Source organism: Grus americana, chromosome 1 (assembly GCF_028858705.1).
Source record: "Grus americana isolate bGruAme1 chromosome 1, bGruAme1.mat, whole genome shotgun sequence".
Taxonomy (NCBI): domain Eukaryota; kingdom Metazoa; phylum Chordata; class Aves; order Gruiformes; family Gruidae; genus Grus; species Grus americana.
Window position 1 is genome coordinate 46,681,238 of NC_072852.1, and position 144,179 is coordinate 46,825,416.

The window sequence follows — 144,179 nt, forward strand, 5'->3', positions numbered from 1 at the left end:
TCATGTGTTAAGATTCCTTTAGTAACCAGGTCATTACAACTAAGTTTTAAAAAGACACAACCCAAGAGATCTACTTAAGCATTTAGGAATTAAAATTAAGAAAATATCCATAATAATATATAGTACTGTCATCTAAAAAAAAATTAAAAAATAAAAAGGTTTATAAAAAAGTACAAGCTGGGTGGAGAATGGATTGAAAGCAGCCCTGAGGAGAAGGACTTGGGGCTATTGATTGATGAGAAGCTCAACATGAGCCGGCAGTGTGCGCTTGCAGCCCAGAAAGCCAACCGTGTCCTGGGCTGCATGAAAAGAAGCATGACCAGCAGGTTGAGGAAGGTGAGCCTGCCCCTCTACTCCGCTCTTGCGAGACCCCACCTGGAGTACTGCATCCAGCTCTGGAGGCCCCAGTACAGGAGAGACGTGGAGCTGTTGGAGCGAGTCCAGAGGAGGGCCACGAAGCTGATCAGAGGGCTGGAGCACCTCTCCTATGAGGACAGGCTGAGAGAGTTGGGGTTGTTCAGCCTGGAGAAGAGAAGGCTCCGGGGAGATCTAATTGCGGCTTACCAGTACCTGAAGGGGCCTACAAGAAATCTGGAGAGGGACTGTTTACAAGGGCATGTAGTGACAGGACAAGGGGTAAGGACTTTAAGCTGAAGGAGGGTAGATTTAGATTAGAAATTAGGAAGAAATTCTTCACTGTGAGGGTGGTGAGGCGCTGGAACAGGTTGCCCAGAGAAGCTGTGGATGCCCCCTCCCTGGAAGTGTTCAAGGCCAGGTTGGATGAGGCTTTGGGCAACGTGGTCTAGTGGAGGGTGTCCCTGCCCACAGCAGGGGGCTTGGAACTAGATGATCTTTAAGGTCCCTTCCAACCCAAACCGTTCTATGGTTCTATGACACAGTGTCCTCACAAAAAATGAACCAGGATTTTAGTCTATCCTTTTGCAAACCTAACATATGCAAATGTTAATATATTTGGATCTTGCCAAAAGGTAATAGCTATGATTATATAGTATAAATTTTACTTTGATTCAGAAAACACTTTAATGAGATACATTTCACATTCCACAGAGTGACCATATTCTAAAATCTAAATAGCATCACTGAACAGTAAAAATTATTTTGGTACTTAGTAGACGGGAATGTAATACTCATTAGCAATTCTGCCAGATGTATCTGTGATCACTTCATTGTGCATTGTTTGGAAAAGAAATCTTCTCATAAGACTATCTGAATTTATTCATCCAGGAAATTTGATTTCAGGGCTTTTGTCAAGGCTGTTGTAATTATTGGAATTGACCCCATGCCAATAGTTTCACAGCCTGGATGTGCTTTAATTTTCATTATACTAAACTTTATAAGGTTGTATTGACCAAAAATGTATTTTGCATCCATACCTCCAGAATTAGTGAATAAACAGCCCTTAGAGTCTCTGTACTTGTAGCTTTCCATAAAAACAAAAACTAAGATGGGGACTTATGCTGTGGATAAGAAAAATGGAGTAAAAGAGAGATATGGTAGAGGAGTACAAAACAGCGAAAGGGAGGAAAAGTCAGGGGGGTGGGGTACGGGAAAGCAGCATTCAGCTAAATTGAAAAGTGACATAATTCTTTATAATATATAATTATCCTCTGGAATTCATTCCTACAGGAGGAATGGCACAGCCTATTAGTGAGGCTGAGAGTGTAGCTGACTTTAAGTGAATCGGACATTTACGTGAGCCATGGGACCATCCACAAAATTAACCATAGGCTATTCTTTTCTTTGTATTATTATTATTACAAAGACAGAGTTTCATTGATTCTGAGCATAAGCAATCACCCAGGAGTGAGAGTTAAAAACTGCATTTCTTCTCAGGAAAGGTTATTCTTTTTCTTCAATTTTTCTTAGAGTTTCCCCTAAAGTATGTGATAGTGGCCACTTGCAGAGGGGGAATTTATAGGCTCACTGAATTACTCTGTTTTCATAGCTTTTCTACCTACATGACATATTTTCCATAAATCACCCAGGAATGACTTATCTGTGTGTGACTGTGGTGAACACCGGTCACCTCAGTCACTGAATTTGCAAAAACAGTCTTCACATCTAATACCTAAAAAGAGCTCTGCAGAGCTATTAGTTCACATATCAATACTCTGGGGATGTGCTTAGATGTGAGTAGTTCCTTTAGGCTAAAAGTCACATTGTGCAGGGTGAAAGGGTAAGCAAGGACTGGAAATAACTGTGTGAATTACTTCATGAATAGTCTCCTGGCATGAGAGAACAAAAGATTCAGTGGCTTCCTGCAACAGATAGGAAACCAACTTGAATAATAAGCTACAAGTGGAACTGAACTCTGACAGGTGCGTGTTTTGTTAGAGACTGCCTTCTCTAGTCGTTTTTATACAGCATAGTAGTAACAGAAAAAGAAAAGACTTAGGATTTAAGCATACAGCTTGTAAGTGCTGCAATTGGAATTTTTTATTTATCAACCTGGAAGTGAGTGAAGAGAGATGGAAGCTGAGTAAAAATTTGAAGATTCTGAAATTTAGAACAAAAGTGTGCCAGAATTTCATAATTAGGTCAAATTTCATTTCATGAACATGGAAATGATTGAGGTAACTCCTGCTTCATGCTCCTTAGTGGCCAGAGGTGTCCCTAGCACACTTGCAGCAGTGTGCAGTGCCTCTCCAGCCCACTGAATGACCGCAAACAGATCACAGGGCAAGCAAGAAGATTGTGGTGTGGAGCACTGAAGAGGTGCTAGCCCACTGTGTCAGGCTACAGGCCCAAACAAGCTTCCAGACAGCACTCCACAGCTTCTACCCACTGTTTGACATTGTGAGATGGTCCTCTCCCTCCTGCCCCTTCCTACCACTGCTCTCTCCAACATCTGATCCGCTGAGGATGGAGGAAATATGAGATATAGGTATCTGCATAATCAGCTGCACTGTGTGACACAAGATAACGAAGAGGTTTTTAAATTGAAAGTACTGTGCCAGACAGTGAATGATGGACCTTGGCTCTGGTGAACACTTTAACAGGGTACTAACTTGGGTTTTATTTCAGCAAATGAAGCCATTTCCTGAGCCCCTGCTCTGCCTTGACAAATTAATCTTGACTGAGCTTTTAGATAACGATATAATAAAATTCTTATAGCTTTCTAATCACAAGATTGTTGGGAGGTGGAAATTACTCTAAATTAGTCCCATTAGTCTAAAATGGGACTTGAAGTATAGATGTAAGGAAATGGTTGAATGGTGGAAAGGTCTGTCATCCTTTGATCACCTACCAGCAGGAGGGAAACTGACAGAAAATAGTACTTCCTTCACTATAGTAGGAGGCTGAACCTCACTTACTGTGACATATATATAAGTACTGATTATATAATTGCTATTTGATGAGCAAATGGTAGCCCAAATAATTGTTTTCCTTCTTTTATAAGATCTTTTATACTCATTTTCAAAAATACTGAATTAAAATAAGAGAACAAGTTTATTATACTGATTTCTTTGGGCTTCTTCTGCCTGCTGGTCCCATCCATGCCACAGCTGTATCACCTAGGACTGTGAAAACATTTACTTACGACACTCAGTCACTGAAGTTTGCCTTTTTTCATTAATTGCAAGGAGATAAGGATCACCATAAATTCCACGTAATCAGAAGCAACTTTAAAAAGTTTCAAATGTTCTCTTTTCATACAGAGATTCATAGAATGGTTTGGGTTGGAAGGGACCTTAAAGATCATCTAGTTCCAACCTCTTGGACTTGGGCAGGGACACCCTCCACTAGACCAGGTTGCCCAAAGCCCCATCCAACCTGGCCTTAAACACTTCCAGGGAGGGGGCCTCCACAACCTCTCTGGGCAACCTGTTCCAGCGCCTCACCACCCTTGCAGTAAAGAATTTCTTCCTAATTTCTAATCTAAATCTACCCTCCTTCAGCTTAAGGTCACTACTTCTTGTCCTGTCACTACTTGCCTTTGTAAACAGTCCCTCACCATCTTTCCTGTAGGCCCCTTCAGAGACTGGAAGGCTGCTCTAAGGTCTTCCTGGAGCCTTCTCTTCTCCAGGCTGAACAACCCCAGCTCTCTCAGCCCGTCTTCGTAGGAGAGGTGCTCCAGCCCTCCGATCATCTTCGATGGCCTCCTCTGGACACGCTCCAACAGCTCCATGTCTTTCTTGTACTAGGGACCCCAGAGCTGGACGCAGTACTCCGTGTGGGGTCTTACAAGAGCAGAGTAGAGGGGCAGAATCACCTCCCTCAACCTGCTGGTCACGCTTCTTTGGATGCAGCCCAGGATATAGTTTGCTTTCTGGGCTGCAAGCACACACTGCCAGCTCATGTTGAGCTTCTCATCACTCGACACCCTCAAGTTGTTCTCCTCAGGGCTGCTCTCAATCCATTCTCTGTCCATCCTGTAGTTGTGCTTGAGATTGCCCCAACCCATGTGCAGGATCTTGCATTATTGAACTTCATGTGGTTTGCACAGGCCCACCTCTCCAGCCTGTCAAGGTCCCTCTGGATGGCGTCCCTTCTCTCCAGTGTGTCAGCCGCACCACACAGCTTGGTGTTGTTAGCAAACTTGCTGAGCGTGCGCTCAATCCCACTGTCCCACTGTCCGTGTTGCCACCAAAGATGTTGAACAGCGCTGGTCAAAATATCGACCCCTGAAGAACACTTGTCACCGGTCTCCACTTGAACATTGAGCCATTGACCGCAACTCTTTCAATGTGACCATCCAGACAATTCCTTATCCACCAAGTGATTCATCCATCCAATCCATGTCTCTCCAGTTTAGAGACAGGGATGTCATGTCGGACAGTGTCAAATCCTTTGCACAAGTCTAGGTAGATGACATCAGTTGCAATTCTGTCATCCACCAACACTGTAACCTTGTCATAGAAGGCCACCAAATTTGTCAGGCATGACGTGCCCTTAGTGAAGCCATGTTGGCTGTCACCAATCACCTCCTTATTTTCCATGTGCCTGAGCATAGTTTCCAGGAGGATCTGCTCCATTATCTTGCTGGGCACAGAGGTGAGACTGACTGGCCTGTAATTCCCTAGGTCTTCCTTTTTTCCCCTTTTTAAAAATGGGGGGTTATGTTTCCTCTTTTCCAGTCAGTGGGAACTTCACCAGACTGCCACGACTTCTCAAAAATAATGGACAGTGTCTCAGCCACTTTATCCGCCAGTTCCCTCAGAATCCGCGGATGCATCTCATCAGGTCCCATGGGCAACATGGTCTAGTGGAGGGTGTCCCTGCCCATGGCAGGGGGGTTGGAACTAGATGATCTTTAAGGTTCCTTCCAACCCAAACCATTCTATGATTCTATGATGACCTCTGCACCGTCAGGTTCCTTAGATTGTCTCAAACCTGATCTCCTACAGTGGGTGTTTCTTCATTCTCCAAGTCCCTGACTTTGCCTTCTGTGACTTGCGCGGTGTGGCTAGAGCACTTGCTGGTGAAGACTGAGGCAAAAAAGTCATTACCTCAGCCTTCTCCATATCCTGGGTAACCAGCTCTCCTGTTTTATTCCAGAGGGGGTCCACATTTTCCTTAGTCTTCTCTTTATCACTGACATACCTATAGAAGCTTGTCTTGTTGTCCTTGACATCCCTGGCCAGATTTGATTCTTTCAGGGCTTTGGCTTTCCTAACCTGATCCCTGGCTGCTCGGACAATTTCTTTGTATTCCTCCCAGGATACTTGCCCTTGCTTCCACCCTCTCCAGGCTTCCTTTTTGTGTTTGAGCTTGTCCTGGACCTCCTTGTTCAGCCATGCAGGCTTCTTGCTGTTTTTACCTGACCTCCTCTTTGTTGGGATGCATTGCTCCTGAGCTTGGAGGAGGTGATCCTTGAATATTAACTAGCTTTCTTGGGCTCTTTAATATCCAGTCCTTTAATTCCATTTTCAAGTCCATTCAATTTTTCCATTCCATAATTTAAGTCCATTACTTATTGCTCTTTACTGTGATTTAAGAAGCTTTTGAATAATTAGCAAGAAAATATCAAAGCTATATTTAATCTCACCTATCTACACCATATGTGTGTTTGTCTTAGCCATTTGACTTCTGTTATTATCAATAGAAGGAAAGTTAGTGTTGGAGTGAAATACATTTCAGCTTAATAGATAAATCTAAACCAGATCAGATGATTCACAATGAAGAAAAGCAATTTTTTTTTCTCCACTGACTATAAAAGGATTCTAGATGGGTAAATCAGATGTAGACATTCAATGTAAATTGAAACCAATCCCACTTGCATCTGCATTTAACTATATATTCACATACGTATCCATACTGGCGTTTGTAGGTTTGCTTTTGCTAGTGCAATCCAGTGCTGACCAAGATTTCGTGCCTGTACAGTTAGAACATTATATTTCTTCATTATATTTACACGGTGAAAAGTAAATCCATTTTGGCACATGTTTTTGTCAGTTCTAGTCTCAAGGAATTGTGATGGTTTAGTGGTGGAGTTGGCAGTGTTTGTTTTATGGTTGGACTTGATGATCTTAAGGGTCTTTTCCAACTGAAATGATTTTGTGATTTTTATGACATTTATGATTTTAAAAGAATTGTTAGGGAAAGTAAGAAAAATCATCACCTATCTCTTGTAAATAAATTACTAGGAATTTTGCAGCTGCCAAATGTAAACTCACATGTGTTGAAGTTTGAGGTGATTAAGATAGGAGAAATGTAAGAAATTGCACTGGAAAAGTGAGAGGGATGATGTTTTTTTCTGGCTGAGAATGTAGTCTACAAGATGCTAGACTGATTATAGCCTAAGTGTATTCTTCCTTTTGAGAATAAGTCTTCATTTATTTAGTGAACCTAGTTATTAGCATCAGTGTTCTACTGACAAGTAGTCCAGTGAGACCAACTCCTCTTTCCATTTACACGTGAGAAGGTTTATTCTGAAAGATCTTGTCATATGAAATTATATATTTTCTCTTACTAATCTATTCCAAGTGATTTCTTTACAAGTCCTATGCCTTGGTTTTCTCGTCAATGAAAGAAGGATATCAATACCTCCTTTCTTAAAACACTTTGATAGCTATTGTGCTGTATGGGAATAGGTCACTATAGCATAATGTGGGGATAATAAACTCAGGGTTTAAAAGATTCAGTAGTATAATCTATCCATCTCACTCATACTGGTGCTTCTCAAGAAGAAATACTCTCTAGATGGAGAACAATTAGTACAGAACATCAAATTATTATGTCTAGCTCTTGATTACATGCTTACTGTAAGTGCTTTAACTAAGCTAATTATGAACAGGAAAAAATCTTGAAAAGGCCTCAAAAGTCTAGCTTGAGGTAATGTGCCAATCAGTGCTAGCTCTCTGACAGATGCTTAAAGAACAGCATGTTCATCATATAGGTAATTTCCTTCTACTAAATTAGTTGATATGCAAATTAATTAATAAGAGTAACAATAGGAACAATGAAAACAGAAAACTTTCTGCTCTTGCAAATCATTTTGGTGTTGTCTTCTTTTGGCAGTCTTCATAAAGCCTCATGACAACATCCATGAGGTATGATCATAGTCACTTTGGAAAGATAACTGACCCCACCATTGGCTCATTAGCAAATTACCAACTTGGACTACATTACCTACTGTCTCCTTGATGGATGCCAACACATTGTTGGAAGAAGAATAGAAATGAACCAGTCCCATTTACAAAATCCTTCTTCATCACATTTCTTAATAAAAGGAATGTGATAAAGCCTCATAAAACTCTCCAAAGAACTCATAAAAGACTGCTCGATTTTGGTCAATAATCTTATGACTGCTGCAAGCTAACCTGTTTCAGATGTAAGGATGTAAGACTGAACCTAACAATCTTTTGGGGGATTAAAATACAGCTCTTTCCAAACATATGTTGTGAAGGATGTTGTCTGCTCCATTAATGGCTACTCATTTCATCTCATTTCATCCTACATGAACTTCTGAATTTCCACACTGCAGTGATCTCAATTCCATCTTGAACAATTGAAATGTATTCAGATTGGGGCTTCTTAATTTCCCATACCAGCAAAAAGTCAAGGAATAAACTGTTCCCCATAAGATTCCTTATTTTTAAGCAAGGGAGATCTTGAAGAATGTAAGAATAATGAAGCACTGGAGATCTTGAAGTCTCCATCACTGGAAATATTAAAAGCAGGTTATAAAACTATCTGACAGGAATAACATTGATATAATCAGTTTTGCCTTTGGATGGATTTGATAACTTCACAGTCTCTTCCAACAGCCCTTTCTATCATTCTGTGACGGGAGTAGACAGACTTTGATACCTAAGAAGGTTTCAATCTGAAATATTTTATAATGCTGGATCCCAATATCTTACACTTGAACATAATGTGTACATTAGTATTATTGCATATAATCTTTTTTAATTTGTCAGTCCCAGGCAAATCATCTCCAAAAATGAGTGAAATTAAACCTTTTTTTGCCTTATAGTTGAAGTGATAGTAAGATTATTAGTACGAAGATTTGCAAACAAAGCTTCTTGGACTTAAAATGTATAAAGAACTGAGGGTTTACATATGTGCTGGCATGACATATGTGATTTTGAAAGAATTCATTCATGTCCATGGACACTAATCAATTTAAAACTCATCCAGACCTAATGAAGTTTATAACTTCTGTGACCCAATATGTTGTGTGACTGTAACAACAGCTGTGTGACATTAATCTGTCCGTTATGCAGTTGCCACACCAGCTTTTTCAGAGACAAAAGCTTCTGCACTGGTAGTTGACTGTGAAGCTAATAGGAATCCCTCCACTGTTGTCATTGTTCTGCGTTCTCCCAGCTTTGATATAATACTAATAATCTCATTTATAATAAAGTTATTTTCTTCCTTTGTCCTTTCAAAACACTGAAGACATGACTAGCATGACAAATAATAACAAAATCAAAATTCACAAACTTCAGGAGAAAGGAGAAGTCTGTCTGCATGTGAGATAAACAGAATGACAATGATAACTCAGAAAATAGTGAGAGGAAGGACAGAGAGATGAAAGACCACGTAAACTAAAACAGAAACGAGATAAATTAGAATCTTTGTCTTAAGACTGAGAATCACAGAGCAGATCTTGCTCTTCCATCGTGTTGTTTGTAATGTTGACTTTGCTGTTCACTTATTTTTATAATGAAATTTTATTACACTGCATTGCAATGCTTCCATGAAGACATGTTAAAATATATAGTTAATGAATCAATGTTCTCATTACTTTTATGTACGTTGAGATATGACAGGAAGTCTCATCCTTTAATATCTTCTGCAGTTTGGAAAATATTAATAAAAGGAATTTTATATCTATTCACATGTAAGTGACTTCCCAAGAGATGGAACTGACTGCAATCACAAGTTGTCACTGCTTCTCATACACAGGTATTAGGCATTGTGGATCAAGATGATATCCCACACTGACTGACATGATTGCCTTCATTCCTGTCATCCATCTGAAGAACTTTTAACGGTTTTAGTGACAACATTGACAGGTAAATGCTTTTCCAAAGTTTTAACCTTTGAAATTTTGATTGTCAAAAAAATCCCAAACAAGAGCTGTTTTCCAGTAGTGGAATGGAAAACAAAACAATGACCGAGTGTCCTCTTTTTCATATGTTTTTGATTGTTAGTATTGCTATTATTTCTACTACAATACCATCTAGAAACACAGATACGTTCAAGGTTTTTCAAGGTTCTGCATATCCTCAGAGTGAGGAATTGTCTTTTGCTCTAGAGAGCTTACTGTGTAAAGTCTTATCTTTTCCTCCATTGTAATGCTTTAATATAAGTGGATTTAGGTTCTGTGTCTGGACTCTGTCACACTGCTATAAAACTGAGTTACTGTGGTTTAGCTTATGCCTGAAAATTTGTATTTAAGGATTACATTGCTGTTATATCATTACAACTTTCTGTGTGGAAAGGGTTTAAATAAAGTGGGGGGGAGTGGGAGATGAAAGGGGAGAGTTAGGTAGGAGAGTTTGCCTGATTTGCCACAGATCACTTTTGCTATATTTAGTCTGAAAGGGAAGTATATGTTGGGTGAAGTGAGGCTGGTTGTGGTAGGGCTGGAGTGCAGGGCTGTCCAGTGGCTGCTGGAATCAAGGACCTCACAAGTCCCTCTGACGTCAGCTGCAGCAAATCAAAGTAATGCAAGACCAGGACATGAAGATTGTTGGTCCAATGTGGATCCTTTGCTTCTGGCAAAGGGACTACCTTTGCCCATCTACCGCCCATCTACTCTGGCACTTCAGTGAGGGAAGTTGCCATCACTTCTGACTTCTGCTTTCACTGTTGCCCAGTGATTAAGGAGTCAGCCTCACACCAGTCTTGAGTCTACCTTGTGCTAAAAATAAGTGTGAAGCTAATGGATGTTTCAAGAATGCATTTTCTTATGATTTCTATTGTCAATCTGTGTCTTAAATGTTGCTGGTGAATTGGCTGTATTCCCAGCCCTCATAAATATAACAAAAGTCTCATGATATTTAGTATTTCCATAAAGCCACTGCAGCTGGAATTAAGAGATTGCAGGAGATCTTTATTTCAGAAGATAAGCTTCAAGTTTTAATGCTTGTTTATAAAACCTTGACAAAATGAAACAAGTAATCTGTAAGATCTCAGAAAGCAAAGGGCTAGTAAAAAGAAACATAAACTATTTTTTTTTTAACCGTTCTATTTTTAAGCCAATCCTATGATTATCTGGGGTTTGACTCATGATTTTGAATGGTTGAAATTGGCAGAGATGTCACAATAGAAATCTTTCCAGTTTCAAAAGTAATGTTCTGGTTTCCAAAGTGTTTTCCCAGACAGTCTGTTTTGATCTTTTCTCAAAATGTTTATTTGTTCATCTACTTCACTGTAGTGCATAAACAGTAGTGAAATATGCCACAGATGTTTTCTCATTGCTTTATTTTTCTGTATGGTCAGATTACTAGATTTTGGTTAGGAGTAATATTACTTGTGTCCCTTTTCTTAATACAGTATCATTACTGCTATGTGAAAACAGGAGAATTTAAAAAGATTTAGTTGTTCTGTTGATGTGAATGCATTTGACATCTGCACTTTTGGTTGTTTAAAAGTCGTTGATGCTTTTCATATGATCCCTTGGCCAACTGAACTTTATCTTTGAAAAAAATATGCATCCAATTATCCATCCAATAAACCTTACCTTGTTCTTGATGCTTCCTAATTTCCTCACTCTGGTGAAAATGTGTCCTAGTTTAACCAAAACCACCACACCACACTGGTGTCACCTATGTGACATCTAAATGCAAAAGAGCGATGAGAGATGAAACACCTTTTCTCTTCTCTTCTCTTCTCTTCTCTTCTCTTCTCTTCTCTTCTCTTCTCTTCTCTTCTCTTCTCTTCTCTTCTCTTCTCTTCTCTTCTCTTCTCTTCTCTTCTCTTCTCTTCTCTTCTCTTCTCTTCTCTTCTCTTCTCTTCTCTTCTCTTCTCTTCTCTTCTCTTCTCTTCTCTTCTCTTCTCTTCTCTTTCCCGTACTGTATCCGAGATACCAAAAGAATCGAAGGAGAGTTAAGTGCAACATGTAAGCAGTGGGGAGAAGTGGCCTTATTGTGTTCAGCTGGCAGTGATGGTTACCATGGTGGAGATAACGTAACTGTCTCAAGAAACTAGACATTTTACAGCAAAATAAAAAAGATAAATTTAAATCACTTTCAGGAATGGTCTAGACATCAGGATATTCAGAGCACGCAAGGAATTAGCTGCTTAGACAGAGCTTGCTCATAGCCATATGCAAAACATCATATTTTAAGTCAGTCTGAGACAGTTAATAGCTGACCAAAGCACAGTACTTTTGCCTTACATTGACCTGTAACACTTCTTTTTCTTTCAGCTTATCCTATTTTTTAACTACAATTGACCTGCACAGCATAGTTATACCAGACCATGCCTGGGAACAAATGCTTATTTCTAAATGCCTGTGAAGTGTCTACATTGTTAATTAGAGTCAATTGACAGTCAATTTGTTCTTTTGATGAAATCAGGAAAAACTGTTCCATGCAGGGATCTGCAGGAAGATATATCTATCCATTAAGATTGTTAATACTTCATAGATTTTAATTAATAACAAATCTTATTTTGTTCAACAAAAATAGTGAAAATTACTTGAAAAAAGTCTTGAAAGCCTATATGCTTAAGCAAATAACAAATGATTCAGCTCATTAACTGACTTCTCATGCATTTCCCATAGTAAATCATTGTCAGCAGATGTTTTTTGCCAACAGATGGATTAACGTTAGAAAGGACAGTTTACATTTAAACAGAGCGCTGTTCACAGCTAGAGTTACATTTTGCTTTTTACAGAAAATGGGGATGGGAAGGTAGAAATGGAGGACAGGAACACTGAACTGTTTAATTTCACTTGGCTTTCTGCAGCAAGGGATTGCATCAATTGAAAAGATCGTCTCTGTTTATACTTAATTTGATTGAACTATATGTGTCATTAAGTAGTTTTCACTGTATGAAACCTCATGTTCAGTGTTGTCACTTTCAAAAAAGGACCTTTACACTACTTTCTTGAAAAAAATAGCTATGAAATATCTACTCTAAAAATGGGGTTACAAAGTCAGAGGATCTTTGGTTTGGAAGTATGTAATTATCAATAGATTATTAATATTAAAAGTGTGATTTGATATACTATGAAGTCAACAATATAATGTCAAGTCTTGTTCTAATGAACACTGTAAGTTATAGTTTAAAGTGGCAATATTTTAATAGGGCATGTTGTATCTTCAGTATCATTCATAATTTAACAAGCTAATAGCACCTTGCAGACATAGTCATAAATGGCAAACAATTTTCTTGTCTAGATTTTACTTCTAGATTTCATTGTAAAACAAAACTGCTTTTTGAAAATATAATGAAAGCAACATTTGCTGGTGGTAGGCTAAAAGGCTAAGACAAAATGTAACACGTGTAGTATAAATTAAAAAATGTTCCAAGATTTGGAATTTTTACATTGCACTATGTCATAAGGAAAAGCTTCTGAGCATAATAGCCTGAGCGGAACTAACAAGCAAGTAGACAAAAGCTGTCCTGGCTGGTATATGGGTGTGGGTTTCTATTTTATAGATAATATTGGTAATATTCCAGAAATTTAAACTTTTTTTTCAAAATATTTTTTCTTTTCAGACACAATCTCAAGAGAAGAACATGTTGCAGCACGTGAATATTCTTTCTCTTAAAATAACACACTGGTGGATATCTTTACACAGGGTTTTCCTCTTGTAAACGCACTGAATTAGATCCTGATGTTCTGTGGGAATACAGTTTGTCTAGCAGTTTCAGTAATCAAAAGCTGATAGACCAAGGCACTGAATATGTATATATTGTCTGTAGGTTTCAAGGTGCTGGCAGTGGGGGGCTGCAGGGCGGCCCTGTGAGGAGAGGCCGGGGCTGCCCTGTGCTGGACACAGCCGGTTCCAGCCAACTCCAACCCACCCCCACAGGGCAGAGCTGAGCCCCGCAGCCAAGGTGGGGGCACCTCTGGGAAAAGATACTGAAGAAAGGACGGTAAACATTGAGAAAAAGGAACAGCAAGGCAAGAAGAAAAGGAGGTGCTCCATGGTGGGGCAGGGCACACCCCAACGGGACTTCTGCCCATGGAGGACCCTGATGTGAGCAGCTGTAAAAATGGCCTGGTGAAAAGGGGAAAATTACCGAAGAGAAGAAAATGCCTGCTGAAAGTACTGATAGAGAGATTGGCTGCCACCCTGGGAGCTGTAAGCCTGGGAACTAGGCCTTGGGACCAGAAACACCCTTGAAAAGTGCAGCTGGCCTCTTCATAGTACACCTGGGGTACCTAGAAACTGAGGTACCATTCATAAGTGCAAAAACAAGGGACTGTAATGGCAACTTACGATGTGAGAAGGTGGAAAACAGTCTGGGAAAATAAAATGGATCTGAAAGAACAGAAAACAGCATCATCTAATGGCTGTTATAGGTGAAAAATAGGAATTAACAGCATTGTAGTAGAGGGCTTGAAGTAGGATTTCCTATGTCCTCTCATGTCTCTATGTTATAAAAAGGACTGAATTTTTACCCAAAATGTAGCCTTTCTCTCTGATAACTTCTTGTGATGGTCATACTTTTTCTTTCCTACGCAGGTTGAATTCCATACAACCTCTCTATGAGACCTTGGACTCTCACCTGGCTGACTCCAGACTCTGACATGGTTCACCTTTGAGGTGAGACGCTGCATGTTATGTTATTGGTCCTCCTTTGGGCTCAATTTTGAGGTCAGTTTGGTTTGTTGTCCCACCTCTGGGATGGGTGGGTCCCCCTTTGGGATCAGTTTGTCCTCTTTTGGATGGTTTGTCCCCTTCTGAAATCTTTCTAATTCAGTTGATACCGGTATTATATATCCATAAGTAATCTATTGTAAGCATATCTGCTGTTACATTGTTGATAAGTTTGTAGTAACCTGTAATAGTGTATACCTACACAGTTGCTACTGTTATTGGTTGTTACTAGATGATTGGTTGCTGCTATTATTAACTGCTGCCATACTATTGATTGATACTATATTATTGCTGATAGTAATTTGTAACAGCTTGATTACACATATGTATTTTATTAATCATAGGTATACTTGCTAATAGTGATTTTTGTGGTATGTGTGGTAATCCATAATAAAGTAGCGAAATTTAGAGGATAAAGCCTCTGTGTCCTTGTGTATTACAGAATCCTTTGAACCCACAGTCTCAATCTCTACGTGCCTGCAGGCTGGGTAACCCTTTAAGTCATGACAAACCCACACCAGAGCAGAAGAAATGGGTAAGAAGGAAAGAGAAGCTGGGAAAAAGCAACCCAGTGAGAAACAAGAAGTGACAGAAAGAAAATATTTTGTCATGACACCAACCTCCTGCACCATGGGTGGCCCCACCAAAGCAGCTGAGAGTAATCTGTGACAATATAAAGGGGGAGAAAACCAGGAAGGGGTAAGGAGAGGTGTCAGAAATTGAGCCTGGGAAAGAGAGAAGGAAAGGTGTTTTCACAAAGTTATTTAATGTTTGTCTTCCTTGTTTCCTAAGACCCAAATCAGTAACTACATGTTTTAAATCGAGTCATTTCCCAAGTCCAGTCTGTTTTGCCAGTGACAGCAGTTGGCAAGTGATTTCCCTGCCTGTGGTGGTCCTATCACTGGATACTGCTGAGAAGTTCCTGAATCCATCTTATTCCCCCCACTTCAGTGTTTATCCACATGGATAAGATCCACCCGAGTCTTCTCTTCTCTAGACTGGACAGTCCCAGTTCTCTCAACCTTTCCTTATAGGAGAGATGCTCCAGTGTCTTTGACATCTTTATAGCCTTCCATGGGACTCACTCCATTAAGTCCATGTCTCTATTGTACTGGGGATCCCAGCACTGGACCCACTGCTCCAGATGTCGTCTCACCAGTGCTGAGTAGAGGGGAAAGATCACCTTCCTCAGCCCTGCTGGCAAAACTCCTCCTAGTGCAGCCCAGGATACATTTACTCTTCTTTGTCAGAAGGGCACGTTGCTGGCTCATGGTCAGGCTGGTGTCCACCAGGATCTCTAGGGCCTTCTCTGCAAAACTGCTTTCCAGTTAGCCACAGCTATTGAGTATTAGTTGTATTTTGATCACACCTGCTACTGCTGACTCTGGATCTTGTGCAGAGTGTGGGGAGAACTTCTGTGGGGAAATGTCTTTCATAGATCCAGGAAGCTGAGATAAAGGTGCATGAAGTGAGGGTTTGGAGTGAGGATTTGAATTGTTTTCAAATTCATAGTGTCAGGTGTGAGTCACTCAACTGGATATGCAGTCTGTAGCCTGAGTTAGTCTTTCTCCTAGGTTCTTTTCACATCACAGCCTGCAGAGTTCTAGCCACTGCAGTCCATGGAGTCCAAGGTGTGATTCAGCTTATCCTAAATGAGGCATCTATATATGATCAGACAGTTTGCAGCCTAGTGCCTATTTCATTTCACTGACTATAGCAGAGCCTAGCTTGACTTGCTTAAGTATCTACAGTAAAAGCGAAAATAAAGCTGGATTAAATTATTCCAATCTATTTAGTATCTTTCAAGAACTTGTAGCAAGCTATCCTCTTTTCCTCTTTTATGCAGGGTGTAACTATTTGAACAGAGCTAAAGACAGCTATAGATTCAACAAAACAAGTCCTTCTACCAGATAGCAGAGAAAATTAAAAAAAATAGTTCCATCATCTGAATGAATTTGTTGTTATCAAACTAATCTTTAAGATGATAGTAGTCTCTGAAGGAGTTTCATTCAGAAATGGTCTTGAACATGAAAATAAACCACACATTATTACATGCAGGACAATTGCTTTGCTATTTCATTGGGTGAATTATTGACTTTGAGAGTTGTAAGAAATTCCACAGGATACTTTCATGTTCCTAAGTGGAAAAAAAACCTGTCTTGTGTCACATTTCCTCTTCAACCAGCCCTGGAGGATGTGACCTGTCTGAAAAACTGACCAAGCACTCGCAGCTCTGCTAATTATTCTGTGTGTAGCTCTACTTCACTTCTACTTCACCTTGTTTGCAATGTATTTCAGAAGCAGAAGACTAGACCCAGGAGTAATCACAGTCAGAGAAAACAAAGAAAAGTTTTTATGTTTATGTTTTCCTTCTGTTTATTTCATGTGAGAAAATAGAAGAGTCAGAAATTTCAAGTAACTTCTGTCAAGAATATAGTATTAGTTCACTACAAGGAACTAGCACAATAAAAGAGCTTTGTTTAAGAAAGGCTAATTAGCACAAGAAAGAACTAATAAGAGTCAGTTTAACCAGTACCTCTATATACCATCTTTGCACCTAATGCTGCAAAGAAGAGCAGAAAACCAGAAGCAGAAAAAGCAAAAGTATGGCAGGAATTTGAGAAAAAGTAGCTCATGACAAGAAGTGAAATTTTTTTTGACTCATGGCAAGTGGTCAGCCAGGATGAGATTTGGGACAGTAATTAACTAAATCAAGCAAGAAGATGATCAGAAACCAAAACTTCAAACATGGATGTACTGCTTAATTGAAATGCTTCTTATCTAATATTTTGGCACATCCAAGGTTCAATAAATTGTTTGATCCCTTTAAAACTTCCTCTATGTAGGATAAGAGGAGAGAGCATTCTCTTGCCACACAGATCATCAGACAGCAGTGGGTGGGTTTATTTAACCTCAGTTTCAAAGTTCTAAGAATAAAAAATAAATTAAAAAATCCACCAAGTTTCCATGACTATCTCAAGCAGAAAGTCAATTCATTGTTAGTTTTAAACTATTCTTTTCTTGTTCTAGTTACAATTTAGGAAATCTTGCTATTTTCCCCCGTAAGAGGTGAAGTAATTTCCTGACTTTTGGAAAAACTATTCCTTCTAACTTACCACAAGTGTTGTGTGGCCATCAAAAATCTAACCATATGTGTTCAACCGCAATTTCCAAGTGATATCTTTGCTACTTGTGATTTAACTGCTTTCCCAAATGGATCCAAATATGCTCATATCTGCATGGAACTGGGTGATCTGGATTGTAAGTTATCTTATTATTTACCATATGATGTTTCTGCAGAAACCCCACATTACTCAAATTCTGGAACTGCTGGAAATGTTTTATACATGATGCTTGTAACTCTGAGCATTGAAAGAAAATTCTTTACTAGTCATGAATATAGAATTTGATTACAGTTGAATAGCTTTTTTTTGTTTCATCTTTTAGTACATGATCACTCATGCTTAAAATGCCACTTGAGAAATGAATAGAATTAATTCATGGAAGACATTAATAAAAAATCAAATAAGGACAAATTGAAAACTGAGGAGAAGGTGAGACTTTGGTTTAGAATTTTACAGATTAGACATGGAATCTGCTCTCTCATAACCGGTTTTACACTTCCCCTTGTGTATATAGGCTGTGTTTGGGTTTATAATGGAAAAGAGTGATCAATATCAATAGAAGAGCATGTATTGTTCTACTGTCTTTAAATATTACTTATGATATGTATAAAGAATTAAAGTTCCTGTGTTGTAGTCATGACTATAAAATGGAAATGACAATAAAGAAAAAGAGAGATAACCAACACAGTCCCTCAAACTGTAATTATAGCTCAATCATTTTACTGAGATTTTTTTCCTAAATAGAGCAGTTTCTCTCTGTAGATTGAGAGTTCATATATCCACATAAAAATCAGACTCATAGATATAGTTTCAAGTTAATAGAAAATAGAATGTCAAAACTTCAGAAACTACAAGTCACGATATTTTACAGTGAAGTGTGACCAAGAATTATTAAATTCCTATTATTTATTAAAGTATGACAAGGGACCATTCTATATGATAAATTTAATGATTATGAAAATGACCCTGGTGTATGTAGATATTAAGCTATGTTCCATAAAAACCTCATAAACGCCAGCAGCATTGAAATAACAAACAAACAAACAAACAAACAAACAAAACTCCATAGTCACAAACTCAGAACTGAAAATTAAAACTATGCTATCCAAGATTGATCACTCAGGCATTGAGTAACATTTGAAAGTTTCAAGCAAGCAGCAAAGCTAGCTTCCTTATAAATGACCTAATAAAAATGTTATCTTAACCTACAATTTTGCCTATATTTTTAAATGTATGTCATAGAAAGGAAATGAAGCAAAATATAGGCTGGGGTTTTAAAATATATTTTTGGTCAGGGAAACTTACTTTCCATTCAGTCAAGTGATGTAAAAATGGAAAAAACCAGTCATCACAGTAATTTGTTCCATAGCCTTCAATACTCTAGATGAAAGATAAAATGCCAGCATTATTAGAGACATAGATGTAGGAAACAATAAAAACATTGCCTTTCAGCTGCATATCAGTATTTAAGCAACAGCTTAGAAGTTATAATGAGCTGAATTCAATCAAATTCCCTTGACCTAGCAGGAGCGGTATCAAAGCAAAATTGAGACCCTCTGTTGAAGTAAAGGAAATGTTCACTCAGAGCACTGCAGTTAAAAAGCAATAACGGGCTCCCAACCATATCTGAGAAACTTCAGACTTGCACTTCTTTATTTGAGATGAAAATCTGAGACACTTAGCTGATTGCAGGTGTAAAATGTAAAAGTATTAGGTCAAAAGTTAAATGTCTTGAATGTTAAATTGCTTCTTAGATCTTTAGTAATGTTACAAAACATTAGGATTCTTTGTATGCTAGTGAAACTGATCCTAGGTGTGAGGTTTTGCTTGGACCTAATTTAAATTCCTCTACATCTTAGCATAAAATATAAACCCAAACTGATAGAAAAAGTCTGCTGGCTCTTTCTCTCTTTCTCTCTTTCTCTCTTTCTCTCTTTCTTTCTTTCTTTCTTTCTTTCTTTCTCTCTTTCTCTCTTTCTCTCTTTCTCTCTTTCTCTCTTTCTCTCTTTCTCTCTTTCTCTCTTTCTCTCTTTCTCCCTTTCTCCCTTTCTCCCTTTCTCTCTTTCTCTCTCTCTTTCTCTCTTTCTCTCTTTCTCTTTCTCTCTTTCTCTCTTTCTCTCTTTCTTTTCTTTTTTTAATTATTATTATTATGAATGCCACTGCTTTTTGTATTGACTAGATAGATTAAAAAAATAGAAAGTTCCACTAAGAAAAATTATTTCATAATGTAAAATGCTATAACATGATAATATATTTTGTTATCATTACATTAAGTCATAAAACACTTGTGACATTTCTAGTTTAAAACAAATCAAAATGCTAAACTGTTGATTTCTATAGGTGTTTAAAGGTTACTTATCTCAAATTAAATTCTAGGCTGATTTTATACCTATACAGAAAATTCCATTAATCTTGAAATTGATCACTGGTGACTTTAGAAGTCAAGATTTCTATACTTTCCTATGTAGCACTAATCAGGTAAAAGGGTGTGGATCTCAGGCTTAAAATCTCATATCATGTGCAAATGATCTACTTCTTTCTACACAGCTATGGTGTTTTTCAGTCTGCAGCTTCAGTTTAAAGTAATCCTTAAAAATAGCAATAAGAAAGAACATTTAATCAAAATGAAGATCCACAGAACTTCTGTATGTGTTATAGCTTCACACACTGGTTTGACAGCTGTATAAAGAAGGTAACCACATTAAAACCAGTAAGTATTAACTAGTCATTAATGACTGTATGAGACAATGAATTCTCTAACAATTTCAAAAGTGTTGTGTTATTCAGTGTTAAGATTAATATTGCTTTTCTGTGTTTCTGAAAATTCATTTAATTTCACAAAATTTTACATATTACTTTTGATTTTGGCCATATGTCATTTTCCTTCAAATCTATTAACCGTAGGGTCAGTGGACCACATATGAAAATCTCTGCCTGTCCACTGTATTTATTAAAAAAAAAATAAAAATAAAAACCAAAAAAGAGCAGAGCCCGAATGAAGGTATTGAAGGCTCTTACAGCCCAGCTTCACCGGGCCTTGCCTTAATAGGCGAGAAAATTATGTTTACTTGAACATTACTGAAAAGCATGGCCCACAGGAAGAGATTTGTAGAGCCAAATGGCTGGTGCTGAGGGACTGACATCCACACTATATGCATGGGGGGGGCACGGGGATGGAGGGAATGAGAGTGTATACTGAACTACTGTTGTGGGTTAGCCCTGGTAAGCAGCCAACCCCACACAGCTGCTCACTCACTTCCCTGCAGCAGGATGGGGGACAGAATTGGAAGGGTAAAAGGGAGAAAACTTGTGGGTTGGGATAGAGACAGTTTAATAGGTAAAGCAAAAGCCGCACACGCAAACAAAGCAAAACAAGGAATTCATTCACCATTTCTCGTCAACAGGCAGATGTTCAGCCATCTCCAGGAAAGCAGGGCTCCATCACACATAACGGTTACCTGGGAAGACAGCTGCCGTCCCTCTGAACGTCCCCACTTCATCCTTCCTCCTTCCCCGCAGCTCTTATGACATCATATGGTATGGAATATCTGTCCCTTTGGTCGGTTTGGGTCATCTACCTGGTTGTGTCTCCTCCCAACCTACTGTGCACCCCCAATTTATTCAGTGGGGGCCGGAGTGAGAAACAGAGAAGGCCTTGGTGCTGTGCAAACACTGTTCAGCAACAGCTAGAACTTCAGTGTGCAATCAGTATTGTTTTGGTCACAAAGCTAAAAAACATATGAGCTGCTGTGAAGAAAATTAACTTTATCCTAGCCAGTACCACTACACATCTGGTCCTGGGGACGGAGTGTCCATTATTCACTGCAATGCATCTTCAGGTTTAACTTCATTGAACAGAAATACAGCTTGTGCACCCTGAGACCACTCTACAGTGTGAGCAAAAGGGTTTTTCAAGAGCAAAAATTTCAAACTAAAATACTGATGTTGGATGTACCTGATGTGGCCACTCAGGAACAAATTACTAAGGATGAACAGAGCCATAAAGAGCTTTGAAAGTGGCAATAAATATTTTTTATTTAATGCATGGAGAAGACAGTGGAGGAATTCAGAGATTAAGTGACATGTTTAAGTCTGTGGCCAGGGAGAAATGGTGTGTAGTGAATACAATGATGATTAACAAGACTTGTCATAACCTCACAAAGGTGACAAGGATCAAGATCCAGACAAAAAGCAGGCATATCCAGTAGTGACAATAAAAGCACTGTCACATCGTCATTGGGAATACCCAGTCTATTCTGTTCCCTACAATTTAAGCAAAATACCTACAGGCATCGCAGAAGATACTGCAAGACCCTGTCTTGTTTAGAATAACAGGTGGCTACTAAGAAAATGTTTGCTTCCTACATGTTAAGGATAAACTGCAGGAAGGGAAATGAACAATTAAAGATGAAGAGTAAAGGCACTTCAATGTAATCTGTAATAGGAATATTAACATACTTGTAAATTTGACTTTATTTCTAGTAGGGTTTTTGCTACCTTTTGTTTCAGAAATTAAGCTAATTCTTAAACGGAGACTGAGAGAATATGTACATATTCTATATTTCTCCTGAACTGAAAATAATAACAACTGAATATCTATGTCAAAGTGACAAATGTAAAGTCGTTATCATTACTGGAGGATCAGAAAACCATAATTCAAGGTCCATTAACATAGGACAGGAAATCTTTCAGAAGATGTCTTGGCAATAATTTGCAAAAACATCTGTGTTCTACCCAGTAGAGTTTTTTTCCTAAAACCAAGATGTTTCACATAGCTGCCTCTATTTGCAACTTCTCTTGAAGTTGTTAATCTTGTGATTCTGACAATTCAGATGATGAGAAGATACATAAGACACTATAGACTTAGGTTCATTTTGGGTGCTGAATAAATAGTAGACACATGAACTCCTAAAAAACAATCCATTTTGCATCAAAAGAGGCCGTAAAAAGACTAAAATATAGGGCATATGTACATTTCTTTCCAGATAAAACTTTTGTCACACAGTAAACCTCCATAGTCTTTATAGAGAACTTTATATTAATTTAATACATTTGTCTTATAATTCACATTAAGTGAATTATATTCAATAAAGCCAGAGAAAGATGATAAAATAACAAAATAATCAGAACATGGGACAAAACATAATTTACCTGGCTATATACAACAAAACTTTTAATATCATGATGTGCAAGAGACCAGTTGGCAGCCAAGTACCAACGCTGAGCTATTTCAGATGATTAATGGCTGTCTGGTATATTATATTGCCGTTAGGAAGTACTATAGTACTTGAGAATGGAATAAATTTGGGAGTGAAGGAAAATAACTAATGGAATACTGAAAAAGGCTTCTGCTAGATAAAGATAGGCAAATTCATTTTTAATTTTGAGCTCACTTGAAAATCCTGGGCTTGAAATATCAGCTCAGGCTTGAGTGATTGAGTTTGTGCTCTTCTAAGGGAAGACTGAGATAAAAGGAATGACATATAAAAACCTAGGGAAAAATATGCAGTGAGAGCTGGAAAAGATAGTAGGCACAGCAAAATAATGATATGGATGAGTTTTAGAGGTTTATAAAAGAAAAAGTTCTGCACAGAATAGTATTTGTAGTGAAAGCATTAGGTTCCTCCTAAACTGAGATTGAAGTTAGTTCATTTACATGCTCACTTCTGTCTCATCTTTTCTATAAATAAATTAAGCCACTTTTCCAGACATTTTCGAAGACAGCATATAGATGTATTTAAACGGTTTCACACAAAGCAAGTATCCTTCATTGTATAGCTCTTTCCACTACTGAGTGAGGACATCTGGGTAGTTACTGTTGACTTGTACAACTTATTCTCCTTTCATAAATATTTTTGTGTGTGTGTGTGTTCACATCTTGGCATTTATGTTCTTAAATAAAAAAAATAACTTGTACTCTTATGACCTAACCAGCTTGTGCACATGAAGTGGACTATGCAATAACATCTTCGGCTATGTTTGGGGAAAAAAGTCACTGAGACAGTAATTAAGTCTGTAATTCTTGCTCATAAGAGGCAAGGGGCAAATGGTACATTGGGTTACTGATCATATATACCCTACCTGTGCATGCTGCTTTGCAGTGCTTGCTCTTAGGGCACAGCAAGAGCAATCTGCTCCCAAAGAGGAGAAGTGGGAGCCAAGGGTGACAGCAAGGCAGGCAGGGCAGACAGCTCCTTGACAGGATGTGCCGACAAATAATGCCTGAGCAAAAAGAGCAGAGGAGGTCTAGCGACAATAACTAGCTTCAGCCAAGTCCAGTGAGTGCCAGACAAGTCCTTGGTGATGAGACAGGTATAAGGTTGAGCCAGGATGTCAAGTCAGTGGTCAGGATCAGCCAATCCAAGCGCAGGCATACAGAAAGCATACCTCATGCTGTAGGTATGGACCAAGTGCAAGGACCTGAACTTAACTCAGATGAAGAGGATAAAACCCTAATGAGCCACAGCTCATTCTCACATAGTCTGATGTAGGGTTTCACAGCTGCACCACCATAGGCACCTGGTGGGGAAGAGATTGTAGAGACTGATGTTGTGCTCAGCTCTCTGGTGCTTGCTTGTATGGTTGAAAGTGTAAGTTAAACCACAAGGTTTATTGTATCCAATCTTTTTTACAGTCAGGTAGAAAGGTAAATCTCTTGAAAGGTAATAATTGTCAGAAATTATGGGACAGAATTTCTGATAAGAGGTAGACAGGTTCTTCCACATTCCTTACATATCTATGGAAAATATATCTTAGAACATCTAAGAAAAAGGAACCATGGTCAATGGCATAGAAAGGTGGGCGAGAGCTACAGTTTAGGTTGTTGTTACATTTCAGTTTTGTAGCTTCTAACATATTCCAGGCTTTGTACCTACTTTCATTTTCAGGTGTCTCTGTTCCTAGTATAGCATAAGGATTTTACAAAATTGTTCAATAGCTTGCTATATTTTCTTACTTTTTATTTTCTTCAAAAAAAAAAAAAAGGTGGTTTAGCTATTTTCCCTTTAATATGAGTTGTTTATGCATTTCTTATGTAGTCGGGGTTAGATAGACACATAGCTGCAGCTCCTGTGTATCAGCTATTCACAAAATATTTGCAGAAATGAGAATCTAACACTGATTGGGAGTTTGAGTGAATCAGCAACAAGTCTTGTCTTTACCCTAAAAAGCTTTAATTACAAATTGGCCACATTTCCAACTGGATGAAAAGATTTAATGTGATAACAAAAGATTAGGCTGAAATAAATCTTGTAATTTCCACAATATTTGCTTTGTGATATAACTTTCTTTTTTCTTTTAGGTTCCTTTCAGTCTGCATGATTCTCTCTATTTTAAATGAGACAGTGATTTATGTGACTGCACCATGTACTTCAGTATTTTGGGTCTTCTTTGCATCATGAGATACTCATTGGTTGATTTTGTTCTTCCTGGAGCTGAAATGCTATGTAACTGAGCTGGTAGAAGAACCTAAGGGAAGTGACTCAGCCACAAAAATGGAAAGGAGTAATAGACTTAGTTTATGTCCAAAGTGTATTTAACATGTACGCCACAGAACATAACGTTTTACAACATTCTAAGGGTATATTCCTATTTCTAAACTTAAGGATCAGTTTCAATCTATCCAGGTTTCTGATTATAAACATATAGACATGTTTTATATACTCAAACATATAAAATCCATAAAATTATTTCATCTGTTACAAACTGGAGATATAGGAATGTTTTGAGATACATCCGTTAAGTAAAAGCCAGTTTATCTGAGTTGCCACCTATTAAATTTCTGGAAAATATTTCCTGTCTTCGCTTTGAGTAACAGTTCTATGAAGATGTGGCTCTAAAAAAGAACCAAGACCATAGCTGTTTTGATGATAATAGTTAACTGAACTTGCCAGCTATTGTTACCAGACTATTTTAACTCTGTTTTCCTATGGAAACAATGCTTATACAGTCATGCTATGGTTAATGTGGGCATCCAGTAAAGTGTAAAACCATTTGCCAGTTTCAGTTCACATGTAGCAAAGTGGTGGGAACCTCAAACATAAAGAAAATCTTGCAAGTTTTGGGAAATTGAATAACTAAATAAAGGAAAGAAACCTCATTAAGGCCCCCACAGTAACATGAGCTGACGGTAGGGAGTTCACACAATGCAGAGACCCATGTGGGAAAAGTTTTAACTGAAGTTCATACTTTATTAAAATCTCACAAAATTAATTAATCCCAAGATAATTAATTAACCTATCCAAGGAAATAATTCTTCATTTATTGATAGAATGACTTTTTTAGGCAAGTTTTGGACTCAGATAGTATTACTTTGCTTTGTTGTACTGATGACTTGTTTATTATCTGAATACATTTAATTGTTAACATTCAAAGATTTTTTTGTTTCCCTTCATTATTATCCATATGTATCTATAGAAAAATATCTATCTATCTATACATAAATATTCTTTTGCTTTCTGTAGAGTCAAATGACTGGAGGGACAGCAGGAGGAAGTAGGACAGGAAAAGTGGCTTTATCAAGTTTGCGCTAGTTGCGGTTAAGCAGGGTCAGCCACACAGAAAGCCTTTTCAGAAGTGCTTAGCTTTCCTTTCTGCCTAGTACAGTGCCCCAGATGTTACCCCTTCCCCAACCTTGAAGAAATCCACACTTGAAAAAATAACACCGTTGAGATACTTTTCACAGGGGTTCAAAGATCTATTTCTTATTTCAATGTATTGGAATGAATACTATTAGGTCCCAGAGGGCACCAAAAGGCCATACGTATGCTGACCAGCCTCACCTGGGACCTGCCTGTGGGTCTGGTGGCTCCATTGAAGCTGAGGTCTGGACACCCTCACCTTGCCTAAGTGATGCTGTAAGTACACGTGTGCCTAGTCCTGCAACCTACTGTTCTGCCCTCCTTGCTAGACTTCTTGTATGGGGCTTGGACTCAGCCTACGTGTACCCTTATCTCTACTCCTGCCTCTATCCCAGTCTCCTGCCATTTTTGACCAGTCTTTCTAGCTGGACTGCGGACCTGTCTTGTTGCCTTGCCTTGTCCAGGTTGGTCACTAGGAGCTGTTGCTACGACCGCCCCGGATCAGGTACCATGGGACTGCAGCTTGTGGGAAGCATCGCTGCCCAGCATGGAGTGTGAGGTCATCATGGCTCCCAGCTCATCTCTGTCCTGGAGCAGCCTCACTCCTGCTGCTCCCTGACAGCTGGGATAGTTTTTCTGAGAAAATGATTTTAAAATTAAACATACCTAAATTAAATAAACAAACATACTTTTAAAATCTGTTAATACTAGTAGCAGTTTCACTGAAATGTTTAATATGAGAAGAGCTTAGATATTAAAAGAACTAATTAGTGGGTATGTATTGTGGGATTTCAGTTTCTTACGTTATTGAAATACTCTAATTGATGGCAGTGGAGCAAAAAGCAGCTGTTCTAACTATGAACTTTTTCTATATTTGTAATGAAGCTTTAAAGCAGCCAGCCAGATTGCTTGCGTGTTTTGAACAAACTCATCAGTACCTGCTAGGATAAGCCTCAGATTAAGTTTCTCATAACATCTGGCCAAGAAACACAGTACAATATCATTTAGAAAGAAAGTGCTAATCTAGTGCAATGTTTACTTTCACAGGGCATCTGATGCATAGTTCTGTCATCAAGAAATATAGATATTAAAATATCAGAATTTAGATATGACTAAGTTTGGCTTATTTAAACTTCAAGCTGATTAACATGGGAATGTAAAAATGAGATATGCAAAGTGACTGATATAGTGGGTTCCATGAAAAACTCAACTATTCCCTCAGGAGCCACATTATTTTCCGATAGCTAGAAGAATATAATCCTTAGTAAGAAAGGTGATTAAAGTTTCAGCATTTTCCTCTTTTACTCTGAGGGAAACTAAGATGAAATTGAGACTGAATCTCATTTCTGTCATGGTTATGGCATCACTAGGAGTCTGTCTGTTAGTTCCAGAACCACTGACTCAGATGTCCTGCTGTCTCTATCAGACCAAAGTGTTTGGCTGGGTTGTAAATTCACCACCTAGGTTAGAAATGAGTATTCTATGGCTGCTGGAAATGAGAAAACAAATAAAATGTTACATGGTCTGCAGCCACAGTCACTGGGATGCCCGTGTTAAGAACATAATTTTGCTGGAGTCTCAGATTAACAGGTAAATATTTTCAAATCTCATTTATATTTAATGCTTGCCATGGTCTTGTTTTTGTCTATACCCCTCCTCCCCCTGCTCCCTTTTCAAATTTAAACTATCTCCACTTGGCTAGGATGGGAAGCAGAAGTGCTGAAATATCTAATCTTGTAAGACTTCCAGCCCAGCTGTGGAGAATCAAGTGGCTTTAGACAGTTGGAATATAGTTCAAAAGTGCATCCACAGTTTTTGGTGTTTGTCCAAATGTTGAGACACTTTGTGGTTTACCCATCAGTCTTTGTAATGTATTAGAAAGTAAATATACTCTGTCAATGCGTAAAAATGATATGAAAGTAAATCTGCTCCTGACCTTGCTGTCCACTTGCAAGCCTGACTCTGACTGACTTCAATGGGAGTTTCATATAGGGAATGCCTTCATGATTAGATATCTGTACTGCAAACGAGGTAATATGTATTAATGCGTGCGTTTTCTCTCTGGAATCAATTACTAGTGAGAAAAGAAAACTGTGAATATAATAACTTTCCCATGGACTGAGACTGTACAACTACTACCATTCATCTATGCAATACAATTCCAGAAGTAAGCATAGAAGAAGAAATAGAAAATTAAAAGGTATGAGCAAACGAAGTATCGTTGTTTTCATATGATATTTGAAACTAGAGGAAGAGGCAAGGAATAAAAAAGCTTTTCCTTCCTTCAATCACAGAATCTGTTAGAGGGGCTGAGAACAGTACTCTTAGACTGCCCTAGAAACAACCTGTAAGAAAAATTACTGAGCTTGTGAAAAACGGTAAGACACTCTTTCCTTGTCTGGTGTAGTGGAAGACAAATGACTTCTTTTATCATCATGCCATGCGTATAATAAAAATTTAGCACCAAGAAAGGTCATTCTTTGGGGCGTTATGGCTCTATGATGCTGTGCAAAAGTGGCCCCAAGAGAATGTTTAAAAATTATTTTTCATTAAGGATCTGAAGTGACCAACTACTACATCTGGAATGACCAAATTGTTACTTCCAGAGAGGAGACTCCTGAATTATTGTAGGCTTCACAGATCACTGAATGGTGCAATTTTATGCAGTGTGCCTCCCCTAGAACTCTGCACAGAGTCTCTCTCTTCCTCTGTGGTTCCCAGTCTGAAGGAGGTGCCTTCCTTGGTAGTCTGGGGGAGCAGAACTGCTTGCTGGAGGGGGCTGAAAAGCAGGGAGACAACTCTAGAGCACCCAGTACTAGCTTCCCTTTAAAACTCCATCAATCCTGCTGACTCTAGAGCAGTAGGGGGAACCTGTGGAGCTGGTGGAGATTTCCACTTATCTGGCCCTTTATAATCCTTGGTTGACCTGAAATGTTTGAGCAGAGCAATGATGAAGTGAAAATGGCTAAGCAGCATGTGAAGAGAGAACTGTGTTATTCTTGATGTATCTGGTTGCTCCTAGGTATAACAGGCTCAGGTAAAAGATAAAAATAGCCTTTTTCCCAATTACTTCCTCATCTGAGAAGGACAACTGTGAGCTGGAGTAGTGAGGTATGGCCATTTTGAGTAATCTATCATGTTTGGGAAGTCCTGGTTTCTCCCTATGCCCCAACAGAGACTAAAACCTTTGTTCTTCAATGAGCTTTCCAAAATGTCAGATGTTTCTATGAACTTTACTAGAAAAAAGTGATGCAGATCTAGGACTGGAGGTGAGTGTAAAAGCTGAGCTGGCTGCTAAAGTCAGTGAGAAGACAGAATGAGTGAGAGGTGACCATTTAGACATAGTAGGTGGAAGATGTCACTTTAGAATGAAGTGTTTTGGTATACATTGGAAGTACCATAACTACACAGAACTAGAAACAGTTAGTTTCAGAAAGGTGAATTTAAACTCAGGAAGGATAGAAAGGTGCTTTAATTTCTTGTGTATGTCTTAATAACTGCGCAGGTGCTGCCTTTCATACCTTCATAAAAAAAATGTGCCTTTGATCAAAAATGTTCCCATAAGGAACTCTGTAGCCTCCCACACAGGTACCTTATGGAACAGATTTTCTGAGAATGCTGTGGAAGTCCTGGAGATTTTCAGAATAAGTTAAATCTGCCAAGAATGAGATAGGTATAATCAGCCTTTTGCTGGGATCTTTTGACCTTTCGTTGTTGTTGTTGAGGGGTTTTTTGTTACTCCTTAAATCCCTCCCAGTTCACAGCTTCACTGATTCAGGAAACTCATGAGAAGCCATAAACCCTGCCTCCAGGAAACATAGTTCATGCATAACCATTTCGTGTAATGAGATTTAATATGCCTGTTCACTCACTTGAATGTTTACAAACCCCAGGAACTAGTATATTGTAGCTTTCAACATTTTTAGAGTGATCTGGAGCTGTGAGAGGTTTGCATGACAGTATTTGAAGACCGAGCAGGAAGTGTCTCCTTCCAAATCTGACGGAGAATTGCTGTGGCCCTGAAGTGGGCTCATTTCAGAGTTACATGGTCACTGCCATAGTAATAGGACAATCTTCCCCCTCTTATGCACACAGAGGCAGAGAGGTACCCTCTTGCATATGTTTTCTCCAATTTCACGTATGCTGTCTCATCTTAATCCTGTCACCTTGCCTCAGACTTGTAGTCTGAAAGCAGACTTGATCCCCTCTCCGCACTCCATGATTTGCCTGCACATGGAAACGGAAGAGGGAATTACAAGTAGATTGTAATGACTCAGAGATTCTGTTCTTTAGTATTTCTGTTCAAAGCTAATTCAGTTTCATCACTAAATGTTACTAAATACAAAAATTTGACAAGTCATAGCACTGATGTTTTGAACAACATAATAGGTTTTAATAACAAAAGTAATTAAAAATATGCCAGTTTTAAAATAGCTTAATTTGCTCAGCAAGGTACAGCTTGATTCACAGCTGAAAATACTTTTTCCTTCCTTAAGCATAAAGTAGAATTCTAGAAATTATCTTTTCTTGCCATTAAATTTATTTTTCTTTCTCTTCATAATATGCTCATAATTGATAGATTTCTTATCCATGAGGAGATTGAAAGAACTTTTCCTTTACTACAGCTAAAATGTGATTGGGGTCAGAATTTAAATTCAGATAACATATCTCTTTGCAGTAGTTTATATTGAAACTAAACTCCAGTGCAGTAACAAAGAGCACTTACTTCTCCTTAAAAATGAAATAATGTATACACACTAGATAGCTGATACTTGGATCAAAGGGTGGAAAAATGTTTAATACTGTTCACAAAGTTATTTCAGTGTTATGAGTGCAAAGGTAGATGTTATTTCAATTTTTTTTATCCTCAACTTTTTAGATTACAGCTTACTGCTAAAGACATGCCAGTAGGTAAAAAGTAATAAAAAAGATGTTTTACAAAGATGCTTGGATTGCCAGACTTTCATAATGTATTACTACTGAGTTGAAACAAGATCATTAAACAGATCAGGGACCTAAGCCTGCGGGAAGGGAAGGAGGTGGGTACAGAAATTTATTTTAACTTATTTCTGTTGAAATATTTTATAGAATCTGCAAGTGACATTTATAAAAATGTCACAGCTTTACAGACTGAATGTCTTATTTTTGAATGTATTGATTGCCTTTCATTTGAATATATATGAAATTTTTGCAGTTTGAACAGTTTAACCTGGAACATTGGTTAAAATGACAAGACAGTTAAAAGTGACCCATCTTATTTACATAGTTGAGATGATTTATAGAATATTGTGACATAATGATGACTTGACTGGTCTATGGTTAATGCTCTGATGTAGTTAACCAGCTGTAGAGCACAATACAACTCAGGGATGACACTTTTGATGGCACCTTTTTGGCTATTAGGAGTCAATTTTATTGTTGTTGTTGTTCTATTCTTCATAACGCTTCTGCCTTGCATAACCCAAAGCATGTTTCAATCTGAAAGTGTAGTTTGTTTTCATGTAGCATTCTTATTTTGCATTCCTTCTATGTATTGCCAGAAAAATAAGACTGTGAACACTGTGGTTTTTCTCTGCTCTGCTCCCTGTGTGTACGCTTGTCGATGTGATTACTTACCTTAGATTCACTGAAGAAGAAACATCTAGAACTGTTAAATTCAGCCATGGCTTTGTAATTCTTAATTAGATATACTACAGTGATTTGTCAAGGGAAATGGAGCACCTAGCCTGTGTAATTGAGTTGCATATTGTTAATTTTTATTTTCTTGTGTATCATTTAACATTTTACATTCATTTCGGGTTTATCATTTTTTTTATATATATATATGAATACATAAAATGGGATGGATACTTTCAAGCTAATTTTAAAACAGATTTAGAATCCAAAGGGATATCTTGGAATCTCATTATGCTATTTTAAAGATGTTTGCCAGGTCTGAATTGAGCTTTTACACCCAAATGTATTTATGCAAAAAATATATTGCATAGATTAATGCTTACTGCAAAAGCTAAGCAAATATTCTAATAAAACCTGAGAACATATTTATTAAAATTAATCAGGTTTGCAATGTATTTTGTTAATTTTGGTGATTAAAAGTGGTTTTTAACGTTTCTTGCAGTGAACAGCAGCAAATATCTAAGTAAGGCAGTCTATGGACTTCTCATTACCGTACTGTCTAATGGTCACAACTTTTATCTCATAATAGCCTATGAAATAGACGAGTATTCTTTTTTTTGTAGGACAAGATTAAGGTACATTGATTATGATCTGGCACAAAGTAACACTAATTCCTATGATGACAGACTGAATCTTCCATCATATAAAATAAAAATAAAATCAAATACCTTTCTATTTGTGCATGATACAGAACTGTTTGAACTGTTCTTCAGAACACTCTTTATGGATTTGAAAGTGAACATATCAAGGCACAGAAGTATTACCAGTTGTATATTCTTCAAAAGCCAACTGCAAATATGGAATGATACAAATATCAGTGGAGGTGAATAATTTGCAAGTAGCTTCCCAGAAGAAATAAATTCAGATAGTTGGGACTCTAATGAAAGATATCAGTTCATCAATATTGAATGATTACCTGGAAACAGAGCTGCCATGTTTATGCTTTCACTTCACAGGTTCTAGAGCGAGGGAGACACCATAGGATAGTCAGTAATCTACTGGTCTGGATACTGCCTGGAGATATACAGAGAAACATCTTTAACCTGCATCTCTAACCCTCTGCATCTTCCTGCATCTCCTGCATTCTCCCATGGTTGTGGTAATCTCCTGTTGAAGCATTTTTGCTGATATTAATAGTTAAATGTTCAGTAGACCTGAGAATGATTGTGATTAGGTTGAGGTACTGAGTATTCTATTATCTCCTTTCTACATAGAATGTAGAAAAATTTTTTATAAGGCTCAGGAATATTGTGCCTGACAGGGAGATCGTTTCCCACATGGATTCAGAATTAGAGAGTTAAGAAACAGAAAATAATAAATACTGTATTAAAGTTTCTTTGTGCATATATTTATGAACTTATTTATGAACAGATAGGGTAGCAGTAGTTCTCACATATTAGCTGTGTATAATTTGCAAGATCTTAACAGAATACCTGTCTTTTTACCTCCTGACCCTTCCCCTACCTCTAGATTTCTCTACACTGTTTGCTGTTTTCCATCTGAGTAAACCTTTAGCTTTTCCTACCTTTAAAGATTCGTTCTCAAACTTGGGAAACAGGAGGTTAATCTCAGAGTGAGCTGTATTTTCAGCTTCTTTATACAAAGTAAGATTCAGTCCTTTAGCAGTCTTACAGGATTAAAAGCTTACAACTTTGGAAAGTGGTCAGAAAGTGATCTAAATGAGGAAACAGGACAAAGTAACTCAGTGGATTTGTCTAAACAGCTTTCCTCCTTTGAAAGGATTTAAGTTTGCTTCAAGCATAAATGAGAAGTGTTTGAGACATCCAAGGCCCCGGGGGAGCAGAAAAAACTACAGAATAAAACTAACATATCTTTTGATACCATTGGCAATGTCTGCAAGGACAATGCCAGGAATTATTTTATTTGGAGACTGAATCAACCTTTCACCACAGGAAAGGCTTACAGTTTATTGGTATTGCGCTGCTAGGGAGTCACAGCTAAAAACTATAACGTCATATCGTACTTAGCCAAGGAATGAAGTAAAGACTTTTCTTCTAATGGTATCAGTCTATCTTGTCTCACATGCTTTCATTTAAAGCAAATGTCATTAGTTAAATTTAAATTAATAAATTAAAATAAATATAAAATTAAGACCCATGTTGTATAATAAACCAGGTTTGGTCAATCTTTTATAAGTAGGTTAAGAGGGCTTGTGCTGTATTCTCTCCCCAGCAGACAAGACTTACTCTTTTGCTTTTTAGAGCCTAATTTTCTTATAATCACAAATTAATGTAAGAAAGGTCTCTAACAGAGAAAGTGTCTGAAAATATTCATACACCTTGCTCTGAATTCTGTCACACAGATTGAATATGCCTTAAGAAGGCTAAAACCAACCATATGATAGCAGCATGTCTGCATAGCTCAGGCTTTTGACATATTATTGTCAGTGTCCATAGGAAGCAGTCCCCCAGGATTCCACTTTTCAGCAGGAAATGCAGAGGACTCTAATGTAGAGCTAAGATACAGAACTGTTCATGGTGTCTAATTTGAAATTATTTTCCTTTGGAAGCCTGTGAAATGAGAGGCATAGTTTTATCTTTTGTTACACTCGGAATCTTCAGAATTTCAGTTTGAAATTTTTAGTGGTGTCTTTCATTCTCCTTATATGTGGTAGAATGAGCATCTCACAGAGTTCTGCTTTCATCCCCACAAACAAAATTGTATTCATAATTCATTTCAGCAGCTCTACTTTTTTTTCTAAAATTTGTCATCTATAGAAAAGTTAGAAATAAGAGAAGAAAAAGGGGCAATGACATAATTCATATTGTTACAGATTCTGACAGAGAAAGTGGATTATTTATTACAAATGTCTGTGACCACAGAATAATATCTGAATGTCCAAAAATGTTTTACTCAAGTTCAAGTGCAGACAAATATCCAAATAATCTTGAAAGTTTATTTCTAGATTATTTTGCAATCAAGACTAAGAGCCATGACACAAGAGTGTAATTTCATTTTTGTGATGACAAAACGCATATATGTAAGTTAGGCAAAACAACTGAAAATAATTCAGCTGAGTAACAAAAGAATCAGTCTAATTTAAGACTTCCCAATTCAAACAAGCAGCACATTTTTATTTTTGTTTTATTTTTGCCTCCAAAAGGCCAGACTTAAGAACTTAAGGAAAGCTTTTTTATTAGTTCAGCTGAATCAATTGGGCTGCAATGATTAGAGAATTAAATTAAGCTAGGAATTTCTTTAAAGCATTAATGATAAAAGAATAATTGGAATTTGTATCTCAAACAAAGTAGACATGCTGTAGGACATGACTCCAGGCTCAGTTGGATAAACAGCCACTTCAGAAAGGATATTAAAAACCAGCAAAGAAGAGTATATTTTAGAGGTCAGGAAGTTTAGAAGTAAAATGAAAACTGGCAGAAGTCAAGCTGAGTCAGACCTTGCAAAAGAAATTAAAAGTAAAACCTCTTTAGCTATACAAATTGAAAAAAGAACAAGGAAAACCAAAGTGAAATGGCTCTGTATTACTGGAGGAGGTGGATACAGATGTGAGTGTCCCTAAAAATAGATTAATACTTTGCAAAAATTTTGAATGGAAATGTCAATCATTACTGCATACGAGAGTGAAGAATTGAAAGCTACAGACAACTGAGAAAACTCAAAGAAAATAATGCACTTATGCTAGTAAAGTCAAGTAATCAACATCACAGAATTCCCAAGAACTGTGACAGAAAGTTGCAAATATAGCATACCTGGAAAACAGATTTAATCGATGTCTCAACATGAGGGTCATGCCATCTGACTATAGAAGAGCTAATAAGATGTCTTTGCAAGAAATGTTGGGGAAGAAAGTCATTACTGTAGTAAACCCTTAAGAATCAGTACTGAGGTTGACTATTTTAGGTTTTATTAATCATGAGGATAAAAATGTATGTGCCTGAAGGACTGTCTTTTTGTAATAACCTTACACTAGTGAACATCCCTGATGGCACACAGTTGACAGACATCATCAATAACATCATCAATAACATCATCACAGAGAATCAGGGTATTAGGTAGGAAGAAATAAATGACCCCAAGTTCTAGAGGAAGCGAGATGGGATGTAGTGTAAGAAACAAATTGGAGAGGCATGTACCTGGAGACTGATCCACTGGTGGCTCAATATTTTAAAATTTTTTAACAATTACCTCCTTTTACAAATGTAATTGTGATCTCAGTATAGCATTGTAGAAGGTATCGGTGAGCTCTCACAGACAGAAATTAGGAGATCTTCAAACCAATTAAGAGTGATGTTCCATAATAGTCTTCTAAGAGGAATAGTAGGAACAAACTAACCAACTGTGTTTAGGACAGAGCTTAATTAATTCATAAATGAAGTTACTCGGGGGAAGTCTAAGATGCAGTTCTTGTCAGCTCATTGACTATCCCATATGAAAATGACTGCATGGCTTCTAGATCAGACCTGAATCATGCCTGCATAACTTGTCACAAAAGCAGCTGATCCTGCTTTGCACCCACATTTACAGATGTGCCTCCATAACTCCACCACACATCTGGATTTTTTTTTTTTTTTTTTTTTTAACTTGCTTTAAGCTAGTAGACTTTGGGTAAGGTTCACGAGAAAAGTTAAGTATATAAGGATGAAGTCAGGAGACTACTGGAAAGTACCAAATATATTTAGGCATCTAACTGTATGGCCACTGACTGCAGCGGTCCAGATGGTCCTATGTTAACTGTTCTTCTCCATGCCTAGGAGTGCTTCTATAGCAATGTGCTTGTTAGCTGTTATCAGGCACGTGCTTAGTGGTTCTATTTTTTCATGAAAATCTTTTGTTAATTTGATGCAGTGAATAAGGAGGAATTGTAGATAGTAGCACAGTTGGACAGATTTTTAAAAGCAGCAGCTTTTAAAATGATTGCAGTCTATGTGTTTGTTTGAGTCACAATAGTGAGAGCCAAAATTGATGACATATTGGTTTAATGTTGCCCTTGCCAACAACTTACAGAGCTTTAGTTGTTGAAAAATTATTCCCCCTGAGGCTTGAGGGATTAATTTTAAAAATCAGGCTGTTACAATTGCACGTATAATACAAAACTTGGTAGCTCTTGAATTCTACTTTGGATTATCAATGGGATGAAGAAGAAAATCTGTCTCACTAATGCAGTTCTGGTTGTTACAACCCTGGCTGAAAAGGCCATCCAAATCTACTTGTTTACTGCAACTGAGGTGAGAATATATTTGTAGTGACTGGGGTTTGTATGGAATGTTTTATCTGTTTTTCCATCTCTGGAATGTACACAGTGTTAGAACTGGTATGTAGGTTTGGTTTGGGGGTTGAGTTGGGTTTGGTTTTTTTTTTTTTTTCAGTTTGAGGTGGAATCTATTAACCATTGTATGTTCTGTACTTCTGAATGGGCAATGATGAAATAACTCAAAAATTATAAGAATCATAGAATCATAGAACCATAGAAATATTTAGGTTGGGAAAGACCATTAAGATCAAGTCCAACCATAAACCTAATATTGCCAAGTCCACCACTAAACCATGTCCCTAAATGACACATATACACAGCTTTTAAATACCTCCAGGGATGGTCATCAACCCAGTCTGGCAATTTCAATATTACTTTAAAAAAAAATATTATTTTGACTATATTCTTATCTCAGTTGTTGCCTCCAAACAACATTTGGTCTTATTCTTATATGTGTGCTATTCCTATCTCTCTCATACAACTCATCAGGATTCATTTTGTTGTATTTGAGAAGACTTGTCCTTATGATCCAACTAGATCATTTTGTACTTTACATCAGTATCTTTTAAGTGGTTGCTGTAAACTGTCTGGTATGATGGTACAGATGTTCTGTGATTGTACAGCTATGGGATCTGGGGAGCTGGCATATCAGTTGGTGATTCTCAGAAGTGAGGCCTAAGAGAACCCATTACAGAAGCTTTCGTCATAGACAGTTACCCTTATGGAAACACAGTACATGCTTGCTCAGAGCATAAGAAAGTTGAGCTGAAATTGAAATGCACTTCAGGAATCAGATATCCTGTCCAAAATTCTGATGTTGATGCTTTCTAGCAAATGCTTTCTTTCGCAAAGATATTCAAGAAGAGTAAGGTAATTTACTATTTCATTTTTTATTTTCCTAAATCTAGCTGCAGTCCCAGTATGAATTTGGAAGAAAAAATGACCTAGTGACAGGTATGCCAATTCAGAACTTTGAAGACCGAGTCTTTCATTCCTTCCCTGCTACAGCTTTCTGCATTGCAAAACTCTTAGCCCCTCTGTGACTTAATTCCCCATTTGTTAAGCTAACACCAAGGTGTTATTATACCCTTAGGTTCCGTGAACTCCCATACATTAATAGCATGCTAGCTGACTTCCAATTATTGTAGCAACAGAGGCTGAATAAGGACCACGGAAAGGTAAAATAGAACCTCTCCTGAATTATGAAAAGTTTTTGTCTTTATTGGCATTCTTAAAAACACCCAGTTCCATGAATAGGCCCTCTGCTTTGCATGCATTGTAGTGAAAGGAACATAGGATCATAGAATCATGAAATGGTTTGGGTTGGAAGGGACCTTTAAAGCTCATCTAATCCAACACCCCTGCAATGAGCAGGGACATCTTCAACTAGATCAGGTTGCTCAGAGCCCTGTCCAACCTGACCTCGGACGTTTCCAGGGATGGGGCATCCACCACTCTCTCTGGGAAATCTGTTGCAGCATTTCACCAACCTCATTGTAAAAAATTTCTTCCTTATATCCAGTTTGAATCTACCCTCTTTTACTTTAAAACCATTACCCTTTGTCGTATCGCTACAGACTGTATTACCCTATTAAAAGTCTGTCCCCATCTTTCTTCTAAGCCCCCTTTAAGTATTGAAAGGCCACATTAAGGTGTCCCTGGAGCCTTCTCTTCTCCAGGCTGAACAACCCCAACTCTCTCAGCCTGTCCTCACAGGAGAAGCACTCCATCCCTCTGATCAGCTTTGTGGCCCTCCTCTGGACTCACTCCAACAGGTCCCATGTCTTTCTTGTACTGGGGCCCCAGAGCTGGATGCAGTACTCCAGGTGGGGTCTCACAAGAGTGGAATAGAGGGGCAGGATCACCTCCCTCGACCTGCTGGTCACGCTTTTGATGCAGCCCAGGATATGGTTGGCTTTCTGGGCTGCAAGCGCATGCTGCTGGCTCATGTGCAGCTTTTCATGCAATATGTCAGGACAGGGAAAGAAAATCTTGTCCAATGTATTCTTGAAGTTAAAAGAAATGGTCTCTGGCACTGATAATAGCAGGAGTGAAGAACATGGCCTGATTTGGGAATGAGGAAGGCTTATTTACTGCATTCACCCACTAAAATTTAATATTTCTTCTGTGCTTTTTTGCCATCTATTTCTTCCTCTTTCACTTAACACATTTTTCTTTGCTTACAGTTCCATACTACCAAGAAGTCAGCATCTTCTTATGCTAAATTGCATTATATCAGCCAAGATCTGACTACTCTTCTTATGGATGGTTAGTTCTGTCCAATTCTAAATGTATTTGAGATGAGGTCCAGCTTAGTACTTTATGATTTGCTACAACCTTATTCCATAAGTTAACTTTCTTCTTTCATGTCAGACTCATTTCTCATTAAACATCTCTTTTCTTCTTGTAAGTGCACTTGTCCTAGTTTATAAAAACCTTAGGCATTTTTACAAAATTTTATTGGATGCAATGCTTGATGGGGAAGAGATGAATGGGGCAGCCACAGATATGTGGTTTTCTCTCCGACATGCTGGATCCAAATTTAACTAACCTAGTATACAGATGGACCACAAACAGGAAAGTTTTAAACTACCTAATTACTTATGTGAAAATTTAGAGCTGATATTGAAATTTCACTTTCATCCTACTGTAGTAAACAAATACTAATTTATAAGGTTTCCAAGTAGAGCACTTATAGTATTGTCATGTCTAACTAAAGCATAGATGTCTAAAGGCTGAAGTTTCAGGTCTAAGTAGATGTTTGATGGGGTTTGGCAGCTGAGGCTTCTAAACTTGTTATAAAAACATTAGGGGTGAAGCTATTTTTCTCTTGGGAGGAATCTTTTATTGAAGGGAGAATATCAGGCAATTAATTTGCATAGAAGGAAATAAATATTATCAATTAATAAACATTTACTGCAGTTTTCATGCACTTCAGTGGTCAGGAACTGGTTCATATAAGAGAACATGTGTGGTACCAAGAAGCATAGTTTATATGCCTATATATGCACCTGCATTAGAGACATGGAATGGAAACAATAATTACAAGTATTTCCCACTAATTTCTCTATCACCAAGTGAAAAGTTTTATTAACTATAACACATATAATTATAACAAGTTTTACTGCAGAAAACCACGACAAGTGTTAACTTTTGCAGGGAAAGTTTTATTATTTCCTTTCCCTATGTAATACTGTAGTGAGGCCTCATTCTAGTCTTCTGTGAAGCTCTAGGAAGGTGCATGAGTTATTTTCATGCTTACTTGGCTGCCACAACAGAAATCTGCAAAGCAGAAGAGTTTCATATAAAAACATGCAAGCAATAACTGTCTGCAGCTGACAGCTTGTAAGACTGCTTCCTCAAAAACATCATCAAATGTATATGGTTTAGAAAGATTGCTCTTACCAGCATGTGCACAAGTGCATTGGTAAATATTTATGAATGCTAGTTATGTAACATTTAAATAGTGTTTGGCAAAGAATTTTGAACAAATAAAGAGTAATCATTATTTTATTACAAAGGAGATGGATTATGAATCAGAAAATATGAAAGAGCATTGCAATGACTTAATTTGGATGTATTTGGTGTCCAGAGCTTTTCCTGCTGCAAGGTAAGAGGTTTTTGGCATAAACCTTTGGTTAAGTGGCCAAGAGAGAACTCTTATCCAGATGTCTGGGGGTTCTTAGGGATATAGGAAGCTATTTTAACTTTACATTGAGTTTTAGTAGTATTAGCATAGCAGAAACCTTTAACTTTCTGCCTAATAAACTTTATGAACTTACCCAGGTAGATGACACATAACTACTGAAATTTAGTTGGCATTTTTATTCAATCTGTGGCTGTTGCTGATTTTTACTCAATTTTCATTTTTTAATAGGTAGTTCTAAATTGGAATACTCAAAGTAGCTATATTTCCTTTACTATATTTCTGGAAAAATTACATTTGATAAAATTCACCAGAATGTGTAAACCACAAAGCTTATATCAAGAATATTGTGAAACAATTCTTTCATCTTTTCATTGACTAGAGTGACTTCAGACACATTTATTCAGCTGTTCCACAGGCAGAGACTGGGAACTAGTAAAAACTGACTGCAAATATACTGTACTGAATAACTCCAGAATAACCAGTTATGTCTCACACAAAATATGTTTGTGTCTGACAATGCTAGTCTAACAAACTGAAACCTTACCTAAAAAGGTGTAGTGGGTTGACCCTGGCTGGAGGTCAGGTGCCCACCAGAGCCGCTTTAATCACTCCCCTCCTCAGCTGGACCGGGGAGAGAAAAGACAACGAAAGGCTCATGGGTCAAGATAAGGACAGGGAGAGATTGCTCACCCATTACTGTCATGGGCAAAACAGACTCAGCTCAGGAAAATTAATTTAGTTCATTACCAATCAAATCAGAGTCGACTAACAAGTAATAAACCAAAATCTTAAAAACACCTTCCCCCCCACCCCTCCCTTCTTCCCAGGCTTAACTTCACTCCCGATTTCTCTGCCTCCTACCTACGGGGAAATGGGGGTTGTGGTCAGTTCATCACACGTTGTCTCTGCTGCTCCTTCCTCCTCATACTCTTCCCCTGCTCCAGCATGGGGTCCCTTGCATGGGAGACAGTCCTCCATGAGCTTCTCCAGTGCGAATCCTTCCAATGGGCTGCAGTTCTTCACGAACTGCTCCAGCGTGGGTCCCTTCCATGGGCTGCAGACCTTCAGGAACAGACTGCTCCAGTGTGGGTGGCCCACAAGGTCATAAGCCCTGCCAGCAAACCTGCTCCAGTGTGGGCTTCTCTCTCCACAGGGCCATAGATCCTGCCTGGACCCTGATCCAGTGCGGGATTCCCATGGGATCATAGCCTCCTTCGGGCATCCACCTGCTCTGACATGGGGTCATCCATGGGCTGCAGGTGGATATCTGCTCCATCATCCTCCATGGGCTGCAGGGAGACAGCCTGCCTCACCATAGTCTTCTCCATGGGCTGCAGGGGAATCTCTGCTTTGGCACCTCCTCCCCCTCCTTCTTCATTGACCTGTGTGCCTGCAGAGTTGTTCCTCTCACATCTTCTCACTCCTCTCTCTGGCTGAAAATTGCTCCTGGTGGGTTTTTCTCCCCTTCTTAATGATGTTATCCCCGAGGTGCTCCCACCATCGCTGATGGGCTCAGCCTTGGCCAGCAGCAGGTCCATCTTGGATCCAGCTGGCATTGGCTCTATCAGACATGGGGGCAGCTTCTGGCAGCTTCTCAGAAAAGCCACCCCTGTAGTCCCCCACTACAAAAACCTTGCCACACAAACCCAATACAAAAGGTTTCTCCTCTCTATGTTATAATACCTAGAGAGAGAGGAGAGAGACTTTCTGGTGAAAAATCAACTTGTAGTTCATAGATTTGGATTACTGATTCTGAAGCCGCAAAGCCCAACAAAACAAAGATTTGGAGAATGGACCTCATTTTGACATCCTTGACTCTGCCTTTTGTGTGAGCAGTTGACTCTGTCTGCGATATAGAAAGAATATCTCTATCTGCAACATAGAAGAAAAGGAAAATAACAAGTAATAGGGCAAAAGTCTTGATCTCTTGAATATGAGGGAGGATCCATTATTACAGTGCTGCTTTCCAGATTTGGGAAGTGTCTTAAACTTCTGTAAATTCTCTCTCTGAAGAAAGAAACTATTGAAGTGAATGCTCCAAAAATAATAATCCTAATCTAAAAAACTGGACTTCGCTTTACTCACAGAAGCTACTGTGACTGATGAGAAAACATTTTTCTGAATCAGTTTCCTATTGTACAATCTGGCCCTTTTAGCAAAGTACCAAAAATAAGTGGACAATTTTCAATAGCAAAAGGTAATAAGCATTTGTTACAGTTTAAGTGGCAGTGGAAGATAAATAAAGGATGGGAAGCAACCAACACTTTGAAACCAATGCATATTTTTTTGCTATGTATGGATGCCAGAGTTAGTATTCTAAATTAAATTTAAGAAAAAAAAAAAAAAAAAGGAGTAGATGTTCATACTGGCCATACAAGTGCTGCTCAGAGAAGTTGTGGATGCCCCATGCCTGGAAGTGTTCAAGGCCAGGTTGGATGGGGCTTTGGGCAACCTGGTCTAGTGGAGGGTGTCCCTGCCCACAGCAGGGGGGTTGGAACTAGATGATCTTTGAGGTCCCTTCCAACCCAAACCATTCTATGCTTCTATGATTCTATATAAGTTGTTTAGGTTAATTACCTAGAAGGCCAGTATTTTAAGTTCCTCTGTATCCTGATTGGAACTTGACTTCTTTCACTTGCCAGGTTAAGTGGTAACCATTGGGCTGTTGGCTGTTGAAGCTAATTATGCAGCTCACTCTATGTATAGATACTGGAATTGGTCTGAAAGAGGAGGCATACAAAATTTAGAAAGTTTTAATGTTGCCCCTAGGCAGAATAGAAGAAAAATTTGTTTAGGCTGGATTATTAACTACATTTTACTGTGACCTTTTCTGTCTATCATTTGCTCTTGTTAAAGACTATAGTATGGCTCATTTTCCACATTTGTCTTTTAGTACAAGCTTTCATCCTTCCTGAAGGATACAATATGGTGTTTAAGTTTTGATTCACAGAGAATATTTTGAGAAGTATGTCTAATAAAAACATACACAATCCTGGTCATCTGGTCTATTTAGATAGTGGTAGTTCATTAAATTGATGCTGAGAAAACCTGTGCCATTGGGACTCTTTTCTGTTCCTGAGCAGGGATTTAGTACCTGCTGACAATTTTTCTGTTAATTAAGATCCATATCTAAGCCCGAATGAACTGGTAACAGAGAACTGCTTACTCAGTATGAGGAGGGAAAAGGAAGAGAAAAAAAATAAGAAAAGAATACTGTTGCATAAAAGCAAACTGTAAACCTAAGAAGAGGATTTAAACAATATTGTCATTGTATGTCTTTATCTTTATGCAGTTTTGTTTAAAATATGAAAAAAAGGAAATAAGCTTTTATTAAACATGTTGTGACAGAAATATTTGCCTTCCAGTACCCAAATATGTAACTCTGAATGCTTAAAAGCTGACCTCCTTTATTTTGTCACATCTGTTAGAAATTCGGCACATTTGGTTTTTTTATTTTTTTTTTTTTTAAAGAGAAGAAAAAAAAAGAATGGACAAATATTTATTAACAATTCAGTGGGATGACATGAAACTGACCTATCTGGACCTTTTATTTGTTTCAGTGTTAATATCTTCTTTTGAATATTTATGTGATTAATGTGATTAATGTGGACAAGTTTGAAAAAAATATAATTGGGCTTTTTGATAGGATTTCAGAAAGTGCCAAGCCTTTCAAATTCTACTGGAACTGTCTGATTTGATTGTATGAAACAAAATCCTTTCTGTCTAATGGCTTCTAAAGACAGATGCTACCACCAGGGGAAGAATAGTAGGACCCATCTGCCAAAAATTGTTCATTATGCCTGTACTGTGGTGCAGCTATCTTCAAGTCCTGGATCAGGTCCTGTCCTCGAGCATTTGTACTCCTGTGCTCAAGTGTTACAGCTTCGAGATTCAGTTAACTCCTCGTGCAGACCAGAGGCAGAGTATGATTCAACATGCAAGGAGGGAGTTTATGTTCATGTACTTGATCCTCCCAATCCAATGGTACAAATACAACACCGCATTGCACCCAGGGACCAGGCACGCTGTCCTCAGTGCTCAGTAGTGTTTTCAAAGAAGTGGCTCAAATCTTATTCAGGTATTCTCTTTTGCAAAAGAGGTCAGAGACAAAAAAAAAAGCATGGGGAAAAAAAAAAAAAAGCTTGCACTAGTAATTGTTTAGAGAAGGAGAAAAAATATCTCAAAGTAGTGAATATTTTTTAATTAGTTATTAAGAAAATGCAGGAAAAAAATATTTTTCTCCTCCTTTCATTCATTCTTCCACAGTGACCATTTTCTCTTGCAAAGCAACTTTATTGGTACTATTTAGAGACTTTTATTCTTCATATTTTCATCCTTTAATGACCTTACAGTATTATTTAAGTATCTCATTACCATGAATATCACATTTTGTTTCTCTAGTTCCTGTTCTGATTATTTGTCTGAATATCCCCCTGTGTATGAAATTCTCAGATTACCTCGATTCTACACATTGTAATTTTTACATTAGCTGATGGAAAGATTTCACTGTCTACACATGAACTGTTCAGTTTTGGATTTAGTGATTGGTTTTTAGCACAGTCTCATGCTGGACATTTAGAAAATATATTTTCTCATCTGGAATAAAGCTAATGTGATTACTAACATGTGTACTGGCTCAGGTGAGTGCCATATTTTATTTATTTATTTATTTTATGAAGATAGAACGCTATTCCAAATATCACATCAGCCCGAGTCATGTCTTTGGGATCTTTTAAGCAGCTGTGAAGGTACTAATAATGAAAACCTGCTTTCTGTGCTGCCAGCTCTGCACAGATGCTGTCAACAACTACTTTGGGAATAGAAAAAAAAAATTCCTTTAAACTGCTGAAAATCAAATCTATAGTGGAGTGAGGAGTTAAAACTTCACAGGATAACTGCTGATATAGCATATGTAAGCAGTTCATGAAACACAGACAAGTAGACTATTATTTTACTCTCTCGTACTGACTTCTAAAATCTTTCTTCTGATTCCTTCTCTCTAAAGTATCCCACTGACTAACAAAATAATCAGATATCATTAGTAGACAGCAGGCTAAATTCCAAGTTGCAAATCCATGCGAACTCTATGTGTACTTGTTTAACTATTCTTTTTTTTCCTCCCAAGTCCGTGACCTATTCTAGCAATGAACTGTGAATTCAAAATGCACATTGATGTGCACATCTGTCTGCTACAAAACTTCATTCCAGGCAACACACTGCTGCTTGAACAAGGGCAATCCACTTTGTAGTTGGGTAATCTCTGTGCAAAGATAACTTACTACTGTACCACAGTCAAGTGTCCCATATTTGAAGAGAGCAAAGAAACATGAACCATGGATTTGGTATTGTGTGACCAGTGACCAACAAAATTGCTGAGTGCAATACAAAACTATTTTGTTATAGCATTGTGCATAGATGGTCCCTTGAAGTTTTGTGGTTTGGTATAGTCTTCATAGAAAATTGTAGACACAAAAAAAAAAAAAAAAAAAAAGACAAAAACCTGATTTACTGTTGAAACAGATCAAGAATTCTACAAAAATGATGAAGCTATGCAGGGGTCTAAACAGGTCTAAAACCTGTTTCACTCAACTGTTATTTTTTACAGCAATGATTTGCTGAAAGCGTGCTTTGAGTATAGATGTGTAATAATCACATAAGCATTTTACTATGTAACTCTGATACTGATATATTGTGCCTTTTATAAACTAGAATGTAAAACATACATATTGGAAGCAATTTGGCTAATAAAGTCCAAAGTAAAGAAGAATTTCTAAAGAAACCAGGGAAATTGTGCATCAAGAGAAGGCAAATGTGAGCAAAACAATACAAAACAGAAAAAGAGGCCAGCTCAATTTTCTAAGAACTCATATTGAATTTCATAAATACTTAAAAATTATATTTAGGGAAGAAAATGGATGAAAAGAGAGTCAACAGAAACAGTCCTTGGGAAAAGATGTCATTTGCCTTAAATTCTATGAAGACTTGAAAGGCCATATTGGCTGTACAAACTAGCATCATCTGTCAAGAGAGCTCGCAGGCTGCCCAGTGGCATGGATGTAGCCCGTGGCGCAAGGTGTACATAGAATGAATTCTTAATGCCAACAGTGTGACCTCAACCTAGCTTAAGTCAAGTGTGACAGAAAAGGACAGCTCAGAGGTGGGATGAATCAATGAGCTGAGGTATAGGAGCACTTTAACAGGTAAAGATGCACAGCACATTTTTTCAGAGATTCTGAATAACAGATCATGTCTCTACTTCAGCTGTTCTGGCTCAAACAGGGAACTGGTATCCCTGATGTGTCTCCGATGTCAGGAGTGACATGTCACACAGAGACCAGCGGCAGTCAGCAAGGCTCCCTCTTATACAGCGAAGCATTGGAAACATGTTTGAACTGCAAGGTTCACAGGGAATGTGGTCCATTTCTTTTTCAGGCTGCATATACATCTTCATTTTTCCACTAAAAACACAGAAGGTCTTTTAAAAACATAAATCTGCTAGGATTCTATTTTTCCATTTACTAGTAAAAGAGATATTTGTCTACAAAATATATATATTATTTTACTCAGAAATTCAATAAAAATCCAAGTTTTCTCATCAGGTCAGAATTATGGCATTCTTATACCAATATTTCAGTTTTATATATTATCCTCCCTGGTGCTCAGTGGCAAAAATTATGTTCTGAAGCATTTAGAAATTGGTGACACTGCAAACTTTTGACCTTAATCCACAATTAAGCCACTGAGCCACAGCCAGATCAATTACAAGGTTCATGGCACTCATGTCTCATATTAAATGCAACTTGCCATAGGGAAAAGGCAGGAAAAGGGAGGTCAGGACTGATAGTTTGGGTTGGTTTTTTTTTTTTTTTAAATGGTTGTGATGACTGTGATCACACAAAGTATTGTTTCAGGCAACTGTTCAAAGAGATTAAACTCAGGCAGATGGAGCATCCTTATCCCACTGCAGAGTCCCTCAGTATATTTCTGTTAGAACATAGTGATGGATAGGCTCATCGTTGGATATAATCAGCTTTAAAATGGTTTTACATTGCAAAAGAAATGTTTAAAATTTTCAGCTGTTGGCATAATTTCCTGTGAGTAGAATTTGTAAGCACCTTCTGTAGTGTCCTATATAACTGTAAGCACAGAGACTTGGTATAAGGATTTCCATGACTGACAGCTACTTTTGGATTCAAAGCTCTGTATCCAAATCCAGACGGGATATAGGCTCTATAATGATACCCAATTAGTGGTTGCAGTTCTTCCACATATTGAATCTGATGCAGGCTTGTGTGCACTGCCTTGGAATGGTCTGTATTCCAAGTATGTAGTGTGCTGAAACAGTTTTCTGCTTTTGGCCCTGGAGATTCTGCACTTGTTAGCACAGGAGTATAGGCGTCCTCCCTTTTACTGAGTGGAAATTAATTTATACATTAGCATCTAACCAAGAGACATTCTTGCTTTTAGTCCAAAGCTAGAGCAGAAGCATCTGAAGCATGACATTCCCTGCTCAGGACAACTCTCTTGAAACCTCATCAGGAATAATATGAGGTACTTGAATGTTTTATACTTGGAGCTCCATCATCCAAAGATTATGGTAAAGAACACGTAATACACATCTAGATAGCCACTGGAGATAATCTATTCCACATTTGAGATTTTTGTTATTTTTTAAAGGCAAAGTTTTCAGGTCAAGATTGAGAAAAAAAAAATCCTAGGAATTTATGTCCAGCTTGAAACAATTTTATGGCCCTGATTTTTAGAAGATGCCAGCTTGAAAGGTCTCTCAGTATATATCTCATAAAAATGAGCACCCAAAGCCACTTGAGAAAAAACTGATATTGGTCCCTACACTGTAAAGTTCTGATGAACTCAGATGGCTAACTGAAAAAAAGTACAAACCTTCATGTTCTAATGACTATCTTAAAATATATTTAGTTGTTCAGATATTTCACAACCATGCCTGAGTACTGATATTTCTATTTTGTAGAATATCTTGGAAGATGTTGTGAATGATTCAGTAACATTGTAATCAACTTTAGTACATGTAAATGCTACTTTACTATTATTCTTTTCATTTGTCTTATGTTCTTTTTATTTTCTCATAAAATATGCTTTCACACAGATTTTTCTCTCACTTCCACAGGCTTTTGTTCATTTTCAAAGGATGAAAGGTTAGAGAAGGGGGGGGGGGGGGAGAAAAGTAAATATGCAAACCCATTCCTTAAATATTAATAATAACTGTTAGGGACTTTCTGGAGGGACCTGGAAAAGAAGCCTTTAATCCCAACTAAATAATGACGTTATTGAAACAATACTATAGAAACTGTTTTAAATCTCTTTATGGCTCCTTCCCATTTTGAATAAAAGCATGTTTAATGTAATTCAATTTCTAGGACTCAGTTTTCTCCTGTTAATTGTGAAGTTCTTAGCCACAAGTAGAAGCCCCTCCATGCCTCCTATTGCAATCTAAAATGTATCAAAATAAATACTAATATACACTTGTAGATCTTCATTAAAAGTGAATTAAGCTAAATTCCATTTAAATAACTTCAAAGCTGAGTAAGAATATGATATAGATAGTTAACTGTGTTTAACAAAGCCACTCTGAAATTCATTAATTTTTGTGACTAATTCTGTTGAAACAATCGTCATGAAAAGTGTCGGGATGCAACTAACACTTGTATTGCCTTTGAATTTTAGTAATTTCAGTGACTACATGGGGAAAAATATAAATTACTGTCAGAACAAAACTTTGCAGTGGATAGCTCTGCAGTCATAAAACATACATTACATACTGAAAAGCTGGTAAAGTGTATTTTGACTTTTAAGAATGTCACACAATCCTGATAATGTAATTTTATTTTATTTTTAATTTGATGAACATTAAAGAATCACTGTATGCAGCTAATGGAATACATGCACATGGCCACAGTGATTTTTTTCAAAGAACTGAGGGTGACATCAGTGGTGACAACATGGTGATTCCCTAGGAATGTGCTTTATGAGTCTGTGGTACATGAATTGTAAGGGTGGTTGATTCAGCTGTTGTCTGGAAAGATTTACTCCCACAGAAGGACAGGTGGCATCTGAACTCCCAGCCTTCAACAGCCTGTGCTTGAAAAGGATATTTTTCAAGTGCACCTGCATATAGGCCCTAATTTAAAAGGCATGCTGAGCTGCTGTACTACTGGATAGATGCTTTTCGTGTTCCCTTCTTTACGCCTTTTGACTTAACAGCAGTTTGGTGTTGCAGGTATTTGCAGATGCTTTTTTCTGATTATTTTCTTGCATCAAGAGTAAGTGTCTTTCTACAATGACCAGGCACAGAGCATATAGTCTTCACAGCAGCCCAACCTATACTATAACAACAGGTAACACGCCCAGGGGAAACCACAGAAGTGACTGCATATTTTACTGAAACTGTAGGAAAAGGAGACTTCCCACCACAATAAATCAGCACATAAACCAAATAAAGCCAAACATCATTACTCCAAACAATTCCAAAACACTTAGGGAGTGGAGGGGGAACCACTTGGCCTAACCCCAGAGCTGATTGACCCTGGAGAATACTCTAATGCATGTGGTGATGGGCTGCAAGCAATATCCCTGTGCTGTGCTCCTCCGTGACCAATTTAGTTCACAGCTATAGGACTCACCTGTATCTGTGAGAGAGAGACAAATAAAAATGACAGCTAAATATGATACAAGCTATTTTTCTAGTTGAAAAGCACGCAGAGCATCACAGCTCTACTGCTAAGGAAGAAAACAGAAGGGAAAAGCAGGATAAGGGAGACAAAATATGAAAGGCAAGATCTTCTACTTCATGCTTGCTCTAATGAATTCTTTCATTTACAGATTGGCTGGGATTACTCTATGATGAACTAGAAATGAAATGTCTAGTGTTATATATGCAGATTTTCTATTCGATTTCTTGCCTATCATGCAAAAAACTCTCAATAAACTCATATATTTTTAAAATCCTATCTATTGATGCAAATGGTATTTTAGGGGATGGGGAAGAAAGGGTGAATAAATATAATTCTTTTCTTTTTCAAAACCAACAAAAAACCCCCTACAAATGACCTGACAGTTTTTAAGCAGAGTGAGCTTTCCTTGGTGACCCCTTAACGTCTGTAAACAGAAAAAAATTAATCAGTTAGCTTGAAAGACAATGTTTTTGGCTCATTTCCTGAAAAAATAGTTGCATAGTCAGATGATGTATTGAGTCCTATAAACCTGTGACAGATTGAGCATACAAAACAGGACCAAACTCCTGTCCAGTTTTCCTGGTATTTAGATATTTTCTATGCTTTGTCTTCAATGACTTTATAGCTTTAATAATCAGTATTTCATTTTGCTTGTTAAGTAGTTGCTGTTTACAGAGGTGAAAAAAGATTATCCCAAAGAGACAGAAGGCTTTACCAGAATTTATACGTTAAACAAGGTGAGAGTCTGTGAAGAGGACTCAGAGCGTAGTGGTCAAAAGTAAAATCCTTCTATCTGCCCTGATTTATTGCACATAGTAGGCAAATGACAGTATTTAACCGATGAAGACACATTTTATCCACTACTGAGAAGAGATAAAAGGGTCAGAAAGGATGTCACCTCAGTCGATGAGTCCATGCCTATGCTAACAGGCACCAGGTGAGCCCAGGAATGCTCACTGGCGTGAGGGCCAGTTGGCCTGGAGTAGCGCATCGTGGCGTTAATAGGCTGTCTTGGCCTTTACAACAGCGTGCGTGCATTCAAACTGCCTGCTGGGAACGACCTCTGCGGGGCTGTAGCTGAATTTGGAAACTGCTGGGAGAATAACGGCTGACATGGGCCAGAAGTCTGCTAAGGACCATGCTATTAATTTAAAACTACAGATGATCAGATTCCAGTGCTAGATGACATTTTTGGTCACTGTTTAATTTATTAGTACAAATACAGCCTCTAGGTCCCTACCCACAATCCACTACTCTTAAATAATCTAGGAATCTTCCATGAGGCTAGCTGTACAGAAGAGATGCTGGGTTCATACAGCTATTTCTTATAAAACAATGTGTTTGTCTTGGAAAAGCAAAAGAACATGCAGATGTCAACCGTTCAGAATTTAATTTTCAGTAAAGAATATATTTGGACACTCCACTGTATCTGCAAAGATTATTATATTTTTGTTTTCCCAGTTTATGCTTCTTTTCTAACAATACAAAATACTTTTTTCCAAATATTCTTTCTACACTGAAAGGCAAGCTTCTCCGTAATTCATGTATACATGTGTATATATGTGAAATATTAAATGCAGACACACACAGCAACACATACACACACACACACATATATTATCTAAGTGAAAAGTACCTTTTCTTATTGTCAATGATGTTGAGAACTTTTGTATTTCTGTGTATTTTTTTTTCCTGAAAATAGGAACTGTGAAAAAATATTCATTTTTCAGTTCCTTTCAACTCCATATGCCCATGCAGTCACAGTCTCAGGAGTTTACTGCACATCTTCAGGGGTCTTTTTCAACAATATTTAATTTTGTCATGCGGAGTAACCACTTAAAATATACTACACTTTTTTTGTATTCCATTTGATTAGTGGCAAATTTTAAAAGGGGTGAAAAAAACCCACTTCTGTTTTAGGTCCAACAAACTTAATAGCGATTGTAGGAAATAAAATTATAATACATTTTAAAAGAATTCTAGAAATTAGTGATATCAGAAAAATGAGGAACTAATCTATTAATATTCATTTTATGAAATTATTTTATTCTAAACTTATTGCAATCATTTACTTTGTTAATTCTTAAAAGTATTTAGGTGCTTAACTGCTATCACAAGGGGTGTTAACATCTTCAAACCCTGAATTTTTATGACGTTACTCTAGTTCATGTGAATAGCAATGCTTATGTTTCTGTTTGTGTCACGGATTTAAGAACAACAAAATTAATCAAGTTCCAACAACATAAAATTACAACAATGCTGTAGATCTTGTGTATTTCAGTTATGTGAGAACAGGATTTTGGATGATGTGCACAGCTTTCTGGTTTTTCACCTACATAAAGAATGTAATCCAGTTTTTGGTCTACATTACTATCTGGAATGCTTTCTTAGCTATAAAATCTATCAGAGACTTTTGACTCTGTGATGTGTGTTGCATTGGCTAATCGAATAATTCAGAATTCAGTAAACACTGTACAGAGTTTTCAACAGTCTTAAATTGGCTTGTGTGAGAAAAGTAATTATTTTTCAAATTTTAACATATGTTACTTTTGCCAAGTATCTTAACATGCAAGCTGAAGTGTGACTGTACCATCCATAAAAATTATATAGTATTGTGTACTAAGACTAAGGAATGAATGGTACATTATTCTGGGTGTATCTAAAACAACAGTCTCTGCTTCTGACATAGACCTACATGAAGGCAAGAGATAATTGTCAATGTGGCATTTCCAAATATGTCTGTGCTTTCTTTAACTTAAATTAAATTATATGCATGGAGTAATTTACTTTGTATTCTTCAAACAATTAAAATACTTTAAAACAGAAAACCAGTATAACTTATAGTCATTATTTACTCTTTTACTCTGTTTGTCATTATAGTTCTATTGTTAGAATCGTATACAATGGAAACACGTCAGAATGAAGGAACAGAGGATCAGAGCACCACAGCACTATGTAAAATAAAGAACAGAGCAAGCTCCAAGCTAAACATCTCTTGGTAGTTAGCGTAGAAGTTCTTAACCTTTGGAGTCTGAAATTATGACAGTTAACATTTTGGGGGAGCTTCCTAATATATATTTGGCAACAGAATGGCCTATTTTCATAGCATCCCTAGTGCAAAATATATGCCTGTGGTGGTTTTGGTCTGAGTCCAGACTTCAGATTTCATGACTCAACTTTCAACACCTCTCATTGTAATAAATCATAATAGGCAGTGAGGAATTTACTTATAATGCACGAAACCAAGACTCCAAGTCATGGAGACACCACAGAAATCTGGAGTTTCCACATCTGAGGAGCAAAACAAATATTTCTGAGATTGCAAATTCATGTTAGCGAATGGTGGGCTAGTAACACTACAACAAAACAACCCTGCTGTACAATGAAGTCCATTGAGGTCTTTTCACTATGGCTAAATTTGGCAGGTTAATATGAAACAGCAAAGATTTAATGTGAAAAAATCTCAAAGGACTCAAAATCTCAAAATTACTGCAAATATGCACCACAGGACTGTTTTGGGAAATTAAAAATACCTTTTAAAGATTAAACTTCCTGGAAGATATAATGTGGAAAAGAATTGATTTTAACATACAAGTATTGCATCCTATAAATAATTTCTATTCTCACATAGTCGAAATGGGCTTTGAGCCTCTGCCACATCTTTGGATTTGACAGTAGATTGAATAATTGAATACAAGATGTCAGAGACATCAAAAGGTATGGAATTAGGCTGATGAATATGGTAATTATCAAAACCTTATTTGGTTTAATAAGTCTTTTTTATGTATGTTTCCCACAGATTGCTATTTGCTTTTAATGTTTTCTTCAGGAGCAGGCGGGAGGGCAAGAGAAAAAATGGAAAACAAAACAAAACAGACAAAGCAAAATAAATTCAAAGAAATAAGAAGTGAAACAAACTTCCTAAAGCAATAAAGGGAAAAGAATAGCGCTTTTGTTTGGATTAATTGAAAAATATTAAAATCAAACATCTTCTTTTGCCACCAGTGCAGCGGTTTTTTTCCCTAAAAAATTATTGGTCCAAAGTGGGGAAAAAATTAAGACAAAAATCCAAATTTTTATTGCAGAAGATCAGCATCCAGGTAAAGGACACAATGTGTAGTATCTTCTTGTCCTAGTTCATTGTGTGAAGTGCTGGAAGCCAGTGAAGGGTGAAGTTACTGTTGCAAAAGTAACTTTTACTGTTTTGACTGCACAAATCATTTCAGTGATTGAGGAGGCCAAGTTGCATAGAAAATCTTGCCCTTTACCTCTTTCACCATGAAAGACATAGTGCTCAGAGGACATTTTCAATAGCAGTAGAGGAAGGAAAAAGGTGTGTATATGATCTCAGGAGAAGAATCACAGGCAAAATTTTTTAGCATTAGGAAAATATATGATTCTCACAATGTTAGGGACTTCAGACTGTGTAAATAGTGCAAGAGAGACAGGGACACACTGTAGTGAGTGCAGCGAAGGGCCACAAGATGACTGTGGGACCAGAGCATCTGACACACAAGGGAAGGCTGAGAGACCTGAGACTGTCCATTCTGGAGAAGAGAAGGCTCAGAGGGACCTTGTCAATGTGTGTAAACCCCTGATGGGGTAAACTAAAGAAGCTCGAGCCAGACTCTTCTCAGTGATGTCCAGTGAATGGGCAAGAGGCAATGGGCACAAACTGAAATAAAGGAAATTCTGCTTAAACAGAAGAAGAAACATTTCTGCTCTGAATGCGATGAAACCCTGGACCAGGTTGCCGTGGTAATGAGAGGGTGTGCATCTCCATCCTGGGAGCTACTTGTAACCCAGCTGGACACGGTCCTGAGCAACTTGCTCTAACTGACCCTGCTTTGAGCAGGGGGGTGGACTAGACAATCTCCAGGAGTCCCTCCCAACCTCATCCGTTCTGAGATTCTGTGTGAAATTTTTCCTCTACTACCAAAAAAAAAAAAAAAAAAAAAGAAAAAAAGAAAAAAAAAAGATGAGAGTAAAAATATTTCACTTTTGGATAACTTCCTTTGACAATCTAAGTGTTCAAAAAGAATCTAGAAATCAAATAAATTTGCTTTCAAAACTGAAAGGTTTTAGAAAAGAATTGGTTTTAATTTTGTTTCCCTTTTTACAGGTATGCTTCACTAAAAGCAATTTTTCTTCAAATTTAACAGACAAGTAAACAAGACACGGTAAAAAAAATTGACCAGCTGTATATCTACATTTCATCTACTTTATACCCCTTTTATTTTCAAAGTAATAAAAAGGATCTTTTTCACAAACAAGATGTTAGCTCAGAGACTTCTTCCTTTATATTTCCTCTTGAAACCCCTTTTGCTAAATATTCATTGCTAAGTGGAGGTTCATGATCCAGATGCAAACTATTAAATATTTCATTTAGAAGGTCTTTTTGGGGTGAGGCCTGAAAGATATTGTGCAATCAGGAAGCTGTAACTTAGCATTTGGTATTTAGAGGCAAATTTTTTTAGGCCATAAAGAGGTAGTTTACTGGTACTGATGTGAATCTAAACACATGGAGAATAAATTGTAAGTAATTGTATTTTTATTGCCTTTTGACAAAGTGATAGTTGCAGCAAACACAATAGTGCTGTGAAAATAATTATTAAATGGAGAAGGCTGAATTAAATAAATAATCAACAATGTATATTCTACAGCTTAGAAAGTAGAAAAAGAGAGCAAGGGCATACCTGTTTTACTTACAATAAAAGGCAAAACAAACAAACAAAAATAATTGCACAGTATTCAGCAGACAAACCTCTCCATTTAATTGTTATTTTGAAAAGACATATGAAAAACATTTTTGCAGTAACATATTGTTTATTCTTACTTATATTTTTCGTTTATGTAAGACAGTAGATACCAGAACGATGCCTGTGTTGGTATGACATATATACAAGGGGAAATAAATCCATTTACATTTGAAAGCTGTCCCCCAGGAACAGATATTTTCATAAGGGACATCCTTTGAAAAATAAAGCAAGGAGGCACATTTACTTCTACTGTACATTACCTTCCATGTAGCTGCAAAACAGAAAATCACAAAGCTTTCAGGTGAAAGTACCACATAGTTGCACTTCCTCTTGCAATAAAACTCCTTCCCCAATATTCCCCTCACCCTGAATAAAACCTTTTTATGTGAGATCAAAAGAAATCTCTGAAAGGACTCAAGGACTGTAAATATTTTTGATTATTAGAAAGTCATCTTATTCTTTTGCATAGGAAAAAAAGCATAATAATTTTAATTAAAGTGCTAAAGAATGGAGATACTTGGAGGATGATATGGGAATGTTTATGTGTTCATTGATTTTAAGAAACAAGCTTGTGTGCTGTTTAACCTTACCTTAGAGTCTGTTTTCTAATGCTTTATAAGTAGAAATTAGAAAAAGAGAGAAAAATATTGGCAATGTTGTAGTAATAGCACAGAGTTAACTATAAGAAGAGGTGAAAAATATAGTTATATTTAACTAGTCAAGGCATTGAACAACCTGATCAAAATTCAAAGTTGGATCTAGCTTTGAAGCTGTCCTGCTTTGAGCAGATGGCTGGGCCAGGTGACCCCAAAGGACCCTTGGTTCGACTTACATGACTGGGGAAAAAAAATGCAAACTGAGAAGTTTTGTATTCATAGGAAGGGTGCTATTCCTAGAGCTTCTTTTGTTCCTTTTGTAGTCTGCAAATAGCTGAGGCTATCCTTTATTTTACATGTTTTCTTTTTTCCTTTTTTTTTTTTATGCTTGTCATGAAACTATCATTTTAGTTTAATAAACAATGTGGAACGTTGGTTGAAATTGAATTTCCTGGCAGCTTTTGATGTGGATACCAGAAGTTTTTACAGTGTTATTTTTATAGTTTCATAGAAAACAGCTATTTTCCTTATACAAACAAAATTACTGATGTCTTAATAAAAGCAGGCAAGATTTTTATATAAATTTCATACAAATTATGCAGACAATTTACAAGAGAGGGGTGAAACTCCAAGAGAGAGCACACATGGATCTTTGACACCCTTTATTATCCTGATAATATTTGGCATATTTATTCCTTAACTACATTTCTGGGTTTATACAGGGTATATTTTTGTTCTTCTAGAAAGTATTACATTTGCTGAGTGATATTTGGAGAAAACAGTAGCTGGATCTTTACATGTATAAACACATATATTTGTTGCATCTTCAAAGAATATTGCTTCACAGTTCAGGCATTTGAAGACAAGGTGAGGCAAGAAAAATATAATCCTCTAGTAACTGTCAAAATTAATTAAAATTACAAAATCTTACACTTATTTGAGACTTTGATTATCTGTCTTTGATTATTTGGTCATTTGTCAATAAAAAAATATAACTATAAAAAGAATTAAAATGTCAAGTGATTTTGAAAACTAATTTTGTGACCTTGAAGGAAGAGGATTTCTCCATGATAAAGCTTGAAGACAAGGCTGAGAATGAAAAGGAAACTGATGTTTGAAGAATCATGTCTAACCAAATTAATTTGGTTTAAAAGCTAATTTATTTTTTAGTTTACGAAGCAGTGTGGAAAATTAGTAATGCCCAAAGCCAATGTTATAAAAGTACATTTGCCAGGGAAGATATCATTACTGCTTATATGACTCGAACAAATAAAAGACTTGTGGGGAAAAACTGGAGCTATTACCAAGCCACTGCCATGTAACCTGAAATCTGCCAGATGACTGAAAACTGACTGCAACAACTGATCTATGTTCAGCAAGGAGAGATGAAAAGCTAAGACCATTTCCACCAGTACACCTAATCTCTACATGGTTCGTGAAATTGCTGAGCAATAGTAAGCCAGTCCTACTCTAGCACTGATGTCTTTCACTCCGAATGTAATTATTTGAGACAAATTTTGGGAAAAGGGAAAACAGGTCTTTGCTGTGAGCTCATGGTGGGGACTTCTCCCTCCTCTCTACTGGGAGGAGTGTGATGTGGAAGCTTCCTTCCACATCACTCCTGGGGTCTGCCTGCGTTTCCCTCTACACATTTCCTTTACACAGGCTGCTTCCTTCTCCTCCGTTCCCACCAAAGCCTGGAATAGCTTCCCCCAGCCTCAGGGGATGCAAAGGGATATTGTTTGCTCTGCAGTCACTTTGTCCGAGGTTTGTCAGACCTTCATCACAAGGTATTCACAGGGTTTTAGCTAAAACAAGCTGGGCGACAGTCACTTGGTAGGGGGACAGCAGTTAAAACAAGGTAAAACCAAGTCAGGCCAAGATGAGCCCTGAGAGCCTGAACTCAGGAACCTGCAGGTACATGCAAAATCTGTGACCGTTGCCAGGAAAGGCAAAGTCACATTTACTGGGACTAGAGTCAAAATAATTATCACACTTTAAAATTGCTTTACTGGAATTTAGGTTGATTCACTTTTAATGAAGACATAGAAGTATATGTAAGTACTTGTTTTGATACAGTTTAAATCACAATTTAAGTTGTATGGGGGCTTCACAATTAACAGTAGAGAATTGAAATACCAGAAATAAAATTAAATTAAACATGCTTTCATTCTAAATGGGAAGGAACTATGAAGAGATTTAAAACAGTTTCTGTAACATCTTTTCATTAAAATTCTTATTTAATGGGATTAAAAGTCTTTTCCTTATCCCTCCAGAAAAGGTCTAATAGTTAATATTAATTCTCAGCTGAGCTAGATGTGATTTACAGGGAAGAACACCTATGTCTTCAACTTGCCTTTCTGTGAGAGAAGTTTTACCAAATTTACTATTCCACCTAGGTAAGGCTACTATAATTGACTGTGATTTTGTCAAGTGGACACTAGGTCCCCAGAAGGCAATAGAACTAGAAATCTGGAGAGGAACAGCTATTCTTCAGTGGAGTAGAAGCCAGGCTGATTAAGGGTAAAAGAATTAAAAGAGAATCAGGGTCTGAGATACTTTAATTGCTGCCACTGATGTAAAACATATTTTATATAGGGGAAAAAAACCCCCCACTTCTGAAAGGAACCAAGATGCATTAATTCTAGGGAGTGATAAATTTGAAATGGCAGAATTAATAGCTCATTCATATCCTCCTTTAAGAAAACTCATTGCATAATGGCTTCCATCCCAGCCAGCATAAATTTCAACTTTGAAATACAAAAAGACATATTAGGTTTTAATATGTTACACTTTAAATGCAGAGGTGTCTCTTTCTTCCTCTTTGTTGGATTGGCCTGACTCTCATGAAAGCGAAACCACTACTTATTTAAATATAAAACACTGGAACGGAATGGAACAGAACAGATCAGACCAGACTAGACTGGACTAGAATATTTTGAGTTGGAAGGGGCCTACAGCAACCATCTAGTCCAACTGCCTGACCACCTCAGGGCTGACCAAAAGTTACAGCATGTTGGTAAGGGCATTGCCCAAATGCCTCTTAAACACTGACAGGCTTGGGGCATCGACCACTTCTCCAGGAAGCCTGTTCCAGTGTGTGACCACCCTCCCGGTAAAGAAATGCTTCCTTATAAATCATGACATATCATTTGGTTTGTGAAAAAGCAGAGGGAAGAGCAGTTTTGTTATATTGGTCCACAGATTCTTTTTGTTTTATTTTTTACCATCCAAATATATTTGATAGGGGAATTAGTTATTCTTGCTTACATCTATTTTCTTTAAACCTGGCTGTAAGCTTTCTTATGGAATGATTCGTCACAGAAAATTATCTTGTGGGAATTTCTTGATATTTGGTTTTCTCCTTGTGAAATAAGATAATTCTTTTTCTACTTCTTGTTATCAAAATATTTTGATCAATTTAGAATGTGTTATTTTAGTTTTTATGAAAACAAACATGAGCAAATAATTCCAGGATATTCACTGATGCAAGGATTTTGCCTTACAGAAGACTGAAAATGTAATCTTAGAATCTCTAGGTGATGAGACTCAGTTTTTCTACCACATTTACAAGTCTGTGTTTTGTGTATAAGTGAAATTACTCACTGTATTTTTGCAACATATATATATATAAAATTAATTATTTTGTCATTAATTTAATATGATAAATCTTTATATAGCATGTGGTAAGAAGAACTAACGCAAATTTTAACCTATGAATTAAATAGCTATAATAATAATAATAATGTTTGAGTATGCTGTGAACCAGGCATTTTATTCTTATTGCTAGTTTTTTGTCATATAAAGTTTTAATCATGACAAGTATTTCTTTTTCAGTGTGGATATCAAGTATTCTTAATATCTCCTTGTGAACAACTTGAATATAATCTTTCATTAAGTTTAAATAAATTAATCCAATTGACTCATCTCTACCTACTGCTCTGTCAGTAAGAAAGGCAATGCCCTATAAAAAGGTGTGCTTTGCTTTGCTCCATATATTGTACTGGTCCGGGTGATTTATAAGTCTAACTCTACCTCGTTCTTCTGAAAAGCTCCTTATCTTTACTAGTTCCCTGCCTGAACACAAACCATTTTCTTCCTATCGTCTTATGAAAAGTTTCTGATTAGAAACGTGAAGGCCAGAGCGGGATGAACGCTGAAAACTGCTACAACTCTCTCTTTGAATTCTTACACCTATTTACATTTAACTGTGTGCACTCTACCTTTGTGAAGTTCCTAAAAATGAATTCACTGTTGGTAAGGGATATGATAATAGTGTGGTAATTATGTCCTTAGGCTCCTTTGCTCAAAGTACAAGTCTTTGTAAGTTTTAAAAAAGATTTTTTTTTTTTTTCCTTTTTGGGAACTAGTAACTTGCTACTTGGAGTGTGTGTCCAGTTGAAAATGTAAACAGTACAAAACTAACTTCTTTGTCAAATACTTTAACATGAATCGCTGCCCAACACACCTCCTTAATTTTATCTCTGCGACTCAATTTATATTATCTCTGCTGATGCAAAGGAGTCATAAACCACCTAGATCTGGCCCCAGAGGAAGATCACTAGTGGAATGGAGCTGATGGGGCAAAGCCTGCACTAAACACCCTCCTGGCTCAGCCTGGGGGGCGCTGGGACACCGCCAGAGGAGAAGGTGGCAAAGGAGAAGGTGTTAGAGCAGCGTGCCTATGCTCCAGCTGTTCCTGGCTGCTGCAACGGTCCTTTGCAGTTGAACGTGAGTCACAAAAGGGTTTTGCTCGCCCTAATTTCTACTGGGGACCAGCCTGCTATTGAAGCACCCTGGACATCTATCTTACAACTGTGTCTCCTCACTGTTGTGGCATTGTACCGCACAGAAAAATAGCAGTACGTTACAATAGATGATGAAAAGCAGAGGATTTATTTAAGCTAAGTACAATGTTTAGGATGAACTGCTTGCTGACATAGTGCATTTCTCCAACTTGTCATTGGTAAGTTTCAGCTTCCCAAAAATATACACTTCTGATTTACAGTAAGCTCAAGTGTTTGATCTGGCAAGGAATGGAAATTTAAAAAGACAAACACAATAGTCTAATATTTAGTCTAATATAAAACACATTTTTCCTCAGCTGTCATAGAAAATTGCAATGGATTTTAGGGAAGGTGGAGTGAGTCAGAGCATTTGGCAGGGAAGAAAGAGGTTCAGCTGGGGCAATTCTAACAAGCAGATTAATTAAATTGCAATAGGGACCCCTAAGACCCAGCCAGTCTGAATAAATATATTTAGAACTTATAGAGTATTTTAAACTTTTGATCAAAACTGCAAAGATTACTATTGCGTAAATTAAGTCCCCTTATACTGCTTAATGCTTCCTAATGATAAGCCTGGCTATTCTGTATTTGCAAATGGATGGGCACTTCCACATGCTTGTGAGCTCTGTCCAGGCTTATATGACTACCTTAATTTCTCTCTTAAACATTAATAAATTGAAATATCTATGGAAAAGATAAATTCTCCCAGCCTAAACAGCATTCTCTTATGTCTTTCTGCAGCTTAGATGGGACTTACACATTCTAGGTCTTTTGCATCTCTGTCCCTATCTTCTCCCACTTTGGACCTAGAAATGCAAAACTGTGACATGTAAAATATGGCTGTAGGGGTGGTGACTCAGAGTGGCAATGAGCTTTTACTTACAAAGCTCATGGCTAAATAACTCTGGTTAGGGCTCTTGAACTTAGTGGGACATCTGATAATGAAAAACAAAGTGTCTAGAGACTTCTGACCTGGAGGGAGAGGAGTCCTTCCTGAGGATGCTGGTTGTAGTAATTCCCTTTTTGAAATCCTAAATGTTTCCATGCTTGGAATCTAGTGAAGCAAATGTCAGGTACGTCAGCAAAGGTTTCTACAGGCATTTTAGATGCAATATGGTATGCCAGACAGTCTTCAGCTGCTGCTGCAAAAAGGCATGTTTTTTCTGTAATACAGCCTTGTGCAGATAACTCAGATACTCATCAGATGCCTAAATTGGCCTTAGAGGACTGTATTTAAGTACATGGATTGTCATCTATGTGTCTAGGTCAGACACATGGAATAAGTAAAATGTAACAGTGTCTGAAAATATAATTTTGTTTTCATGGGCTTTAAGAGGTTCCTGGGCTACTACCCTTGATGTAGACATTTACACTGATCCCTTTTGTACTGATGTCCTTTAGCAGATTGAGGTCTTATATCTTGTAGATTATTATGGAGAGATTCAATTTTTAGTGACCACTCAAGATCTCCTGTAGGGTATTGTAGTGCATATCCAATTAGGATATTATATTTTGGGAACGATGAAAAATTCATTGTGTTTTATGCATTTGTCAAAGTGGGAAATGGTTTTCCCTTCTAATACACAAATACCAAAACCAAACAAAGCAAAACATAACTAATAAAAAACCCAATGAAAAAACAAACAAAAAACCCCCACCAAAAACCCCGCAAAAACCTCACCAACCCCCAAAAAAGTATTACCACATATCCTTAGTGCTGGTAAAGATGGTTGAAGAGTCATAGAAAAAAACCTGATAGACAGAATGTATGCAAACCTTCACTTACTGCATAAGATTATGGGAATCCACATTTATAATTAAAATATAATTGGTTCAAGCTAAATGAAATCCAAAGTTTTTAGGAAATCTCATAGGCTAGCAGAACCCTTGTAACAAAGAATGTGAAAAGTTACTGCATCTTTTTTAAAAGTACTTCCATTGTTAATGTATCTGAATCAAAGGTAGCTTAGATCTATAATGTATTACAAGCTAATTAGTTAAGCCTTTGAAGCATTCAGAGCAAATTTAGAATATTACTGTGTAAGTCAGTAACTGATACAGTTTGACATTTAAGTAATGATTAGATTGCTCTTAGTTGAACTAACAACCAAGAAGCATGTACAAGTGAGTTTTCCATAAAAATGAGGTCTTCAGGTCTTATTATTGCTACAAGAATAAAATATTTTATAATCTACAGAAAATACTTGAGGATTTTTTTAAAAATCCTTTTTTTTTCTTTCTGTAAAACACTACTTTTTTCATTTTAGCCTGAGTCAAAGGTAAACAGGACACAGGAAGCTTTGTCAGTCTGTTGAGCAGCTATTGCTGAAACAGCACAAGCAGACAGAAGGAGAAAGACAGGCTTCCAGTAAGCTATCAAAATAATTAAGAAAGGAACTTGCTCAAACAATTATCTGGGGATGCTGCAGTAATGCTTGCAGCCACAGCTTGGGTGTAAAACATTTTCCTGTGTGTTTAAAGGTAAACTCTAAGAGAAGCCAAGAATACCCTTTTATTCTGGCTGCTTAAGTAAATAGAAGAGAATACAGATTTGTAGAAGATAAAACTTTTCTAGCCATGAGAAATAAGGGCAGATATTTGTCAGGGCCTTGAGTGCACAGAGAGGCCTTAATTTCTCCGAGCACCCCCATCATGGGCGCAGGAGCCTCATTTCAGCTCAGGCCTGAGCAACCAAACCTCCCATCAGCTGTCAGAGGTGTACCTGCCTCCAGCCCTGGGGGGGATCTTGGACCTGTGCTGCACCTGCTGCAACCCTGTCTCCCACTCCTGCTAACTGGGTTCCCTGAAGGGACCCTGGAGGGATGATGGGCTTGATTCATCCCCTCACGCTTTCTGGGGCTGTCATCAAACCCTATCACCAGTACCCATCACTGCTTGCAGTGTCCAGACCCTGTGGGACCACGTTCTGATAGTGAAGGCGCATCCTGTGCATGGGCCACCCTTGTTCCCTGCCTTATCCCCCTCTTGAAGCGGACCTTCAGATGCTGAACAAGAAGAAAACTATAGAAATAGACTGAACATCCTAAACTATTCTTGTTTATTGCAAACACTTTGTTTTCATATATTTTGTGTGTGTGATGCATTACCAATAATTATACATATGCAATAAAATCAAGGATATCACAAGATCTTTGAAAAACCCTCACACTTTTTTGTCCCTTTTCTGCTGTGACTCAAGTATATCATTATGACCAGTGTAAGAGGCAGAGGGGTGACTCTTCAGAGTAGTAGAACCAGAACCTAAAACGTAAAAGCCATATCACATCAGCTGAAGCACGATGTGCAAACATCAGCCATTCCGGTTTACGCATAGGGTCATGACCCTAAGTTTCAAAGAAAAGCAATCCTGCTGTGTCAGTCTGAAGTAGGAACACACAACTCACTTGACAGACTCAAGCAAATAAGAAAGCTTGGACAATTACCACATTTAGCTGAGCCACTGTAACTCATGAGTTTGTCTTAGACCTGAGGAAAACTTGGCTGCCTAAGTTCTTTCACTAAGATTTTAGTAAACAAGTAGTTGTGGTTAGATGCATAGACATTGGACTAATGGAAAGTAAATAGCTGAAATGGCATAAATTAGTGATGTGAACACAAACTCGATTTCCACAGATAAAAATGTACATGAACAAATTAACATTGGACAATGGAAACCTATTCTTTTTTCTCTTGCTCATTAAGACCTGCTTCACATATTTTAGTCATATCCATTTTTTTGTGCTGTAACAAGGTACAAAGGGCTGTTTCAAAATGTGGATGTTTCGCTTGTGCCTTTTTGATGGAAATAAAGCCCAAATGTATAATAGTGTGATCAATGGGAGGTGTTTAGAAGTTCATAAAGAATTAGATCTAGCTGACAACTGGTATTTTTTAAAAATTAATTTTTAATTATAGAATTTGACAAATCTTATGAGCTACAGTTAAGACTGGGAGGGCCTCTCCAGGATTTGTCACTTGACATAGTAAGAAAGATGCTGTTGTATGTATCTCTGCTTATCTTTGCGACCCACTCCTGTTGCATAAAATGAATAGGGTTAGAAACAGCACTTAAAAACATCCACTGGTAAATCCTACACATATAGATCATAAATTACAGAACACTTAACATTAAAAGGGACCTCTAAAGGTCATCTGGTCTGAACATCCACCTCCCCCCCTCCCCCGATCAATCTTTTGTTTTTTATCCTCTTTCTAACTTCTAATTCAAAGAAAGCTAGCAAGGAGTGCAGTATCTTCCACAGGGTTTGCATCCAAACAGCCTTTTATGCATACAAAACTGGGGGTCCTCTACCCTAGATAAGTTCTGTACCTAAGGTAAGGCTCCTAGTCCTAGTTATACCTGGAGAAGTGCTGAGCTCTGTGGACCCATTTGAAGCTGTTATCTTTAGAAATTTCAACCCTAAAACTTGGGACAAAAGAAAAATGTTTGACAGCACTTTTGGCCCATCTTTGATTTTGATGATTTATACATTACTCCTATTTTGGCAAGTGTTCTGAGCAGTAATGGAAAGATTGGGAATAACATGTAAATTTCAAATACCAAGGGACAGGCTTGGAATAGATGCTTTGTTTATGGTTCCTGAACAATTGCCAAAGATAATATGTTATGAGGTTTTCAAGCCAAAAAGAAAGAGGACAGCGGGAAGTGACATGTACAGAGGAAATTAGTGTGGGATGATTTTTGCTTGAGTGCTAGTTGCAGGGATACCTTGAGTCCCTGAACTCTGGGCACAGCATGAACAAGTACAGAAGTGAATTTGTTAAAAAACTGTTTTAGCAGAATTGTTGATTTCATGGAAAAAACCCCACATGGTTATAAAGAAAAAAGAGCTGAGAATTTAACTTTTGGGCATCTTGCCTAACAGTACTTGCAGTATACTAAGCCAGATAATATTTTAGGACAGAATCTGACATGTTACTTTGTTCTTATCTTTATGTTAGAAAAAAAAAAAAAAGCAGGAAGATTTCTAGCCTCATGTATGTTCAACTGGCTGCTTTTCTTTAGACATCTGTTCTATGTAAAATGATATTTTGCACTTCCTTTGTATTTGAGAAATAGTGGCCAATTTTCCTTGCCACCTTCCTATATGAATGACTTAAAAGCATTGTGAGACTAGACTAGACTGATGATCCATGAACCTCTAGAGTGGTAACAACCATAACAAACCATCAACTCCCATCACTGGGGTGCTTACCTGTATTAAAGGGCAAATCAGTTCAGACTGAAAGACAGTAAATGTATATAAAATCCTCACAGCAGAAAACTAGAGGAGAATACTAAGCACACAAGGAAAAAACACATTTTTTACATCTAATTCCACTGCACGTCTTTCAGTGATCCTATTTTTATTCCAGTAAGTTTGTAGTATATGCACTAAACCAATGAACAGTTATCAGTTATTTTTTAATGAAAACTTAATTTCTTTTCACTTGAAAGTACAGATAATCCTGTTTCAAGGAAGTTTTCATCTTCTATTCATGGGAATAGTTTGGGAGACTACTACAAAATTTAGTGATGTCAGTGAAAGTCCCACCACCGATGATGACAGACTTTGGAACAGGTTTCTATCCTCTTCATCCATAAACTGCAAAATAACTATTTGAAATAAGTATCAGGATATTGCTTTTAGTAGCAGATGGACCAAAGAAAAGGTTTTTTGAAAGTTTTAAATGTCCATGTTTTCAGATTATTTATTTTTTTTTCCCTTCCCCCCCCGCCCCACCCACCCCCACCGAATTAGGCTGGACCAAAACTTGGCGCATCTGGCAACCTTGAATCCTGCAGTTCTTCGTTGAAATACCTCCTCCTGGCTGCTTTAGTAGCAATGAAACTGGCAAGAATATGTTTTTCAGTGGAGAGAGAGGCAGATGCACAGCTGGCTTCTGGTCTTTGAGAAGACCTGCTGACAACCCAAGGATGCTTATCATTCTTTGAATGCCATGAAAGCTTCTTCCCCCCACATGCTACCAAAACCAAACGACCCTCCAAACAAACTCAATCTACCAGATGATTTAAACAAAACATTTAGGCCACAAACTGAATGCATTTGCCTGAAAGTGTTTTCACTAGAACATTTTCAAGCAACCCCACTCTGAATCAATGAGGCTGTAACATCAACAAGATTGTCAGAAAATGAGAAGTGTATCGATGGGTAAATATAGCTATTCTTTCTCAAAAGCCATCCACAATACATAAAATTTTATATGTCTTTTTCTCTCTACAGATTTTTAAAAGTCTTTGGAGGCCATTTTTCAAAATGTAATTGTAATTGTACTAGTGAAGATCACAGAATCAGAGCATACATTAGTTCTTAGGTTGAATTTGGTCTTTTCGGCCAAAATAATTAGAGATCGTTGACATTAAAAACATCCTCATTAAAGCCTAGGAACATATATAAATACTACATATTACTGATAGTTCAAGATCAATAGAAATTAAATGATGTTTCTTGAAAAGCTATTAAAGTAAAATACACTGTATCATTTGATTTTTCTGAATCAGATTTTCTAAATCAGAATTCTAACACTGAAATTTCACTTGTTAGTCCCTAGTGTGACTAATAACTGAAACTCCTTTCTGTCTTCACCTTTTATCTCACAGCCTGTAACTCTCACAAATATTGGTATGAAGAATGCCCTCTAATCGAAAGAATTGTGCAGCTACTTCAATTTAAACTTTAAGTAAATGTGTCCTTTTTATTATTTATTTTCAATACATCATTGAACTAATGTTTTTCAAAATAATTTTAAAGACAATGCTGGAAGCATTTTAACAAAATAGTCTCTCATAGTAACAGACATGAAATATGCGAAGCCCGCAAGTTTCATTTAATTCTATTTTATCAACTTATCTTTTATACTATCTTTAAAAGATACTTCATTTAAAGCTTTAGTGACATTATTCTGTTAAAATTGTGACCCTATCAAAATTCATTTTTTTTTTCTGTCTTTTCTGACATAACATGATTTACTGAGCTTCCAATATTAACTGGAGTGTTTGTTTTAGCCCTAATGTCAACTTTGAAAAGTTTAATTGTTTTATGCAGAGAAAATAATCTCCAATAGGAGAGAAAGCAGTAGTGTAATGCAATGAAAACCTGGATTTTCATTCCAATAATTTAATTGCATCTACAGATTCAGCCAAAAGTGAACACTCGGTGGAATTAACATATCTGTTCTTATATTAGACCTACTTACTTGGTGTTTATGGCTGGACATATTTTCATTGAACTTTTGATCTGATGTCAGAAAGTACTGAAAATATTTTTAATGCCAGATATCATGCTCAATCTATCAGCTTATTAATAAAATATGGGAAGCACTTTACCAAATTGGTATATCTCTATTTCTGGAGTGCAGTGCCACTAGTTATATCAAATTGAATATCTCCTTTATAAAAGGTGATGTGAAAAGTCTATATCAATATAAGTCTGAGTGAAGCATACAGACTAGGGGAAGCTTCCCAGGCTTAGTAAAATATCTTTGATCCCAAATAACTCTGTGGCACAGACTGTTGTAAACAGTGTTTTTTTTTTTTCAGGTAACAGACATTAGTGAACAGCATTTCATAATATCAGGAGTAACTTACTGTAAATAAAAAAGAGCCACAGCAAAATAATACCCAAGAATACATAAACAGCTTGATCTTTATTTGATCATATAAAAGGTGATTCATGTAGGTGAATATCAACATATTTGTTTAATATGACTAAGTGAAGCATATAAATAAAATGGTTCTCTTCATTAGTGAGAATTACACTGTCCTTCATCTTTAAGGGAAATATGTTTTACTCTTCTTGATTTTTACAGAAATCCAATAGGATATTTTGAAAATTAGCAGTGCAGAGGAGCCCATATATAGGAAAGGAACCCTGCCTGAAGGCAGGTTCCTAAATCTCTGTTTATCTGATTAGTTGGCATAAGTTGAAATAGCTGGTTGCTTGACAGCAGAAGAGACTGGTTATGAAGCAGCTCTGGAGGCCATATGACTCCGTACCTTTGGCCTCATGGCATACGTACGTTGCTGGACAAAAGACACTTGAGCTGGATCCAGCTGAAGTTGCTCAGGAACTGGAGGAAGTATAAGGGAGAAATATAGCTCAGCACATTGCTGAGAATCAGCTCATTAGTGCTGCCTTGAGATGGAGCTAATTAGCCTGGCCATTAACCATCTTGTTAAAACAGTTTTACTATGACCCACAGTTGTACCCATATCCTTGACTTCCCCAGGTAAATATACCAGTTCACTAGGTAATCTTTAACATAACACTATATTGTAAAGTGTAGACATGTCCAAAAGTGTGTTTTTTTAAGAAACAAAACCTATAAATGATGAATTATAGCTAAAAGTGAAATAAAGAGCTAATTAAAAGTCCTGGGATTAGAGAACATAAATATTTCCTTTTCAGGGAAAAAAAATTACTAGCATAAGATATCTCATGCCGACAAAGCTTCAACAGTGGGGCAGCTCAGAAGAGTGAAATTCTTCAGAAGATATAAAGCACTAGTTACTATCCCTTGTTTCATTAAGAAGTGAAAAAACTGAGATATATTTGAGATAAAGAAGTAAATCTGTGCTGAGTTTACACTAAAATCTCTCCAATAATCACATAAAATAAGGGAAACGGACCCCTGCAGTAACCGAACAGAAAGAATGTCCATTTAATGAGGAAAGGTGGGAATTAGTAGCTTTATGAACCCATGTAACTGATGTGCAACGTTCAGCTGTGTTGGCCAGGTTCCAGGCCTGGCTACGCTTGCTAGTGGAGAACAGGGAAGCCATGTCCAAACAGGCCACACTGCCCAGACCCGGTTTGAGGCAGTTGCTTACATCTGAAATGTTTCGTAATATCAGCAAAATGGTTTGCCTGAGCTAAAAAATCCTGCCTTGATGCTGTCCTGGGCCCAACACCCAGGTGCTGGCAATGGGGGGCTGCAGGGCGGCCCCTGTGAGGAGAGGCCGGGGCTGCCCCGTGCCGGACACAGCCGGTTCCAGCTGGCTCCAACCCACCCCCGCAGCGCAGAGCTGAGCCCCACAGCCAAGGTGGGGGCACCTCGGGGACAGCAGAGTTAAGGAAGGGCAAAGCACTGGGCCGAGGTTGACGTCTTGCAGCCAGCTGAGGTCAACCCACCACTGATACATTACTCAGAAAAGAAGAGGATATTACTGACCATGGTTTATTATCCCTCAAATTATCGCCAAACTCCATTTCTCCTGTGATCTCTAAGTATGTAAACAAGGACATTTTTTTTTCTCTCATTTACATGGTGTGCGTTAAGTGTTTGTAAGTGTGTATCTTTCCGTAGACAATAAAGCCCTTTTGGCATGTTTCTGCCATTGTAACACTCATTATGGTGAAATTTACAACTCTTTGAAACATCTCCCTAACAGTCCCAATCTGTCTTGTATTAACAGAGTTTCATACTTTATGGTTGATACTGTTTTCTTAGATTTCGTAAGGAGCTTTCAGGTAAATCTTTATGGCAGCATATGATTGCTTAAGTAGTAGACAAGAATTTTTTGCTGACTACACTCTTAAACCATAGCTAACTGTTTAGGTCTTGTGTCAACATACACTATCTGACCAGTTACATTTTAAGCTGAAGCCCTGTAAGCAAAGCCTGTTTTCAAAAAAAAATCCATTCCTGCCAGTTACTCTCTTAACAGATGTGGGGTTGGATAATTTGCACTCGTTCTACTAAATAAAAATATAGAAGATCTATGTTTTGACCCACTCATAACTGCAGAAACATGGTGATGTCAACAAACTTGATTTTTGTCATAATTATTCTGTGAGGGATAGTCTTCACTCATCTTGTTAGATACCAATGACAATTTAAATGAGAACAGCCCTTTAAAGGTTTTACCATTGTTAAAGTCTAATTGTACTATTTTGATCCATGTGTAACTCTCAGTAATTAAATTCTTCCAGGATGTGGCTCAATGAGAAGCGAATGTTTCCTGGATAGCTTTGCAGTACCTCTACTTTATGTAGCTTTATGGGAGTAGAAACTGAGCTGCAGAAAGATTGATTTGATCAGGACTTCAGAAGAACTGAAGACATGTTACTTTTTATCCCTAGAATTAATTCAATCATGTTTTCTCTGCTATCTGTAATCAAAGAGATTCTTTCACTTACTGTGTTATACAGTACAAATATCTCTCTTACAATCATCTCAGCTTTGCTCTCCTGCTGATTACTCTGTGCTTCCATCTGTTAGGAGGATGTAAATATAACAATCCTATTTTTGCTTTAAAATCTAATAATATTCTTCCACATTCACCAAAGCTTAAAAAATCTGTATTCTTCTGTTTGTTTAAATTCTCTGTTTCCCCCAGTCCTCCATACATTTCTGTGGAGACAGTTCTCTGCAGAAATCAATCAAATTAAGAGGGGGACAAGCTCTCTGGGTATTATACATTTTCAGTATTCAGGATGTTGACTATGGCAACATGTTAATGATTGGTTTAATTTGTTTGCTTGTTTGATTCCTTGCTTTTTGAATGTTTTAAATACGTGCTCTTGAGCTTGGGAAATTGCAATGAAATTGGGTCAGCTTTATGAATTTTCTGACCTTTAAGAGGAGCTTGACACAAACACTTTTCTTTATCTGCGATTTTATAACATTCTTAAAGGAACTAGGGAGGAAAAAGGGGCAGGAGAAGGCCATGAAGACATGAGTCTAAAATGCGATAAAGAGGTAAGTAAGAGAACAAATAAAGTATTCCTGAATTCTCCTTTCTGTTATATGTTGTTTCTCTTTTGCTTATGTGCAATAGATTACAAGTTTAAAAGCTCCCAATATTTAAAGAAAGTAAAGATAAGAGACCATTCTTAATTCTTCAGATGGATGTAGAGATAAATAACCACAAGTTCAGGTAGCATTATTAGTGCTTGAATTTGATTGCCTAGTTTACCTTCTTTTCATTATTTTAAACTGATTTAGTTAATGGTTAGTATTAAATTAAAAAATCCATTCTTTGAAGCATGGGTGTGGTGATTTTGAAATTGTAACCTGTAGTCTAGTAAAGCAATAATGTCCTTATTACAAGAAATTGGAAAAAGTGGTCAAGTGTGTAACATATAGACAATAATGTCTACTCAGATGTTAATATGGAATCTGTTAAGTAGCGTCTGTCTCAAGCTTTGCCTACAGTAAATACTGCACACAGTTGCAAAGACAATGAGAGCCTCTGTGAAAGATATCTTCAAAAACAAAGTAGCTAACCTGTGTAATATATTTCAGAGCTATGAAATTATCTGCTTAACTTGGCTTGCACTATAATAAAGGTCTGCTTACAGGACTGTAAGTAAGAAAATTATCTTTATGCACCATGTGTCCAACACTTTGGCTAATGTGGGTATTACTGTACTTGCCCATATTGACAAAGGCAATTACTCTGATTTTTTATCTGTCAGATTAATACTTAGCATTTTATGCACTTAATACATATAAATCTTCTGAGTCCAATGAAACTGAAAACACCGTTCCACATGTTCATGGGTTTATGAAACAGGTTCCTTCCTATGTGGAAACTCTGGCCAGTAGTACGTGCTTTAAATAAGTTAAGTGCAGAGCATATTTTTGCTATTTTTGTTCTTAGTCATGCTGTGATGAGGAATCTTGATTTGTACAGACCCTTGCAAACTATTAATTGTTAATGTTATGCTCAGTAATGTGGCTAGTTTACAATGAACTGCTGCCATTTTTATAAGCACTGGTACTTTAATTAGTTCTATGTATGGTCCCTAATTATATAGGAAAATTATTGATGGTGAAAGGAGTTTACCAGCATATACATATATAAAAAATATATGATCAGAGATAAAAATAACAATTTAATTCTATTTCATTTTACAAACGTAATTCTACAGTAATGCTTGTTTAAATATTTAAATGATAACATAGTTTTAGAAATATACACTAATGTAAAATACAGTTTCTATACAACCATGATTAATGTCAATGGTAATTAATGTTCCCAGTGACAGGTACAGTTACCTTTTAACATGTAGAGGGTATATTTCTATCCCTACTATTCTGTCACATTCTTCCAAGAATAAATTTTGCCACCATTCTTGGATCTCCAGCTTTACGGTCTAAAACAACTGTTGTAAATTTTGTTATATACATTCTCTGTTTCACAGGGAAAACCGCAGAGGAATCAACTGGCAGTCAGTACAATATATCTTGTCTTTGTGCTTGGTGAATTAAGAAAAAGCCCTATTGTGTACCTCAACCTCATCTCCCTTTACTGATATAACATTTCCTGCACTCAGATAAGAACACTTTTTCTGCACAGAACATTGGCAAGCTCACCATTCTCTTTTCTGTTAGCTGCTGACATACAACAATCTGGCATAAATGATGAAAAGAATAAAAGGAACACCCAAGCAGATCTCAACTGCTAAGGAGTTCATTCAGTTTTTATAGCAGGTTTGTAGAAATGAGTGATACATGGGGTAGCTGTTATGTTCGTTTTGATATAACCATAAGGGTCTGACGTGATTCCTCACTCCATAGTAGTAGTGTCACTGTGTTTTGTCTGCTTTTCCTGGTGTGAAAATCTATGTGCTTGAAAGAGATGGGGGTTTTTTTGATTTGATTTTGTTGGGGTTTTTGTTGGGGTTTTTTACATGAAAAGGAGTTCACAGAATGCTTAATGTGGTTTACTAATAAAGTCACAATCTGTGAGGTTTTATTTTATAGATTTGTATTAAAAAGGAATTAATCAAGATGTAAATAATGTAATCTACATCCGCTGTTTAGTAAAGATATTTATTTATACTCCGTCAATTGACAACTAAACTCAAAATTTGAGGATTTTTCCTTATGCTATCTTGGTAAAAATAATGTAATTTTACAATATAAAAAAAATTATTTTATTATTAAGAATAAACTCATTACTGTGCAGGTCCTGGTTGACTCCACAAGCCTCGATCCACTATTAAACATTCCCAAATATTCAGTTCATTATTATATTTCCAAAGGAAGAAATGTTACTCTACTAATCAGTGTACTTTTTAAATATAGTGACTTCTTTTAAAAAGAAAAAGCAAACAAAAAACCCTATTAGGAAGATAAAAAAATGGACTGAGGACACACATCTTTAAAGGTACGCCCATGGGTGCTTCATGCCCACTGTTTAGAAACTCTGTTGACATTATATGATGTTGATAGGCCTCCAAAGGTGCTCAGGGACTGTTCATCCTCAAGTTTGATATGTTATTTTGTGTGTATAAATCTAATGAAATGTTTTATCCTTTGGCAATTAATACAGAATTTGTTTGGTGATTTTTTTTTTTCCTTACTGATGACCTTTCTAGGCATTTCTTTATTTTATTTTCCCCTCATCTGATAACTTTTAGGGACAGTGGGGGAGAGAATGCACAGATTTTAATTATTTCTTTTACAGAAGGAGATCATGTTAATAAAAAAAAAAAAAAAAGGAAAAGAAAAAAAGACCCTCCTGAATTTTGCTCTCCAGCCATGTCCATAGGCACTAGTTGGCCATGACTCTGTTATTCTTACAGAGGTTCCTTGTTTCTGTAATTTTAGATTTGTTATTGCTTAACTTTTTCTATTGAAACATCTTTCCAAACATTATACAGTATTCATTCATTAATCTTCAGTCTCTCTTTGGGGAAGTTTTCTGTTGGTGTTGGCTTTACATAGACCTTTATAAAATTTTCCTCAACTGTTATAAGTATCTTCACTGCTCACATCCCAGTTGACTGCCGTTTCATTGCAGTGCCTTTTCCTACACGCAGAAAGTTATTCAGTCTTTCAACACCTGACATATGGCACAAGCACCTGTGAGAGATCAAGGTTTAAACAGTGATGCACTGTTAATTATTATAAGAAATAGGCTTTCCAGTTCATAAATTCCCGTAAGCCTTTTATATTTTTCAAGCAGCAGTTCTCATTCCTTGGCTTATTTAGAAACTGGCTGATGAGTTTGCTGCATGGTTGGCCATAGAACTGCTTCTGGGACCATCTTGGGGCCAGGTTGCTCTGCGGCTGGCGAATCTTCCTTATATCATCCTGAATGGCTTTTTCTTTCAGGTCATAGTGGTATCTGGGGAATTTTTATATCATTTATATGGGCAAATAAGGCCCTATACAAATTTCACTGTGGAGATAGTGTCCAGTTTCAAGTGTAGATCTAATATATTATATATAAACTATTCTCCTTTTTTTTTTTTTTCCCCTCCCATTATGGTACGAGAATTAAATCCATGTAGTCTCCAAATAACATTGTTGATAATTTCTTCTATAACACTGTAGCAGATAAAGTTCTCTTTCTTGCATGGTTTTAAATAGAAGACTAACACGAAACACATCTATAAACACAATATTGGCTTCTTTTTCCCTTCCCTTCCCTTCCCTTCCCTTCCCTTCCCTTCCCTTCCCTCTCCTTTCCTCTCTTTTCCTCTCCTTTCCTCTCCTTTCCTTTTTTTTCTTGAAACTCGCTCAGTTTGCTCAGGAAGATGACTGGAAGGAGACATGCCAAGGTAACAGAAAATATTTCCAATAACCAGCAGGCATCACATAAAGGTAGGCAATGACTGACAGAAAGATGAGCTTTTTCTGCCAGTAATGATATTATTAACAGCATAAATCTCTTTAACACATAGAATCATAATTATTTTTTAATTTTATATTCTTATGATATTGAGTTTATTTAATTTAGTTTATTTGGTGTGAATTAGTATGTCTTTTATTTACACACCATTCATGTTTTCAAATCACCTTTGTTAACAGCATAGAATCACAGAATCATAGAATATTGCAAGTTGGAAGGGACCCGTAATGATAATCAAATTCAACTCCCTGCTCCTCACAGGACTACCTAAAAGTAAACCATATGACTAAGAGTGTCGTCCAGCATCAGCATGGTATTTAAAGATCACAGTTCACAGTGGACTGTTACCCCTGTTGCACAGCACTGGATTTCTTTATTCCTTCCTAGGTAGTCTGTTAGTGTAAGTATTATCATTTTAAGATGTTGTGGTTTAACCCCGTCCAGCAGCTAAGCCCCAGGCAGCCACTCACTCACTTCCCCCAGCGGGATGGGGGAGAGAATCAGAAAAGTAAAAGTGAGAAAACTTGTGGGTTGAGATAAAGACAGTTCAATAGGTAAAGCAAAAGCCGCACATGCAATCAAGCAAAGCAAGGAATTTATTCACCACTTCCCATCGGCAGGCAGGTGTTCAGCCATCTCCAGGAAAGCAGGGCTCTGTCACGTGTAATGGTGACTTGGGAAGACAAACACCATCACTCTGAATGTCCCCCTCTTCTTTTTCCCCCAGCTTTATATTGCTGACTATGACATCATATGGTCTGGGATTTCATTTTGGTCAGTTGGGGTCAGCTGTCCCAGCTGTGTCCCCTCCCAACTCCTTGTGCACCCCCAGCTACTCACTGGTGGGGTGGAGTGAGAAGCAGAAAAGGCCTTGACGCTGCCTGAGCACTGCTCAGCAGTAACAAAAACATCCCTGTATTAGCAACACTGTTTTCAGCACAAATCCAAAACACAGCCCCATACTAGCTACTATGGAGAAAATTAACTCTATCATCCCAGCCAAAACCAGCAGAGATGTGTCTCAGAAACAGTCTATTTTTTCTGGTAAATTAAATAGTCAATGAATTGTATTGATAAAGTAATAGACAAGACTTCATGATACTTACTGTTGTGTAGTCTGACCATTAGCAGGTCATGACAGTGTCTGAAGAGCAATTCTGTAACCCAAGAATGAATTATATATAAAAAAAAGACTTAGGCAGAAGTGGTTTTCCACCTGAATGGGCTGTTGTGTTTTGACAGTATAATGTAGCTACCAAACCAAAATACATCTGGAGTTTCAAAAAATCAATGCTCCATTTGAGCACGGCTACTGACTTGGACATCTTGGGTTTTGTTCTAGCACAGAAATCTTTGCATCCTGCAGTAGTTTAGCACAGACATGCCCATGGGATTTTAGCATCTTGTTCTCTAGGGTCATTCACTTCACAGTGGCCCATCAGGTAAGTGCTATTCTGTCTTCTTTGTAAAGGCTCTGCTAAGAAACCAAATAAAAACTGATGACACACGTAGTCACAAAGTCTTAGTAGTAAAGTGCTGCAATGCCCACTTGTTAGGTGCCTTGCCTCTAAGATTAGACACTTATTTTCCCTATTTTATTGTATTGTATTCCTAATTATATTGCAATGAACTGAAGAAGTCACATACTTTCCAGGAGATATTTATTGCTAGCTAATAGGGAAGATGTATTTTTATGTTCTTACCTCCTTTTGAAAGTTTCTCTTTTCTATTTATTTTAAATTTGGGTGCCTGAGGAAAGCATGTTTATGTTTTCTTTTTAAGTTGATCACTGACCACCTTTTACAACACAGCAAGATTAAGGGAACTGCACTGGCATCTGGTAAAGGGTTTACTGGTCACAAGACTCTATTGTAAATGAGCAAATAACCATGTGAGTAACATACATAAACATATACCAACAAAAACCCAAACAAACAAACAAACGTATTTCTGTGCTTAGGACTGAAGAATTGAAAAAAATATGATTTCCAGCAGAAAAGCATATAGCTGAACTCTGTGAATTACATATGATGAATATTTCAGCACTTTTCACATTACTGAACATGACTGAAAGCTGAAAACACACTATGACAAAATTAACTGTTCGGTGTTCCAACCTAAGGAGGAGCAATTGGACAAAAATAGATTTTCTTTTCTTACATATGTATAGCAGCTCATTCTAAAATTACACTGATCTGACACAGAGTAAAGAGAAAGAATATTTAATATAAGAAACAGAGAAAGAAAAGCACAGTAAAGAGAACTGTACATTGTGTGACTTGCTTTCAGAAATTGGCATTATTAACAAGCAGTAATGTAATTGGAAACGCTGCTTACAATGAGGTGCATGCTACTATAACAACAAAACATCTCATAAAATATGTCTTATAGTGGAAATATTTATATTTATTTACAGTATTTTCCATTGACAACATTAATTAAATTAAATCAACAGATGAGGCAGTTATTAAACTCTTGTCCAGAAATAGTGTCTTGGCAGTACATAAGAAGATGCTTTAAAGGACACAGTTTCTCTACTTATCACACTAATTGCTTCCTATTTTGGCTGGCTGTCATAGAGCTATCTCCCAAATTATGTACTAGTGAACGATTACTGTATTAGCAAGTCAGTGTACATGTGTAGTAGCGGCCTCTTTTTTTTCTTCTTCTTTTTTTTTTCTTCTTTTTTTTTCTTTTTTTTTTTTTTTTTGCTTTTCCTTTTTAAATCTGTGTGAAATTATGGGTCAGGCAAAGTTTAAGGACCCTTTGAAGTGCCAGTAAAAATGAAAATGATCTAATTTTCTAAAGCTTGGCTGGCTGCAAGTCTTATGTATATTCTGCTCCCTGATGTAGATTTTTTCCTCTTTGTATCCTTGCTAGTAGTAAATAAACAATATATTATACTATTACTTTTAATGCAAGCTATTATGGCTTTGGAACTTGAGACAAATTAAATGTATAACTTAAACTGTAGGGATAATACTAGCAAATCATCTACCTCCCTTAAAAAGCAGTTACAAATTATTACCAACTTACAGCAAGTGAAGGGGCTAATTGATAACAATGTTGACTCATGCTGGTTGTAAAAACCAACACAACATTTCATTTTAGAAGTAAGTTTATAGGGGGCTATTATGGATCTTTATTGGTAGTATGAGATTGGTAGTATGAGATCAAGTCTTTCATTTTAAATCTCTGTCACAATTCTTTCACAATCTGCAACCTAGCTTTATTTACACTGGACCACTCCTAACAGCTGCTGACACCATTCTCAACACTATGTAAAGTAACTTCTCAAAGAGGTATTTCTGAAACTAGTCCTAGCAGAAAAAAATGGCTAAATCACTTCTCAGAGGCATTTCCTAAAATTTTTGTTAGTTTCTTTTGAAGAAATCTCCCATAAACACAAAAATAGTATTTTTAAAAGACAAAGAAGTAGTTTGTTCCCAACTTGACAAAGTCAGAAATGAAACTGAGATATAGAAATCTTATTTCAGATATGTTCTTAGGAAAATTTGCAGAAATAGAAATATCAGTCTAAGATATCAAGGCAAAAGTAGCTTGTAAGTGGTCCATCCCAAATCCAGGCCACAAGACTAGGATCTTCTCTGTTTCATTTCAAAATCTGCATTAACTATTTGTGGCTATACCTATTTGACTCTGTAATATGTTGGAAGCAAGGACAAAACTGGTTAGGAGATACCAGCTAGCTGTACCAGCCTTACTACACAGACACTCCAGGAGAGTCGTAAAAACAAAGACAAAACCAAAAGCATCCAAGTTTAATGGCATCTTTTGCATAAAGGTGATGCTAATGCACAGAACATTAGAACAGGGTGGTGGGTTGCTGTCCAAGGGCACTTGCAAAGTTTTCTCAAGCTGGATGGGGTGGGACTCCTTGAACCTCTGTTCTGCTATATTCATATAGCCAGTTGGCCAGTGGTTCACTCACACATATGTATGATGCCTGTTACTTACTGTCTTAAGCTACATACAAAACATCTGTGTGATCATTCCAGAGCCTACCAGAACAGTTTCTACTGACTATTTACAAGTGCCTCATCTGTGTACCTTTTGGTCAATCCTACAGCAGGAACCACCTGGGAGACCCTCTGGTATGGCCAGGCTCTCCATTCTTGCCATACTGTTCATTTCCAGCTCAAGCAACAGTGTAGGCTCAGCCCAAGGAGAGTCTCTAGACACTACATCAGAAACCAGACTTTAGACCACAACTGCAGGAACAGGAAAAGCAATAGAACGCAGGCTTCAGCCTAAATATGCTGAGTTACCTCACCTGAATGAAAAATTAATTTGTTTGATAAACAGTTAGTCAGACACATAATTAATGTAAACATAGACTGAGAAATGCAAATCTCTTTCCCATGTTTTATCTTTTGTTTTCCTGTGAATGCCTTATTTCTGTTATTTATTCAGCAACAATAACTGAAAATGAATTTAGTATCAGCATGCATTTGGATGGGAAAATCTTTATTGTCTTGTCCTAAATAAGCTTATTAAGGCATCAAATGAAGCTGGCTTTCTGCCTGCTTTTTGGTGAACAGATGCACAGAACAAGGGAAACAAAGCGTATAAATGAGAACATTAGATGTAAATGCTTTTTTTGTAGCCTAAAATTTTATAGATAAGTGTTATGCAAGTACTGGGGTTTTTTTGGGGGGGAGGGGATAGATTTTTTTATTTTTATTTTTTAACCTGGAGAATGAAAATAATCTTTGTCAAGAAGAGAGAATAAAATATGAATTATGACTACACCGAGTTTTAAGAAAATATTGCTGACTAGATAAAGACCAGCAAATCAGAGAGTTTAAGCAAATCTCTGTTCTCAGCCTAATTCCTTAATTGTTATTCATGGTGAATAGTGCAGTATTACCACATGCTATATTGATTTCAATATGTAAAAGTGGAGAAATTAAACCATTATTGAGGGCATCTTATATTTCAAATTATAATGTCTTTATCAAGGCTAAATTAAATGTTTTTGCCCCCCCTCATAGTAATGTTTAAAAGATCATTGTTTAATTCAAGATTTTCACCTGGGCTGAGCTTTATGTACTGTATTATTCCCTGGTTTGAATGCAACATAAGCTGTAGATAACATTACCCCTTCATATTTGGTTTAGACTGAGTTAAGAGTTTATGGTCATTTTGACATGTATATAAAGAAAAACATAATGTCTAGGAGTTGTGTTCAGAGACAGCATTTTCAAGCAGTAAAGCATGATGGACAGAACTCATAAACGTTGTTACCTTCCAAATTAGAGATGAACTGCTCTGTTAATAATCATTTCACCCTACAATGCAGTTGAATGCAGTCACTTTGCTGTGTATATGCATTCATGACAGCTAATAAAAATATGTAATACCTTTAGAAAATGCAGCAGGATTTAAGCACAGTTCCATAAGAAAGAGTATCAAATTTTAAAAGTTATAGTGCCTCTAAGACCCTTGCAAAATTTGGAATTATGTTATCCATAGAAGAAATTAACAAATGTGCCACCAAATTAATTTTGATGTGTAAAGCAAAGCAAATTTCTTAAGCATTTCCTTGTGTTTGATGAAAATGAATTATACAAAAGCAACCTCAGTCTCCATATGGAACTATTTTTAGTGCATTCCCATTGACATAAATGAGGCTAGAAATAGTAGAAATAGAATGTAATTCAATAGCACAAAGGTCAGGGTCATACTTTTGGGGACTAATAATAGTTTCTACTAGAACCTGAGAGCTTATCCTTTGGAAAAAGAGGAGGACAAAAGCCAGGGAGTATTAGTTGATCACAATATAACCATCAGCCATTAATGTGCTATGTCTGGAAAAAATGCAAATTTGATCTTAAAGCACATCAAGCATGGGTTTTTTGGAGCAGTGATAAGATGTTCATGTTATTGTACAAGACATTAGTGGTCAGAAGTGGACTACTACTCTAGCTTCTGGCTGTTGACATTCTTCCCAAGTCAGCTCCTCCTGTTCCCACTTGTACCAGAACAAGCCCTTAAACAGGGAGCAGTGAGACAAGTCCAGGGCCACTGACAGCAAAATTCTTAGACTGGAAAGACTTTGAAGCATGTTACAGGACTGATCAGAGGGATAAAGACGATGCAATAGAGAATGATTTTGGTATAGGGTTGCTTTTTGCTCTCCTATGGGAAACACAGAAGAATGACAAGGCAGGAGTTGAAAGTTTTTCCTGAGAGCTTAACTTCACACTTCTAAACAGATCATGACAGTGTGATCTTGGATGGAATGAGACTGCAGGGACACTACATGTCTGTTATTGTGATTGTCTTTGTTTCTACCCAAAACTAAGAAGCAGAGAAACATACTGAACTGAATAGCATTCCTGCATAACTTAGGTATCATAAAGATTTGTTTATTCATGACAGACTTTTATGTGGGAGGTATGAAAGGAACAGATAGAATTCTAAAGATAGCAAGGGCCACTGGAAACAATCACTTCATTATAATTCTTAAGACAGAGCATGTACACAGACTTACCACCAAAGAACCCAACAGACAATGCATACTGACTCTCCAAAACTGAGACATTGCTTTCCAGGACATATAGGGCTAGTAGTATTTGTCCTGTGGAAAAAAATCTAGAAGACAGAAAAGCAAATTCCCAGCATATGATCAACAGTACTCCATAGGAAGACAAAGGCAAATAGCTGTTTTCCCAGATTCAGGTGATGAATAGCACTACATGTGATGGCTGAGAGCAGGAATTTTCAGCAAGGAAGACATCGCTGAACCTTAGCTTCTGGTGACCCAAAGGCTGCCAGCGTACATACTGATAGAAGATAGACTGTTATTTATTCAACCATGCTGTCTGTAACTATACAACAGGAGCAATGACTAGTTTGATTGCAATTGTATTTTGGGAGCAATTTGCAATTTCCTCTTAGCACTACCAGTGCATAATAATATCAGATCTGAATCATGAGTATGATAACAAAATAACTAAATGGTCAAGTGCAGGTCATCAATAATACATCACTCAGTCATGCAATCACACACAAAAAAATGTAAAATAGGCAGGAACATCACATCTACTGAGCAGCAGATAAATATTTAATAACTTGATATCAAATGTGTTATGTCTGAAAAATAATTAACACGATGTATCATAATCAGCGTCCCTCCCAAAATGCAAGGAAATATTTTGGAGGAATGGACACTAAGACACCCAGCTATGCTTTTCATTACTTATGGAACCATCACAAAAACAGTATCACATGTTCCCTACTGGAGATACTGATGAAGCATGCAGAAGCAACACATTCTATCATGAAGGAAATTCCAGGGTAGACTGACAGGCAAAAACAAGTGCAAAAACCTTTTTGTTAAAGGAAGAGTTTATGATGTCTCAACGTACTGAATAGAACACTGAATATAAATAGATAACCTGTATGTCTGAGGTTGCGTTTGCTGACTGAGGAGCAGACAGCTGATTTATCAAATGTTAAGGATGGCAAAAAAGGGTTACAGTATACAATCTTCAGAGAATATCTTCTAGAAGTTTTGATAGGTACCAAAACAAATATGCACATGTGCACATGTCCTCCAGTATAAACTGAACCATTTTCTAGGCATCAAATTTGTAAGCATTATGCTCTTATTCTTATAAAAGGAAGGGTCAAAGTGTCTTTTCAGGACTGTTCATAAGAATATTGAGCAATAACATCAAAACAAATACTTGCAGGTATCTAGGGAGAAAAACACATTAACTTCTGAAAGTTAAAGCCTATGAAAGAGTGAAATATAAATAATCCATCAATACAAAGGATAATCAAAATATATATGAGAGTTCTGTGGTAAGAACTCAGATGTTGTGTGATTTGTTTTTGTAGATTAACAGACAGTGAAGGAAGTAAATATTTGCAGTAAAACCCAGTGTAAGTCTGAATGATTAACATAAAATTGTCATGGGTAATAATATCCTTTAATCTTGAAGAAAGGCACTGCTGGAAATGAACAAGAAATACTTGCTAGGAGAGTCTCAAGGGGGAAAATAACAATAAAAAAATCCCTTATTGCCCATTTAAGTACGTAACTGAGATGCAGAATTTGTTCTAGGACATTTTGGAAAGTATCATGAAGAGCTCCCTTTGTGGAACAAGTTCCAGCTGCTAGATAGGTACTTTGAACAAGCTATCTTTCAGAAACAGCACAGAAGGCTCTGTGCAATAGTAGATGGTTTAAAATTATGTTGAACATCCTACATGTATCTGATGGAAAACAAAATGAAACATTGAAGAAAACAACAGAACGATGAAACAATTCACATCCGTATGCTAATAATGTCACCAGATGTAACAGAATGAAATGTAATTGGGGATGACTCAGTTTACTCAAGTATAAACAAAGAGAAAGAAGAGTACAGAAGAGATTGAATGGAAAAAGAATATTTTTCTTCCAACTGGCAACAATTTTTTGGGGTAAACTAATGTATGGGGCACTTATCTAAAATAAGGGAAACATAGCTCATTTTCTTTCAGTAAATAAAATTTTAAACTGATGTTGGTCTGTTTCCAGAGTTCTCAAAAATCTTTTAAAAAGCTATCCTGTTTCCATGCAATATTCATGCAACAATATAGGGATGCATGTGGTTTGGGTGCTCTGGGATATGCCCAAATGCAGAAGAGGGAGCAAAGTTTTTGTTTCCTTTCCTGCTTCTCCTAAATACACAACTTGGGTGAAACCAGCAGAACATTGCTTGTTTCTTACGTGAGGGAAATAATTACAGCTCACCACTTCTTTTGATTTTATTGCAAATTCTCTAAAAGTAGAAATTCATGTCTCATAGTGGTGTTTTGTTGTGTTTTTTTTTAATCCCCTCTTGAAAATATTTTTTCTTTCCATTGAAAAAAGTAACAAAACAATGGAAATGTTTCTAGTTTTGCATATTCTAGGCTGAAATGTATTTTTGACATCTTGGTTTCATTACTATTATATAAACTTAGAAACTAAAAATGTCACAAGCTGGGGAGAAGACAGAGCAAATGAAAACAAACAGAGGAATCTACTGCCCCAGATTGAATGCCCAATATAAAACATATTCTGGAAAGAGATACAAAGAGAATACTATTTAGCAGTGGAAAAAATTTACAGCCTTATGTATTCTTAATACTGTTCTGTAAAGGTATAATCTGATTCACATCTAATGTTAAAAGCTGTATATACACAGTAGATGACAATACGAATTCAAGGAAGTGGGGCTACCAGGAGGCCATATATGAAAAAAACTATGACCGAGATACCAAAATTATATTTTTCAGGCTATGAAGAATGAACTGAGAAGGACGTGTCTTCAGGAAGACAATGCTGATGGTTCTAGGAAATGTGTTTGGTGGACACAAAACACTGAGGCTGAACAGAACTGATTCAAGATCATTTGGGAATCTGAGCATAGCATTTGGGAATCTTCCCAGCAGCCCACGAAGAGATGAGAAGCCTGGGTTGCCAATAAGGATGACCAAGAGACTGACTTTTCCGGCACTCAGTCCAGCTCACTACAGCTTGTGGACCATTACAGATGCTGATAAGATGGACATTGAAAGCTGCTTGCCATGGAGGATACAAGGCTACAGTGGAAAACAGAAGGGCAGACTTAATGCATAAATAAAGTAAGCAATTATCTGGGGGAACAACAACCTCCGTGAGGAGCAGGCATGGGTCTGCTGCCCACCTGCAGAGCACTGGAGGAGTGGCCACTTTCAGTTCCTGACATACGTAAGCCACAGCCCTTCTACAGGAAAGTACCCCGGTGACAGCAGAAGCTGCAGAGCTGTCTCCATTCCTATCTTTCCCATATGTATGGGAGCATGCCTCCATCCTTAGGTCCCATGCAACACACTAAGCAAAAGTTGGTAGAGCAGCTGAAAAGTTTCTCCCTTCACTGAATGCTGGCCTATTTTTTTATTTTTTTTTTCCCCATGGAAGGAGGAGTATATAGGTTCAAAATCCTTTAGTTGAGAGAGGGGTCTTCAGAATTTCAGAAGTCCACCTCCAATAAGAAAGGGTAGAATTTATTTCATTTACTACAATAACCTACTTCTGAATAACAGAATATCAGATAAAGCTCTCAAAAAGATAAACCATTTTAAAATTAATTTATTCTAATTGGTAATATTTTTATTGCTGTATGGTAATTATTTTTTTTCCACTCAGTCTGTAAGCAATCAATACCTATAGTCTTTCCCTGCAAGATTTGGCTGAGAGATTTATTACAAGTGTACACAAGGGGTCATGATAAGAGAAACTGTCCAGCTGCATGACTGCAATTACGTCATAATATGTAGGAGTGCATGTTTCACTGACCAGTGCTAAAACAATATTTCTTTCCTCTGATAAAGTCAACCTAGTTTATTATGTTAACCTCATGTGTGCATTGCTGCAGTCTGTGCTACTGATAATATTACTTTGAGATTCTTGGGTGAAAGGGTCTTTGTAAAGTGCTTTACAGATAGATTAAGAGTCAATTAAATCCACATTTCAGATGAATAAATCAACTCAAAAAACTCTGTTATGTTCTGGTTCACTGGTGTGGTTCAGAATGAAAAATATAATCCTAGATTTGTAAATATGAGTTGGTAGCTAATTCTAGCAGCTAAATGGCTTTCTTTCCATCTTGCACTCTGCTTATAATCATTGCTCAAAAGACAACAAGAAAAATTGTCTGAATGCCAGAAATGATCATTTAGATACAAATGCTCCCTGATCTGTTGCCAAACACTTGGAAAGTTTAATAAAAACATTAATACTGTACTCTACTGGAAAAGTGGGTATTGTTATCTCAGATTATAAACTTACCTTAGTCATAAACTTAGATCCTATTTTCTAAGTAAGAACAAAGTTTAATGGAGAATTTGAAATAAAAATAAATGATCTGACAAGGAAAGAAGAATTTATTGGACTGAATTTGAAAAAAAGTTGCAGTTTTGGCTTCATACATAGACTGTAAAATAAGGAGTCTGTTTATACAAAACAGAATAAAATGTAAAACAAGAAAGACTAAGCTTCTGCATGGCATATACAAATATGCTTTCAAGACTTGGTGATATTTTACATCTACTTGATATTTGCAGGCTGTATTTTTAGGGTAATTTGAATCACAGATGGAAGAGGTCTATCAAGTTATCATGTAGTTCACCTTATTACTAATGAAGAATTGTTCCCTAAACACAATTCGTAATGCTTTGTCCTCTCTGGTTTTAAGTACCCAAAGACACGGGTGCTCCTGCAGGATTCATTAAGAGCTTGTTCTACACGAGGGAATCTCACTGTCTGTAAATACGTCCTACAATTCAACTTAATTATTTCCCTTTTCATTAGTTAATTCATGTTTCATAATCCTAAATATTTCTTCATGTGACTTGGTGGTTAAATATTGGTAAGTGATAGGGCATGTAGGACTCCTTCATAGCTGATGCACAGTTCAGATGTATGCTTTGGAGAATACATTTTATTTACCATTGCTCAATAGAAGATTTCTGAGGTTCTTTAATTTCCTGCACAGTCCTTTCCACTAATGCTGCTGACTTCTCTTTGGTATGACTTTTTTATGGGGAAGAGATTGGTTTAAGGCTCCTTCATGTTGTCCTAAAATATTCTAATTATTTTAAAGAACTGTACTCTAGTAATGAGAAACCATACAGTATGGCCTATAGAACACAACACCATATAATGTGCCCTTATATAACTTCATGTTTCATAAAACTACACTTCATGGAGTATAGACTTGCCTGTTTATTAATGTCTGTAACCTAGACAGACAGAATATTTTGAAATATTCTCCCCTTTTTGAGGCCACCCTATTTTACATCAGTTTGATTTTCTCTGCACCCTAACACAGGGACAAAATCTTTTTAAATTACTGCAATTTTATACTGTTTAACAGAGTTTATTTGCTTGAATCTGAGGTGTGGACACTCAAGCAAATAGTTTTCCGATAAGCTAACTTGTAGATGTAGCACATGTAAGTTAGAGCAGTAAATGTAAAAAGCAAGCTCTGAGGTAGCTTTTACACAATGCGGTTGTGTACTCAAATTCTCAGTGAAAGATCAGGTCCATAAGGCTCGTGTGGTCTAGTCTGCAGCTAAGTGCATCAGCTTCAAAGAACTTGAACGAAAGATGATCAGTTCTCTCTTTTCTGTCTTTTCCTTTTCTCCTTACCCATTTGTGTTGACTAGCCACAGGCTCAACAAAAGATTGAAATAGTAGGGTACAAGAAAAGAAATAGAAATGGTAAAAAAGTAGATCATGTTGATGTATATAACAGTACACTGAACAGATACTTGGTGGAAGAATTCACACCTGGGTTATTTTTAGAAGGTAATATAAATGCAGAAATACAAGCAGAGAAGGATATAAGAGAGCTTAAGAATGAGACAAAAAAGTATTCAGATAAAACAATTCAGATAGAACCAATGTTTTTAAAACAGGTTGCACAGTGAACATACTGTCTGATGCCATTTTGGGGATGTTAGAATCTATCTTTGTCAACTTGTGGAGAGCAGATAATGTCACATGTCGCCTGGTAAATGTGACTTTGCCTTTCCTGGCAACGGTCACAGATTTTGCATGTACCTGCAGGTTCCTGAGTTCAGGCTCTCAGGGCTCATCTTGGCCTGACTTGGTTTTACCTTGTTTTAACTGCTGTCCCCCTACCAAGTGACTGTCGCCCAGCTTGTTTTAGCTAAAACCCTGTGAATACCTTGTGATGAAGGTCTGACAAACCTCGGACAAAGTGACTGCAGAGCAAACAATATCCCTTTGCATCCCCTGAGGCTGGGGGAAGCTATTCCAGGCTTTGGTGGGAACGGAGGAGAAGGAAGCAGCCTGTGTAAAGGAAACGTGTAGAGGGAAACGCAGGCAGACCCCAGGAGTGATGTGGAAGGAAGCTTCCACATCACACTCCTCCCAGTAGAGAGGAGGGAGAAGTCCCCACCATGAGCTCCCAGCAAAGACCTTGAGATACTGACTGCTTTTAGTAACTTCCCTCTCCTTCTGTTTCAGCAAGACTGACTGAAGTGTCAGACTTAGGACCAGAGAATTTTTGGAAGGATGATTGTAACACTGGAGAAAAAGGGTATATAACTGGAAGGTTTTATACAAGCTTTTTAGCTGTATGGGGCTCATACATATCATAGTAGATAATTTGATATGTTAATGTTATAATTGGACTAATAGCGATCTCTTAGCTCCATGTGTTTTCTTTTGCCCATAACAAGATTTTGACTGTAACATATAAAAGTAATGGAAAAGGCAAACATACTTTAAAGAAAGACATAATCAAATAACTATCTGTAATCATATGGGAAGGGCAAATTGGGAAGCAAGAGTCATACTGAGTTTTTCAAAAAACAATCCAAGTCAAACTAATTTCATTTCCTTCTATGAGAGCATAGTAGGCTTTGTAGATTGAGACTTTTGAGCAAAGGAGTCAGCTTGAAAAGATGTATAAAAGAAGTACGGAAATTTGTGACTGTGCGGCTCAACATTGCACAAAGGTACAACAATCAGTCTGAGTTCGATACTGGCAGAAGTCACCTACCAGCATCTGCCTAGGTCTGTCTGAACATCCTTCCCTTTGAATGCCATGAGTAGCTTAAATCCAACTAGACATTTGACACCAAGGGGTGCAACAAGTAGGGACTCACAAGTCAAGTGTATGTGACCTTTTTGGGTACTTTCTTGCTGATATATGGATTAGTGGGCTGTGGGGAGCAGCATAGCTGTACATAAAGTTAGAAGCCCCCCTTTCATCTCAAACAAGAGGTGTAAGGGAAGCCATGCCTGGAAGAGGCAGGAGGTATTTGTAACCCACATGATCTGTAAGAGAGGAGAGGGAAGGGCACATAACCATGCATATTTCTGAGGGGGGCAGGTGGGGGTGGGAACTTGTGGGGACTGGTTATAGAAGGGTGATGAAATTCATAGCTATTTACAAATATTTTGTGAATGCCAAGTGTTGTATCTGTTTTATTGATTCTGTATGTATAGTTGAGAAACTTTTGGTTAATTGCAGTTCATTAATATTGAATCTATAAACTGTTTCAATCCTGATTTTATTTAAATCACATGAGGAATTTATTCCAGTGACTGACACTGTAGTAAGAAACAGAAATCTGCTATGGCTCAGACAAAAAGTCACAGGTTACAATGAGGAAGACATTCAAGCTGGCTATTAGGAAAATGTTTCCAAAAGTAAAAGATAATAAAACACTGCAATAGGTTTAGAGAACTGTCATCAATGGAAGTTTTTAAGAGTATTGGAACAGATGGGATAAATATGTATCAGTAAAACAAAAAATAAAGAGTCTTCAGAATGGGAAGAAATTCCAAGATCCAAGCAAAAGAATGTATACATTATGTATTCATTTAGCTTACTTTAGCTTATACATTCAGGTAAATATATTAAGTGAAAATAATCACCCACAGTTGAGAAGTGGCTAATAAAATGGTGGAAATCAGCACAAGAAGGCATAGTAAAAAGGAACAATTTATATTATGTAAGAACTTGACAGTGTCCTTGAGGCCATATTGGGGTCATAAAAGTGTAGTATGGTATTTTATTTGTTTTGATGTAATCAGCATTATGTAGGGATTCCTATCAGTTCAGTAGCTCATTTTACAAAATTCTATGCGAAGACTCTGTCAACTCATAGTTGCTTTGGTGGGGTGAATAAAGAACTACCTGTGAACAACTGTATTCATTAAAATGCTGTTATAACATAATGGTTTCAATTGCTGCAAAGCAGCAGAATATTTCTGGTTGCTGTATTGCTGCTGTATGTATGAATGACACTGAAAGTAGAAAATATTTCTAGCATAGCCATTCATTCCATACTGATAAGATACTCCAGGACAATATCATGATCCGGGGTACTATACATTTTGACTGAAGAAATCTCACTCCTGTGAGATGTTTCTAGCATCTATTTATATCCAGACAGAATAGATATGAAGCACAGCAAGGTTACTATAATCTTTCATGTCATTCCCCATCACACATGAGAACTCTGAATCTCAAGGACTTTATGAAGCTGAATTTAGCTGCTGTTGTTGTTACAATTGGAACTTCTAGCAAAATAAGTAAAAAACAAAAAAAAAGTAATAAATATTTTGAAGAAATTTCCTGGTCAAATACTGATCACTGATGAAACCAATTATATTTACCTCCTCCAAGTTAACTGGTCAAAATACATGCCATTTCTCAATTACCTCCATTCTTTCAGTCACAATATAAGTTTTCCCAGGCCAAGCAACCAAGTCTTCTATCTGCATAATAGAATGTATTTTAGCAGGCAAGGTTCTGATCCTAAATGATGTGTCTCATTTGTAGCCTGGATAAGTTTGTCAGGCTAACATCTGTGAAATCCCCAAAAGCCACTTTCTCTTCTGTTGCAGTTTCCCTGCACAACGCCCCTTTACTTCCTGTTATATCTCTGAGGGTTAAAGTGTTATGCTAGTCTTCTGCTAACCATAGCATCCTGTGAAGCTCAGTAGCAGTGCTGAATAGCATCTACCAAGTTCCAATGAAAATCCAACCATGTCTTCCAGATGAAGGCCATTCATTTAATCAAGCTGGTCACCACCCACCAAGAGAACACAAAATGAAGCCCGCGCATCCCAGCTAAGGAGTAGAAGGAGAACAAAGCCAATTCCAACAAATTGCTATATAAAGTAGAACTGCACACCCTTCCTGGAATTCTGAATCATAGAACCATAGAATCATAGAATGGTTTGGGTTGGAAGGGACCTTAAAGATCATCTAGTTCCAACCCCCCTGCCATGGGCAGGGACACCCTCTACTAGACCACGTTGCCCAAAGCCTCATCCAACCTGGCCTTGAACACTTCCAGGGATGGGGCATCCACAGCCTCTCTGGGCAACCCGTTCCAGTGCCTCACCACCCTCACAGTAAAGAATTTCTTTCTAACATCTAATCTAAATCGACCCTCCTTCAGCTTAAACCCATTACCCCTTGTCCTGTCACTACACTCCCTGATAAACAGTCCCTCTCCAGCTTTCTTGTAGGCCCCTTCAGGTACTGGAAGGCCGCAATTAGATCTCCCCGGAGCCTTCTCTTCTCCAGGCTGAACAACCCCAACTCTCTCAGCCTGTCCTTATAGGAGAGGTGCTCCAGCCCTCTGAGCAGCTTCGTGGCCCTCCTCTGGACTCGCTCCAACAGCTCCATGTCTCGTACTGGGGCCCCCAGAGCTGGATGCAGTACTCCAGGTGGGGTCTCATGAGAGAGGAGTAGAAGGGGAGAATCACCTCCCTCGACCTGCTGGTCACACTCTCGTGTGCCCCTCACTCAGCTTGGTTTTTAATCACTGATGACTAAAAGCCCCATGCAGTTTATGGGCTTGCATAATCAATTATTGCTGGGTTCTATGGCTCAGTGTTGCTCTGAACTTGGAAAATGCACATCTTGCCAACTGGAGCTCACTTGCCTTGTCCTCTAGGTAGGTAGGTAGGTAGACAGACAGACAGACAGACAGACAGATAGATAGATAGAGTTTAAATTTGAAAACAACACTTTTTTATGATTTGGCAGAATGCAAGTTCAATCTAGCCCTTGGAGAATAACTTTACACAAACTCTCTGGCTGTGCTACTTCCAGTGTTATTCACATGCAGAACTGAAAAAGAAATTTGAGCTATTTGAATTTTTCAGGCAGTAACCTTTTCCCCCCTTTTTGGTATTATTCTTCCACTTTCCCAATCCTTCCCACTCCTGTAGGGAAGATAATCACAGGAAATTTTAGTAATATGATGTTATTGTAGATCCTGCATCTGTAATGAAATGATTTCCATTGCATTAGTGGGTCATTTTAAAAAAGATTTTTTCCTCTTCTTTGAAAGAATACAGATAATTTGTGCAATAAATCTGGAATTATTTTTTCTTAGATTTTTGCCTAATTTATGACCTGTTCATGCTGAGTGCTTTTGTTGAGGACTCTTAGTTCATACACAGCATGAGGGGGATTTAATATTTTTTTAAAAAAGATGACATTTCAATGCTTATTATTCCACTCACTGTTGCCTTGCAATTTTCTGCATTTTATACAGTTGAGTCCCTATCATGTTTTTTGCCTACCACAAAAAACTCTTAGTTCAATTCCTGCCATAAATTTATTTCTATAAAATCACATGGTTATCTCGACATACAGGCTTAATATTTGAATCAAAGTAAATTTGATTTTAAATTGCATTCTTTAAAAAAGTTGTGGTTTTTTTCTTTCCCCCACAGGAAATTTGTTATGATCTGATGTTGTTATGTCAAACACGTAAAAAACAAGTTAGGTAATGGTAACAGAATATATTCTTTTAGGTAAATTATATTTGAGATACATGCTTTTTTTCCTGATCACTGCTGGAAATCATTATTTCTAAAGGAGGAAACACTAATTTTGGATAGAAGCTGGGGCTACAGAAAGAATTAGATTTTCTAAGAAGCCCTGTATGTGCTTTAATGAAGTCAGCCTGTCTGAGGAAGTTATACAAGATAATTCAAATTTGCATAGTGTTCTTTTTCATTACTCCACTTTATCACTAACATAAATGTTTTCTTTTTCTTCATTGAGTCTCCTGTAGTGAGATATATTTATCTTCACTTGATCTTTCTAGATGTTAGAAATTTAGGCTTTGCTTGGCATGTAGACTTTGCTGACAGCCTGTTTGGGAGAAGAAAAGCCCTTCAGAGAGCCACTTACTTAGGCACTTGCAGTGCCTAATTCTCTTTCCACGAACTATCATGGGAAACTTGACTAGAAGTTGAGCCATATCATGTTTCAAAAGTGTAAGTTAGGAGAGATGAAACGTAACCCTGCTTTGTATATTTTAATTTCTGAAATATATATTCCTTTTAAATTAATGAAACTTTGATAAACAATATTGGCTGTTTATGCAACCATAATATAATTAATTCATTGAACATTTCATATAATTTTAAAAATTTGCCTTATTTCTAAGTGAGATAAATAATGAGATAAAACAATAATGAGATAAAATAAACTTCTTTCAGTAGTTTTTAAATTAAAATGTCTAATATTTTACCATTCATTCTGTGTTTTAACTTGTTTTAAATTTGACATGCTTCCAATCTATTTCCTTCATTGATTCAATTTTTCACTTAGTATTATTTGGATATGGTTCAAATTCCTTTAAGCAGAAAGGTTCTTTATTAGTTGTAGACATTAGCTTCTCCTCCCTCTAGAGACACAACTAGTTCTGGGCATATCTAGAAGCAGATATTAGTCTACCTATATAATTTAACCTATCTTCAGATGCCTTCAACATAGCATATAAGCATAGGTGTGAGAGGTGAAAGTCACGTTAGATGTTTAATTTACACAAATTAATGATACTGCTAGAATGAATAATCCTCATCTTTCCTTTGCTTGGCCCACTCCTAACATTTCGGCATGAAAACCTGCTTGCTCTTGAGTGCCTTCTGGGGTGTGAAGGATTTCATGGCATGGGAACTACTCTGTTTCTCTTTGCATGTACGTGATTCACTTTTTTTTGAGAAAAATAATCAAAGTTACTGCACTTCACATCCATGTAGCTGATACATAGCTGTCATGGTTTAAATGTGTTTTGATTGCCGCTGATGATATGTGGATGTGTTTGCACAGTGTCATCTGGAGATTTTTCTGGATCAGCCTGTAGATCGTTGGAAACAGCAAAAAGTAGCAATTCTACCGAGACTGAAAGTAGAGAAGCCACCCTACAGCTCCCACCAGGGATCATCACACCTAGACCTTTGAGACTGGGATTCAATTTCAGCATTGCTCCTTATAACTGCAAAAGAATATTAAAACATTTTCCTGGGGGTCTGTGTGGGCTAGTGGATCAGTCTATCAATCAGAATAAAAATCCTAGAGCTCTTAACTCATTTTTGCTGAAATTGACCAAAGCACTAACTACTACTTTCTTTGTTATACACTTATTCTGTATCCTTCATTCATACTATTTTAATCTAAATAGATATTTTGAAGTAACTTTTCTATGGAAATCCTCACTAGGCACACTTCTATCATCCTTCCTCATTTGTCATTTGATAAAAATGACTGAAAGATGCGATCACTCTTACTGAGCCTCAAGTCACCTCAAAATAAAGATTTACTTCTAGTATGAGAGCTTAAGAACAGGTTTAGCATTTTGTCTGCTTTAGTCACTGGAATTCACAATGTGTATGTTCCTGCTGCACAGTACGACACATAAATTTGCTATGTGACAGTATTTTATATTTTTTTTTTTCTTTATTACTTATCTAATAATATGTTACTTCACACATTATGCCTTCCCTGTTCACCCACTGTGCAGCTGAGGAAGTATAGTATTTGAATAACAGGAAAATACATGGTGTTGTTTCTACAGAGAAAAAAGAAAAAAAAAGAAAAAGAAACTTCATAGAAAAAAGATTACAAGAATTATTACAAGATTACAGAATATTATAAGGAAAAAATTAAGGAAGAGTTCATTGTCAATAAGTAAATGAGTATCAGGAATCTTTTTTTATGCCTGGGTAGATTTTGGTTTATTCTAATTGCAAGCTAGGTGATAGGGAAGACGTGCTAGAGTATCATCAGTAAAATTATTTGTATTTTCAGAGAATTATTCTTCTTATTATGATAGAAATTTAACTTTTACTTGAAGAAGTCATAAGGTTCAGACTATGACAGCAGTATTTGCAGTCAAGGTATAAATTTTAGTGGATAAATAGAATCCAAGTAAATCTTTCAAAAATGAGTGGCAAGAGGATAGCAGATTGTGGGATGGTTAATAGTGTAAAGTAGTTGATGAATTATCCTCAAATCTGAAGTGTCTGAATAATTTAAAATACCTACTTTTGGCAGATGATCAAAACATGAACATATCTGATAGTTTGGATTGTATATTGTCTATGAAATTCTTATAGAATACTTCAGTCTGAGGGAATACATTTTGATATTTATGACATGTTGCTTTATGTCCTGGTACTTTATGTCCAAGCAGATTATTTTGCACCAGATGACATGCACAAATAGAGCAAGGTGGTGTATTTATTTTGTTATCAAACAGCAGTCATAGCTATCAGCAGCATTATGGGAAACATTTCTGCTTAATCATATCAGTTTCTCGGTTTAGAGATCTCTGGGTTTAGAGACAGCAAGAGTTCTATTTCTTATGAGTTGTCTTCATTTTTCTAGTCATGTACAAATGAGATTTATTTGCATTACATAACATATCTATTCAAATTCTTCCACATTAGGATTGTTGAGTATACAAAATCAATATGTATTCTGTAATAGATTATCCATTTTTCAGCCTATGTATAGTAACCTGAAATAATTCTGCATCACTGTTTTTCTAAATTAACAAATGTTAATGATTTGCCATAATACAGTTATCTCATTTTTTTTTAGTGAGAGTTAGCAATCACATTTAAAGTACAAATTCTATGCCTATTTAAATCCTAAAAAATAGGTGAAGACACTTTTATTGCTACTTATATAATTTGATTTTGACTTCAATGAACTGGGGAAATGGCTTAAGCTAATCAGACAAGAGTAGCTCTTAAATTCTTGATTTCTTTAAGACAGTTCAGAAAACTTATTTAAATTAAATAGATGCAACATAATAGTCCTAAATGTATTCACTGCAAAAACTTTCATTTGGGTGAGAGAAATAAAAAGATTTGGGGAACCTTGCGAAAATAATTTTAAAAAATGGAAGAGTCTGGGCCTGTTTTATTGCTTCATAGTTCTGCTTCTAAACTGATGAGCTCAACCACAATACTTACTGAAGCAATCAATCTAATGGATGTTTATACTTTTCACTGTAGTTGTCACAGTGACTTAAAACACTTTATAAAACCATTGAGGAAAAAAAAATTAAAAATGCTTAATGAAAACTCTGGAAAACCCAGAAGAACCCACTTGATACTTTCAGCTTGAAACTTAAATTCTGCCACAACATTTGCTAGTAAAAGTTTATGACTGTTTCAGCTTAAGCACATTAACTACATTTTTCTTTTATGGATCCTGAACTGTTGTTTTATTATTATATGTTTGGATTTAGGTTTACCTAATATTTTTTAAGCAAACTAAGAGACTCAAGATGCTAGTAAACTGATAAACTGTTTTCTGGTGGGATTCTAGCAGACTGTATGTTAGAGTTATTATCTACTGAAGCATATATTTGAGTACATTAAGGATTGGTGTGTTTCTTAAAAATGTGATAGCACCATCCTCTTCAGGTAGCTGTCAGTCAAGGAAAAATAAATAAAAATGTTTCTGATGCTTCCAGACAGTTTCCAAAGATGTTGACCTCAGTCTGTGAAGATGCATGTTTACCTTCACAGAGCAAACTTGTGTGTTACATCAAGCTTTAGAACTGATCTTAGAATCATAGAACAACAGAATGGTTTGGGTTGGAAAGCACCTCAAAGATCATCTAGTTCCAACCCCCCTGCCATGGGCAGGGACACCCTCCACTAGACCATGTTGCCCAAAGCCCCATCCAACCTGGCCTTGAACACTTCCAGGGAGGGGACAAATATAAAAGAAGTGGTTCTACTGGGGGTCCTAGCTCTTTATGCATTTTAGAGCTGTTGTGAATCATTTTTAATAGAAAGTATTATTAGGTGAAATACTTGTAGGATCTATAATTTTGCTCTTCGGATAGCTTTTGATTTTCAGCTCTTTCTTGCTTTGGCCTTGATGTTCTCTCAAAGCCCACCAGCTAGCTGGGCACATGGAGGATACTGAAACTTTGATACAGGATGCCAGACAACGCTGAACAGCTTTTCCTAGCATTTTATTTTAATAAGAAATTTTTATTTTCATAAAGTAGGGAGGAATATAGGAATGCAGTTAGATTATGTAGCAAAGCTGCTGAATTAGGTGGGTGCCCCGGTGAAGGAGCATACAGAGAAACCAGAGTTACTGAATGCCTTCTTTGCTTCAGTCTTTACTGTTAAGGCCAGCCCTCAGGAATCCCAGACCCTGGAGGTAGGAGAGAAAGTCTTACAAAAGGAAGACCTTCCCTTGGTCAAGGAGGATCGGGTTAGAGAACACTTAGGTAAACTCAACATCCACAAATCCATGGCATCTGATGGGATGCACCCATGAGTGCTCAGGGAGCTGGCAGATGTCATTGCTATGCCACTCTCCGTCATCTTTGAAAGATCATGGAGAACAGAAGTGCCTGAGGACTGGAGGAAAGCCAATGTCACTCTGGTCTTCAAAAAGGGCAAGAAGGAGGACTTGAGAAACTACAGGTCAGTCAGCCTCACCTACATTCCTGGAAAGGTGATGGATCAGCTCATTCTGGAGGTCATCTCTAAGCATGTGGAGGAAAAGAAGGTTATTGGGAGTGGTCAGCATGGATTCACCAAGGGGAAATCATGTCTGACCAATCTGGTACCCTTCTATTATGGCATCACCAGCTGGGTGGATGAGGGGAGAGCAGTAAATGTTTTCTACCTCGACTTCAGCAAGGCTTTTGACACTGTGTCCCATAACATCCTCACAGGCAAGCTTAGGAAGTGTGGGTTAGATGAGTGGACAGTGAGGTGGATTGAGAACTGGCTGAATGGCAGAGCTCAGAGGGTTGTGATAAACTGTGCAGAGTCTAGTTGGAGGCCTGTAGCTAGCGGTGTGCCCCAGGGGTCAGTACTGGGTCCAGTCTTCTTCAATATATTTATCAATGACCTAGATGAAGGGACAGAGTGTACCCTCAGCAAGATTGCTGCTGATACAAAACTGGGAGGAATGACCAACATACCAGAAGGCTGTGCTGCCATTCAGAGAGACCTGGACAGGCTAGAGATTTGAGTGGAGAGGAACCAAATGAAATTCAACAAGGGCAAGTGTAGGGTCCTGCACCTAGGGAAGAACAACCCCATGCACAGTACAGATTAGGGATTGACTGACTGGGAAGCAGCTCTGCAGAGAAGGACCTGGGAGTCTTGGTGGACGATAAGTTATCCATGAGCCAGCAATGTATCGTCATGGCCAAGAAGGCCAATGGTATCCTGGGGTGCATTAAGAAGAGCATGGGCAGCACGTCGAGGGAGGTTATCCTCCCCCTCTACTCTGCCCCAGTGAGGCCACATCTAGAGTTCTGTGTCCACTTCTGGGCTCCTCAGTTCAAGAAAGACAGGGAACTACTGGAGAGGGTCCAGCGGAGGGCTACAAGGATGATGAGGGGACTGGAGCATCTCTTGTATGAGGAAAGGCTGAGCGAGCTGGGTCTGTTTAGCCTGGAGAAGAGAAGACTGAGAGGGGATCTCATCAACACTTACAAATATCTAAAGGGTGAGTGTCAAGAGGATGGGGCCAGACTCTTTTCAGTGGTGCCCAGTGACAGGACAAGGGGCAATGAGTACAACCTGGAACACAGGAAGTTCCATCTGAACATGAAGAAAAACTTCTTTATTCTGAGGGTGACAGAGCTCTGGAACAGGCTGCCCAGAGGGGTTGTGAAGTCTCCTTCTCTGGAAGGAGATCACCTGCTGTAGGTGATCCTGCTTTAGCAGGGGGGTTGGACTAGATGATTTCCAGAGGAGCCTTCCAACCCCTACCATTAAAAAAAATATTATTTTGGTGTCTCTCTTTTTTTCCAAAGTGGAACTGAGTATTTTAAAATTCTATTTAGGTTTTCAATTGTCTTCAATTTAAATAATATTCATTAAGAAAAATAAACCTCTTACTAATTAACATTATCTCTGCCTTTCTTCTGTCATTCCTGCTTCTAATTTTCCTGCTGCTTCTCTGTTTTGATTGCTGCCAAAGAGACGGACTGTTCTTCTATAATTTAAGATTTATTATCTTTTGAATTTGAATCTCTTTGATTTTCCTTAAATAGTTACAAATCCAATGAGTGCTGAAAATAAAAATAAGAGCATCTAAATTTAAAAGCTCTTACATTTCAGGATAAACTATTTCCAAATAATGATTAAAGAAATCAATTAGCAAGACCAAACAAAAGCCAGAATTCTAAGATCCTTGAAATGTCAAATGTTTTATATTTAGGTATATAATTCTTTAATGTCTGAATGAGATTCCCTATTTTCAATATCAAACATATTTAGCAATCATTCTTGACATGACAACACGTAACGATCCATAATCTTCATGACAAGCCATTTTCTCTTTTCTGTTGATTCACTAGCTAGGCAGACAATTGTAAAAGTTTGGGATTTTTTTCAATTATTTCCTGTATTCTTTCACAACATAGTTGTCAGATATACAGTCTTCAGACTAAATATACACTGAATAGCCTAATATGGTCTGCTAAGAAATTAAAGATTTGAAGTCTTTCATAGTTTCTAGAGTCTTGAAGTAGGAAGCATCCTCTGACAGATAGGAAGGAAATAAGGAGCTGAATTTACAGCTGGTAAACAATAGTGGAAGACCATTATGTGAATAATACGATGTAAAATTCCATTAGGTAATACTCGTAATAATATTAGGCATTTTAGTATAATACTAAACAGCATTCAAACAAATTGGCATATTATCCTTCTGATATGTTAAACTTTTTACTTTTGTTCAAGTAATGATGCAAAGTGTGGTGGGTTGACCCTGGCTGGGGGCCAGGTGCCCACCAGAGCCGCTCTCTCACTCCCCTCATTCACTAGACAGGGGAGAAAAGGTGTAATGAAACGCTTGTGGGTCGAGATAAGGACAGGAAGAGATCACTCACTGATTATTGTCATGAGCAAAACAGATTGAACTGAGAGAGAAAATTCATCTAATTTATTACCAAGCAAAACAGAGTAGAGGAATAAGAAATGAAATCAAACCTTAAAACACCTCCCCCCACCCCTCCCATCTTCCCGGGCTCAACTTCACTCCTGGCTTCAACCTCCTCCCCCATCAGCGGCACAGGGGGACGGGGAATGGGGGTTATGGTCAGTTCATCACACGGTGTTTCTGCCGCTTCTCCATCCTCAGGGGGAGGACTCCTCTCATCGTTCCCCTGCTCCAGCATGGAGTCTCTCCCACGGGAGACAGCTCTTCATGAACTTCTCCAACATGAGTCTTTTCCACAGGCTGCAGTCCTTCATGAACTGCTCCAACGTGGGTCTCTCCCACGGGGTGCAGACCTTCAGGAGCAGACTGCTCCAGCGTGGGTCCCCCACGGGGTCACAAGTCCTGCCAGCAAACCTGCTCCAGCGTGGGCTCCTCTCTCCATGGGACCACAGGTCCTGCCAGGAACTTGCTCCAGCATGGGCTTCCCACGGGCCACAGCCTCCTTCAGGTGCCTCCACCTGCTCCGGCATGGGGTCCTCCATGGGCTGCAGGTGGAATCTCTACACCCCCTCATCCTTCCTCCATGGGCTGCAGGGGGACAGCCTGCTTCACCATGGTCTTCACCAGGGGCTGCAGGGGAATCTCTGCTCCGGTGCCTGGAGCACCTCCTTCCCCTCCATCTGCACTGACTTTGGTGTCTGCAGAGTTTCTTACATCTTCTCACTCCTCTCTCTGGCTGCAAAAGCTCTCCCTAACTGTTTTTTTCCCTTCTTAAATAGGTTATCACAGAGGTGCTGATTGGCTTGGCCTTGGCCAGTGGCGGGTCCGTCTTGGAGCCAGCTGGCATTGGCTCTGTCAGACACAGGGGAAGCTTCTAGCAGCTTCTCACAGAAGCCACCCTTGTACCCCCCCACACTACCAAAACCTTTCCATGCAAACCCAACACACAAAGTTAGTCAATAAATAATTTTAGGCACTAACCATACTCTGAGATTCTTAACAAAGCCTTCTTAAAGGGGAAGTGCTGTGGATGACTTCAACCTTAATCTTGTTCCCAATTGATCCAGCTGGCACATGGTATTTTGGGTTGAGAAGTTAAAATCAGCAGACTATCGTTCAAGTCATCCTTTTCCTCTCTATGCTGTTGGTTATGAGGAACGAGTATTGCTTAAGCTCTCCATAAGCTGCTTACAGAGCCATTGGCTACAAGCACTCCATCTTAAACTAGTGTTTCCGGCTGAAATGCTTAAATGCTTTTTAAATTGCACCATATTTATTTCATTATATGATAAGAGTTCCATTTTATGTACTTGCACCTCTTGGAAGTATGGTAATGAGATATTTGTGTATATTTGCTGTTCGCCGTAACAAAAGCCAGATAAATGTAATGGAGAAGGAAGTAATAAATCTACCTGAGTTTATGACTAGGCCCTGCTCAAGTAGCAAAGTTAATACAAAAGATTTCTTCAAGCATAAAAAGTATAAAATGAGATAAAACTAAAATAGCTAAGTGAACCTAAAGGAAAAATGTATCAGTGCCTGTTAATTTTAGACAACATATTTTTCCATAAAACACCCACACTGGGGGGTCGTACTTATTGTTCTTTTGAAAGCAATTACTCTACTGTGCAATACATTACACTGCAAAAAACCCACACCAATAAACAGCAATAATAATGATTCTTTAAAGTGTCCCCTGTGTGCTGTGATGTATCTATTGCTAACTCACACTGTAAATCTAAACTGTTCAGCAAACACTATAGAATGTATCTGCAGGGCTTAATCCAGCTTTTCTCATTTAGCATTCTTAATAGTGCAAAACTGGCTGCAGAAATACAGTTTGAACAGCAATACTCCCAAAGTTTATTTAAATTTTCAGAATACAATTAGAGAAACTAAGCCATTGTTGAAAAATCAGATACATGACTGAATAATAAAGCATCATAGAGAAGAGTTGTAGGCCTTTGTCTTGCAAACTATTTTGTATTGGTGCTACTTGGTCCCCTGTACCAGTCAGTCTTCAGGTTTAGGACTCTTCATCCTAGGCGATGAAAAATATTGCACTATTTAAACCTGCTATTAAAATAATTACCTTATCTTTAATAATCACACATTTTAAAGCAAACTTTCTGGAATTCATTTTCCTATTTGACTATTAGAAATTATTTTATCTTCCTTCATCATTAAGGGGAGAGATCTGTGTTATCCTTGATGTCAGAAGAAGAGTGAGGACTGTTTTTTCTTTGATGATTTTGGATTTCTGCACAATGGTGGAAGAAGCATCAACTCTGGAGCAGATAGATAAAAAACACGTCTCTACAAATTCTGAGTGACCTGTAATGATTTCAGTATGGTCAGAGCACATATGAATTTTGCTTACTGCAGTAGACTATCCTTGGAAAACAGCCAAATGCTGACCCAGATGCTCTCTCACTCCCCCTCTGCAGTGGGACAGGAGGAGGCAATGGAATGAAAAAGTCACAAGTTGAGATAAAGACAGTGAGATCAGTTACCAGTTGCTATCATAAGCAAAACAGACTCAACTTGGGGAAAATTAATTTTAATCTATTGCAAGTTAAAATTGGTTTGGCTAGTGAGAAAACTAAGAGACAAACGTTAGAACACCTTTCCTCCCCTCTCTCCTGGACTCAAATTCACTCCTTCACTCCAGACTCCTTGTCCCTCTGTGAGGTGCAGGAGGTTGGTGGGGGGAAGTTACGGTTAATATTTAGCGGTTTCTTTCTGCTACTCCTTCCTTCTCACACTTTTACTTTGCTCCAGTGTGGACTCCCCGCAGGCCACAGTTCCTTCAGGAATATCCATCTGCTACATCATTGGTCCTCCACTGGCTTTAGTGTGAATCTCTGCTCCAGCACCTTGAACACCACCACCACCTCCTCTCTTCTTTTTCCTCCTCCTTCTCATCTTTGTCATCATTGTTGTCACTGTCATCCTCCTTCTCCAAACCCAATGTTTCCTCTGCTGTTTATCACTCTTTTTGCTCCCCCCTCCTCTCTGCTTTCTGGTGTTATAGTCCTTTCTTAAATACACTTTCCCAGAGGCACCCCCATCTTGGCCGATGGGCTCAGCTGTGTCCTGTGGTTGGTCTGTTGGAGCTGGCTGGGAGCAGCTGTGTCCGACATGGGGCAGCCCCTGGTCTTATTCCACAGAGGCTGCTCCCACACATCCCCAGCTGCCAGCACCTTGACAGATGCACACAATACACTTAGATATCATAATTGCTTTGGCAAAACACTCAGCTACTTGTGATGATGTTATTATAACATTTGTATGAAAATTTTATTATGAAAATTAGACTGAGGAAATCTCTTTCCATTGACTTCTAACAGAGAAAGGTGAAGCACATTCTGATTTGCAACAGATTCTAAACTAATTTAAGAATCCTTATTAAATAATATCCAATATAATTTCCCCATAACTACCACCTGTAACTACCCAAAGGAGAGGTCTATATATTTCACAGAAGTATTTTATGAAAGCTAAGGTATTTTAATTATAATAGTATTATGCCTAAAACAGTATTATAGAATCATAGAATCATTTAGGTTGGGAAAAAACCCTTTAAGATCATCAAATCCAACCATAAGCCTAGTACTACCAAGTCCACCACTAAACCATGTCCCTAAGCAACATGTCTACATGTCTTTTAAATACCTCCAGGGTATTATGTCCAATGAGTGGAAATTTGAAGACATAGTGCCTACGGTGGAGACATGCTATCGATTTCAGGTACTGTAAATGATGTAGTAAACCTATTTATAACTCTAAAGATGTTAGTCAGAGTTCAGAATTAGCTGTTTTCTACTTCATGCTATAATCTTACATTTTTGATTGATTTTGTCAGGAGCTGAGCATGTCCTGAAATTGCTACCTGTCCACAGAAATTAAAGATGCTCAGGAACTTCACACAGAAAATTCTACTCTTTTTTTTATGTAAATGCATTGTAAAAACCTAATGGTTCAACAAAAATAAAGAAAATGTTGTGTAGCAAAGAGTTCATCAATTATCATTTTCACAGGCAACATCACCTACATCACCTCACTTTTCAATTGCTGTTTTGAGATATTCTTATACTTTTACTGCCTGTAGTTGTTTAGGTCTTTTTTCCTTTCCGTGTTGAAGATTTCCACTCCTGAGTTATAGCAAATGTTTGCATGGCTGTGGTTAACCTGCATGGGCAGAAATTGACAATAAACAAATTAAAATGCTAACTGGATTTTGTTTAAACAATATGATTTATTACCCAAATTGTAATTCTAAATGCCTACTGCTCTGAAAGCTGCAGATTTTGGTTAGGAATAATCTTTTAAAGTGTAGTTTTACTCTTAGGCTGAAATGGCAAGAGTAGTTGCAAAGCTATTTCACACTATGAAGAAAAAGAAAAATATGTCATTCTTCAGGCAATTCAAGTTACATTTAATTCATCTATTTCCAATATCTTTTTACAACTCTTGACAACCCTGAGGTGATCTCACTAATGATTACATATTATGATATGAAAATTTTGTCTGCTTTTTGTTAACTTACTAAAGATAGAATGTATGATTGTAAAAATTCAGAATTCACAGTGTATGCATGCATGGAAGGAATCTGTTGCAAGTTTAAAGCTATGAGAAAATAAAATTTGATATATAGTATTAAAAAGTCTTCAACAAGCCTGATCAAGTCTTTTAATAGCATTTTATGATATATTGTGTCACTGTGCAAATAGACTATAACAATAACATAATAAAAAAATAATTTTACAATTTGTTTACCATTGGCATTTTCAACCCAAAATTATCTGTGACTGTCTCATATAAAATGGTCAAATTTCTATAATTTATGAGTTCTATTATGCTTTTGCTTGTGATTCCCTGCTGCTATGCTGTACATGGACTTATGTCACATCAAATTAAAAGAACTGGGAAATTGCCCTTTGTATGACTTTAGTTTCTGCTCAGATCTCCAATTAGTTATATTTTATTTACATGAAGCCTGAAGCAAAGCCACTTTTAGTTAATAAGAGTTGACTTATTGCTAAGAAAAATGGTTTTAGATTAAGCTTTTAGTGTTTAGGTTAACCCTAGGTAGATTCAGGAATCAATTACTGAGTGTACTTATAGTTCATATGAAAGAAAAATCCCACTTTTGAGCTATATTTAAAAAAAAACCACACTTTTTTCAAGTAATATTACTTGGAGTTAATTTGAAATGTAGTTATATTACTAAGTTTGAGGATCTCACAGAATAATATAGACAACTAAGTATGGCTTTCATAATATTTGAAGATACACTGAGAAGCAATTCAGAAGTTTGGCTTGTGTCACTATGAAATCTAGCTACTCATATATCCACAAAAAGGAGATCTTTGTCAGTACTGCTGTATCCGTCATACCAAACTTCTCACAGCTTTCTGTGATAAGGGATAAATCAGTAATAGCACAATAGCACAATTCGTGAAGGCAAGACTGATCTCTTTTTCACAGAGTGATTTCAAATTGCCAGAAGGGACTGCCTGCTGTAAGACTGTCTTTGTGGGGAACATCTTCAGCAAAATTAAATAATAATGTTTCTGTGGGCCTTAAGAACTTTGTGCAGGATGTGTGTTTTCATTTCATTTTCATAATCATCAAAAATGTGTCAATATTGCAAAATGGTTCTGGTTTGTACGAATGATCCTGGACACCCCCTGGGAAATATTTCTTTATACACAATGTATAAAGAAGCTCCATTCAAGTAAGGAATCTAAGAGGAAAAGGTCTGACATTTTCATATTTTGTTCTCATTTCTGTTCTGAAAGGCTTTGAAAATATGAGAAAGAACAATCTGAGCATATATAGATTTCTGTGATTAGGCCCTTTCTACACACTTTTCAACTTCAATTCCTTAATCACCTTAAATATTATTTGCAGAGCAGGTACTTACTGAGAGTAGCTTTCATTTTAGCTGGAGATTTCTTCAATGAAAACTCTGAAAATCTGAAGCTCTATTAATACCTTTTTTTCTTCCTATTTCTCAGCCTCTGAAGTAGATTGAAAAAAGCATCTTTTGATGTACATACTTTAAATACAAATCTTTTCATCCCTGATGTGAACATTCATCCTGTTTCATTTGATAGACCTTTAATATATTATTGAGAGTTGTTGCAATCAGCAGGCAACTATGTTCATAAAACTGAAGAACCTCCAGGTTATCTCAAAGGAAGATGTGAATTAAATTTTATTTAGCAAGCCACGTGCAATACATTGCATTAAATATTCATCATGTTTGTCAGAGGCAAAGAGGGGAAAAGAGGGGAAAATCTCAGACTTCTGAGAAAATCTCTTTACAGATTTCTGACGTATTCAACCACAATCAGATATTAATTTCTCTAATTTTAGCTATCTTCTTGCTTCTACCTTCTTAGACAGGGGAGCTCCTCAGGGTTTGGTTTGGCTTGTGAAGATGTGCAACAGTATCTTCTATTCTTCTTATGAAAAACTGACTTACAAAAAAAAAAATCAAAGATTCTGTATCAGGGAGATGTACCCAAAAAGTGAGGTGGGCTAAAGAACATGTAAATAGATATAAAGCACAGGACCATTTATCAAGTCTTTATTTTCCGTGTTTGGTCCTACATGGAGGATAGAATGAACCACAGAAGGAATGAACTATTCCATCTTTGGTACTTTCGTTCCTTTACATAGAGAATTTCAACTTGCATTTAGGGAGCATTTCAAGGTACAACATACTATTATAACGCTACTTAAATGAAAAGGACTGACTGAAAAGTGATCATAGAATCATAGAATGGCTTGGGTTGGAAGGCACCTCAAAGATCATCTAGTTCCAACCCCCCCTGCCATGGGCAGGGACACCCTCCACTAGACCAGGTTGCCCAAAGCCCCATCCAACCTGGCCTTAAACACTTCCAGGGAGGGGGCATCCACAACCTCTCTGGGCAACCTGTTCCAGTGCCTCACCACCCTCATCATAAAGAATTTCTTCCCAATAGCTAATCTAAATCGACCCTCTTTCAGTTTACCTCTTATCCTATAACTACAGGCCCTTGTAAAGAGTCCCTCTTCAGCTTTCCTGTAGGATTGCTTTAGGTACTGGAAGGCTGCAATAAGGTGTTCCCAGAGCCTTCTCTTCTCCAGGCTGAACAACCCCAACTCTCTCAGCCTGTCCTCATAGGAGAGGTGCTCCAGCCCTCTGATCAGCTTCATGACCCTCCTCTGGACTCTCTCCAACAGCTCCATGTCTCTCCTGTACTGGGGCCCCCAGAGCTGGACGCAGTCCTCCAGGTGGGGTCTCATGAGAGCTGAGTAGAGGGGCAGAATCACCTCCCTCGACCTTCTGGTCACACCTCTTTTGATGCAGCCCAGGACACGGTTGGCTTTCTGGGCTGCAAGCGCACATTGCTGGATCATGTTGAGCTTCTCATCAATCAATAGCCCCAAGTCCTTCTCCTCAGGGCTGGTCTCCATCCATTCTCTGCCCATCCTGTAGCTGTGCTTGGGATTGCCCCAAGCCATGTGCAGGACCTTGCACTTGGCTCTGTTGAACTTCGTGTGGTTCACATGAGCCAACTTCTCAAGCCTCTCAAGGTCCCTCTGGATGGCACCCCTTCCCTCTAGAGTGTCCACTGCACCACACAGCTTGGTGTCATCAGCAAACTTGCTGAGGGTGCACTTGATCCCACTGTCCATGTTGCTGACAAAGATGTTGAACAGTGCCGGTCCCAGTACCGACCCCTGAGGAATGGCACTTGTCACTGGTCTCCCCTGGGACATCAAGCTGTTGACCGCAACTCTTTGAGTGCGACCATCCAGCCAATTCCTTATCCACTGAGTGGTCCATCCATCGAATCCATGTCTCTCCAATTTAGAGGCAAGATGTCATGTGGGACAGTGTCAAATGCCTTGCACAAGTCCAGGTAGATGACATCAGTTGCTCTTCTCTTATCCACCAACACCGTAACCCTGTTGTAAAGGCCACCAAATTTGTCTAGGCACGATTTGCCCTTAGTGAAGCCATGTTGGCTGTTACCACTCACCTCCTTATTTTCCATGTGCCTCAGCATAGTTTCCAGGAGGATCTGCTCCATGGCCTTGCCAGGCACAGAGGTAAGACTGACTGGCCTGTAGCTCCCCAGGTCTTCCTTTTTTCCTTTTTTAAAAATGGGCGTTATGTTTCCCCTTTTCCAGTCAGTGGGAACTTCACCTGGCTGCCATGACTTCTCAAATATGATGGAGAGTGGCTTAGCAACTTCATCCACCAGTTCCCTCAGGACTCGCAGATGCATCTCATCATGTCCCATGGACTTGCACACCTTCAGGTTCCTTAGATGATCTCATACCCCATCTTCTTCTACAGTGGGTGTTTCTTCATTCTCCCAGTCCCTACCTTTGCCTTCTTTGACTTGAGCAGAAGACTGAGATAATTAGTTTTACAAAGGAACACATGCAAGATATATGTTTTAAGCATGTGGTTTAATTCCAACATGGAAAGAAGACTTTTTTTTTTTTTTCCCAGAAAGCAACCTAAAAGAATTAAAGAAATCTGGTGCAATAGGGAACAGGCTTTACATACAGTTGCTTGATTTGAACCTAGAACTTGAACCTTGGCCACCCCATACTGCAGGTAACATTTTCCATTGTCAAGTGGTAAGCTCATACTGTTTCCTATATCAGGAAGAATCCTGTATTGCGAAGAATGGTCTTAAATCCATCTCCTAAATCCCTGGCTATTAGGATATATAGCACAAACGTGATTAAAATGGAAACTTTTCTGATTTGTTTCTTATTATTTTGAACAAATTAATGTTTTCTAGTGGAAAAACACTTTGTAGAAAAATTCTCAATTCCCTCTATAGATAAGATTAGCAAACGCTTTAAACAGTAAATTTTCATACCCTGAGGGAAATAATGGATTCTGTGGCTGTTGCTAATGATTTGAGAGAAAGGTTTCAGGAGGACTCAGCCCCTTGCAATTTATGTGTGCCAATAGATTATTCGCATCATCCACCATTTTCAACTATTGCAGAAATATTACAGAAACTTTACAGTGATAGCCTTTTAAAATCTCAAACTTTGTACAAGCTTTGAAGGAGTGTTGAGAAATGGAATGGCTTCATCTTCTACAAATGGCAGGTTAGAAGATGCATAACCCAAGCTCAGGATAGTGACAAATCCTAGCTGTCCTTATGGTGTACAAAGTGTGAACATTTCTAGAAATGACTTCTCAGCTGACTTGTCTATCAAATTTTGACCACAAAATGGTACTAGGAGTGCAGCTGAGGTACAGATCAGAAGTTTGGGACAGTGCTGCATGACCCATCTGCCCACATCAGGGTTCTGCTTGAAGCTAAGCAAAAACCTTAGCATAGGCTGTAATTTTCTGTCTGTTCAGTCTTTCAAGCAGTATAAATGAGAAGACATTTGGGCTTTGAGCCCGAAGAGGTGATTTTTGTGTTCAGGCTTGCATTCCAAAAGCAGTATATTATAGCCATCATCTCCCTCAAAAGGCTCTAAGGAATTCTGCTTGATCAGAAGAATCTTATACTATATCCTCTGAGTTTATTGACACACAAATTGCTCCTCATACATTAATAAAAAATAAATGTACTTTCTAGATTTAACACTGACTTCATAACAGGGAAACTGGCCTTTGACTCATTAATGTCTCCCCACAATCTTCAAGAATATTAGGACTAATAAAGTGATTTTTTATTTATACAAAGACCCTCCTTTATCTTGTTAGAAAACCTGATGTGACAAGTAACTGCCATTTGGTCAGAAGAATTCTGCTTAGGTAACAGTAGGATAATAAAGCCAGGACTTTGTTATCATAGTAGTTTCATATGTATTGACTGTGACAGAAAAAATCTGGACCATACTACAGATGCAAAGATTTGGTGGTTATCAGATATTCTTGAGGCTAACCCTGGAAATGCTGTAAGGCAATTCAATGTTATAAGTGAAATGCAACAAGTTTAAGGTGTGTTAAGGGAGATTCAGGTTGGCATTAGAAAAAATTAGTCATGAAAGGACTGAAGAGCCCCAGAATATATTGTCTAGGGAAATTTAAGTCTAAATCACTATAAGTTTTAAGAACAGGTTGGACAAACCCCTGTCAAGAATGGTTTAGGTATTGTCAATCCTGCCTTTGAACAGATAAATTCTCAGGGTCCCCTCCAGCTCTATTTTGTTGTTCTATGATTTTACATCCATCCCATTATATTAACTGGAGTTTATTTTAAATGTCTGACAGTCGTCCCACTCTTTTCCTTTTGGCAGTCACAGGAGTATATGTGTAGTACCAAGTCATTCAAGAATTAGGAAGTTCTGCTCACATTTCTGCTTGATATTTGGGGTTTTTTTTAATTCTGTTAATCTAAGGAAGACACCTGAAACTCTCACAGTAGTGTTCGGGATAAAAAATATCTCTTTGATATCCAGCTTAAAAAGAAATATAGGTAACACAAAGTTTCTAAATTTTTTTTTTATTCAGAATTTCAGAATTTCTATGTCAAATATTCCTTGCACAATTTGGGTAACATAGGTGATTCAAAGAATGAAATGTTATTTCTGTTTCTAAAATACCTGTGAGTAAAGGTCTCTGTCCTGTGGGACTATCACATTTTTCAGACTAATTCCTTTGCATAGTAAATATAGGTGCAGTTTTCTTTGAAATTCATGTCCAGACTGGATCAATTACATATATTACAGCCTGCAAGAGAAAGACCTTTTGATAAGCATGGAGAGATTGATTTGAAATAAAAATTTGGATCTTTTATTAAGCAAAAAAAAAAAAGAAGAAGAAAACTGCTTTATTTCTTCTTAGTGATTCTGCTGAGTGCACTCTGGGGCTTCTGGAGCATGACTGCAATCAGAGCAGTGCCCTAACAATCATTGATCAATCAAATGCAGAGGCATATAATAACCATCATTTAGTATAAAATTAGCCTTCTTATGTTTTCACCAGGAAGTCTATTTTTAGTGTGTATTTTTCCCTCTAACTTATAATTTTTTTAATATCAGTTCTTTGCTTGAAAATTACAAGCTTTCTGTAACATGCAGACTCTATGCAGTGGCAGTTTTAGCAACTGTAATTGGGGGCATGCGTTAATGCAAACAGATGAATAGTGAAGATGGAGTAAAGAGAGAAACAGAAAGAGAAAAAGAAAGCATGCATAACAAATGAAATACATATATACATTTAGCTTCACACATGTTTTCATAAATAAACAAATGCATTCAATTTCTATATCTTTTGTGATTTCTAGCACTTTCTCAACATTTTCTATTTTACAGTAATTTTGGTATGGCAATACCCACCTCACTTTTTGAGGTACTCTAACACTGAAATTCCTTGCAGAAAGAATATTAGTCAGTAGGTAAGGTTTTAATTATGGCTTCTTTTACACATCTCTTTTCTGGCTCAGTATCAGACTTTTATACTATATAGTGCTTTATCTGAACTGATCAAACTCTTATCTTTAAACTGATCATGACTATTCTTACTTCTCCTATTGGAAACATATTCCAGAACTTTATTCATTCAAAAAAGAGAAATTACCTCTACAGCTTACAAACTTTACATTTAAATGACTATTTTTTACAGTAATTATTCTTGCACCCAAATTGTTAGTTTAAGTCTTCACACACACAGACATACACACACACAATCCTAAAAGTGATACGTTTTTGAGAGTAAATACTACAAACTGAGAAACTTATGACTTTCTAGGCATAATAGAGGCTTGGATAGACAAGAAAATCAACAAAATATGTAGAAGAGTTTCTTTAGCAGTATTTCTGTATTGCTGTTACAGAGATGGTTTATACTGGTTTCAAGGATTTAACATCTTTTGTCTCTAATTTTCCTTGCAAGCAGTCTGAATTTGGCCTGGCAGCAAAACTCATCTGCTCTTTCAATTGATTAAGAGACAAATCCTTACCATTTTATCTACTTAATCTCAGTCATAAGGCACCACAACATACCCTACTAGGAGAGACAGAGCTCTGAAGGTGCTGGGTAAATCTAGGTGTAAATGTAGGGGGTTTCACCAGGAAGAACAGGAAGGGGTGTTCTGAGCTTTACTCAGCAATGATCCAACATGAAAGCATCGTTCATGGATGGGTATCACACTTAGCCTTCAGTCCGGTCACAAGATTGCCCTAAATAAGAGGGAGTGGCTTTTAACTAACCAGTTTGGTATAGGATAGATACAAGATAGTAGATGAATAAAAGTCAAGCAATGGTAATATGGGATAAGCATGAATTAATTGGTTTATGACGTGTGAAGATCCTGAAGACCCTATAGTTTTGGCAGGCATGACACTACTCAGTGATTGTGTCTTGCTAGAAGAGTGCCTAAATGCTATTAGTAATGGGTTTTCAAAAGTATCATCTTTAACTGTGCTCTTTTGCTGCTGTAACATCTGCAAAGCTTGTAGGAGCAGGAGAGATACTAGTCACTATGGTGATTAACTTTCTTGGGGCTTCCTGAGGCTTTAAAAATTTATATTTAAACCCTGGCTGTGCTTTGTTCTGAACCAGGAGCATGAAAAATTGCAATGACAAAGTTGTAATGGTGGTTGGTGATGCAGCAGCAAAATAAAATCCCTATCCAATACACCCACTGTGTTTAAACAATTGAACTTGTGAAGTAAGTAATGTCAGTCACAGAGGTAAGCATCCTTGCTGAGCTTTCAGCAGCATACAGGTCCCACTTTTCCTTCATGCTACAAAATACAGATGAAAGATATCTATCTTGAGGAAGAAGCCTATCAATTGTAAGGGATTTGGGAAAAATATGAGTGCAGAACACAGTCCTATGACTTCTAAATCACTGCAGCAGCTAAAAAATCCCTGCCTCAGGCATAATACGTACGGTCATAATATTGCCCAATATTGCCCAAATCCAACACAGTATACACAGTGACAAAAATAGACACAAGCTTCTCTGCTCTAATTTTGCAATTTATTTCCTTTGAACTTCCTGCTCTGATGCTGTGGAAAAACATTGTTGAAATGCCTACTCAGTCAAACAAGTGACACTTTTCACTTTGGGGGAAAAAAAAAAAATGTTCTTTTACACTCTTAGATTCTTGCTCAATTCTGTTGCTGCCTGACTGCAGGTCATCTGCAATGGTAATCGCAGAGGTCCCTACCAGCACTAACGAGCAGGTGACACGTGATTCAAAGAGTACAGACTAGGCAGATGTAACCGGTTCTTAATGCTGCTTGATGAAGCTGACCATTTGACGAACAAGAACAAGGATGTTTCGTGTTCCTGGAGTATTTCAGAAGATCCAGAAGGCTCTTCCTATTTGCATAAAGCACTGCTTCTGAGATGAGATGGTGTCATTCTGCCTTCTTGCAGCATTTTCCCTATCATAACAGACTGCTCTCTGTTTTTGTTTGAAGCTATACCTTTGTCCACTCATTTTCACACTGATGTCTCTAGAACTGCTTACTGTGAATAAGGTAGACAAGCTGTCCCAGATTGTTCTCTTTACTCGCCTTACGTGAACAGTTTGATTTGGCTAAAATTGTCCCACCAGTTAAATTTCTTTCCTGTGTACAAATCCCACTGAAATCAATGAAACTACTCTAGCAAGCATATGCTTGCCAACGTGAGTAAAGAGTGGCAAAAAGAGACACAAAAAATCAGCTTCTAGTTGAAGAGGTAATTATCATTGGCTTGTTTTTCATATTAGCTGATGAAAAGGCTAGTGTTCTGTAAAGGAAGAAGTTACTTAAAAGTCATATTTTTGGCCTGCTTCTTGATTGGCTTTTCAGCTTCTTACCTCCTGCCTGCTCTTCTGAAGTGCTACTTCTCCTAGCTCTTTCAGTTTAGAAAATACCTATAATATAGCCTTGGAAACAGGGCTTTACAGGGTAGTAAGTTAATATAAAGTAAATCAAATCCAGAAACTGATGAATTTTGTGATCATAATTAAATTAAAAGGAATTAAACATTCCAAGTCAACATTAGCTTTCAGCATTCACAATTTCCAGGGTTCACCCATCAACTCCATCCATCTGTAGCAAACAACTGGTTTTCCACAATGATAAATCATATTTTTATTTAAAAAAGAAATTATTGGAAAAAATAAATCTGCATAAACATACATGGTTATTGCCTAAGCAGAAGCATAGATAGTCTAGAACAATTTATTAGCAGTAAATGTGTCCAAGTGTAATACAAAATAGATGTAGAATTGCATAGAAGACCACAGTTGCTCGTAACATTCATTCATTATGTTGCATAGTTTTTACAGGATGACATTAAGGACGCTGTCATCCTGCTGTCAGATGCACCCCAGCATGACCTGCAAAATCCTTATATTACATGTCCTACAGGAAGTTTATTATAAGCAATCTAAACCATGCCAAAACAAAGAGGAAGCACTATGTAATAGATATCATGGGACACCGAAAATGCAGAAAGCTTAGGTTAATGGATCACCTTCTGTAGAATTTGTATGTGATTCTGCCGAGTTGAGCTACTCACAGGAATTTATTTCCACACCTGTAAAATGACAATAATGTTTATCTATGTAAACAGAAAGTTACAAAGCTCAGTCTAATTATGTTTGCCAAGAATCTTGAAATTCTTATATACAAGACCCTGTATTACTTATTGTATTACTTCATCTTTTATATAAAAAATAGTCTGAGATGTGAAAGAGTACAATTTAGATGTCATTGTATATAATGTATGATATGCCAATTAAATTAGTGTAAAATCAAAAGTGTTTGACTGATATTTATAATGCCAGGACTAAATCTACCTGGAAATCTTTTTTTAATACTTTTCAGTGGGAAATGTTCACAAAATTGATTATGCCTGCAATTTTGAGCATTTCCCTTTTTTTGGTCATAAAAGTAAAAATTAATTGCACGGATGTAGTGAGATGTTAGGGAGCAGACGTACTTTGTGTCTGCCTGTGAGGCTTTCAGCAATTTCACTTGCCACCAGTAAAACGCAGCAATTTTGGGTAGAAAGCAAGCCAAAAAAATTTTCTTTATGTTATCCCAAACCCAAATTTTCCTGGGAATCCCTTTGCTCATAACAGTTGTATTTTTAGTTTTATCCTGAAGTTGGATAACAAAGTTTTCCATAATTTTAGAGGGACATTTTTATTTTTTCTATTGCTGTTTATACAGAAAGCTGTTAGGGAGACTTCTTAAACTCAAATATTTCTGAGTGCCACGCTATTGCACAATACATGCATCTGCCATTGAAGAGTCTTGATATAACACGATAAACCAATTGATACATACACAGCACAGGCAGTTGCTCTGAATAGTGACATCTGAAAATCCAGGCACTTCCTATGTGTCTGAATTCAATGTATGAATTTCTGTTGCACTAGATTACAAATATAAAAGTATATTTTAATAATCCCAATCACATTGCAATAAATCCTTCTTTCTCTGATATCTGTTCAATATCCTGGGACTTTAAGAAAATAAGAGAAAATGTGGGCTAGAATGTGACAGGATATTATTCAGAGAACTTTCACTAATCCATCTTCTTTCAGCTCACATTACACTGATGTAATTTTTCTAGGAACTGTTGTTGAGGAAGTGTTATGGCATATTATATAATTATTCTTATATCTCACAATATTTCTGCTTCCACAGCTGGAAGGATGAGGGCAAAGATGTCATCTTCTAGTAGCTTCACCTATGGATTCATGAGACAATTTTAAAGGTATTTTACAAACACATAAATCCATAAAAAAATTTGCACTGGAACCTTATGATAAGGAGCTATGTTTGTAGGAAATGCACAACATTTTATGGAGAAACAGAAAGAATCTTCAATTGAAGAAGATTTTAAAAGGACTAATTTATTTTTTTAAATATTGTACTGTCAAAGATATATGTTTTCCCATAGTTGAACTTCTAACAAGTTACTTTGCTATACTAAGGAATTTCCATTTAAATTTCCAGCAGACACACACACATATTGAGCTTGGCAACCTGCAACACTGAACTCTTTGGTTATTGTGAGATCAGACCTCATCTGGAAAATACACTTTTGTCATTATAGCTAGTGTGGTGGGTTGACCCTCGCTGGGGGCCAGGTGCCCACCAGAGCCGCTCTCTCACTCCCCTCATTCACTAAACAGGGGAGAAAAGGCATAACGAAATGCTTGTAGGTCGAGATAAGGACAGGGAGAGATCACTCACTAATTGTTGTCACGAGCAAACCAAACTGAACTTAGAGAGAAAATTCATCTAATTTATTACCAAGCAAAACAGAGTAGAGGAATGAGAAATAAAATCAAACCTTAAAACACCTCCCCCCACCCCTCCCATCTTCCCGGGCTCAACTTCACTCTTGGCTTCAACCTCCTCCCCCCTCAGCAGCACAGGGGGACGGGGAGTGGGGGTTACGGTCAGTTCATCTCATGGTGTTTCTGCCGCTTCTCCATCCTCAGGGGGAGGACTCCTCTCATCATTCCCCTGCTCCAGCATGGAGTCCCTCTCCCACGGGAGACAGCTCTTCGTGAACTTCTCCAACATGAGTCCTTCCAACAGGCTACAGTTCTTCATGAACTGCTCCAACGTGGGTCTCTCCCACGGGGTGCAGACCTTCAGGAGCAGAATGCTCCAGCGTGGGTCCCCCACGGGGTCACAAGTCCTGCCAGCAAACCTGCCCTGGCGTGGGCTCCTCTCTCCACGGGTCTGCAGGTCCTGCCAGGAGCTTGCTCCAGCGTGGGCTTCCCACAGGCCACAGCCTCCTTCAGGTGCCTCCACCTGCTCCGGCATGGGGTCCTCCATGGGCTGCAGGTGGAATCTCTACACCCCCTCATCCTTCCTCCATGGGCTGCAGGGGGACAGCCTGCTTCACCATGGTCTTCACCACGGACTGCAGGGGAATCTCTGCTCCGGTGCCTGGAGCACCTCCTGCCCCTCCATCTGCACTGACCTTGGTGTCTGCAGAGTTTCTTACATCTTCTCACTCCTCTCTCTGGCTGCAAAAGCTCTCTCTCTAAGTGTTTTTTTTCCCTTCTTAAATATGTTATCACAGAGGCGCTGATTGGCTTGGCCTTGGCCAGCGGTGGGCCCGTCTTGGAGCCGGCTGGCATTGGCTCTGTCAGACACAGGGGAAGCTTCTAGCAGCTTCTCACAGAAGCCACCCCTGTAGCCCCCCCACTACCAAAACCTTGCCACACAAATCCAATACAGCTAGGTACTTTGAGGTTTCTTTTCTGCTGATAGGTACTCTAAGAAACTAATTCCTTTCAGTCAGGTATGACTTGACAGTAACAAAAGAGGTTAATTCTTGGGCTGATGGAATATGCAAAGGAATGGGAGATGAGGACAGAAAGACATCAGTATAAGGGTTTTGCCAGGTGGCATATGTTTGGCACCTACATTGCTACATTCACTTTCTGCTACTGCTCCAAATGAGCTTCTTTTGTTTTACTGATTCCCAGTATTCATCTCAGATGCTTTGAGAAGCTTTAACTGCAACTTAAACAACATTACAGCTGCAAAATCCAGGTGCTCCATTGTGATATACATTTTTCTAGCAACAGCATCTGGACAGTTGGCTGGCTGCACCATGGAAAGCAATTGGCTCTAACGTTGCTTGTATTGGCATCCAAGGAATTGCCTAAGGATCAGTCTGCTGTGGGGCTGGCTGGGATACGCTGCCCAGCTGGAGGCCATAGTCCTTTGATAGGCCTGTCATTGTCAAGAATTTGTTCAAGTTTATATACCTAAGAATAAAATCCTGTTCAAATTTCTCATGATCTCTTCCACATGTAAAGCACTATTACGGTACAAAGGAGCTTGTCCAAATTCATTGGAGTTGAGATATAAGGAACTTTTAAGGACCCACTACTTTGTCTAGCTCTTTCACAATCCATATATGCAGAATATGCCACAGAAAACAGCATTTCTGTGTTACATCAATCCTTTATTCCAAAATAAAATCATTGTGAGATAACTGATATATGGTAGAAATGAAGAGATTTTAATCTGAAATGTAAAAAAGCCCCACAAAACAAAACCCAAAAAACAACACTACAAAAGCCTTGAATTGTTAAAGGAAATAACCTGAGGAACAAAGGTTGGCAAAGCCTTTCAAGCATACTTATGGCCATGCAAACTTATGACTGGAAATATTTCCTTTCACTTAAACATGCAAGAATATATACAAGAGGTTCTGAAAACCTCTGGTAAAGAGGTGAAAGGAGCTGTGTAATTAAGAAGATTAATAATATTGGCTCTATGCATATAATAGGACTGGAAAAGGATTTTTTTTTTCAATCAATAATGTATTTTTAAAATTTTTTTTGGTCTGGTTTCTTTATCAGATTACAGACAGTCAATAACAATCAACACCAAACAAAGAATAGTATTTATTCCAGAGTGAGAGTACAACTCAGAGCTGCTCTTCTACATACGGAGGAAATGGCTGGCAAAACAGTCTTATGGATATTATTATTAAGCCTGTATATGCTCTTTTCCTCCCTCCAATGACTGCTAATATTTCTGAGTTTCTCAAGTATATTGTTCCACCTTCTACAATTGGAAACTTCCTGTGTATCACCCTAATTCCAGCAAAGAGTTGCACTGTTCTAAATCAGTGGTTAAAATAAATAAATAAATCACTACCTAAACACAATTCTTTGGCTTTAGTTTTTTTGTTGAAATATGTGAAAAACTCCATGGAGATCAGACAGACCTCCTGGTAGGGCCAATGCTATTACCATTTTGAGAAGGGCAACAACCAGTACAAGTTCCCAGAACAGATTTATGAACAATTGCAAATTATGGCTGACTAGTAACAAATAAGCTAGGAACAAGTGCAGAGAATACCTACCATAAAACCTGGAATAAGGTTAACATTGTGGTATTCCTGTGTCTGAACTTTGGTATTTGTTGACAGTGGACTATTTTTCATTTAGTTTGCACATCCACAAAGTTTTCTTTTGCATTTCTACACTTAAAACACCATAAAAAGAGGAAGGCTCTATATTTAGGACCTCTGAATACACGTTCAAGGCATATAGATTTCTCCATTAACTACATCTATCTTTTAAATTTCTACTGAATCTAGGCACCCTAGCTAGAGAATTTGTAATTTTTTTCAGACATTTTGGTACCTATGATATCTGCTGGTGATCCGAATAAGGTCATAACTTCCATTACTTGTATTTCTTCTTTACACTAAAGAAAGAAATTACATTTGGTCAGATTACATTCTAAGACACTTTGCACAATCATGTTCACTGATGAACCTATAAAATATTTAATTAATGTTTTCATGAAAGGTTATCATATAGAAACTACAAAGATTGTGTATTACTATAATACTCACTATATTACTCATTATTTCTCCAACTCTTTCTGAATATTCTTAGGACTTCTCAAGGTGAGGTGAAGAGAAAAGACATCCACTCACCATTGCTCATGATCTGTTTGGTTAGGCAACCGTGTGATAGAATACCATCATGTTTTTATCGTTACTTAAAACTACACTGGAAAACTTCCTTAAATTCAGGAAGAAGGGAAGCAAAGAGCAAGGAATTTTTTCCATCTATTCATATACCTGGAATCGTAAATTAGGAAACACATTCAATGGTTTAATGATGCAGTCAGAAAGAGCTTAGACCCACCCAGGTTGACAGAGGTGCAGTGCCATGTGTGGGCAGCTGTACCACTTCCAAAGCTTTCAGGCCACATGGTTCTTCAGTAAGAAAGTGCAGCTGGGAGTAAACTGGCATCATGTAGAGACAGTCCCTTGAACACTGAGGTCCTGGATCTGAGCCTGCTGAGGCAGAGCGATCCAACACGGACTCAGCCCAAGTGGCTTCGCTCAGTTGTCTAGCCAGGCCAGGTCCCAGGGAATCAGTCTTTCACACTGGATCTCTTGTACCGATGAGGGCAGAAGGAGTGTCATGGCACTTCCCAGAGGGTGTTCTGGTGCTGCACTAGACATCCACTGAGACTCGGTGCTGGCAAGGCCACAGTCTTGCTTTAATGAGTCACTTCATCCAAATGTGGGGAAAGTAGAGTAGAAACCCAAGTGACTCTGCAGGAGCCAAACTAAATCTGGCATGGCTATGCTGACATAAAGTTCACAAGCCTGCCTCACCAAAACTGGTTCTTTGCAGATACACAGAGGACAGAAGCTCTCCATATAGCTCCTTCCAGTGGCCACATAAATTTTTCTCTTATTAATAGTCTCTGGCCCATGCTTATTGGCCAGCTCTTCCAGGGATTGCTTGGCAGACTGCAATTTGATATGGACAAAGGTGTGCCAGGAACCATTTGAACAGTTTAACAGCTTAGATGGTGTAATTCCAGTGCGTGGCAATATTACCCATTGCTGCTTAATTTACTACTATAGATGCTGCATATTTTCTAGATTTATCCATTAGCCCAGGTCCATATTATTCAGGTTAGCAAAAAGTTGATTGTAGTTCACATTAAGCCAATAACTACTACTTCCATACTTCCATATGGTATTATTTCATTGTGTTATTTTTGCTTTTGTATAACTTTTAGCAAGTATTTACCTTAGGTCAAATACACTTTGCAGAATTTTGCTGGGATAACTGCATTAGAGAGCTGTGCTTTAAAAAAAAAAAAAAAAAAAAAAAGGAAAGGAAAGGAAATGAAAAAAGTGAAGGATCTCCTCTACAGCTCCTGTTGATATGATAGGAAGTGTCCTTTCTACTGAAGCAACAGAGACATCTCCAGTAGCTGTGTTAAAATACTTTTATTACCTTACTTACTTTACAGAAATTCTTGAAAAATAGAATTCAGCAGCTTTGGTAATATAAAAAGTTGCAGCTGTCTTCTTCCTTCTACCATAGAGTGGATGAAATAATGTAGTAACACTTTACCTGATGTAATTCTTCGACACAGTCTTTTGCTATGTAGATACACATATATTTTTCTGTTATGATAATTCAGCATGATAGTAATGGGGAAAGAATGTAAGTTCTGAGTAGTGCTGGTGCTCCACTGTCTATCTTCTTGTAATTAAAGACAAAAAAAAGAAGTGCTGCTCTTATCTGATTTGAGAGGACTTATGCAAATTATGTTCTCAGCATTTAGTCCATCAGAAATGCATGACTGCTGCAGTATTTCAAAAGGATTTTGCCTTTTTTGATTCACATGATATTTTAATAAAGAAGAATTTCTTGAGTGTATAGCAATAAGAGCTTCAAAATCACAATATCCTTCAAAACATATTTGAAATAGACATTGAACTAAGTTTGAGATACTACACTATGTAAATGTTGTGTCCAAGACAGTAAAATACCTGACCATGATAATAACTTTTCTCTTAATTCCTCAATAGTTTATAGGATTAAAGAACATGAATTTATATTAGGTTTATGAATTATTGGTGTAAATTAAACATGGCTTCTCTAAAATTATGCATTTGTAGACCAAGGACTGAAATAGCAAGCCATCTATTCTACTACAATCTGTTTTTCTGGTTCTTGTCTTGATTTCCATGTTCATAGCATGTTTGAAACCTGACAGTTGTAGACACTTAAAAATTATCTGCAGGAAAATGTAATAATGCATATTTATTGATTTACAGTGAATAAGCTATATGATTCCTCTCTGAATCTTATCCAAGAAATTTATCTGGCTGGAGTTCGATACATGTCTTTTAATACCTTTTTGTTGTTCTTGCTTTGTTCAGGTTTTTTTGTTGCCTTTTTTTGATTGTTTGTTTTGGAAGACTTAAAATAAAAGAGATACAAATGTAAAAAGCCTACTCGATGGGCAAATTGTGCAGTTAAGTACCAAAAATTCCTTGGATGGTATATAGTGGCAAGTGAATGATAGAGTTGTGTCAACATAATATGTCTAATTCTGGCATTTTTTATATGGGCCTTTGTTTAAAAGAACCTCTCCAAATCTCAGCGAGTGAATTGTTCTAACAAGTAGATGGAAATTTACACAACAGAGGCATTTATTATGTGCATAGGTGCTGGTATGGATTATACATTTGTGGAATATTTAGGTGTGCAAGAAACCTGTTGAAATTAAAAAAAAAACAGTGGAAAGAAATCTGCACAAAGCACAAATACACCATGTATGTGGTGGGCATCTTGCTCACTGTGACAGCTCTTACAAGTTTTGCCTGATCTGATTTTAATAAAATAATCTTTTTTTCATTAGCTTTTGCTGCAGCAAATTATGAGGAAATTAACAATAGTATGCATTCTTTTCAGCAAGACAGGGTGGCAGCTGAGGGATTGCTGTATAATAAATCACCTACAGCAGATGTTGCTCATCTCAGGGAAGCAATGTATGAACTGGAAGACATGCTGGGAGAGATTCTACCATATGGATGCAAATTTTAAAATCCTTCCAAGTATGAAATTCCCATAGGCTCAAATCTCAGGTCCATGTGTGTTGAAACCGGCAGGACTGGTTGTCTCTTCTAAAACATATCAGGTCCAAAGGAAGATTTTGCATGTAATGTCCACATGGAAACAGGATGGGCGTTTTCACTACCGGTGAATAAGAAGCAAAACTGACTTCAGACTTACCTGGGAGGGGAGGGGGAAATTAAATAAATATATCAGTTTTTTCCTCTGATGAAAGATCCAGTTTGGAAAATGATCAATCCTTTACCTTTAACAAGTAAAAAAAAAAAAAAAAGTAGAAGAATTTATCATTATAAAAATTCTATAGAAAAAACTTGATCTGTTTCCTACTTTAAGCTCTACCATAGTAAGAAGAGGAAACTTGCTGGAGCTAATATTTGAAAAGCTAGATCAATTGAAGTAAGTATTGTTTAGTGAAGGGAATGGTAATTCCTTAACTGTCTTGCTGTAAGAAATCATGTTTTTGCTGGATGGTATAGGTAACGCTAGGATAATTAAATAACGTTATCAAGAATAAAAATTAAGATATTAGTAAGACATTAACATTTATGTTATAAATTAACAGGAATTATAAAGCTCCCTTGAGAGCACAGATCTGCATCTTTTCCTTTCTAATTGCGTAGTTGTACTCTGGAGATTTTCACCTTTCTGTAAATTATTAGATATTGACAGTAGTATGGAAAAACTAGCAAAAGCAGAGTATGAGCAAGATCTTACACACTGACATAATTTTAAGACCAGCATTTGATTTGTAGTAACATTCATAAAATATACATGACTATTTCACCTTATCTTTAGCTCTAAAAAGTATTTTGACAACTGTATATCAAGCACATAAAAATAAAAACCTTTCCAAAGAGCATTTCAAGATAGAATTAAACAGATCTTGAAACAATTGTGGGAGAGAAAGTTGAGCTTGTCTAAAAAAAAAAAAAAGTATCTTAAGCCCAAAATACATAATATTCTTAGGGACAATGAATTTGTGACAAAGGATCATCAGTGTCTGTTTCCTGTGGAACAAGATATGGAAATCTGCTTTTGAAGTTAACAAACTGCATTACTCAGTCTCTCTGACTGTCAGGAGATTTCTGCCCTTGACAACAGCTTTCTTCTAATTCACTACCTGACTGCAATTTCTAAAGTTTGGACCATGAATGAGTAGCAGTGTCACTGGAGGAGAGAGCACGGTTCCTGGCAGCCATGGTGGCAGCACGGCCTGTTAAAGTTCTGGGATTCTGACCTGCTGATTTTGAGTACAGGTAAATCACTGAGCTCCTAAAAGCTTAGATTAGAGGTTTTGGCAGGATTTTGCACACTGTTGTCTGGCAGGGTTGTTTCCTCATGGTGCTGCCTTTTCATGCAACAAAGCAAGAAAAAAGAAAGTGACTGTGTCCTCAGAGATGGGTATATTTGGACAAAAGCATCTGAAAGACTTTGTGTGTTGCTTCTGGAAGTAGTCCCTTGAAGTTAAAAGGGTATAAAACTCAGTGCCAGCCTTCATTTTCATCTTTGTGGCTTTGCCAGTTACAGTGGCTTTGGTCTTTGTTCCTACTGCTCAAGCTGTTCCTTACATTGGTTAGCTACAGACAAGGACAGGTCTTAAAAGTTAAATGATATTATTTCGTACCTCTCTTCCTTCCCAATCTACCAGTGCAATCTTCATATAAGGATCTTTTCCTCTTTTTTATTTGTTTCATGCTTTCTTATAATCAAGGAATTTGTATTTGGCCTCAACTTATGGCCAAGGTGATAAGATGTGTGATGGAAGTCCTATGCTACATGAGAGGGAGTATGTTAGGAAATAAAGAACGATCCTCAAAACTTAAATCCTGAAGAAAATAGACAGGAGAGTGATATCAGAGTGGCATATCTTAAATAGATCATAAAAGGATACTTTTAACTTGATTTCTGAACAGAAAACTATTCCTAAATTTGTCTTTTCCTGAAGAAAATGTCAGTAACTTTAAAAACCCACTTCTCTTTAAATTTTCCTGGCAGCACTGTGTTTTACGTTCCTCATTTTCTTCCTTCCCAACAAAGTAAGCAGGACGATTGTATAAATGTATTTTTGTAAAACTAGAATAATTAAGTGTCTATATATGTATGTAAATGCATATATATTCTTAAAACAAAAATGCTGGTTACCTACTAACCTCCTAGGCTTCATCACAGCAGTCCAGTTATTCATATCTGTAAATGAGTCTCAAGATTGTGGAGTCAGAGGATTACAAATCTCTGGCATCTTTTGAAAAACTGACAGCATGTTGCTGGTAGAAGAAAAGGCCTTTCCTCTCACTCAACCACTACTTGAACATGTCTGTCCATAATTAAAAGAATGAAGATAAGTTTGACTTTTTTTTCTAGTAATAATATTATTATGATCATTTTCTGACCCCAAAATCTCCATTTTCCTTTACAGTCTCAGTGCTGCTGGTAGGATTCATTTGATCTATAAAACACTGACCTGGCATAAAAATAATCAAAGTGCAGAGTTTAACCTTTAATTTCTTTTTTCCATCAGAAGACCTTAAATTTCCCCCCCTTCAGAAAAGGATCTTCACTCAATCTATTGTAAGAACATTTAATTAAAATATTTACATTATAGTTTTTAAAGATAGCTTATTCTGATTCATTTTAGGAAAGTGTTATCTCCTACTTTTATCCCTGAGGGGAAAAAAGCTATCACAACTTTTGTAAATTTATTTTTACTCCTAAGTATTGCTGCAGAAGTGTCAAAATAATTAGGTCAAATGGTGGCAATAAGCCCAACAGAAATAAACAACTCAGCTCATGATTTACCATAAGATATTTGAACTGCAGTTTGCAGTTTGAATTTTGTTAAATTTATGCCAGCTAGTTTAATAAATTGAAAACAAGAACACTTTTAATTTTATGTAATAGATACATTGAAGACTTTTGTCTTTATTTAAGAAGATGTCAAATCATTAGCTCCATCCTCCCTCCTGCCTTTTCCTAGAACAGCTGAGGAGGAAATCTGTCTAATCTCCACAAACTCTGAAAATTAAATAGAACAAAAGATGTTGGAATGAGTACAAATTTGAAATTACACTGGCCGGTTTTATTAATCAGATAGGTTAATACTATCAGATAGTATAAATCATACAGTTCCTTTGTGTATTGGGTTTGCATGGTAAGGTTTTGGTAGTGGGGGGGCTACTGCTGCTAGAAGCTGCTTCCATGTCCGACAGAGCCAATGCTAGCCAGCTCCAAGATGGACCCGCCGCTGGACAAGGCCAAGCCCATCAGCAATGGTGGTAGCACCTCTGGGAGAGCTTCATTAAGAAGGGGGAAAAAAACCCACCAAGAGCAATTTTCAGCCAGAGAGAGCAGTAAGAAGAACAACTCTGCAGACACCCAGGTCAATGAAGAAGGAGGGGGAGGAGGTGCTCCAGGTGCCAAAGCAGAGATTCTACTGCAGCCCATGGAGAAGGCCACAGTGAGGCAGGTTGTCTCCCTGCAGCCCATGGAGGTTAATGGTGGAGCAGATATCCACCTGCAGCCTCTGGAGGACCCCATGCCGGAGCAGGTAGATGCACCCAAAGGAGGCTGTGACCCCATGGAGAGCCCACACTGGAGGAGGCTCCAGGCAAGACCTGTAGCTCCATGGAGAGAGGAGCCCGCGCCAAAGCGGGTTTTCTGGCACAGCTTGTGACCCTGTGGGGGACCCGATGCTAGAGCAGTTTGTTCCTGAAGGACTGCCCCCCATGGGAGAGACCCACACTGAAGCAGCTCATGAAGAGCTGCAGCCTGTGGGAAGGAGCCACATTGGAGAAGTTAGGGGAGGACTGTGTCCCGTGGGAGGGACCCCACGCTGGAGCAGGGGAAGAGTGTGAGGAGTCCTCCCCCTGAGGAGGAAAGAGCGGCAGAGACAACATGTGATGAACTGACCACAACCCCCATTCCCTGTCCCCCTGTGCCGCTGAGGGGGAGGAGGCAGAGAAATCGGGAGTGAAGTTAAGCCTGGGAAGAAGGGGGGAAGGTGTTTTTAAGATTTGGTTTTATTTGTCATTACTCAACTCTGATTTGATTGGTTATGAATTAAATTAATTTTCCCGAGTTGACTCTGATTTGCCTGTGACCGTAATGGGTGAGCGATCTCTCCTTGTCCTTACCTCGACCCAGGAGCTGTTTGTTGTCTTTTCTCTCCCCTGTCCAGCTGAGGAGGGGAGTGACCGAGCGGCTTTGGTGGGCACCTGGCCGCCAGCCAGCATCAACTGACCACACACTGACATGTAAAATATGTTTTTTACAAGATAATTCTTCACGTTTGCACCACTTACTATTGACAATGTTCTTCAAAATGTCTTTTATATAAATACTTGTAGACATATACACACCCATATACATACACATATGTGTTTGGCTTGTATTTTTATTTTAGATGGTATAACATTTAGGACATGTAAATCACAGTAAAGAAGGCTATAGCTATACCTCCACTTCTCTGCCAGGTACCAATATTAAAGAAATTTCATCAGTCTCTACTATCAAGCTGTGTTCAAACGCTAAAGAGATACCGGGAATGTCGTCTTCCCTGAAGAAGCAATCCTGAAATTCCCTCCCAAACTGGATAAAGAAAGGGACAAACACAGCCAAGTTCTTTCTTTGGACTGGAAAGCTTGACCTTGATATCTGTGAATCTGAAAGAAAGGACAGATAGAAATACTTTATCCTGAGTGTCTCAGAACTATGCTTTGCAGAGATTTTGTCCGTTATCAGACGTCTAGCTTGAGGTGGATAACATAAATTCTATGCCAAACCCCTTAGCATCAAGGTGAATTTCTTTCTATTAGTGTCAATGGGCTTTGGATCAAAATGCAGCAGAGAATCAGCAGTGCAGACCCTCCACGTCATTGTTTTGCACCTCTTGTAGGAAGATGCTGCAGGTACCCTGGGACTCAGTTATAGGGATCTTCACTCAGAAAACTGTATGGGAGACTGCTTTTCTCCCAAACCATCTTTAGGTTTTGTATCCTTGCATACTTACTCAGCATTGGTATATTCTTCCTATATGTTTTATTATGGATGATTTATCAACATGAAAAATCACAATATTTAGCAAAGAACTAGAATGCTACATACATTTTTATCAGTATGATGCATAATGAGTCTCTTTGTCAGCAAGTTGTATCATTACTCTTTGCCATGAACTTGCTGTTCAGCAGAATTTTGGGTGACTAAAGAGAGGCTAAAAAGGGGGAAGGGAAGAAAGGACACAAAAGTAGAAAACTGAAATTAAAAGCGGCATCTTAAGCACCAAAACCTGTTTGAAATTTATGAGTATCTTTGCTTAAAACCTTGATCCTGCAACAGTTAAGCAAGAAGTATAGTATTGTATGGTATCGTATATATATATTACAACATGTATGCACTTCCCATGTTCCTGTTGATTCACTGAAAATTCACTGGTGTGGGATTAAGCCTTCTCAAGACTATGGCATAAATCCAACCAATTGCTGGTGATCAATCTGCATCCACATTCTTCCTGTTGATAATGGTAATGGTCTTGAACAGATGTTAGAGTGTGGGGAGTGTGACACTGGGAATAGAAGACGTAGAAAGGTGAAATATTTAAATGGTATTAAAGCCAGCATAGAAGGCTAGATTAGCTATTTTTTCTATCATTCATTTCTGCAAAGAGATCATAGAAATACTTTAGATAGAAACCAACAAGCAGATCACAATAAAGTAACAGGACAATATTGTTAGAAGTTTTGGAAGTGTTGCACGAGTGTCCCAACTTAATTCTAAAAGTAAACAAATATTGAGCTTTGGGAAGAGCTTTCCTTACTATAAATAAAAATACACTACTCCTCTAAGAAAATATAAGCTGATTTGCAAATCAGAACAGATAACACAGTTACTATGACATGAAATAAAAATGTCTGAAAAATTTATTTTTCTGTTTTTTTCTCAGAGGCCTCATATGTATGACCTCTTCCAGATTTTTGCTTCCTACAGCAGGCATTTTGCTTTTTCTCCCAATCTCTCCATGACTGTTACTTCATGAAGTGATTAATTCAAGTTGTAAAAATATAGCAGAGCAATAGGACTTTCACAGTTGGAGCTTTTATCCTCTGCTCTTGAGACCCACAAGTTTCTGATCTGACAGCCTGAATTAGAGAAAAAGTATCTTTCCCCACCTTCTTTACAATCTGTTCCCTGCTCACACATAAATTGAAATATTTTATATTCCTTTTCTCTTGATAAAACTAGGGAAAAAAAAAGAAAAAAGAAAAAAGGCAAAAAAGGTAAAAATACCTCCAGTTGCATGGAACTACTTCTATATGTCTTGTAGTATGGAATTTTTAGGCAAGTCATCTAATTGGAAGTAATAAATAAACCAACTTTTTTTCTGTAAACGGTAATTTATCTGGAACACTTCAGGCATACTTGAGACCTTGAATATATAATGCATGCAAATAATTATAGCACTAAGAAGAAATAATGTTTATTCACAGGAGAAATTAAGTTTAAAGTATTTTTCTCACAGCTTTATTTTTAATTTTTGTAACTAGAAGTGACAAACCTGGTTAAAAATCTAAATAGGTTTTGAAGAGCTTAGAGTGTTCAGCAGCCAACATTATCCTCAATTTTCCCATTATACTCAGATGAACTTCTGAATCCAGAGTATTTTGGAAAATATGGCCTCCTCTTTCTGCAATCATGAGGGGAGGCATTCAGAAGCACCTGTGATCTAGTTAGCATCTCTCATTGAAAGCCAAAGGGAGATGGACTGAAAATTGACCTGCTTACTTATGAATCCCCACAAAAAAACCTGATGGACCAGCATAAGCAGTATTGAGGATTTACTAATGTCTGAAAGCTCTGCAAGGTGTTCTCAATCAAGCTTTGCATGATTTATTCTCTTTGTGGAGCTCTGTACTTGGCAAGGACTAGCAATGTATAAGAAATGGGGGAAAATCAGGCCTTCAGGAAATGACTGTCATTCCTGGAACAAAAGAGAAAACTCTTCCAGTGTTGTGAGATAACCGCTGCTTTCACGGGCATGGATGGAGCATTGCATATTTCCAGTGTAAACTTGGTAAGGGGCACCTGTTATGAGTCAAACTGCCTCATAGGGGACAGAGAGACATCACATGTGATCTAAGCAAGATTTAACAGTGAAAGATATTGTAACACTAATTAAATCATAATAGCAGATTATTAATAAATAGTAAGCTCAAAGTTTAGTTTTGACATGGTTTTTCATTCTTTAAAATGACAGGCCACAAATATAATGACCTAGAGTCAGGCTGGAATCAGACTGCCCAGGGGAGGATTTCTGTCTCTTAGACAAAAATAAAGATTTATTTTGATAAAGGCAATCCAGGAAAAGAACAGAAGTGGGATAAGAGTCAGTCTGAATCGATGCAAACATAAACTTTGTTTCATTTGAGGAATGGACAAAACTGCAGAACTGTCCTTATTTACACTGAGCCAGCTCCCCAGCTTCTGAAAAGTACAGACAGGTGAGTTTTCTGTAACTCCACAGCATATGTCTGTTGTATTATTATCATTATCTTTGTCATTATTATTATCATTATCATCATTATCATTGTCATAGTAACTTCAAGTCCTAATCCGGAAAGTGTACCTCACTTTTCTAGGTGATATGCAAGCATGGGTGTGAAAAAGATGACCCTTATCAAAAGGATCCTCCCATAACTATTCATTGCAATTGTAGCTCATTTCTAATTGCTACCAGCTACACTCTAGTAGAGCAACAATGGCCATCCACTGTATGGGCCACAGTAGATTTAACTTAGTGTTTTATTTTATAGGGATTTTTGTATGGAATTTCTAAATAAGCGATGTCTGTAATCAGTTTGTGTGGAAACTGGTTTCTCAGATTGAAAGCTCTCTTAATTCCTGTTCATAATTTGGCCAGTGGTTATTATAAGTATCATCACTCACAAGATGAAAGACCATGGAGCAAAACCGCACTGTTTGTGTGCTGTGTATATCGTACGGTTTCTAATACACGTGTATTGTATTACACAGACTTTTCATGTTCTTTGTTCTATTTGCTCTATTTTAGTAATTCCTTTCCACATTAGGAAGATTATTATTAACTATATTCTAAAAAGTCATTACTAGTTTAGGATTCAAATTCTGCTGACTATTGGAGTGGCATGTTGTTAAAGTGAATATACCTGAGCTTTTTGTACACATATACAAAACAAGATAAATCTTTGCAGAAATTATCCTTTGGTTGACATAATAAACATATTTCTTTTGTGTATGAACTGCAAATGCACAAAAATACATTTATACCCCAAAATGCAATGACAAGCACATTAAAAAAAGCTGTACAAGCCAGACACTAAGGTTGGAGAGATGGGAAGGTAAAGTTGAGGATCTGAAGTATGGAGAGGTAGGAGGCTGTAGAGAGATGAGGGAAGTAAAACAATAGAGAATTAGAGACAAGATTTTCATAGAAAATTCATAAAGTTAACTTTCAACTGCTTAAAAAAAGAGACCAGATTTTCCAGAAGGATGAAGATGCAGCGGCATCCAACAAAGATATCATAACAACTTATTTAGGTGCTGAATTTGGACATGCAAGAAGCTTTCAAATGTTTATCATGTAGGAGCCTGGGAGAGAAAGAATAATATTTATATTTTGCCCTTCTGTTTTTGAATATTTTTAGAATGTTTGCTAATCCTTCTGAGATCAGAATGGTAATAAGAACGTAATAAGGACTTCAAAAAAGAAGGACTACCTGGTCAAACTGACTGTGAGATTTCACTGATAACATAGCAGTAGCAATACAGAAAGTTCATGCCATTTCATCCCAGGAAGGAAAACAAAAAAAAAAAAAAAGGATAAAAATATTTCCATGCAAAGGTGTCTTCAGAATTTTCAGTGTCAGACCACTGCTAGATTTAGTATTTATTCATACTTATAGAATCATAGAATCATAGAATGGTTTGGATTGGAAGGGACCTCAAAGATCATCTAGTTCCAACCCCCCTGCTGCAGGCAGGGACACCTTCCACTAGACCACGTTGCCCAAAGCCTCATCCAACGTGGTCTTAAACATTTCCAGGGAGGAGGCGTCCACAACCTCTCTGGGCAACCCGTTCCAGTGCCTCACCACTCTAACAGTAAAGAATTTCTTTCTAACATCTAATCTAAATCGACCCTCCTTCAGCTTAAACCCATTACCCCTTGTCCTGTCACTACACTCCCTGATAAACAGTCCCTCACCATCTTTCCTGTAGGCCTTCTTCAGGTACTGGAAGGCTGCTCTAAGATCTCCCCGGAGCCTTCTCTTCTCCAGGCTGAACAATCCCAACTCTCTCAGCCTGTCCTCATAGGAGAGGTGCTCCAGCCCTCTGATCAGCTTCGTGACCCTCCTCTGGACTCTCTCCAACAGCTCCATGTCTCTCCTGTGCTGGGGCCCCCAGAGCTGGACGCAGCACTCCAGATGGGGTCTCACAAGAGCAGAATAGAGGGGCAGGATCACCTCCCTCAACCTGCCGGTCACGTCTCTTTTGATGCAGCCCAGGACATGGTTGGCTTTCAGGGCTGCAAGCGCACATCGCCGGCTCATGTTGAGCTTCTCATCAATCAATACCCCCAAGTCCTTCTCCTCAGGGCTGCTTTCAATCCATTCCTCACCCAGCCTATAGTCGTGCTTGGGATTGCCCCGACCCACATGCAGGACCTTGCACTTACCCTTGTGGAACTTCATGCGGTTCGCACGGGCCCACCTCTCCAGCCCGTCAAGGCCCCTCTGGATGGCATCCCTTCCCTCCAGCGTGTCGACCACACCACACCACACAGCTTGGTGTCATTGGTAAACTTGCTGAGGGTGCACTCGATCCCACTGTCCATGTCGCCGACAAAGATGTTGAACACTGCCGGTCCCAGTACCGACCCCTGAGGAACACCACTCGTCACCATTCTCCACTTGGACATCAAGCCATTGACCACAACTCTTTGAGTGCGACCATCCAGCCAATTCCTTCTCCACCGAGTGGTCCACCCATTGAATCCATGTCTCTCCAATTTAGAGGCAAGGATGTCATGTGGGACAGCGTCAAATGCTTTGCACAAGTCCAGGTAGATGACGTCAGTTGCCCTTCCCTTATCCAGCGACGCTGTAACCCCATCATAGAAGGCCACCAAGTTTGTCAGGCACGATTTGCCCCTAGTGAAGCTGTGTTGGCTGTCACCAATCACCTCCTTATTTTCCATACTTCCTATACCTTAATTTAATAAAAAGACATTTAATGGAAATTAAACCAACAATGTGTGGTGCAACAGTTAAAATCACTAACATGCTTACAGTTCTGTTATTAATTCCACAATAAAACTCGGTGATCACTGAACAGACATAATAATTAAAGTTCAAATATCCCTATTTACATACATATAAATGTGGATTCTTCTGTGTCACTGCAATAAAGATTATTGCATCCATTTAAAGTAGACGTCGACTAGTATCAAGTTGGAAAACTTTGTGGGCAGAATGTATTTATAGCAAAGTAAAGTGAGATAATTATGATTTACTATGAAGTAATCTAACACCTGTTAAAGCTTTGCAATTTTGATTTTTATTTGTGGTCAGTTTTTACACAATGGTTTTGAGGGAGTTTACAAACCTGGCAGACTTCAAGCCTTATTCACCTGCTTGCAGGAATAGTAAATTTTTCATTTAACTTTAAAGCCAGTTGGAGAATCAATCTTTGTTCTTTTCCCAAAATAGTTTTCCTTCAATTGACAGTTCAAGTCACAGTCATATCAGGTCATAACAGAATTTAGTGATATGTTAGAAACTGTGAGATAACTGGTTTCAGAAATGTAAATTGCAGCTTTGAGGTATTTTTGTGTTCATTTTTAGCTCTATAATATTCGTGTATTACATGAAAAAGGTACTGCTGTTGGAATATGTTTTAAAACTGTCATCAAGCTTCTCTCCTTTCAGTTTGAGAATTGTCAATCAGACCATAGAGCATTTTCTTACAGTATTTCCACCTTATTTCTTACATCTGCCATATTTCATCTAGATTAGAAGCTTGCATTCTAAAGAGGAAAAAGTAGTCACTGTCCTCCTTCCTCCTTATCAATGCTTCCCATCAGCACTAATGTGACATAGTGCTGCACGTTATGTAAATATGCCTGTTTGTTTTCACAGTCCCTTCACACTTTAAGAACTGTTATGAAACCTCTACTGACTTATCAGTGAATAATTGATTCATATAATATTTCATTAGCAAAAAAATAATTTATAGTCTCATTTAGAGTAATATGTCCATTTAAACTCACCAAAAAAATTAGAACTTCTTGGCATAAAAAATGTATAGCATAACCACCAGAAATAGCCAAGATGTTATGAACTGACTTATTCTCTGAACAGTTCTAGTAGTCAAATTATAAAATTAAATTATATCTTTTACTTGGGTATCCAGATTAGTAACACATATATTTTTATTTGTGTCTATTTACATTTTTATTGTAATTTTAATGATTTTTAGGAGACGTCTATATTCATATCTTTAACTCTGGAACAAAATGTGTATTTAATTTTATTGATATTAATTTTATATTTTGGCTGATACATACTGGGAATTCAGCATTCAAGCCCCTTTTTTTAATTTTATCTGAGAAATTCAAATCGCCCTTGATATGTGAATATTTATTCAAGTATTCACAAGCTCATCCAAAAAATGCATTTAATAGAATATAACTATCAAAGCAGAACTTAGCATGACACAACCTGCCATTATCATGCCAAACCTCAAGAGGACTGACGTTGAAGCATTCTGTTTATATATCATGCCAGAAAAATACCACATATCATCAGTACAGTTCTTTTCACATTACTTGTAGAAAAACTCTCCTCCTTATGACTTCTATATAGTGAAACTCAAGTGGTGAACAGGTTTAGTAGGGTTGGGTTGGGTTTTTTTGCTGACTGCTGAAAAAACTCATGAGCTGGAAAAGATATATTCAATTAAGTACTTTTACGGCCTGCCTGGCAGCTGGTTACAGACAGGCATAGCTTAGAGCAGTTCTGAAGCTGCTCTATTGTTTAAGACAAAAGCCCCAGGCTGACCCAAGAAACAGAAGACAGAAAACTAGATTTGCTCCACACAGATGCTCTAAGGTATACTCCATACACCTGAGAAGTTATCTCATACCTTAAGCATATGGGTCATGTCAGTGGTATGGTAACAGATAAACATCTAACCTCTGGCCTCTTTGGCCTTCTGTGATGGGGTTACAGCATTGGTGGACAAGGGAAGAGCAACTGACATCATCTACCTGGACTTGTGCAAGGCATTTGACACTGTTCTGCATGACATCCTTGTCTCTAAATTGGAAAGACATGGATTCGATGGATGGACCACTCGGTGGAGAAGGAATGGCCTGGATGGTCGCACTCAAAGAGTTGTGGTCAATGGCTTGATGTCCAAGTGGAGAATGGTGACGATTGGCGTTCCTCAGGGGTTGGTACTGGGATCAGCACTGTTTTAACATCTTTGCTGGCGACATGGACAGTGGGATCGAGTGCACCCTCAGCAAGTTTGCCAACGACACCAAGCTATGTAGTGTGATCGACACGCTGGAGGGAAGGGATGCCATCCAGAGGGAGCTTGACAGGCTGGAGAGGTGGGCCCGTGCGAACCACATGAAGTTCCACAAGGCCAAGTGCAAGGTCCTGCACGTGGGTCGGGGCAATCCCAAGCACGACTATAGGCTGGGTGAGGAATGGATTGAAAGCAGCCCTGAGGAGAAGGACTTGGGGGTATTGATTGATGGGAAGCTCAACATGAGCCGGCGATGTGCGCTTGCAGCCCAAAAAGCCAATCGTGTCCTGGGCTGCATCAAAAGAGGCGTGACCAGCAGGTCGAGGGAGGTGATCCTGCCCCTTTACTCCACTCTTGTGAGACCCCACCTGGAGTGCTGCGTCCAGCTCTGGGGGCCCCAGCACAGGAGAGACATGGAGCTGTTGGAGAGAGTCCAGAGGAGGGTCACGAAGCTGATCAGAGGGCTGGAGCACCTCTCCTATAAGGACAGGCTGAGAGAGTTGGGATTGTTCAGCCTGGAGAAGAGAAGGCTCCGGGGAGATCTTAGAGCAGCCTTCCAGTACCTGAAGGGGCCTACAGGAGAGATGGTGAGGGACTGTTTATCAGGGAGTGTAGTGACAGGACAAGGGGTAATGGGTTTAAGCTGAAGGAGGGTCGATTTAGATTAGATGTTAGAAAGAAATTCTTTACTGTTAGAGTGGTGAGGCACTGGAACGGGTTGCCCAGAGAGGTTGTGGACGCCTCCTCCCTGGAAATGTTTAAGACCACGTTGGATGAGGCTTTGGGCAACGTGGTCTAGTGGAGGGTGTCCCTGCCTGCAGCAGGGGGGTTGGAACTAGATGATCTTTGAGGTCCCTTCCAACCCAAACCATTCTATGATTCTATGATTCTCTCTGAGTGTCAAAAGACAGTTGCACAATGTTTCAAGTTCCTTCAGGTGATTGAACTCAGATTTCAATGATGGCTGCAAATTCAAAAGACCTATTCTGCATTGATTGGCTAGACAGAAATTTTAACACGCATGTACAAAGACTGAGTCCTACTGAAATGTCTACGTCCTTATGTGATGTACATAAAATATACATGTGATGTATATAAAAATATATAAAAAAATTCAATATATGTGACTCGCTTCTGGGTGTTGATTAAGATCTTACAATGGTGATCTGCCTTTTGGGGATGATAACTGATCCCCAACTGCCATGCTGGGATTCCAGGTACTGAAGGATACAGAGTACAAGTGAAAGTGATCTAGCCCTGTTAGAATCCAGCTACTAATGATTAGATCCCATTTCTCTTGGAAACGGTTTTCTCTATGGATATCTGCTGTAGAAACCTGCTGGAAAGTAGAAATAGAAATACATCAATATATATCAGTAGGACTACAAGATAGATTTCTCTGTTTATTTCTCATTGTGACACTGGAGTGAATGGTGACCTTACAAGAACATAGACAGATGGATATATATATGAATTCCTTATCTTGGCTGTCAATGAATAATGGCAGGGAACAGCAGTCTAAAACTCCATCCACAAAAAATGAAATGCTGAATGCTATTTATACAAGTGAAAAATAAATCAATATGAAATTTTAAATCTTTACTGCCTTATTTTTAAAGGAATATATCTTATTTACAGAAGGTCATAGAGGAAAATTAGGCTACACTAATTTATTTATTTTTTTTTAAATAGCTCTTTAATTCCAGAAGGAATTGTAGCAGTGAAATGGATATTTAATCAACAGCAGTGTGGTGCATTTCAAAAATGTACTTTAATTTTCCACAGACGGGGAAAGGTTGGAGGGGATTTTAGGCAGTACGAATAATTTTATCCGTGCTCCCACACAACTTCTTTCACTTACAGTCTAAGACAAAAAAAAAAAAAAAAACACCTACCAAAAAAAAAAAACCTACAAAAGCACCATCCAGCACATTTCACTGTAATGTGTATCAATTTTCTCAGCAAGACTCTAACAGAAAATTTGGTTGAACAATAGCTTTAAGAAGTAGCTTTTACAACAACACTTCTCATAAATGATGTGGTTCCGGTAGAAGAAAAAAGCTGTAATGTATACCTTTCAATAAACACTAAATAAAGTACTTTTTTTTTCTTTACTTCCCCCTCTCCTAGGAAAGTATTCTCTAATCTGTTCCAAGTTTCAAGGTAGGTCTTGCTGAGATTAGTAATTAAACATTTAAAAAAAACATTTTCATTTGCACTATGCTTAACCAAATTACAGGATGGATAAAGATTAAAGACTGTACTCAGACCACCTATTACAACTCTTATATATGCTGAACCTAGACACTTCAGTTTCTTCTCTCCATTAACTGTACAGAAGATATGGCTGAGTTGACAGAAAACAGGACAAATTAGTCATCAGTGCCTTGACCTTAGAAGGTACAGTGGATGCTTAAACCTGCCTTACATTGGTAGGTAGATTGAATACAATCTTAAATCACTACTTGCATTTTATGTTGCAAGTATAGCCTATGTTAAAGGTAGTTCACGGTTCAAAGTTAATTTTTCATGTTACTACTTGGAGAATTCTGACATGAAATTCTACTCCCCCTAATGTAAATGAATTTTGCCATTGAATTAAATGGAGCTAGGAGGTCACCCCAGGTAGAGAGGTCCATCACAAACTGATATTAAAACTGTTTAGATAAACATTTTGAAGGATTTGTTTGTGCAAATGTTGCTGTGATACAAAGTGCTTGTTTTAACCACCGGAAAGGATGTATGAGTATTTTTCTCCTTCTATATCTGAAAATCTGTAGTTCTTTTAAAATCGATCTGTGTTACAAAATGAAACATATGGCATGCTTTTGAAACATGTATTGGAATTTCTCACTCCTCAAACTTTATAACTCACTTCAGTGTAATCCTGTATTTAACATTGGAATAATTTGAAATAGATTGCAGAGTAATAAAGAACCATACAAGTACTAGAAAATCAAATATAATCACCTGTGATTTTGTTCCCAGTTAGCACTGAGGTCTTGATGCTCCTTTCCTTTTGCTAGGTTGTAGGAGATGAAACATAGAAGATAAAGGGCCAAAGGTAAAAAATAGTGACTTCCCTGGCATGATCCCTTTTCCATTTATATGGAAAGTTTCTTTGGTCTCACTTTGGACAACAGGATTCTCATATCTGGAGCAAGCACTTCAGAGGGAACAGATTCATTTTCTCTGTGTCCTTACTGACTATATCTACATGACTTCCATCTGCAGTTCAGCCTGTGCTCAGCACTTCAGGTTTCTAATTTCAAGCAGCCAAGTGGGAAAAAAACCCTAGAACCTCACAGTAATTGTGCTTGCTTATCTGGGATAGAGGGTACAACTAACTCACAATAACAAAGGCAAGGAATATTATTTCCTTCATTCTTACCTGGCTATTATACAGATTTTTATAACAGCTGCGCCATGAATACTGCCAACTTTTGTCTTAGAACACATATTGAACCTTTGTTCCTAGTTAATGGCTGAATTTTTTTAACCTAGTCTTGTACTGGTCATTTTGATTTAATATTGTTGATTGTAAGTCTTGAAATCCAAAGCATATATTTCATTATAGCTATCACTGAACTGTGAGCTTTGATAAAGTTTTTAATTCTATTTTATTTTTTTTAAAAAAACTATGATGTAATAGCCAAATTTTGTATGGAAAGAATATGCCACACATTAATTCATGCAATTTCCTTTCTTAATTACAAGTGGTTTTTTAGTACTAGGTCAGAATCAGGCTTTTTTAAAAGGAATTATATCTGAAAAGTAAAGATTTGAGACCAGCAAACTGTCCTCCCAACCTCAGGCAATTTATTTATTTATTTATTTATTTTATTCTTTTTGCAGTAAGGCTTTATCCTGTTGTCTTGCACAACCTTGGACGTATGGAATAAAAGTACTTTCATGGCAACACTTCAAACAGTATAAGGAGCAGATTGTTTATTGTTATTCATACAGACTTCACAAAAAACAGTTACCTTTTGCTTTGTCCTATTTGCCCTCCTGTATTTCCAAAAGAAAAATTTAAAATTTTTTTGATCTGTGATAAGCTTAGGGAAAATACCCATGGACAACCATGCATACAGCTGGAGTGGTTTCTGATGGCTTCATAGGAGTGGAGACTAAAAAGTTTCTTTTCTAGTATGTGTTTATTTTCTATTGCAGTGAATGTACTGATAAGTCTTTGGATGACAATATTTACAAATGTTCAAATGAATATTGCAAAGCTGCCTTTCAAAAGAAGATAATAGTCAGATTTGTGAGCCAAGCCTCATATTAATATACTTGGTGGCTGACAGTTAAAATGTTCCCTTTCCTCAAGAGAAAAAACAATCTTGACAGGATATGTAAAATGAAATAAAATGGTCATAAATCGTTGGTGTTACATTGTTTAACATTTTTTGAAGATGGATATTGTAAGTAAAACTACACTTTCAATGTTCAAAATTAGAGCCTCAGTGGCTCTTTTTAAAGCATGGGAATAGGTAAAAACATACATATCTATATGTTGAAATCCATTGAAAAAATTGCAATATCTATAGAAAAAGAATTATTATTTGAAAGCCTAAAAGTCTGAGAATATTTTATAATATTATTTAATGATCCAGTCTGTAGTTGTTCATGAAATCTCAAAATTGTTGTTGGTGCTTCAAAACCATATTTTAAATACAAAATTATGCATCCATTCTTAATAAAGCAAAGTCATTAGATGCTAATTTTATTAAAGCACAAGGGGCACATGGTTTCCAGATCTGTTATCCTGGCTCTTCCTATAGTGTAACTGGAGGATCTCAAGTTGCCTGATATGGGCAATAATGAATTCACTGGCTAAGACTGAACTTTAGGCCCATGTAGAAGGAAATAATCTTCAGAAATGTTTAGAAGAATGGGTTATATGTCTTTAAAAATTATCAATCTGTATGCTGAAATTCACAAATTTGGTTTAAATGGACTAAACCTAGGTTTGGGGTTTTTTTCCCAGGTTGAGTAGAACACTGAACCACACTATTTATCTTGGATGACTGACACATACACTCTAGTGAATGTTGCATTATTAGTTTAAAACATATGCCACATATTTTTCCCTTTGCTTTTCAATTGATAACCTCAACAGCTGACTTGACAGAAGTGCTGTATACTGTTCAAAGCATAGAAAAGTCCAGTGTTTTAGCATAAACCCGACTTCACCCAGAGAAAATACTACTTTGTACCTCTCTCTCCTAGGAAATATGCCTTCAACTTACAGGTGGTTTCTTTTTTACAGATACTGTTTGACCAAATTTTGCAGTTTTGTCACTTGAACTCTTCAGTGTCTGAGCAGAAATTCAACTTCTCAAACTTCCAAATATTTCAGCATCACATCAGGTAACTACCAAGAATTTAACATAAAAGAACATTGACTAAAAACATAAATCTATGTATTAAATCCCTAAAAATTAATCTGCATTAATTAGCTACAAAGCACACAGAGTCATATTTAAATTACATAATGTAACTCTCCATACTTTTGAAAGTTAAGACACTGAGATGACTGGTTACGATTAGTCAGGTGAATTTACGATCATGAAAGCACTATCCTACATGCAAGTAAGAGCTGCTGAACCTTCCCAGGGACTGCATCTCCTATTTTAGATGTTTCTCAAAATTATAACTAAACTGTTCTGTGTTGCTCTGATGATACATACAACTAAAATCCTTATTTGCTCCCTACTGGTTTTATTCCTTCATTTCAGTTAAACAAGTAGATTGTATCTGTTCAAGATAATCTATAGCTCATTAATAGTTTGTTTCTTTGTTTTAACACTGAGTAATTTTACTTTATTTTTTTTAGTATTAGGGAGAGATTTCTTTTGTAGTGACACAGATGTCTCTGTACTACGTGGATCTGAGAGCATCCCATGACTCACTGTCACTGCAGCTCAGGAACGGTGACCCTAGTGAGACCTTTGAGAGCTTTTGTCTGGGTACTGAAATTACTATAGTTTTGTTTGTGTGGTACCCAAGTAGAAGGCAAAACCTGTAAGTTCCTCTGCCTAGCAGCTCCTGAAGAACTGTCTTTGCTTGCACACAATGTCACAATTAATTGCATAGTCACAGCTTAGGAGAGATTGTCTTAACATGAAGAATAAACTTAAACATATTAAAGATGCGACTGCAGTAACATCCCAGACAACATATATGCATAAAAGCACCAATCAATCAACACTAAGGACTTGATATAAAATCAGGACTCTAAAAAAGAAGTTTCCATGCAGATTAAACCCTGTAACTTGAAAACAAGGGTCTCATCAACAGTGTCTCATCATAAAAACTTTCTTTCTTATGTCCAATTTAAAACTACCGTCTTTCAGTTTATAATCATTGCACCTTGTCCTGTCACTACAGGCCTTGGTAAAAAGTCTCTCTCCATCTACAAGCCCCCTTTAAGTATTGAAAGACCACAATAAAAGCCTTCTCTTCTCTAGGCTGAACAACCTCAATTCTCTCAGCCTTTCTTCATGGGACATTGTGGTACCATAAAATGTGTAAAATTCCTGTGCTGCATGCAAATAAAATAGCAAGGGAGACAAGCAAAGATAGAGTAAGACATACCATTCACGGTACTGAAACATTTCTTCTGGTAGACAAAGAAGATGTAACTTTGGGTTTCAGCATTTTTAGCCTCTGTAATAGAAAGAAAACTGCCATTGTTTCCTTCTGTGCCTTTTATTCACAACTAATCGCAAATTACATGAACAGGATGCCTACAGGAGAATGTAAGCTGTTGCTTGGACTTCATGCAGGTCCTCTATACATGGCAGAATTTTTTCTCTAATTGATGCTTCAATAGCAAGGGAAGATCTGTTATTTGAGCTTTTCATGTTATTTTCCATGTACACACCAAGATATATTTCTGCACGTTACCTCTGAGATAAAAATTCTGAACTGCATGGCCCAGAGTGCTGTACAGACCTTTCCAGCACCTATATGCTCATTGCGTGGTATGGGTAGTTTCTGCTGGGGAAAAAAATAAAACCAAGCCAATCAACCAACCAACCAAAAACCCCCAAAGCAAACAAACAAAAAAACCCCCAAAACCCATGAACACCCCCATCCCCCCCAAAAAAAAGATATTGTGTGTCCGCGAGCTACTCATGACTCCTGGAAGATGAGGGACCTTCCAAGACTACTTTATGCTGTGCATTTTGCTTAACAATATTTGAACATGCAGGTATGATAGAAGCTATAATATGTCTTTGTACTGTCCCCATAATGTGTCTTAGAATATTGTGTCACGTCTTCTGTGTGTATACGTTAAATATAGCACTTTTTTCCTTTACCCACTCAATTAGTGAAACCAAAGAATTAACATTTGTTTGGAAACCAAGTCTATTTTCTAAATATAGTCTCTGCCTATTTTGTTTTAAATCATACTAAAATTCTTGTGAAAGAGACCCTGATTCTAATTAATATCTGAAAGAATGAGAAAAAAAAATAAAGCCCAAGTCCACTCAGGATATTCTTCTGACATTTGCTCTTATTGTAAATATCTTAATGTGGCAGTCTCACTGATAAGAAACATCCTGGTTTAGAATTATCCTGAAGGGATCATCCCTGGTAATAATATAAAACAATATAATGAAGCAGTGAGCATCACTACAGTCTATGCTGTCCTTGTATTTAAAGTGGAAAATGTTACAGTCACCTTTTCTCCCGGAAATCAAACTACAAACATGACCTTTAATGAGATGCTCAGACAAAGCATTGGTAAATACACAGTTTATGTTTCAGGACATCACAACTGGTCACAGTTGATCCAGGGTGGTAGTCATTGCAAATCATTCTCTGTGATGGCAAGTCAATGATTTCATCTCTGTTGGACATCTTTTTTTGACCAGAAAACTGATACTAAACTTAGAATTAACAGATAATTTCAGATGAGACAAACCAAAATACACTGCATTCTCTTTTTCACTTAAAGTGCTTTTGAAGTAGGATGTGGACATAATGGTAGGTGAAGATGACTCAAATCAAATTATCAGGAATTTGTCCCTTATCTATATCCCTTTATGCTCAGTACTCCAACAAGTGTTTATTATTTTTATACTCTGTTAGGAGAAAAAAGGAAAAAAATAATAGAAAATCTGAGGAAATGAAAGTATTCAGTCCAAAAGGAAGTGAGAGAGAAAGAAAAGACAGAGGGAAATGAGAGGGAAAACTTTCAATTTACAGAAGGTTTTCAATACCTTCCACCATCTCTTATATCATTAATTTTATATAAGCTTTTCTTATAAACCCAAGAAATTGGTGACCTTATTTTCAAGAAAATCTTTGCGTGTGAGGTAATATGCTCTGACTCTCATAAATCAGGATCCTCCAAGTGCATTTTCAATGACTTTCAGTATGCAGTAGAACATATCACTTATTAGATTTTAAATCATAATATATAATTGCCAAATACAAAATACTCTGCAATTTATTTATTATTATTTTACTC